The sequence below is a fragment of the Mus caroli genome, unplaced genomic scaffold (genome assembly GCF_978045245.1).
Source record: "Mus caroli unplaced genomic scaffold, Mus_caroli_1 scaffold_5, whole genome shotgun sequence".
In the NCBI taxonomy this organism is placed as follows: Eukaryota; Metazoa; Chordata; class Mammalia; order Rodentia; family Muridae; genus Mus; species Mus caroli.
This window is the reverse complement of record NW_028227260.1, coordinates 67,396,892-67,539,419: the sequence shown is the minus strand read 5'-3', so window position 1 is coordinate 67,539,419 and position 142,528 is coordinate 67,396,892. Positions and strand designations below refer to the sequence as shown.

Sequence of the window (142,528 nt, the reverse complement as noted above, 5' to 3'; positions counted from 1 at the left end):
AGCACCTATACTCATAGGTGCATCACACAGACACACACAGACACACATACACACACACACACACACACACACACACACACACACACACACACACTGAAAAATAAACTCTGCCAAGCATTTTGGTCCATGCTTTTATTCTTGGCACTCAGGAGGCAGAGACAGGCATATCTCTGCCAGCCTGCTCCACGTATGGAGTTTCAGGCCTGCCAAGGTTGTACACTAAGACTCTGTCTCAAAAAAAAAAAAATCATTTATTTGCTATATGCTAAATTTCAATGGCTGGTAGAACTATCCAATGAATGGTTGGAAATGTGTATTGAATTATAAAAGGGAAAGTATGGGCCAGAAATTTATGAATCACCTTATAGAAGTAACAGTTGCTGTGGAAGATTGTGGCTGAGCCTCCGTGTAGGACAGAGAACTGGACTTGTAGAATATTCACAATTACAGAGGCAAAAGAGGTTCAGGAACAGGAAATTAGTGGCATCTTTGGATTGTTCAGTGCAGCGGCATCCTCTAATTGCTCAGTCCCTGACACCTCTGCAGCAGTGGAGACAAGCGACCTCTTCATGCCTGCTTTTAGAAACTCTCCTTCAGTTTCCATGGTATTCTGCACTCTTCGATCTTAACTGATTATGCATAGATGTCACAGCTGAAAGCTTCATAACACTTCCTTCCTTCACCCCCCTCATTTTACAGACATAGAGACTGAAGAGCGAGAAAATGGAAGTAGCTGTACCAACGTTCACAGACAGTCCTTCTTTGTCCTTCCCACACCCTTTCTCATGCCTGTGGCCCTTAGCTCTTTGTTTTTGTACACTCCTGGCCTCTGAGAAATTTGTCCTTTTGCATGCTTTTAAGCTTCTGATTGCGGAATGGAAATTTCCCATCCTCACCTCTCTTCAGAGCTGTTATCACCCACTTCCTGCAGCCAGATGAGTGGTCCTCAAACACCTCATGCCAGGATGGCTACAAAGCATCTTTTCCCACTGGGCATAGGGTGTAGCTTCCCTCCCTGGCTGCACTGCCACCCCATCCTTCTAGTCTATTCCTTGTCAAACCTTGTCAGTTATTTGTACAAAAATGTCCACACCAGAGGACTGGGCATGTGGCTCAGTAATAGAGTATTTGCCTAGCTTACCCAATACCAGCATCATAAAAAAGAAATGCCCATGGCAAGCCCCATGCCATGAAATTTGCCGTGAATGTTGGTACTAGTAAGGCTGAGGCAAGAGGATTCTGAGTCCAAGATCTGTCTAGGAAGAAAGACAGACAGAGACACATCCAGAGAGATCCATGCATGACAAAACTGTAAGAGAGTCCAATGATAAGGATTCCCCCCAAGCTCCAAGCACGATCCTCCTGCATCCACTTCCCAAGTGCTGGCAAATCTAATGTACTTTGTACCCCAGACTGCTTCGTGTGGCCCCTTGCATTCCTTCTGGCCCTGTCACTTCTTTTCCATCTGGTTGCCATTTCCCTAGATCCAAACCCCATGGTTGGATTGCTGACCCCCCCCCCCACCTACCTTTGTATCGTCTCGTCTTGTCTAATCCCAGCTTGTCCTGCCAAGGAACTCTCCTTAAAACATTATTTACACCTTATCACTGCCTCATCGAAAAGTTTTGAGTCCTTCCTTCTTGCCTACTAAATAAGCTTTTCAGAATTTCAAACCAAGCTTCACAACTTCTCCAAAAACTGGTACCCACCCACCTTCGCATGCCTCATTACCACCAGGTCCCTTTTATGTTCCTAAACCTTATGGGCAGCCATGAGCAATACTCTGTGTCCCTTGAATAGCTTATGCACTTTCATGTTCTACTGCCTTTTTACATACTGTTCCCTCAATTCAGAGTGATGTTCCTTTGATTGCCCCCCTCCCTTCTACAAAGTTCTTATCTCCCAACTGAGAACTCCTAGGATATAGACTTTGGTTAATTCTGCCCCCCCCCCCCCGGGATTAGTTTCTGTGTGAGTCTGGGATGTAGCTTAGTTGGTAGAATGCTTGCCAAGTGTGCAGGAAACCCTGGATTTAGTTCTCAGCAAAGCATAAACCAGTTTTGTGTGTGTCACATGACTGTAGTCCTAGCACTTGGGAGATATAGGCAGGGGGATTAAGAATTCAAGATCAGGGCTGGCAAGATGGCTCAGTGGTTAAGAGCAATGACTGTTCTTCCAAAGGTCCCGAGTTCAAATCCCAACAACCACATGGTGGCTCACAACCATTCATAACGAAATCTGATGCCCTCTTCTGGAGTATCTGAGGATAGCTACAGTGTACTTACATATATTTACTTATTAGTAAATCGTTTTAAAAAAAAAGAATTCAAGATCATCCTTGGCTATACAGCCAATCTGAGGCCACCCTGGAACACATAGGACCCTGTTTCAAAAAAGAAAAAAAAATTAAAAAAAAAACAAGTTGAGCATGGTGATGTGTGCCCTTTTTTGTTGTTTTGTTTTCAAGACAGGGTATCTCTGTGTAGCCCTGGCTATCCTGGAACTCACTTTGTAGACCAGGTTGGCCTCGAACTCAGAAATCTGCCTGCCTCTGCCTTCCAAGTGCTGGGATTAAAGGCGTGAGCCACCACTGCCCCTGATGTGTGCCTTTAATCACTGCACTTAGGAGTCAGATTTCTGTAAATTCAAGATCGGCCTGATTTATATATCTATCTCAAGCTCCAACAGAGTAAGACCCCATCTCAGAAACAAAGCAAAGGACTGAAGGGGATCCAACAACCCCTCTGCCCTCCAAGGGCTCCTGCACACGTGGTACACATACGAACACTCAGGCGCACATATAACAAAGAAACATTTTTAAACAAACAAAACACAAGGGGCTGGAGAGATGGCTCATTGAAGTTAAGAGCACTTGCTGCTCTTCCAGAGGACCCAAATTCAATCCCCAGTACCATATAGGCAACTCTAACTTCCTGTAACTCCAGCTCTAAAGGATATGAGACCTCTTGTAGCCTGCACAGGCACACAGTATACACACACACATACACACACACAAATGCAACATAAATAAAAATAATAAAATGAATCTTTAAGAATTAAAGACACCCCCCCAAAAAAATGAATAAAGCCGGGCGTGGTGGCACATGCCTTTAATCCCAGCACTCGGGAGACAGAGGCAGGCGGATTTCTGAGTTCAAGGCCAGCCTGGTCTACAAAGTGAGTTTCAGGACAGCTAGGGCTATACAGAGAAACCTTGTCTCGGAAAACCAAAAAAAAAAAAAAAAAAAAAGAATTAAAGACAAAGCTGGATGGTGGTGGTGGTCCCCTTTAATTCCTCTCTTCTAGAGAGGCAGAGGCAGGTGGATCGCTGTGAGTTTGAGGCTAGCCTAGTCTACACAGCAAATTCCAGGACAGCCAAGGATATTACAGAGAAACCCTGTCTCAAAAAACAACAACAAACCAAAACAGTAAGGACAACAAAAACGAATTCTGGATGGTAAAGTGTTGTGTGAGCATGAGAACCTGTGTTCAATCCCCTAATAGGTTGTCCACATGCTGGTGGGGCCATGCACATGCATGCTCGCTAGCTAGACTTAGTGAGCCTTTTTCTTTTTTTTAAATAGAGGATATAAATATGGGATGGGTCAGGAGGTGAGTGAGGGAAAATTTGGGTTGCATATGATCAGGATAGATTGCATATATGAATGAAATTATCAAAGAATAAATGTAAACATGTTCTTAAAACAAACAAACAAACAAAAAGCAAGCTGTCTGTGATGGCTCGCTTGTAATCCCAGGTCTGGGTAGGTGGAGAGGGAAAGAGCTCTGGGCTTCATTGGCCAGACAGACTAGTGTATGGCTTATGATTGCCCATAACCCCAGCTCCAGCAAGACCTGACACTTCTGGCCTCCATGCGCACCTGTACAAATGTACACACACACACACACACCACTCAAAAATTAAACAATTTTTAAAGATAAGCTTTAAAAAAAAACACAAAAACTAACAGCAAGGCAGTAGTGACAAACACCTTTAATTCTGGTACTGGGAAGCAGAGACAGGCAGATCTCTGTGAGTTCAAGGCTAGCCTAGTCTACAAAGTGAGTCGCAGGATAGTGAGGACTATACAAAGAAATCCTATGGCAAAGCAATCAAAACAAAGCAAAACACCTACTAAAAATTCAAACAACAACAACAACAGAATCAATGCTTAGCCGGGCGGTGGTGGCACATGTGTTTAACCCCAGCCCTTGGGAAGCAGAGGCTGGAGGATGTGTGAGTTCGAGGCCAGCCTGGTCTATAGATCGAGTTCCAGAACAACCAGGGCTGTGTAGAGAGACCCTGTTTTGGAACCCCTCCAAAAGGAGAGAGAGAGAGAGAGAGAGAGAAAGAGAGACTGAGAACTGAGTATAGTGGCACATGCCTTTACACCCAGCACTCACTTGGAAGCAGAGTCAGGAGGATCTCTGTGAGTTCCCAGCCACTCAGTGCTACATAGTGATACTCTATCACAAAAAAGCTAAAAACTATAAATAAATAAATAAATAAATAAATAAATAAATAAATAAATAAATAAATAATTGGTGTGACTCCTGAAGAATAGCACCCAAGAGTGGTCACTGTCCTCCACATAAATATGCACACATACCCCTCCCACACACACACCAAAGAGAAAAAAAAGAGAAATTTGCCTCTGTGGTGATTCACTGGCCGGGCAGGACCTGCCATCATAATTAGGGGTCTAGTTGATGTGAGTCTGAGTTTCCTCTCCCCTCCCTTCTGTATACATGTGCCCAAGCATTTTTTACCTCATATTTGAGCTAGTTAAACGGCCAGTGAGACTTATCTCATTCGTGTTTGCACTCTCCACAGCCCCTAACTGAGATCCACTGGCACACAAAGGGTATTTAACAAGTATTTATTGAAATGAGCACTGTGCAGCCAAGTCCTGAAATGCTGCCTCATTTCTAATGCAGCAAGACGGACTCCTCTCGCTGATCAAGGAGCGACACGTCGTCGGGAGAAGAGAAGTCATGTTGGCAAGTCTCCAACAATGTGCCTCTGAGCAACCACAATCACTTTCAGCCTGACAGTTCGCTTGAGGGTGATGAGGTAGGAAGGGTGACAGCTCAGATAAGGCTGCTGCTACTGCTGTTGCTGCTGCTGCTGTTGCTTCTTTCTTTCTTTCTTTCTTTCTTTCTTTCTTTCTTTCTTTCTTTCTTTCTTTCTTGCATGGAAAAGCTCAAAACTGGAATGATGTTAGATCCAATTTGATCTACTGATCCAATTATGATTAAATTTCTAATATTTGTTGTCAGAACTTTCATTAGTGTATATTAATTGAGCAAAACTATGAGTTTCATCTCATTATGATATTTCATTCAGGTAAGATCCCTGTCCACATGTCTGTTCACATATGTTGTAGTCATGTCCATGATCCCCATCCAGAGGACCGTAGGGACAGGGACTGGGACAGAGCATGTAAGGAGGTAGAGCAGTGCCTTAAAGAAGACAATCAAAACCCAGAAAGGAGTCCTTCCCTGGAAAAGGATTATTGACGGAGCTACTGGATTATTGCCCTCGGAAGATTAATGGTAAGAGATGATGCAGGGTCAATGCTTGGCACCTATGGCCTACCTGCCTTCCTGGTTTCTGGGTTGCGGGGGTCTCTTCCAGGCCATTTCGGACATAGCTTTGCACTCACTCAAGCTGTTCTGTGGACCATTCTGACTCTAGAAGCAATATTTGGTTTCTAGAGGCCAAGAGGAAAGGATGACTACACAGAACAAGAGAGATGGTAGGTGGTTAAGAGAACTCATTGCTGAGCAAGCCACAAGGAGCAAGCCAGTGAGCAGCAGTCCTCATGGCCTCTGCATCAGCTCCTGCCTCCAGGTTCCTGTCTGACATCCACAGGGTGTTCTAGGGGATCTGGCACCTTTTTCTGACTTCCTTGGGCACCCAGCACACATATGATGCACATACTTGTAGGCAAAATATTCATATACATAAAAAATTTAAATAAGTGTTAAACAAAATATTTTAAGATGTCTCAAGTCTCATGCTAACAGCTTAAGGCTCCAAGTGCCTTCTTTGTTGACCACTCTCACTCACCATCACTCATCAATAGATGCCAAATACAGAAGTACTGATCCAGAGATGAATGGCCCTTTTGTCTACAAATAATTTTGTCTAATGGAGGGAGCACAATGTTTGGTTTCTGCGTTGGTCTGTGATAAGCGCTACTGTGTAGATACACACACACAGAGGAAGCAAGACATAGAGAATGAGGTGGTGAGCAAACTCTTAGCTATGCATAGTGCCCCCCGCCTGGATTTACAACACTAAGGAGGCTGAGACAAGATGACTACCACAAATTCTGGAACAGCCTAGGCTACATAGAACTCTGTCTAAAAAGCCCATACAAACAAAAACCCAAACTCCTGAATTTATTTACTTATTTAGTTTTGCAAGGAAGGGGGCTGCTACAAGATCTTACCATATAGGCCAGACTAGCTTCGAACACATTTTTCTGGCTGTGTGGGGGATATGTGTGTGAGTCCAGTGCTGGAAGAGACTAGAAGAGGCTGGAAGAGGGCATCAGTGTCGTAGAGCTGGAGTTAAGGGTAGCTGTACTATGAGAAACAAAGGCAGCCAGAGGTCTGGGAGTTTGAGATCAGCCTAGTTTACGTAGCTAGTTCTAGGCCACAATAGACCCAAGTGAAAGAGAGGAGGGATGGAGGGAGAGAGGGGAGAGAGGGGGGAGGGAGGGAAGGAAAGAAGGAAAACTAGCAAACAAGCAGAAGAGGAAATGAAGTCAAGCACTTGAAGGGGAAGAAAGAGTCAGGGAGAAAGGCAGTGGTGGAGTAGAATGAGTGAGACATTTGTATAAAGATACATATGTGTAGCCGGGCGTGGTGGCGCATGCACTGGGAGGCAGAGGCAGGCAGATTTCAGAGTTTGAGGCCAGCCTGGTCTACAAACTGAGTTCCAGGACAGCCAGGGCTATACAGAGAAACCCTGTCTCAAAAAACCAAAAAAAAAAAAAACAGCAACAAAAAGATACGTATGTGTACTGGTTTTATTCAATGTGACACAAACTTGTCATTGGAGAGGAGGGAACCTCAGTTAAGAAAGGCAAACCTGTAGGGCATTTTCTTAATTAGTGATTGATGAGGGAGGGCCCAGCCCATTGTGGGTGGTGCTAGCCCTGGCCTGCTGGTTCTGGGTTCTCTGAGAAAGCACACTGAGTAAGCCATGAGAAGCAAGCCAGAGAGCAGCACTACTTCGTGGCTTCAGTATCAGTTCCTGCCCTGTCTGAATTCCTGTCTTGACTTCCATCAATGAGGAATAGTGATGTAGAATTATAAGCCAAATAAACTCCTTTCCTCCCCAACTTGCTTTTTGGTCATGGTGTTTCATCACAGCAGTGGTAACCCTAAAACATATGTATAAAGATACCACTTTAAAAAAATACTTGGCTCCTCCATTGTTGGTGGGATTGCAAGCTGGTACAACCACTCTGGAAATCAGTCTGGCGGTTCCTCAGAAAATTGGACATAATACTACCAGAGGATCCAGCAATACCTCTCCTGGGCATATATCCAGAAGATGTTCCAACCGGTAAGAAGGACACATGCTCCACTATGTTCATAGCAGCCTTATTTATAATAGCCAGAAGCTGGAAAGAACCCAGATGCCCCTCAACAGAGGAATGGATACAGAAAATGTGGTACATTTACACAATGGAGTACTACTCAGCTATTAAAAGGAATGAATTTATGAAATTCCTAGGCAAATGGATGGACCTGGAGGGCATCATCCTGAGTGAGGTAACACAATCACAAAGGAACTCACACAATATGTACTCACTGATAAGTGGATATTAGCCCCAAAACTTAGGATACCCAAGATATAAGATACAATTTGCTAAACGTATGAAACTCAAGAAGAACGAAGACCAAAGTGTGGACACTGTGCCCCTTCTTAGATTTGGGAACAAAACACCCATGGAAGGAGTTACAGAGACAAAGTTTGGAGCTGTGACGAAAGGATGGACCATCTAAAGACTGCCATATCCAGGGATCCATCCCATAATCAGCTTCCAAATGCTGACACCATTGCATACACTAGCAAGATTTTGCTGAAAGGACCCAGATACAGCTGTCTCTTGTGAGACTATGCCGGGGCCTAGCAAACACAGAAGTGGATGCTCACAGTCAGCTATTGGATGGATCACAGGGCCCCCAATGGAGGAGCTAGAGAAAGTACCCAAGGAGCTAAAGGGATCTGCAACCCTATAGTTGGAACAACATTATGAACTAACCAGTACCCTGGAGCTCTCGACTCTAGCTGCATATGTATCAAAAGATGGCCTAGGTTGCCATCACTGGAAAGAGAGGCCCATTGGACTTGCAAACTTTATATGCCCCAATATAGGGGAATGCCAGGGCCAAAAGAATGGGAATGGGTGGGTAGGGAAGTGGGGGGCGCTACGGGGGACTTTTGGGATAGCATTGGAAATGTAATTGAGGAAAATAGCTAATAAAAAATATTTAAAAAAAATACTTGGCGCCGGGCGTGGTGGTGCACGCCTTTAATCCCAGCACTCGGGAGGCAGAGGTAGGCGGGTTTCTGAGTTCCAGGACAGCCAGGGCTATACAGAGAAACCCTGTCTCGAAAAACAAACAAACAAAACAAAACAAAACAAAACAAAAAACTTGTATACAAACCTAACAGTAACAAAAGAAAACAGGAATTGACACCATCATACTGTATTCCAAGAAAGTACAAATATTATTACGATAGTTAGACTAGGTATGGCCCACATAGATTCATCTGTTTGAGTACTTATCCATAGGTAATGGCACTATTAGGAGGTGTGGCCTCATTGGAGTAGATGTGGTTTGTTGGAGGAAATGTGTCACTATGGAGGCAGGCTTTGAAGTCTCAAAAAAAAATACACATACATACATACATTCATACATACATACATACATACATACATACATGCTCAAGCTCCACCCAGTGTGAGACACAGTCCCCTTCTGGTGCCTTTGAATTAAGATGTAGAACTCTCAGCTCCTTCTCCAGCCCCATTTCTGCCTGCACACTGCCATGCTTCCCATCATGATGATAATGTAACCTCTGAAACTGTAAGTCAGCCCCAAATAAATGTTTGCCTTTATAAGTGTTGCCTTGGTCATGGTGTCTCTACACAGCAATAAAACCCTAAGACAATTCTAGATCAGTTTAAATATGTTAACTAATCAATAAAAATAAACTAATGGGGTTGGTTTACACATACTACCTTGGAAGACTGATTATAACATATTGTTAAGTAATAAAGCAAAATTGCTTACCAAAATCCTTAGGAATAAATGAGTCTATTCATTTATGAGACTGGCTAGAGATGCAGCTCAGTAGTGGACAGGATACTTAGCATGCACAAGGCCCTGGCTCAATCTTCAACAACAGAACTCAATTTCTATAAATGCACACATTTCTTATAAGTGTTGTGGAACAAATTTATAACATTCTACAGACATCATCTCAGTTGTTTCCCAATTTGCTGTGATAAAATATTCCTCCAAAAGCAACTTATGGTAGAAAGGGTTTATTTTGGCTCACAATCCATAATGGTGGAGAAGTTAGAGCAGCAGGAGCTTGAGGTACCTGGTCACTTGTATTCACAGTTAAGAAGCAAAGAGCTGGGCTAGAGACATGGTTCAGAGGTTAAGAGCACAAGGTCCTGAGTTCAAATCCCAGCAACCACATGGTGGCTCACAACCATCTGTAATTGGGTCTGATGCCCTCTTCTGGTGTGTCTGAAGACAGCTACAGTGCACCCATATACATAAAATAAATACATCTTAAAAAAACAACCCAGATATAGCTGTCTCTTGTGAGGCTATGCCGGGACCTAGCAAACACAGAAGTGGATGCTCACAGTCAGCTATTGGATGGATCACAGGGCCCCCAATGGAGGAGCTAGAGAAAGTACCCAAGGAGCTAAAGGGATCTGCAACCCTATAGGTGGAACAACAATATGAACTAACCAGTACCCCACAGAGCTCGTGTCGCTAGCTGCATATGTATCAGAAGATGGCCTAGTTGGCCATCATTGGAAAGAGAGGCCCATTGGTCTTGCAAACTTTATATGCCTCAGTACAGGGGAACGCCAGGGCCAAGAAGTGGGAGTGGGGAGGGGGGAGTCGGGGGGGAGAGTATCGGGGACTTTTGGGATGTCATTGGAAATGTAAATGAAGAAAATACCTAATAAAAACAAACAAACAAACAAAACAAAACACCACCATACTCGTTTTTCCAAAAATCAATCCGTGGTCATGATGAAAATCAATAAAAAGAAAGAAAGAAAGAAAGAAAGAAAGAAAGAAAGAAAGAAAGAAAGAAAGAAAGAAAGAAAGAAAGAAAGGAAGGAAGGAAGGAAGGAAGGAAGGAAGAAAGAAAGAAAGAAAGAAAAAGAAAGAAAGAAAGAGAGAGAGAGAGAGAGAGAGAGAGAAAGAAAGAAAGAAAGAAAGAAAGAAAGAAAGAAAGAAAGAAAGAAAGAAAGAAAGAAAGAAAGAAAGAAAGAAAGAAAGAGGGGGCTGGTGAGATGGCTCAGTGGGTAAGAGCACCCGACTACTCTTCTGAAGGTCCAGAGTTCAAATCTCAGCAACCACATGGTGGCTCACAACCGTCCGTAATGAGACCTGACGCCCTCTTCCGGTGTGTCTGAAGACAGCTACAGTGTACTTACTTATAATAATAAATAAATCTAAAAAAAAAAAAAAAAAAGAAAGAAAGAAAGAAAGAAAGAAAGAAAGAAAGAAAGAAAGAAAGAGCTAAACCACAGCAGCAATAGGTTACCACACTGGGCCTTCAACTGGGCCCCTGACAACCATCAGGAGTGGGTAGGAAAGGGACTCATGAGAGCCCGCCCCTCCCTGCTGAACTCTTGGATACTGAATGACTGTAGGAGGGGCAGTCTTTGTCTTCTGTTGTGTATCCACTGGTTATTCTACCCAGCTCCAATGCCACAGTAACAAGGCCACCAGATGGCCCTGGTCAAAAACAAACAAACAAACAAACACCACAAATATTGGAAAAGAACTTGTAGGGAGAGAGCAAGGAGATTGACAGGAACAGAGGGAAATTAAAGAGGGTGAGATGAGAGTCACCAGAATGCATTATACACAAAATGGTCCAAGGCAAAATATCAGGCTAGGAATAAACCCAACCAACAAGGCAAATATCTATACAGAGAAACCTTTAAAACTTTGGAAGAATCAATTAAAGAAGATGGAAGGACTTCCCATGCCTATGGCTCGGCAGAATTAATATTATAGACATGGAGTTGAAGGTGACACTTAGCTGGCATGGCGCTCTCCAGTCAAGCTTGGTGGCACACCTTTAGTATCAACACTTTCAAGGCAGAGTTAGGTGGTCTCTGTGAGTTTGATACCAGCCTGATGTACATAGGGAGACCTTGTGTCAAAACAAAACAAGACATGAGCATGGGAAGATTTGTAGGGAGTGGGAGGGGGGATTCGAATGGGAGAAATTAGAATGCATTTTATACATGCATGAAAATGTCAAAGAACACATTTAATTTATAAAAACAGTTGTAGAACAGATAAATAAAAGGTCTGGCAAGATGGCTTAGTAGGTAAAGATACTTGTTGCCAAGTCTGACCACCTGAGTTCAGTCCCTGAATTCTACATTAAGGAAGGACAGAAATGACTCCTGAATATTGTTTTCTGATCTTTACATTTGGGCATACTTCAAACACACACAAATAAAATAAATGTCATTTAAGAAATGAAGAATTTGCTGAGTGTGGTAGCACATACCTTTAATCCCAGCACTTGGGAGGCAGAGGCAGGCGAATTTCTGAGTTTGAGGCCAGCCTGGTCTACAGAGTGAGTTCCAGGACAGCTAGGGCTACACAGAGAAATCCTGTCTCGGAAAAAAAAAAGAAAAAAGAAAAAGAAATGAAGAATTTGGGCTGGAGAGATGGCTCTCTGACTGCTCTTCCAGAGGACCTGAGTTCAATTCCCAGCAACCACGTGGTGGCTCATAACCATCTGTAATGGAATCTGATGCCCTCTTCTGGTATGTATGAAGACAGCAAAGTCGTACTCATATACATAAAATAAATAATAAAAAGAAATGAAGAATTTAGATAAGCAACTCTAAAATCAAGAGTATTTGAATGTAAGCCAGGCAGTGGTAGCACATGCCTTTAATCCCAGCACTTGGAGGCAGAGGCAGGCAAATTTCTGAGTTCGAGGCCAGCCTCGTCTACAGAGTGAGTTCCAGGACAGTCAGGGCTACACAGAGAAACCCTGTCCAGAAAAAAACAAACAAACAAAAAAAGTCTTTGTACCGGGCGTGGTGGCGCACGCCTTTAATCCCAGCACTTGGAGGCAGAGGCAGGCAAATTTCTGAGTTCGAGGCCAGCCTGGTCTACAAAGTGAGTGCCAGGACAGCCAGGGCTACACAGAGAAACCCTGTCTCGAAAAACAAACAAACAAACAAACAAACAAAAAAGTCTTTGTATGTAAGAGACATGAGGTCAAAGATGCGAACAGTATAAATACCATACACAGTATATGTCATCACATATACACAGGATTACATTAAATAATCAAAACTATCAACAAGTAAAATGAATGAAAATGTTTAATGTCTATATATAAAAATCAAAACATTTCTTGAGAAATATTAAAGACATAACTAAATGGAAAGGCTGATCATGTTATAGGAGGAGGAAAAGAAGAGAGCAACAAAGATGTGTTCTCAGTTCCTTTTTTATACAGTGAAAGGTCCTGGCCTGGGGGATGAAGCCACCCCCAGGCTTCCTACTTCAATTAACCCACTTAAGAAATTTTCCTGCAGACATCCCTTGAGGCTCATCTCCCAAATGGATGTAGATCTCTTTAACTTGACAATTGAGATTAACCATTACAGATATTACATGAAAATTCACACCAAGTATCAGAGTGATGATTTGCCCAGGTGAGAGACAAAAGAACTGAAATGGGATTCGGATGTAGATTTATTGAAGTCTGAGTATATGCATTTGACAGGCATAGTTTTAAAAGCCAGTGTTTGAGAAAATACACTATTATTTGCTTATTCATTTTTGAGACAGTATTTTATTTTTTAGCCCTGGCTGGCCTGGGCTGTCTAGACCTGATCTTCCTCAAATTTACTGTGATCCTCCTGCCTCAGCTTCCTAAGTGCTGAGATTAAAGGCATGAGACAACACATTCTACTCCTTTGCCTTAATGTTTTAGGCAGGTTGTCTGTCGGACAGGATGTCAAATCCAGGGATTCACACATGCTGGATGAGAGTCCACTATGTAGCTAATTTGAGGCTCACCTGAACTACATGTGATCTGGTCTCAAAAGAGCAAAACAAAATCATTGTATAGTTAATACTTAGCATGGATCCATCACACCACACACATATACACACAATTTACAAATTCTTTACATTTGAAATTTTGTTTGTGTGTATGTCACAGTGCATGTGTTGAGGTCAGGGGACACTTGTGGGATCTGGCCTTCTTCCACCACTTGGGTCCTAGAGATGGAGGAGTGCAGGTCATCAGACTTGGTGGCAGATACCTTTACCTGCTAAGCCATCTCACAGTCTCCCAAATCCAAACTGATTTTGAGACAGGGTCTCACATAGCCTACATTGGCCTTGAACTTGCTGTGTAATAATTCATTCTGCAACTAAGAATGGCCTTGATTCTGACCTTCCTAACACCTTGATTTTCTCACCCTCTTGGCTCCTCCTCTCAAATGTTTTGATTTACACCATTACATCAGGTTTATGCAGTGCTGGATAGGAAAATGCTCGGGCCTCATACATTCTATCAAATATTCTGTCAAACAAATTATATCCTTAGCCACCCCTCTCTACATTTAAAGTTTTAAGCTGATGTAAAGCAAACCGTATTTGGGATGGGATTATCAGCAGCAGCAGCAGGGACTGAAGCACAACTTCACTGTCGCCTGAATCAGCCTGGTAGCCTGGTGACTTACTTAACCTTTTAATGACCTTGAATTAGTGATTTCTGTCTTCAACACAAAAAGAATTTCAGGATGAACCAATATGATGCAAAGTTGGAGTTTATTAAAAATGGAATGAAAGGCATTTAAGGAAAGACTAAGTCGTAGTTGTGGAGTTCTCAAAAGGGAGTCACAGTTTATTAAAATAGCTGAATGTGTGTGTGTGTGTGTGTGTGTGTGTGTGTGCTTACACATATGTATATATGGATTGGAGGACAGAGGTTAATATTGGATGTCTTCTTCAATCATTCTCCATCATATATATGATGGCATGCATATATATGTGTGTGTGTGTGTCTGCGCGCACGTGTATGTGTGTGAGTGTGTGTGTGTGTGTGTTTGAGATAGAGTTTCTCTGTGTAGCCTTGGCTGTCCTGGAACTTATTCTGTAGACCAGGCTGGCCTCAAAGCCAGAGATCCGACTGCCTTTGCCTCCCAAGTGAGGTATCACCACCCAGCATGTATGTGTGTGTGTGTGTGTCTGTGTGTGTGTGTATGAATATATGCATGGCAAGGTCTCTCATTGAATTTGGAATTTCCATTTCAGCTAAATTGGCTAGAGCATGGTGATTAAGAAGGAAAGATGTGAAGGCTGGAAAGATGTCCCAGTAACTAAGTGTAGAGGATCTGGAATTCTGGGATTTGGTTCCTGGTTCTTACATAGCAGTTCACAAGGACCAGTAACTCCATCCGGGTATCTGGTGCCCTCTTCTGGCCTCCATGGGTACTGCACGCACATGGTGTACAAGCAGGCAAAACATGAAATAAAAATAAATAGGTTTTTTTTTTTTTTTTTTTTAGAAAGAAGTTGAAATGCTCAGGGGAGAAACAAGACACACATAAGTGTTGGTATAGTCTTCTCTTGGAGAGTCTCACTGAAGTGTCTCTCACCAGTAGCCATATGTGCTGTTCTGTCGCTCTCATGTTACATCTCAAAGGATTGCTGAGATCCTTTTCCTATTTTTTTTTTCTCTTTTGTAAAATTATAGGATGACTCTAGAGGTGACTTGAATGAGATTCCAGAAGCCACCAGGGTTGCACAAGGGGCTTAAAACACATTAGTTACTGTCGTGGGCTTTCTGATAAGACTGAATTGAGAGCCGAGAAGGGAGAAAGGCCTTAAGCAAATGGCAATTGTGCTGGAATTCTTGCTTCTCAGTTGGGAAGGGATGTTGACGAGAGTCCTGGGTGAGGGTTCCTTTTCCCTTTCTTGCCCATAATGTGTCTTACTCACCTATCCTACCTCGGGATGAAGTATCATTCGATTTTTTTCCTATGATTTTGAAGTATTGTGGTTATGGTGGCTTTTCCTTCTTCCTCTTTCCCCTTATTTGTTTTGCATTCATTTACCATGTGTTTGTATGGATGTGAATATTTGTGTGCTGTGCTGATACACACACTCCAGTGAAGTCTGCTTGGCAGGCCGAGAGGCCTGGAACCACTCACGAGGCAAAGAGTTTCAAGAAAACTCAACCTCCTGGAACCTCCGCATTCTCATAACCCATATACTCATACCCTATCCCCGCCTTAGTCTGGTGTATGGATCCACGTGCTCTCTTTTAGTATTATTTTATTATAAGTGCCTTTTAAGATTGAATTCTGACATAGCTAAGCCTTCACCAGTGTTCCAACATCCTAGAAAATCCTTGAAGCTGACAAACTTGGAGTTCAGTAGGAATTCAGTGAGAAGGTTAACTATTCAGTAACATTCAAATTTACTTCTAGTAGAGACAGTGAAACAATAGGCATTACAAAGAACGGAGCTGGAATAGCTCAGGGCTGGTCTGCAGAGTGATTACTTGGGACAGTAGCCAGTCTTACCCAAACACAATGGCCTAGCTAATAGGTGGGTTTACCATGTAAGAGTTAGGAAATCCCAGTGAGACAGGAATCTTCACTACAGCCAGGTATAGCAGGCTACACTGCATATTAGAAGCAAGTTGGTGAATGGAGATTCTCCACAGATACTTAAAAGAACAGCCAAGTTACACTCATACAAGAATTTATCAAGGCCTAGGAAATAGGAGGTTGTGGTATTGCATTATTTGTGAGAAGGTCTGCTAGAGCAGAACCCCCTGGTGCTAGCTTTCACAAGGCTCAAAGGAGTAGCACAAATTGTGACTAGGGTGTAAAATCCTTACCTGTCATTAGCTGATCCTAGGCAGGGCTGTTTTATCTTTACTGTAAATATTACCTTGTTCCTGTAAGTCTTTTTGAAGTCATTCCTTTGTTTTGTGTCAGGTAACTTCAATGTACTTTTCCTGCTGTGACATCCTACCCCTTTGTTTTCTGTATTATATAAGACTGGTGTTCACTTTGTGACATGACATTCAGATTCTACACAATCTCTCATGTTGATCTGTCTGTCATTCATTTGCCAACTCCTTGTCCACCTGCAACCAGAGACCCGGTCTACGCAGACAGGGACCAAAAGGGTCTGCGGCAGTTCTGTGCTGCATGGGGGAGGGCAGAGAACAGCTTGTAGAAATCGGCTCTCTCCTTCCATTATATGTGCTCTGGGATTCAGACTCAGCAAGGGCTGGGCCATGTCACTGTTCTGCCCACAACCATTTCTTTCTCTCTTTCTCTCTCTCTCTCTTTCTTTCTTTCTTTCTTTCTTTCTTTCTTTCTTTCTTTCTTTCTTTCTTTCTTTCTTTCCTTCCTTCCTTCCTTCTTTCTTTGGTTTTTCGAGGCAGGGTTTCTCTGTGTAGCCCTGGCTGTCCTGGAACTCACTCTGTAGACCAGGCTGGCCTCGAATTCAGAAATCCACATGCCTCTGTCTCCCAAGTGCTGTGATTAAAGGCATGTGCCATCATTGCCCCGCTTGTTTTTAATTTTCAAAAGACACCCCCCCTTTTGAGACAGGGACTCATGCTACAGTCTTGGCTAGCCTCAAACTCCCTATGTAGACCAGGATGGCCTTGAACTCATGCCTCTGCCTCCTGTATGCTGAGACTAAAGACATGAGCCCCCATACCTTGCCTTTAAAAAAAGAAAGAAAACTTAAATTTCAAAATAGTTTGGTGTCAGTAATCCTAGGTATTAAGGAGGCTGAAGCAGGAACATTTGAGTTCACATGTTCCAGACCAGCTTACATTTAGTGAGACCCATTTTAAAACTAGAATAAAACTTCCAAAAGTGGTGCACGCCTTTAATCCCAGCACTCACAAGGCAGAGGCAGGCAGATTTCTGAGTTTGAGGCCAGCCTGGTCTACAGAGTGAGTTCCAGGACAGCCAGGGCTATACAGAGAAACCCTGTCTTGAAAAAACAAAACAAAAAAAAAAAAGGAGCCGGGCATGGTTGCACATGCCTTTAATCCCAGCACTTGGGAGGCAGAGGCAGGCGGATTTCTGAGTTTGAGACCAGCCTGGTCTACAGAGTTCCAGGACAGCCAAGGCTATACCGAGAAACCCTGTCTCGAAAAACAAAAACAAAACAAAACAAAGAAAGGAAGGAAGGAAGGAAGGAAGGAAGGAAGGAAGGAAGGAAGGAAGGAAGGAAGAAAGGAATATTAATGACTTTACCATAAAATGATAAATGTATGAGATAACAAATGTGTTCAACATCCTGTTTAATAATCATAAATGTGTAATGTGGTAAAAGATCACACTGTATCCCATCAACACAAACAATTATTCTTCGTCTCCTGTAGTATGTATTTTTGTTTTAGTTTTGGTCTCTAATAACCCCAAAGGTCCATATGCTAACACTTGGTCCCCAGCTTGGTGCAAACTTTATCCACTGGAAGGCAGGCCTGGCTTCTGGCTCTTGAGAATGTGCCCTCAAAGGGAAAATGGGACCCCCAGCCCTCTCTTTCCCTCTCCATCTTTCTGTCTTATTCCCAGCTATGATGTAAAACTGGTTTCCTCTGCAGGCACTCTCACCATGGCATGCTGCCACAGGCCAAAAGTGACATTGGTCTCAGACTGAACCTTCTAAACTCAGTGCAAACTGAGATCAACCATTCCTCATTCAGAGCTAATTTACCTAGGTTAGGCGTAGACTACAAGACAAGTTTGAGAATGCCCTGGACTGTATGAGACTTTCCCAAAAAAGAAAAAGAAAAAGAAAAAGAAAAAGAAAAAGAAAAAGAAAAAGAAAAAGAAAAAGAAAAAGAAAAAGAAAAAGAAAAAGAAAAAGAAAACAAACAAACAACCCCCCCAAAAAACTCCCAAAAAGGAAGAAAAAAAAGTTGATTTACCTTAGGTTTTTATTACAGTAATAGTTGAAAAACTGTGTAGCGCAGAGTCAATTAAAAAAGTGAATTTTGGGGGAGGGTATGGGGGACTTTTGGGATAGCATTTGAAATGTAAATGAAGAAAATACCTAATAAAAAATTAACATAAAAAACTGAATTTTAAGCAGGGCTCAATGGAATAGCCCTATAATCCCAACGTTGAGATATAGTGGTAGAAAGGTCAGGAATCTAAGGCCAGTCTCAGCTACATACTGAGCTTGAGGCCAGCCTCAGCTACATGAGATCCTGTCTCAAAAAACAAAACAAAACAAAACAAAACAAAACAAAACAAAACAAAACAAAACAAAACAAAACAAAACAACAACAAGAACAAGAACAAGAACAACGTCTGTTTAGGAGCTGGCAAAATGGCTCAGCAGTTAAGCCTGTGTACTGCTTTCCCAGAGGGCTTGAGCACAGTTCCCAGCACCTGCACTGAGCAGCTTATAGTACCCAGAACGCTACCTGTAACGGGTCTAACACTCACTCATGAACATCAATAAAGATAATACAAATTATCTTAAAAGAAAAATGTAAAGGGTAAAGAAGAAATGAGCAGAAAAAAAAATCAGTAAGTGAAAGAAAGATGAAATTTCAAGACCTGTAAGTCATATAAAGTACTCAGAAATTGCTGGTTGTTTGTGAGCCTAGGGGCTGCCTGGGGCTGAGAAAAGAGAAAAACAAACCTGGGTATGCCCCGTAGTTAAAACATTCCTGGGGCCGGGCGTGGTGGCGCACGCCTTTAATCCCAGCACTCGGGAGGCAGAGGCAGGCGGATTTCTGAGTTCGAGGCCAGCCTGGTCTGCAAAGTGAGTGCCAGGACAGCCAGAGCTACACAGAGAAACCCTGTCTCGAAAAAAAAAAATTCCTGGGAACATCTTGACCATAAGATGGAGGGGAATGTGAAGACATAACAGGGCTATCTAAACTGAGTCAACAGCTCACAGAACTCTGACACCCTGCACGTACATGTAATTTTTCTGCTGATGTTTGAATAAGCCAATAGTGTGTCGCTATGCTGAATTCCACACCCCTAAGCTCCTTACCCCATAAAAACCCTTAGCTTTCGAGCCTAGTGGCCAACATCCGTTATCTCCTGTGTGCGATGCATGTTGGTCTGGAGCTCTGTCATTAAACGTCCTCATGTATTTACATCAAGATGGTCCTTCGTGATTTTTTGGGTGCACGCCGAATTGGGAGTTGAGTGGGGGTTTCCCCACTAGGACTAACATAAGTAAAATAACTAAGCACTTTCTCTTAAAAAAAAATGAGCCAAGCTGGGTGTAGTACACACAGCTTTAATCCCAGCACTTGGGAGGTAGAGCACGTGGATCTCTGTGAGTTCAAGGCTAATTTGGTCTACAGAGGGAGTTCTGGGACAGCTAGTGGTGTTACATGGAGAGACCTTGTCCCCAAATTCATTAAAAAAAGTTAAAGGGATGGAGATGTATGTCAGTTGGTAAAGGGCTTGCTTAGCATACAAGCAGCCCAAAGTTTGACCTTTAACATCAGCACCTAGTGTGGTGGTACATATGCCTATATTCTCAGCACTTGGAAGGTGGAGGTAGAAGGATAAATGAATGGTCCAAGGCTACAGAGCAAATTGGGGGTCAGTCTGAGATATATGAGACCCCCTTCTCAAACAAAAATTAAGAACTGGGCCTGGTAATTCTAGCTGCTTCAAAGGCAGATCTGGGCAGCAAGACTGCATGTGCAGGGCCTGCCTGGCCACTTGTCTCAATAAGTAGAGAAAGCTATCAATAAGGCAGAGTGTTTGTCTGGCATATGAGCAGCCCTGGGTTCAGTCCCCATCCCTGACCCTCCTACAAATGAGTTGAACCTAAAAATAGTGGTATCTGCCTGGAATATCAACTATTCAAGAGGCCGGGTCAGGAAGGTCAAGAGCTTGAAGCAAGTGTAGGTTACAGAGCAAAACCTCACAATAATAGTAATAATAGTAATAATAATAATAATAATAATAATAATAATAAGAAGAAGAAGAAGAAGAAGAAGAAGAAGAAGAAGAAGAAGAAGAAAAATTTAGCCGGGCGGTGGTGGCGCACGCCTTTAATCCCAGCACTTGGGAGGCAGAGGCAGGCGGATCTCTGAGTTCGAGGCCAGCCTGGTCTACAAAGTGAGTTCCAGGACAGCCAGGGCTATACAGAGAAACCCTGTCTCAAAAAACCAAAAAAAAAAAAAAAAAAAAAAAAAAAAAAAAAAAGAAAAATTTAAAGAGCTGAAGTCATAAGAGTGGACTTCTCAGGAAGAGTTGAAAAGAACCTAAATATGGTGGTATATGCTTGCAATCCTACTACTCAGAACACTGAGGCAGGAGGATTAGAGTTCTAAGCAAGCTTGCACTATAATAATGAACCCCTGTCTCATCCTCCTTGCCCCACAAACGTATAAAAAGTAATAGGAACAAAGAGCAGAGAAGAAAGCCTGGGACTCTGAAGAACATCAGCATTTAAATGTCAGAGTGAAAGGAAATCATGGAGCAAAGACATCAGAAAGATGTAGCTGGGTTAGAGCATAGGGAACTAACTGCCTGTGGCTGCAAACCTGCAATCTCAGCACTCAGAGACAGGAGAACTATCTACAGGTTCAAGGCCAGCCTTGGCTACATAACAAGACTCTCTAAAAAATAAAATCATAAGAAAGTAAGCAACCGGGATGGTGAGATGGTTCAGTGGGTAGGAGCACCTGACTGCTCTTCCGAAGGTCCAGAGTTCAAATCCCAGCAACCACATGGTGGCTCACAACCATCTGTAACGAGATCTGACTCCCTCTTCTGGAGTGTCTGAAGACAGCTACAGTACACTTACATATAATAAATAAATAAATTAATTTAAAAAAAAACAATAAAAAAAGAAAGTAAGCAACCACTAAAATCCATGTTTAAAAGAAATATTTAATGACATTTGTCTTAGTCAGGTTTTCTATTGCTGTAATGAAACACCACAACTGAAAGCAAGTTGGGGTGAAAGGGTTGATTTGGCTTATGCTTCCACATCGCTATTGATCATTGAAGGAAGTTAGGACAGGAACTTCAGCAGGGCAGAATCCTGGAGACAGTAGTTAATGCAGAGGCTATAGAGGGATGCTGCTTACTGTCTTGCTTCCCCTGGCTTGCTCAGCTTGTTTTCTCATAGAACCCAGGACCAGCAGCCCAGAGATGGCACCACCCACAATGGGCTGGAGCCTCCCCATCAATCACTAATTAAGAAACTGTTTGACAGGGTTGCCTGCTATCAGGTCTTATGGAGGCATTTTCTTAATCAAGACACCTTCCTGTCAGATGACATGTACACATACATGATGCACAGATACACATGCAGATAAATACCCATACACATAAAATAAAATCTCTAAAAGAAAAAAAAAAATTGAAAAGCAATTGCTGTTCTTGCAGAGGAACTGGGTTTGGTTCCCAGCCCCCACATAGCAGCTCACAACCATCTGTAACTCCAGTTACAGGCGATGGAACTCATTCTTCCCGTCTCTGTCAGTACCAGACACACATATAGTAGACAAACATACATGCAGGCAAAACACCCACATACATAATATAAAAATGAATCTTTTTTCTTTTTTTAAATTTAGATTTATTTTTTTTCACTTATTCATTTTACATCCTGATCACTGCCCCCCTTCCTGGTCACCCCTTCCCACAATCCTCCCCCTCTCCTTCTCCTCTGAAAGGGTGGGGCCCCTGGTTATCCTCCCCCTCCCCCGACACGTCAAGTCTGTGAAGCTAGGTGCTTCTTCTTCTACTGAGGCCAGACAAGGCAGCCCAGCTAGAACATATCCCACAGACAGGCAACAGCTTTTGGGATAGTCTCTGTTCCAGTTGTTCTGAATCCACATGAAGACCAAGCTGCACATCTGCTACATATCTGTGTAGCGGGGGAGGCGGGGAAGGTGGTGGGGGGGAACCTAGATCCAGCCCGTGTATGTTCTTTGGTTGGTGGTTCAGACTCTGTGAGCACTAAGGATCCAGTTTAGTTGACTCTCTGTTGGTCTTCCGATGGAGTTCCTATACCCTTCAGGGCCTGCAGTCCCTCCTCCTGGTCTTCCACAATAGTTCCCAAGCTCCATCCACTGTTGGTCTGTGGGTCTCTACATCTGCTTCAGTCAGCTGCTTGGTGGAACCTCTCAGAGGATAGTTATGTGAGACTCCTGTCTGCAAACATAACAGAGTATCATTAATAGTGTCAGGGACTGGTGTTTGCCCATGGGATGGGTCTCAAGTTGGACCAGTTATTGCTTGGCCATTCCCTCAGTCTCTGCTCCATCGACCATCCCTGCATTTCTTGTAGACAGGATAAATTTGGGGTTGAAAGTTTTGTGGGTGGATTGGTGTCCCTATCACTTCACTGGGTTCCTGTCTGGCTATAGGAGGTGGTCTTTTGAGGTTCCATATTCCAAATGTAGTAAGTCATAGGTAAGGTCATCCCCAATGAACAAAATTTTAAAGACAGAGTCGTAGTATACAACCCTGGCTTGCCTCGGACTCACTACTGGCTGGCTTTGAACTCACAGAGATCCATTTGCCTCTGCCTCTCGTGTGAGTACTGGAATTACGCACCACCATGTCTGGCCTAAAAATAAATAAAATTTTATTTAAAAAAAATAGAAACAGCTCAGTGGTGAAGAACTCATATTTTGCTTCCAGAGGATCCAAGTTTAGTTCCTAGCACTCACTTTGGGTAACTCCAGCTCTAGGGGACTCAATACCTCTGGCTTCTGTGGGTGCTTGCACTCATTTGCATATTTACACACACATATAATTTAAAAATGAAATCTTTAAAATAAATAAAGTGAAGGGAAAGGATTTGGGATCTGGACCAGTCGGTAAAGTCTTTGCTTGGCATGCAGCTTAAGCCCTGTGTTTTATCCCCAGCAACCCACAATCTGGGTATAGTGGCGCATGCCTGTGATACCAGCACTTTGGAGATACAGGCAAGAGGATCAAAGCTCAAGATAATCCTTAGCTGCATAATGGTTCCAAGACAGTATGAATTACATGAGTTCTTGCATCAAAAGACATTTTGTTGTTGTTTTTTTTTTCTTTTTTTTTAAAAGATTTATTTTATTAATATATGTAAGTACACTGTAGCTGTCTTCAGACACTCCAGAAGAGGGAGTCAGATCTTGTTGCGGACAGTTGTGAGCCACCATGTGGTTGCTGGGATTTGAACTCTGGACCTTTGGAAGAGCAGTCGGGTGCTCTTACCCACTGAGCCATCTCACCAGCCCCTCTTTTTTTTTTCTTTTTTTTTTTCTTTTTTTTTTGATTTTTTTCATTTTTTGATTTTTTTTTTTTTTTTTTTTTTTTTGGTTTTTCGAGACAGGGTTTCTCTGTGTAGCCTTGGCTGTCCTGGAACTCACTTTGTAGACCAGGCTGGCCTCGAACTCAGAAATCCGCCTGCCTCTGCCTCCCGAGTGCTGGGATTAAAGGCGTGCGCCACCACGCCCGGCTTTTTTTTTTTTTTGAGACACGGTTTCTCTGTGTAGCCCTGGCTGTCCTAGAACTCACTCTGTAGACCAGGCTGGCCTCGAACTCAGAAATCTGCCTGCCTCTGCCTCCCAAGTGCACCACCACTGTCAAAAGTTAATTTTTTTTAAAGATTTATTTATTTATTACATGTAAGTACACTGTAGCCTGTCTTCAGACACTTCAGAAGAGGGTGTCAGATTTCGTTATGGATGGTTGTGAGCCACCATGTGGTTGCTGGGATTTGAACTCAGGACCTTTGGAAGAGCAGTCAGTGCTCTTAACGGCTGAGCCATCTCATCACCCCCCAAAAGTTATTTTTTTAAAGGATAAAAATTACTAGGTATGGTGATTGCACTTCTAAAAATCTCAATACTTAGAAGCTGTCGCAGAAAGATAATAAGTTTGAGGCTATCCTGGACTACATAAAGAGTTTGAGGCCAGCATATTTAGACTCTGTGCCAAAAATAAAATTAAATTGACACTGGACAGATATCTCAGCACTTAAGAAAACTGACTAATCTTCCAGCAGACCCAGGTTTAATTTCCAGCACACATATGGCAGCTCACAACTGGCTGTTAACACTAGATCCAGGGATCTGGTGCCCTCTCCTGGACTACAGACACTGGGCATGCACGTGTTGCTCAGACATACAGAAAGGCAAAACCCTCCTACACATAAAATACAATTTAAAAATTAAATTAAAATGAAAACTTAAGAAACAAGAAAGTGGGCTGGAGAGATGGCTCAGCAGTTAAGAGCACTGACTGCTCTTCTAGAGGTTCTGAGTTCAATTCTCAGCAACCACATGGTGGCTCACAACCATCTGTAATGGAATCTGATGATGCCCTCTTCTGGTGTGTCTGACAGCTACAGTGCACCCATAGAAATGAAAAAATAAATAATAAAACCTTAAACAAAAAAAGAAACAAGAAAGTTTTGAGGAAATGAGTGGTCAAACACTGTAGTGGGCTAAGGAATTTCATTCGGAAGTCACCAGGAGGCTGCTGAAAATGAGTTCAGTGGCGTGGGGAATAGGACATGCGGGGGTCAAATTAATGAATGGCTGGGAGATTAAAGAAATAGAGCCATCTCAGGCCAGTGAGATGGTACAGTGGACAAAGGCACTTTCCCAAGAGCCTGGTTGCCTAAATTTAATTCCCAGGACCCACTCAGTGGAAGGAGAGAGCTGACTCCCACAGATCATCTACTCACCTCAACCTGTATACTGCCGTATGCACACACACACACACACACACACGTGTGCGAGTGTGCGCTCACACATGCACTAAACAAATGAATAAATAAAATGTAATAAAATTTGAATAATCAAAAAAAAAAAAAAAGAAATAGAGGCAGCATCAAGCAGAAGAAAAGGTGTCTTTTAAAAATACAGTCAAGAAGCAAAAGTGGTGCCGGGCAGTGGTGGCGCACGCCTTTAATCCCAGCACTCGGGAGGCAGAGGCAGGTGAATTTCTGAATTCGAGGCCAGCCTGGTCTACAGAGTGAGTTCCAGGAAAGCCAGGGCTACACAGAGAAACCCTGTCTCGAAAAAACAAAAAAAGAAAGAAAGAAAAAGAAAGAAAAAAAAAGAGGGGAGCTGGAGAGACCTCAGTGGTTAAGGGTGCTGACTGCTCTTCCAGAGGACTTGGGTTCAATCCCCAGCACCCCAACAGTTTGTAACTCCGGTTCCAGGGGATCTGACACTCTCACACCAATGCATATAAAATAAAATTAAATAATTCTTTTTTTAAAAAAGAAGCAAAAGAGGAGGCTTGGAAATAACTCAATGGTAGAGTGTTCTCAAGGACCCAGATTCCATCCCCAACACCAAGTCAGGGCCAGGAAGCCACAAAGAAGCACAAGAAGGGTAGCTGCTCAGGTTCAGTTACCACGCAGACTGGGACTCACATATGCATGGTGTCCTGGAGGTGCTGAAGAGAGACAAGTGATGGGTTTCCAATATTGGCTTGTCAGTGTAAGGCGTTCAGCACAGTACAGAATTGGAAGAGTGGTCAAGTCAGGGCACCAGCATCCACAATGGCTGTGCCACACTCAGACAAACCTGTCATTGTTAAAACTGAGGAAAATACTCCAATGCTGGCCCCTGACTATTCTCACTCAAAGAGCAGGCTGTTCACTCGCAGTGAATCTGATCGGTGGCATCACTCAGCTTCTGAATGAAGTTTCCTTGCAAAAAACAAAGAAACAAACAACAAAACAAAAAGCCAACACCAAAACAAAAGCAAACACAAACCCCTCTAACATGCTGCATAATTTAGCGTGGCAGCTAATCTTCAGAGAAAGAGGCCCGAAAGCTTGTGATGAGTGTGAAGTAGCTACGGAAATACTTGTGACTCATAACTGCAGCAGTGAGTGCTCTCTTGTCAATACAGGAAGCCCAGTCAACGTTGCTGATGTTGTTTCTCTAGGAATGAGCCAAGGCTCAGTGCACTCTGGCTCAGGCGAGCTCTGACACTGCAAGGTGAAATGTCAGCAAAGAGTACTTAATGTTTATTGTAAACCACTCAGTCTGATTCAGAAATCAATGACGGCTTGACATTTTGCAGAACGCCCCCAGACTGGCACACTAAGTGCCACTAAACCCACATTTCTTAGGAGACAACTAAATAGCTCAGACATCTTCGACTTTAGAGGAAGAAAAGCTACATAAATGGAGGTATCTTCAGAAGGTCTATATACCTACCCCGTCTACCTGAAATGGAGGTCCCCAGAGACTTCTGGATAAGCCCGCTTCTAGAGTAAGCAAAGAGAACAGGATCCTGAAGCATCCCACTAGAAGAGGATTTCACCTGAAGAGAGTTGGGGCAGCAAAGGAGAAGCAATCTTCAGTCACAGGCTGAGGCAAGGATTGGGGTAGAAGGATGGTGACAGTCTTTGGTCTGCAGGCCTGAAAGCAGTACTTTCCATCCAGGGGCAAGGAGAACATTAAGGACAATCAGTTTTAAAGGTATAAAAAGGTATAATAGGGTATGATGGAACATGCCTATAGCCCGGCACCTGGAAAGCTGAGGCAAGAGGATCCTGAATTCAAGGCCGTCTTAAAGATCGCTTATGGAAGCTGGGTGTGGTAGCATTCTCCTGTAATTCCAGAACTTGGGAGATGGAGGCAGGAAGACCAGGAGTTCAGGATCATTATCCATTAAACAGTGACTTCAATATCAGCCTGGGCTGGTTAAGACCCTGTCTCAAAAAGGCAACATAATTTAAAAAAAAAAAAAAAAAGAGCCGGGCAGTAGTGGTGCATGCTTTTAATCCCAGCACTTGGGAGGCCGAGACAGGCAGATTTTTGAGTTCGAGACCAGCCCGGTCTACAGAGTAGGTTCCAGGACAGCCAAGCCAGTGGGCTACACAGAGAAATCCTGTCTTGAATAAACCAAAAAAAAAAAAGCATACAAAGCTATATTTCATTTCCCTTTGAGTTGATCATGCACTATATAGACCAGGCAGAGCTGAACTAGTTTTATGGAAGGCACCAAACATTACAGAGGACATGAAGCATTAAGGTTGGACAAAGTCTATTAGGGGTGCTTCTCTAACCTGGATGCTGGAATCCTCCATATTGGAGCTGTCTGGGGCCTCAGAAACAACATGGTCTGGCTCTCTGTCCCTAATAAAACTGATAGCCATGTATGAAAAAAGAGGTGGGGAGCTTCTAGCAGAGGGGAGTGGAGTTTCTATTTTCTGCTGGTCAAAAGACCCTATGAATCAATCCTTAGATTTGTAATAGTCTTAGTTGGAGCACGTAGAACAGAAGAAAATTGCCCTCATTTTCTTACCTGGACATTCTACCATCCCTCCCTTGAACAGTGTTTGCCAGCATAGGCCTGGGCTTAAAGGGTGCTGCCAGCACTGCCCTGCCTATTGATCTGGCAGTTCTGAAACTCTGAGTGATTCATGGAAGTATCAGGGGTGGTACTTGTTGTTCCCAGGCTGGGGGAGTCTGGATGAGGCATTTGTGGCTTATTGTTGGCAAACTTGGCTAATCAACAGGGAGTAGGGTAGTCCAAAGGTTCTTTCAACAGGAAGGATGACTAGCAGGGTTCTATATAGGGGATAGTTTACATGCTTTAATGGTAATTTTTTATGTGAATGTGTATTTTGTCTGCACGCAAGCCCATTTACCACATATGTGCCTGGTGCTCACAGAGACCAGCGGGCAGATTTGGATTCTCTGGAACCCATGGAACTGGAGTTACAGATAGGTTGTGAACCACCATGTAGGTGTTGGGAATCAAACCCAGGTCGTCTGCAAGTACAAGTGCTCTTAACTGCTGAGTCATCTCTCCAGCCCAATGGGCTTTAGTAAATCATCAGTCCAAGGTGCCGGTAATAAATGAGCACATTTCTACTTAGGGGAAAAAACCCTATAGGAGTGACCTCTCATTAGACGGTTGATAGATTTAAATCATGAATATGCACACAAAGACAGAAAACTGGAAGAGAATGTGCTTTAACTAATGAACAATTCCGTGGGCGGGACATCAGCTTATCGGTTGAGTGACCAACGCAGACGATTAGCAGAACAAGCTTAATTCTTGTGTCATTTGTGCCTCGCCCTTCAAGTTTGACACTTGGCCTCATTCTTCATTTTTTCCCTAGGTCTGAGACTTGAACTTCTCTCTGATTCCTTACCCTTATCTCCCAAGTCTTTGGGTGAAATCTAATGTGGAATTTAATCTGGGTGGTATTTCCTACCCCTGTGTCATTCCACCATTTCTACCATGTTCTATTCCACTAAGGGCACAAAGAATAGGATATGGATACTAATCTGTAGACTCCATGTTCAAGCAATATTATAAGAGCCCAAAAGTTCCAAATTTCCCTTTTTCCTTCCTTCTTCTTACATTTTATTTGATTATTTAGTGTTTGTGCATATGTGTCACAACATGTATGTGTGGAAGTCAAGACAACCTAGAGAGCTGCCACATGGTTCCCAAGTACCCCACTCAAGTAATCAGGCTTGGCAGCAAGCATCTCTACCCACAGAGTCATCTCTCAAGCTCTCCACTTCTCTATTTTTCACTTGACTGTCTAATCTGGCCAATAGATGTGAAACTCTGGAATCTTTTGCAAGCATTGTCTCTTTATCCAGTTATCAGTTATCAATGAAATATAGTAACATGTTTCAAATCTTCATGAATGCAGGAACACAGGCAAATGAATTCCACACTGGAAAGGGCAGCTATCATTCTGTGAAGGCCCTCACCCATAGCAATGTGTCATCCTGGAGAAGGACTTCACTAGACTTTACTGCTGGCTGGAGGAATGTGCCTTTCTGACACATGGATCTGGGTTTAAGAGATGTCTTGCAGCTAAGCTTTGATGAAGACTGAAACAACTTTATTTTTCTTTCCTGTTTGCATCGACCAGCTTTCTGTCACTGTGACAAAATAATAATACCAAGTCCAAACCGTCCTCTAAGATGTCCTTAGAGCAAAAGATGTACAGTGGTCAAGGTCAAGTCACCTGGGACATTCTGTTGGTACAGTTCGTGTTCTTCCTGGGGCAAGGTTGAGACTGGTGTACTTTTAGAGGATGGAGCTTAGTGGAAGTTAGCTCTCTGAGGAAATGTCCTTAAAGGTGATGCTGAACCCTCTACCTTCTCCTGTGCCTTTTACTTCCCAGCTACCAAGAGGTGAACAGCTTTGCCCTATCGTGTTCAGTGACTTTCTCCTCCTCTCAGGCCCACCAACCCTAGACCTAAACCCAGAGCCAAAATAAACCTTTCCATCTTGTCAGTTGATTATCTTGTGTATTTAGTCACAGTGATGAAAATCTGACTAACACAGTTCTCTAGCAAACCTCTAGAAAAACACTGATAATTGCTTCTAGCTGGCCTCTTTCCTAAGAATATGAGTTTCTGGTCCACAGATTCATCCATGTAATTATGTAGCCTTTTGAGAGGGGTTGTAAATAAATAAGCAAGCAAGTAAATAAATAAATAAACAAACAAACAAACAGCAATAGCGATTAGGACTACACAGCCACTTCTATCTTCCCAAGCAGCCCTCACCTGGAATGCCCTGTATCCCTTCATCCTGGCCTGAGCTGGGTACTATTGAAATGGTGTGCAGATTTTCTGGGTTAACCATCTCCCTTATGCCCTGGGACCTACTTAGGAAAATTTTGCCTATGTGTATTGAAAGCTGTCATTTGTATTGAAAACTGTCCCTTGACTCCTGTCTCATTGATCAAAGTCACCCAAAATGACTCATTTTGTTCCGTAATGAAGCTCAGGGACATCCAGATGATGGACTCCACATGTGAGACCGTGCGGCCATCTGAGCCTGCTGTTGCTAAGGCAGCCAGCCATGCTCCGGTCATGGCATGAGCAGATCTCTCTCACCAGGCTTGCTAATATTGTTTATGAAGCCTAGGGCTCTGAACTAGAAGTGTTGCTGGTCAAACATACCCTATATAAAGTGATCAGTTTTCTCCATTCTTTGTCCCAGTCTCGGGTAGAACAGGAATGATGTGCCCCTGTCTGGGCTGACAATGGAGCTGTGCTGGAGACAGCATGCTTATTTTCTTCAGGGCCTCTTACCTTGTATGAGAGACAGTCTGACAGGGAGCACCTTAAGTAGATTCTGGGAAATCAACAGGCTGATGTAAAATGCTTAAATGTTGCTCCCAAACATTCATTATGAGACGAAAGTCTGCTGAGGAGTCAAGGTAGCAGCTGCATTCAGCTGCTTAGTGGGAGCTGATAGACAAGTTCTGTGCTGCAGCAACTCTGCTCCTCCCCTCTCTGTTTTCCCTGACTGCCTTTCAGCCTCTACTGCTCAGCAACTCTGTAAGGAAATGAGCAGAATGGTAAATAGGCCTCTGACAAGTTGATTCCCATAGCGGTATCTTTTGAGATATTTTACTTTTGATCCCCCCCCCTTTTTGTTTACTATCTTTTCTACCGAACTACTCAGACTTCCCATGGCCTGAACTCCAAGTCTCTTGAAGAAGCCCTGCCAGCTCTTCCAGGAACCCTGAGTGTGCTGATAATTGACCTGGAGTTTCCTTCCTGGAGTTCTGCTTGCTAACTTGCTTGCATGCTCGTCTAACAGGTCTGCCCACCGTTCCTTAAACACATCTCACAGCTTCCTGTCACCTGAAATGTCCAGCCAGCCCCTCTGTGTTCTGTAATGAGACAAGTACAGTTCTGCCTCTTGAGAAATCTACACCTAGGAGCTATTCCCTGGCTGTTAGTCACTCTGCCTAGTTCACCCCCGGCCCCCTTTCAGCTTCTTACTCACATTCTCTTGTATAGTTTTGTTTGTTTTTTTAATTTTGTCTCTTTGGTTGTTTGTTTTTGCTTTGTTTTGTTTTGGAGACAGGGTCTCACTGTATAGCCCTGATAGACCTGGATATCACTTATAGATTCACTCATGATTCTTCTGCCTCCATTTCTCAAAAACAGATATCTACAAGCATGCATCTCCATGCATGGTTCTCTTCCTTTCTTTCCCTCTTCCTCTTTTCTTCTCTTTCGTTCTTTCCTTCTTTTTTTTTTTTTTTTTTTTTGGTTTTTCGAGACAGGGTTTCTCTGTATAGCTCTGGCTGTCCTGGAACTCACTTTGTAGACCAGGCTGGCCTCGAACTCAGAAATCCGCCTGCCTCTGCCTCCCGAGTGCTGGGATTAAAGGCGTGCGCCACCACGCCCGGCCTCCTTCTTTTTTTTTCAATTTATTTTATTGCCAAGCATAGTGGCACCCACTTTTAAGCCCAGCATTTGTGAGCCAGAGGTAGATGGATCTGAATTTGCAGCCAGACTGGGCTACAGAGTGAGTTCCAAGACAGCCAGGGCTACACAGAGAAACCCTGTCTTGAAAAACAAAACAAGAAGAATTAATTTCATTTTAATTTATATTTATTATGTATTTAAGTATCTATCTTGTATATTGGTGCTTTGTCTGCATGTATGTCTGTACGCAGCACACATGTCTGGTACCTGTAGAGGCTGAAAGAGGGCATCAGATCTCTCTTGGGACTGGAGTCACAAACCACCACAAAAGTGCTGGGAATTAAGCCTTAGAGTCATCTCTCTGGCCCCAATTTATTATTCATTTTTACTAATGTGCATGTGTCTAAGAAGTGTTTGTCATATGTGCCTAGATGTCAGATAGTTATGAGCCACCCAGTGGAGGTAATGGAAGCCAAATGTAGGTCTTGTGAAAGAGTAGTAATTGAGCTATCTCTCCAGCCCCTTATGCCAGTGATGATGATGACGATGACTAAGGTGACGACAATAATAATGATGGATTCACGGGCATTTTGCCTGCATGTCTCTGTGAAGAATATGAGTTTCTGGTGCCCATGGAGGTCAGAAAAGGGCACTGGATCCTCTGGAACTAGAATTACAGATGTTTGTTAGCTGTAATGTGGGTGCTGGAATCAAACCCAGGTTCTCTGGAAGAGCATCCAGTGGTCTTAACCACTGAGCCATCTTTCCAGCCCCATATGCTAACTCCTAATGGGAACTGCAGAGCTCATCAACTCTGGTGTAGTGCTGATACCAGCAAGTTCTGGAGCTGGAGTGTCTGAATTCAAATCCAGCTTTGTTACTTACTAGCTGAGAGCCCTTAGATGTGTTACTTAACCTCTCTGGTGCCTTAACTCCTCAGATAACATAGGAATATTAATAGTGCCTACTTCATAGAATGACTTTGGGGCTCAAAATAATACTTGTAAAACACTTTGGACACTGCTATTCAGGCATTAAGTACTTGAGAAATGAGGAGCACTAGTCCTTTCCATCCACTCCAAGCTGTACTGAGCAAGAATCACAAAGAATCAAAACATGTCCCTGGGAGACCTGCTCATTCTGAGCAGGGAGGATGGGGGTGGGGGGGTGGATCTTGGGGGGGGGAGAGCAGAAGGCAGGAGGAGGCAGAGGCTGGGGGAGGGGAGGGAGGAGAAACTGCTCTTGAGATGTAATATATGAGAGAAAATTAAAAAAAAAATAGAACCATGACATTTATTACCTGACTCCTTCCCTGGGAATTCTTGCATGGTGTCATATACCAACTTTTGCAGACACTCACTAAAGGAATCCCCTATCTGACTTGAAAGGCTGCCAGTGCTCTGAAACTCTTGGCTGACTGGCTGGTGGCTCCTTGCTGTCCCACAGGCTTGCTTTGTTCATTCCTGTTCTACGCCTTTGCTCACACAGTTCCACCTCTTTGGAATTCTAGCTCTCCCTTCCTTCCTCCACCCATCTTTTCCCTTCTATGCTCAAACCTTGCCTCCTCTAAGAAACTTTCCCTGACTATACCTTCCTCCTCCTCCTCCTCTTTCTTCTTCTTGTCTTTTGAGACAGGGTTTCTCTGTGTAGCCCTGGCTGTCCTGGATGAATGGAACTCACTTTGTAGGCCAGGTAGCCTGCCTCTGCTTCACGAATGCTGGGACTAAAGATACGGGCCACCACACCTGATCCTATACCAGTTTCTTCTTCTCTTCCCCTTTGAACTCCTTCACAGTCTGAATCAGATTCATGTGCCTGAATACACAAAGTAATCACTTTTGTTCTGGCTGTGTATCCTCAAAAGAGTGTTCAATTCCGTTAGTTTGTTGATGTGCGGAGTGTTGGACATTCAACCCAAGACTAAATACTTATACACTAGGCCACACCTCCAGACCAATAAACTCTTTTTTAAGAGTCAGCATGTTCTTTCTTCCTCTGTCCCCCTGACCCCAGCACGGAGCTCTATGCTGGTTTCCCAGTAGGTATCCAGTAAAGGCTTATCTGCTGACTTATCTGGCATAACTCAGACTTGGCCGAGGGAATCTGAGGCCCTGGCTCCGTTTGTGGCAGTGAGATCAAGGAGACGGCAATAAACCCACTCTGCTGGCTTCGCTTGTTTCTTCAGTGGTCCAGGTTGCAAAATGAGCAGGGTCCTCAGGTGAGCCTTCAGTGTGGAGACCTTGAAACTAGATGGATCCTTCAGTTAATGGTTGACATTCTGTTTACCTAAATGATTGCCAAGAGTTCCTGCTTATATCTGACAGTTCAACTGCCTTAGCCCTAAGAGTAGACGATAATTTCTAAGTAGGTTTTATGATTCTGGGATACAACTAGAATTACTGCAGTCTATCTCCAGCGATTAAGTACAAGGAGAATTAAGCAAATGATAGCCTGGTATTGCTCTGTAGGTAGGGAACAAGACCATCTCCCATTTTGACCTCGGGTGTTTTTGTCCTCTCAATTGTCCCTAGTTTTAGAGGCTGGGATCTAGAAGAGATAGCATCCAGCATGGGACTCCTCTGTGCTGCTTGCCCACAAAGTGGGTCTACTGAAGGCTAAGAGTTGGGCATAGCTGGAATGTATTAAGCAGCCAAGTCTAGTTCAGTACCCCACATAGGCCCAGCATGGCATTTTAGTGACAAATGATGCTTCTTTTCCTCTGGGACAGGGCAAGAACTCCAGATTCAAATCCATTGGGACCTCAGGGATCAATTTTGTTTAATGATTGTGTGTGGAACGGGGGGTGGGGCTGGTTAATGTTTCTCTGCTTCCTCTTGGGCTGTGGGCCATGTTAATCTCCAGTCCTGGGCTTGTTGTCCCTCCCCTGGGCTGGGCTTTGACAGTACCTAGTGGCATTGAGCAGACACGCCTGCATACATTCCCTGGGAAAAGGCAATTGCAACCAGGTGTGGCAGTGCCAGGGAGGTGAGGAGTTTGGGAGCTGAGGGAGGGGGCTGTGGTGCGCTGCTATGGTGCTGAGAAGAGGCCTGGGTTTTCCCTTGACTTCAGCATTCAGCCATCTAGGGCTTTTCTGTGCTTCCCTCTGATGTCCACCTGCCAGGTGACCTGCCTGCTTGGATTCTCTCTTCAGCCTCCAACTCTCACCTTCTTTCAGACTCCAAGTTCCTTCTCTTCTCGTTCTTTTTCCTCAGCCAAAGATTCTTCTCATGTCCATGGGGGTCAGACTCCCAGGAAGGCAGACTTGAAGAACTCTCAACATAAGGTGACTAAGGTTGCCTTCCTGAGATACTTTTTGGCATGTGGGGGTGGGGTGGGGAGGGTTCCATGAAATTGTCAAGACAATGCCAGATGCTGCTTTCTTTTCTTGATTATAAGGTAAAGCAGGCATGTACCCAAGAGGATGGGGGAACATGCCTTTCCATTTGCTTGAGGGGAGCAGGCAGGCTCAAGATGAACTTAGGGTAACTGATGGTTAGAAGATGTATTGGAAAGATGGCTCCCAGCTGTTAAAAAGTCATTCCAGCCGGGTGTGGTGGCTCATGCCTTTAATCCCAGCACTGGGAAGGCAGAGGCAGGCAGATTTCTGAGTTCGAGGCCAGCCTGGTCTACAAAGTGAGTTCCAGGACAGCCAGGGCTACACAGAGAAATCCTGTCTTAAAAAAACAAAACAACAACAACAAAAAAGTCATTCCAGCTGTCAGGAGTGGCATAACAGAACCCACAGACTTAGAATATTAGAGGAGGAAAGGAGAATATACACAAAAGGGCTTGTTTTATTTCTTTATTTTATTATTTATTTGAGACAGGGTCTCATTATGTAGCCTTAACTGTCCTGGAACTTGCTATAAAAACCAGGCTGGCTTCAAGTCAGAGATCCTCTTACCTCTATCTCCTGAGTAAGACAGGGGATTAAAAGAATGTACAAACTAGCCCAACCACAAAAGAAGTCTTATTTTATTTTACTTTATTTTGAGTTTTGGGATAGGGTTTCTCTGTGTAGATTTGGCTGTTCTAGAACTCTCTCTGAAGACCAGGCTGGCCTCAAATTCACAGAGCTCCACCTGCCTCTGCCTCCCAAATGCTGGGATCCCACTGCCTGGCCACAAAGACATTTTAATGGGCAGAAACCATTGGTAAGGAACCAATATGCTTTGCAATCTGAGTTTTAGCACATGTTTACCAGATGTGTGATAAGGTACAGCATTTTCCAGACATATGCAAGGTGGCCTATGTCGTAATCCCAGTACTCGGAAGTCTTGAGACAAGAGGTGTGTGAAATCCAGACTAACCTTGCTACATGTGTGAATTAAGGTTGTCCGGAGGATGACAGCCCATGAACATGTAGGTCCTGATAGACAGGAGGCATTCTATAAATGGTGGCTATCACAGTGAGCCCAAGCAACACTAGCAAGGGATGTGGATGATGGAGGAGCAAGTAGCAATAATCTCAGTGATGATAAAAGAATGAGTATCAGCAGAAGCCGGATGAAGAGGCCCTGGCAGGGAGAGGGAGAGAGAAACGTGAATCCATCAGACTGGTCATGGGGAGCAAGCCTGGCTACAGCAGATGGATGACAGGGTAGAAACGAAGCCAGTACCTGAGATACTGTAGCATCACAGGGTGGAGGCAGGGAGATAGCAAGGGAAGAGAAAGCACCAGGTGAGATTGGCTTAAACCACCCCAACCTGATACAAGCATCAAAACCTCCAAAGGAAGTTTCTAAGAAAGTCCCATATCCCTTCCTGACCATAGGTGGCCTGAGAGTCAGGAATGGCACACAGAGTTTGGGTTGGGGGTTTTTCTCTTTTTATTTTTGTTTGTTTTTGATCAGGATCTTATATAGCTCAGTCTGGCCTCAAACTTACTTTGTAGCTGAGGGTGACTTTGAACCCCTGATCCTCATGCTCCCACCTCCAGAAAGCAAATGCATGCCCTATCACTTCTGGGCACCCAGGGCTGCATGTTACTAACGAGGCAAGCACTCTACCAATTGAGCCAGATCCTCAACCCTGGTGTTGGGCTTGAGTAACCTCATCTAGCCCCAACAGGACCTTGTTGCCCAAACCCACAAAACACAAAGATTTGAAAGCAGTTGGAAGGAATGACAGGGTAGGAAGGAAGACCCGGGGGATGACTGGACCATATGTGCACATATATGCCAACTTGCACAGGAGTACAGCTTTGTTGAGTTGTGTGCCCTGTCTCCGAACAAATGCTCCTTAAAAAAAAAAAAAAAGCAGCCATCAAAAGCAGTGCTCTGTTCAAAGGCTTTGAGGAAAATCATTTTGGAATTTGATTCTATTAGTTGGCAGCAGAGCAACTGTCTGTGAAACCTGTTAGTGAACCTCTCTGAGCCTCGACTTCCTGGTCTGAAAAATGGAGATAACATTATAGAACATTATAGGTGATCTCCTACTTTGGTACTATGCTCAAGTGCTGTGCAAACCTGAACTCAGAGCTTGTCACAACCTCAGAAACCCTATCTAATTAAACACAGAAACAAAGCATGCCTGGTGCAACCCAAACCATATCAATAGCTGGACTTTAACCTAAAGTCAGGGAAACAGTTTGGATTTCAAAATCAGGTCACTTCCCTGAATGTTTTGAAAATGTGCCCTTTAGCTATTGGTGTTGACATAGACAAAGCAAAACTTGAATCCCAGTGCCCACACAAGGGCTCTCAGAGACCCTAAAGGGAGCTACTGGCTGTGGCCCAGAAAACTCGAGAAAGAGGCAGAGAACTTCTTCGAAGGACCTAGAAACTTACAGTTGGTCAGGATGGTATATGGGGCACCTCAGAGAGGAAAAGAGAGAACACCTTTGAAGTTCATGAGAACATCCTGAGGAAAGGAAAATGGACAGAATCCGGAGGTCAGAGAAACCCTGGGAAAAAAGAGGAAGGAAGCGTCAAAGTGCCTCAATCCTGAGCAAATGGGGAAAGACAAGTGGTAACTCTCAGGTGCCATAGAAGTTATGGAAAGAAGATGGCTTTCCCATCAACCTTACCTCTCTCAAAGCCCATCTCTGTCACGTGGTAACTGCATGACCCTCAGGAATGACCTTTTTTGTTGTTTCGTTTTTCTTTTTCTTTTTTCTTTTTTCTTTTGGACAATGTCTGTGTAGCCTTGGCTGCCCTGGAACTAGTTCTGTAGACCAGGCTGGCCTCAAACTCATAGATTCTCCTGCCTCTGCCTCCTGAGTGCTGGGATTAAAGGCGTGCGCCATCACTACTTGGCAGGGATGACCTTTCTTTTCGCCTCAGTTTCCTCCTCAGTGACAGGAGGCAAAGAAACAAAAACAACTAACACCCTCTCTCCCTAGGTTGTTCTTTAATTTTTTTCCCTTTTATTTATTGTTAGCGCATCTGTGTGTGTATTTATAATGTGTATGTGTGTCAGTGTTGGAGCACGTTAGTGTCATGCAGCACATGTGGAAATCAGAGGACAACTTTCAGGAGTTGGCTTTCTTCTCAGGTCATCAGGCTTGCATGACAAGTGTTTTTGCCTGCTGAATCATCTCAACGTCCCCCACCCCCAACCCTCCTTAGGCTCACAGAGGAGACTACATATTCAAGAGCTTGGCACAGTCCAGCATACACTTGGCAAATGCTTATTCTGCAGGAGTTGTTTTTTTTTTTTAATTACATTTGCGTGTGTGTGTGCATGCACCCATGCGTGCGTGTGTACGTGGAGTTAGAGAACAACTTATGGAAGTCAATTCCCTCCTTCCACCATGTGAATTCTGGTATCAGACTCAGGTCACCAGTCTTACAGCAAGCACCCTTGCCTGGAACTAGTTCTGTAGACCAGGCTGGCCTCAAACTCATAGATTCTCCTGCCTCTGCCTCCTGAGTGCTGGGATTAAAGGCGTGCGCCTCAGGAAACTGAGGCGAAAAGAAAGGTCATCCCTGCCAAGTAGTGATGGCGCACGCCTTTAATCCCAGCACTCAGGAGGCAGAGGCAGGAGAATCTATGAGTTTGAGGCCAGCCTGGTCTACAGAAGGTTGAGCCACCTTGCTATCCCAGGTTACACACAAAGCAAGTCTCCAAAACCGTGACCCAAAGGCCAAGTCCAGTTTGTGAAGCCTAATACAGCTCATTGGCAAAATCATCATTTTCTTCCTTATTCCCTCCTTTCGTTCTTTCTTTTTTTCTTATTCTTTTTCTTTTTTTCTTAAAAAAGCGCCTCAATCCTGAGCAATCCTGAGGGAGGGGTTGAAACAGGGTCTCTCCGTGTCTCACTAGCTATCCTGGAACTCATGCTGTAGACCAGGCAGACCTCGAACTCTGGAGAGCTTGCCTGCCTCTGCTTCTGCAGTGCTAGAGATAAAGGTGTGTAGCACTACAACTGGCTTTTTTATTTTTTGAGACAGGGGAAGGAGGTCTCACTTTGTAGCCCTTATTGGTCCAGAACTCACTATATGGACCAGGCTGCCCTTGAACTCAAAGCAATTTGCCTGTCCTTGCCTCCCCAAGTGGTGAGATTAAAGATGTGTCACCATGCCTGACAGTGCCTTTAAAAACAAAACAAAACAAAACAAAAAAACCAAACTAATGAAGAAATATCATTTAGAGAAGTGACTTATGTCCTGTAGACTGCACCCTCTTCCTCTGACTGCTATATTTTTCTGATTGAACCTCACTAAGTCACACAAACTGGTCTAGAATTTTTATCTGTGTGTGTGTGTGTATGTGCGCGCACACTCAGGTGCGGCACAGGGTCAAATGTAACCCAGGTTGACCTTGAAATCATGTAGCTGAGGCTGCCCCTGGCTTCTTGACCCCTCACTTTCCAAATGCTGAGATTACAAGTGTACATTGGCGTGCCTGCTCTGGGTCTAAAATTTCTGAGCTCAAGTGAGCCTGCTGCTTTAACCACCCTGCCCCAGCCAGCCGGGATACAGGTGTGTGCCATCTGCCCTGATCTCCTGTTGCTTTCTTCTCACTCCTCAATTATTTCCCATGCCTATTTCACTGCCCCTTTCCTCTCCAACCAAGAGAGCCATCTAGAAATGCATAGAAAGCTTGTGTGCCCACCACCCTGTCGTAGCGGTGCCTCCCTGGGTAAGGGAGAAAATGCATTGCATTCTGCTGCTTTTCTGTAGGTTCAGGCTTACGGTGCTCTGCTTCATCCAGCTGCTGCTAGCAAACCTCTTTTCAATTTCAATGGCTGAAGTGGTGGGAGGTGCGGAGAGGCTTTCTTTGTCTGCCTAAGGGAAAGAGGAGAATTTCCTCCCTAGAGTCACTGGCATGCTCATAAGCAGGAGATTACAACGCACTTGACATGGGGGCCAGGGCAGCAGCAACTGAGCTGTCTGTTGTATGGCAGACACTCTAGGTTAACCACACAGTAGTGGGAAAAGAAAGGAGAGGTCTTGGGCTTGGCAGATCATTTGGCTGCCTAAGGCAGCATTGTTTCCTCTTCCAGAGATGGCTCTCTTAACCCCTTGATCACCTGCTGGAGCAGGTATCTTCTTTGGCTCCCAGTGCAACCCTGGGTATGGTCCCATTAACAGATGAGCAGGCAGGCTCATCAAAAGTCAGTAACTAACCCAAGGTCACTTTAGGTAAAGAATCAGATATAAACAGAAGCTACGTAACCCTTACATAATACATCATCCAACCAACCTGCTACTTTCCTGGTGGCTTTATTACTATCTCCCTGGCTTAGTCTCACCAGGTGCCCACCTGCTAAGCCCCTGGAGAGGGCCCCTTTCCTGCAGCTTACAAAGAGATGAAGAGATACTCATAGTTCCCTTGATTTGGAATGTGCTCACAGCTAGACAGCTTCCTTGATTTTTGTGTTGTAAAATACAAAGTGACATCAAATTAGCTGTCTTTTCTTTTTTAATGGCTAGCTTTTTCTTCATCGGCGAAAGCACAAGAAGTCTGCTGCTGTAAGAGTCAGGTCTGCTGTTTCAGACTCTTTTGTGCTTCATCATTTTTAGCCATGGTAACTTTGAGTGGATAACAGGATTGTTAAATGGCTCAAAAGAAAGAATGCCTGGGGAAATAATTAGTAAAGTTCCTGGCTTGATAAACTCGGTACCCTGGTTTCCTCTCTTCTGGCTCATCCACACCCGGAAAGGGACCTACGCCTAGGAAACCTGCTGCTGACCCTGTTTCTGGTAGAATATAGGGGAAGGCCTTAGTCCAGAGGACCCTGATTCCCTGGGGTCCTGGCTTACTTGCACCTGTCTGTGTTCTATCTCCCTCCCCCAGAGCCATTATTCTGGTGGGGCCATGGGGCGGGTGCGGCGATGGACCGGGCGGGCACAGAACAGGTGGGTGCAGGCTGGGTGTCCGGCGCTGGGACACAAGTGCTCTGTGTGTAGGGTGGGCGGAAGTCAGGGCGTTTGATCTGAATTCTAAAGGGTGTTGTTCAGCGCCCCACAAAGGTCCCATTGTACAGACACTGGGTATAAAGCAGCATATGACTCTCTAGCACCGGGAGGCGATGAATTGGGACGCAGGCGCGACCACAGGGACCACTCCCCCTACACAGACATGAGACCATAGGGGAGCTGTCTGGGTGGCCTCAAGGATAGGCGCTCCCCGAGGTAACCGGGCTATCTGGGTTTGCCATAAGTCAGGTGTAAAGGAGCTGGGGCGGGAGGTGGGGGTGATGGTGCATGAAGAACGGGCTAATAGCAGAACAAGATAGGCCTGGTGACGAAAGGGACTCAAGAGGAGCAAATGCTGGATGTATGTGAAGAAAGGGGATGGAGCTCAGAGAGGTTAAGTCAAGTGAAGGAGGAAAGGCTGGCACCAAGAGGGAAAGCAATGATCACCCTTCCTTGCCCTTAGAAGAGATGGGGGCAGGGGAGGCAGCATGACTATGCCCAGCTTCCTGCCCTGACCTTTTGACGGCTTGCTTCCTGCCTCTTGTTTCACAGGTGTGAATGAGGCAGGATGAACTGGACAGGTCTATACACCTTGCTCAGTGGCGTGAATCGGCACTCTACAGCCATTGGCCGAGTATGGCTGTCTGTCATCTTCATCTTCAGAATCATGGTGCTGGTGGTGGCTGCTGAGAGCGTGTGGGGGGATGAGAAGTCCTCTTTCATCTGTAACACCCTCCAGCCGGGCTGCAACAGCGTCTGCTATGACCATTTTTTCCCCATCTCCCACGTGCGCCTATGGTCCCTGCAGCTTATCTTGGTTTCCACCCCAGCTCTCCTCGTGGCAATGCACGTAGCTCACCAACAGCACATAGAAAAGAAAATGCTACGGCTTGAGGGGCATGGAGACCCCCTTCACCTGGAAGAGGTAAAGAGACACAAGGTGCACATCTCAGGGACACTGTGGTGGACCTATGTCATCAGTGTGGTGTTCCGGCTGCTGTTCGAGGCTGTCTTCATGTATGTCTTCTATCTGCTGTACCCTGGCTATGCCATGGTGCGGCTGGTCAAGTGTGAAGCCTTCCCCTGCCCCAACACAGTGGACTGCTTCGTGTCCCGCCCCACCGAGAAAACCGTCTTCACTGTCTTTATGCTCGCAGCCTCCGGCATCTGCATTATCCTCAACGTGGCGGAGGTGGTGTACCTCATCATCCGGGCCTGTGCCCGCCGTGCTCAGCGCCGCTCCAATCCGCCCTCCCGCAAGGGCTCGGGCTTCGGCCACCGCCTCTCACCTGAATACAAGCAGAATGAGATCAACAAGCTGCTGAGCGAGCAGGATGGCTCTCTGAAAGACATACTGCGCCGCAGCCCTGGCACAGGGGCCGGGCTCGCTGAAAAGAGCGACCGATGCTCAGCCTGCTGATGCCAGTACCAGGCAACCTCCCATCCCACCCCTCCCTCACCCTGCCCAGACCTGCCCCTCCTTCTCCTACGCCGGTGAGCAGGCTTCTGCCTGATAGGGATTACTCCACCAAACCTTCCCTCCCTCCCCACTCCCCTTCCTCAGAGAGCCTTCTGTCAAAGACCTGGCTGGCTGGGGAGTGGGGAGCCACTTCTACAACAGGGCTCAAGGTTATTAAGGGTGTGGGCAATTCTTTCTGCCTATATACCCTTTCCTCTTCCCTCTCCCTGAAACGAGGGATGAGATGTTCTGAAGGTGTTTCCAATTAGGAAACTAATCTTAACCCCCATGCTGTCTGGTACCCCACTTTGGGAGTCATGTCGGTGGGGAGGGATGTGGGCAAGCAGAGTGGAGGAGGGGCTCTGCCTTGTGGATGGAGAAGGGATGGGAGCTTGCCTTGCTGCCTGCCACGGGGGGGGGGGGGGGGGGAGAAGAGGACACATCTAGGGTGAGGGAGTTATGGAGAGAGAAGCAGGCAGATAAATCGGAGTGGGGATTGGTCAGGGCTGCCCCCAGTCCCCAGTTCCCAAGGCCCCTCTCTCTGCAAGTGTTACACATTAAACAGGATTTTACAGTAAATGAAGAGATGTTTTGAGTGTTTGTTGAAGTTTTTTTTCTCTGGAACCTTCCTCTCTGGCCTCCCCCAGGATAAGCTGGCCTTGGTTGGCATTTTGCTGATCGGGAAAAGAAAAGGGCAGAGGGAAGAGTGACTTGAAGCTGCAAACAGGAACCTGGCAAAGCCACCATCTGAGCCTCCTCTCCCGCTTTTCCTTGCTCTGCTTTGATTGGTCATTTACTTATGTCTTTCCCGTTGTTTATCGTCTATGGGTAGCTAATTCACATCCGTCCTTTCTTTGGTTTTAAAAATAAATGACAGCCTCTTCTGGAGAGACAGAGAAAATGCTAGAGAAATTTCTAAGAAGAGAGAGAGGGAGGGAGGGAGGGAGGGAGGGAGGGAGATAGAGGAGAGAGAGAGAGAGAGAGACTGACACTTTCCCTGGCTACCTCAGCTAGGCTCTTCCCTATACTGACATCACTGTCCATCTCCTCCCTGGGTATTCAGCATCCGATGCCCTGTGAGTCCCTGACTTCTCTCCCTCCTCTGTATAGGACCCCAAATTCCATCTGCCTCCCCAGTCCACCTCCCTTGGTACTCTCTGCACTTGATCTTAGCCAAAAGGCCAAGAAGTGATCCTTGGTACTCTGTGAACACTCAACTCCCCAGGACTCTGCCACACGCAGGTCAGGCACGTCCCGGCCAGCCCCCACTCCCACCCCCACCCCTGTGTGTCAGCTATTGGAGGAAAAGTCCCAGGCTTGGGACTTGACAAAGCAGAGTCCAGGCCTAGCTGTGTCACTTGTTTGCAAGGTGTGCCCTATCCCAAGCCTTTCTCCCTGTGTGTAAACACGGGCTGGCCTAGCACCTCTCCCAGCTCCCTCCCACACTTGTCTGTGGTTCTAGAGGACCCCTCCCCAGCCCTACAGAGCCTTCCCCGACTGACACTACCCACACAAAGTGCCTCAGGGTCCAAGCAAGTTTTCCCTCTCAGCCATCCCATCTCTGAGCTGGACAGAGCACTGCCCCCACCCCCTCTCAGAGTCTGTGGAGGAAATGTACCAGAAATGAAGAAAATCAGGTGTGTTTCATCAGAATCGTTTTCCCACTGGAATAACTTTTTTTCCTTTCTGAGAGAAAGCATAAAATAAAAGAGAGAAAACAAGTTGGGTGTAATGGTACCTGAGTTAGAGGCCTAAGCTACATAGTTCTAAGGCAGCTTGGGGCATACAATGTGAGACCCAGCCTCAGCAACAAGCCACTCCTTTCCTGTGAGAAATTTCCTTTCTTCTTAGACATGGACGGCACACTCTGTCAGAGAAGAGGTTCTTATGTGACTGACAGTGGGCTGCAAAGTCCTTTTCCTGTGGAAATCCATCCCTGCCTTCCCACACCAAGCATAGACCAAGAGAAAGATTTCCTGTTTTGAAATTCCATCCTGGGGCCTGGGGTGTAGCTCAGTTCATAAGTAGAGTGGGTTCCTAATTGCCCTGGATTCCATCCCCAGCACCCCAATTAATTAACCCTAGTCCTTGAGGGAGCCTTGTACCCTCTCCCAAGTGCTGGTCATCTCAGAAATCTACTTGTCTTCAAAGATTACAAATACAAGCACTGGGTAGTGGCACAAGCCTTTTTTTTTTTTTTTAAAGATTTATTTATTTATTATATGTAAGTACACTGTAGCTGTCTTCAGACACTCCAGAAGAGGGCGCCAGATCTTGTTACGGATGGTTGTGAGCCACCATGTGGTTGCTGGGATTTGAACTCTGGACCTTTGGAAGAGCAGTCGGGTGCTCTTACCCACTGAGCCATCTCACCAGCCCGGCACAAGCCTTTAATCTTGGCACTTGAGAAGCAGAAGGAGGAGCATTTCTATGAGTTCAAGGCTAGCCCAGTCTATGTTGAGAGTTTCAGAATAGCTAGGGCTAGATAGAGAGAACCTGTACACACACACACACACACACACACACACACACACACACGAAGACTCCAATTCCAGATCAAAATGGGTAAAGGCCGGAATAAAGGTGGGACAACAGAGCTCTCAGGCATTAGGAGCTAGAGAGAGGATAGGACACATAACTCTTGTGTCCTGCTAATCAAGTAGAAAGTGGCTGAAGGAACCTCGAGGGGCGCTCCATGGAGGCAAAGTCTCAAGGAGGTAGCAGGAAAGGCTGCCTCAGGAAAGTCCTTTTCATCTGAGGGAAATGCACTGAGGGCTTAGTATGTATTGTAGTGTGATGTGCTAAGCAAGCAGGGTGTTGGAGTTAGGAGATGAGTTTGGCCCTGATGGCCCCTTCTACACTTTAACCTTAGCCCGTCTAGGTCTCAGCATTGGAATCTGTAAGTTTAGACTACATAATAATTGCTCTGTCTTTTACAGGGCTTCTCTGAGAATCAAACAGCGGTGTTCAAAAACTGATTATAAATTATAAAGCTAATAATGGTGCTCAAGAGATGACTTAGTGGTCAAGAGCACTGGCTGCTCTTCCAGAGGACAAGGATTCAATTCCCTGCAACCACATGGTGGCTCATAACCTGACAGTAACTCCAGTTCCAGGGGCTCGGACACCCTCACAGACATGCGTGCCGGAAAAACCTCAATAGATGTGAAATAAAATTTTAAAAAGTTTAAATAATAGTAATTAGAAAGATAAGGAGTTAGGCATGGTGGCACACACCTGTGATGTCAGCACTTAGAAGATGGAGGCAGGAGTGCAAGACCAGCTTTGGCCAAACAGGGAGTTCAAGGCCAGTCTGGGCTACATGAGACCCTGTCAGAAAAAAAAAAAAGTTAAAAGAAATAAGTTATAAATGTAAGATGTTTTCATAGGCACTCAGCAGGTGTACTAGAGCTCTCCCGGACACCGAAGGCAGGAAATTCAATTCTACTGGGGATGAAGCTTCTGCAAAGAATTTAACTCTAGGGCTGGAGAGATGGCTCAGTGGGTAAGAGCACTAACTGCTCTTCTGAAGGTCCTGAGTTCAAATCCCAGCAACCACATGGTGGCTCACAACCGTCCGTAATGAGATCTGACTCCCTCTTTTGGAGTGTCTGAAGACAGCTACAGTGTACAGTGTATATAGTAAATAATTTTTAATAATTTTCTTTTTTTTTTTGGTTTTTCGAGACAGGGTTTCTCTGTGTAGCCCTGGCTGTCCTGGAACTCACTCTGTAGACCAGGCTGGCCTCAGAGATCTGCCTGCCTCTGCCTCCCAAATGCTGGGATTAAAGGCGTGCGCCACCATGCCCGGCAATAAATAAGTCTTAAAAAAAAAAAAAGAATTTGACTCTATTAGCCAGTCATGGTGTCACAGGTCTTTAATCCTAGTATACAGGTAGCAGAAGCAGGTAGATTTCTGTGAGTTCGAGGCCACCCTGGTCTGCACAGTGAGTTCCAGGACAGCTGGGCATACAGAGAGATGCTGTCCCAAAGGAGAAGAATTTGACAGTAAAGTTCAGGTTTGGCACCCATTTATAATCCTAGCACCCTGGAGGCTGAGTTGGGAGGAGTGGGGCTTCAAGGCTGCGCTACTTATCAAGAAAAACAAATCTTGGCAAAAGTAAGGCTTCTTCAGGGAGTTGCCAGCAGTCCAAACAACAAAGTCCAAGAGATTTTGCAAACTTGGACATGACCCATTGAAGGGTCAATATTCAAGGGATCTAACTTGGGGACAGGAAAGGCCAAGGAGCAGATGGTTTTGGCACACTCACTGTCTGCTGTTTGTGGGGTGGGAGGCAGGGGAATGTATGCTCTTTCAAAGGTGTCTGTGTGCAGCGATGTCAGCAGCTGCAGGGAAAAGACAGAGTCAGTTCGTAGATGAAGGCTAGCTGAACTACAGAGAGTAGTCACAGCATCCGCTAACACAATCGAGATTACAGAGCAAGCTGCAGTATCCATAGAGAATTGGCATGGCAACCACAAACTGGCTCAGATGTCCAATCAGATAGCTTGGGCACACACAGTGGGGGCTGGAAGGGAATGCTCACTTCATTTACAGATATTACGATATTTAAATGCCAGATCTGACCTGTAGTATTCAAGGGACTACACAATTCTGCTGATCTGGGCTCCCTTTGAGTCCCAGACTAGGCCAGGCTTAACCTATACTGTCAAGCAAAGAAAGAATCAGGGCATTGAAGTGAGGGGGAACAAAACAGGAGGCAGACATCTGAAAGGCTTTGTGTCCTCAGAATCAATCTGTCAAGAAGGATTCAGGGAATGGAATGGCTACAGGGGAAGTGGGAAGATAAACTATGGCTAAGTTATGACAATCTTTGTGTCTCTTTAAGAGGTTAACAATATCTTTAAGCGTGCCGGGCGTGGTGGCGCACGCCTTTAATCCCAGCACTCCGGAGGCAGAGGCAGGCGGATTTCTGAGTTCAAGGCCAGCCTGGTCTACAAAGTGAGTTCCAGGACAGCCAGGGCTACACAGAGAAACCCTGTCTCGAAAAACCAAAAAAAAACAAAAAAACCAAAAAAAACAAACAAAAAAAACCAACATCTTTAAACCCGGCAATGGTGGTGCACGCCTTTAATCCTAGCACTTGGGAGGCAGAGACAGGCGGATTTCTGAGTTCGAGGCCAGCCTGGTCTACAGAGTGAGTTTCAGGACAGCCAGGGCTACACAGAAAAACCCTGTCTTGAAACAACAACAACAACAAATCTTTAAGAAAGCTGGGTATGGTGTATGGTGGTATACCCCTTTAATCCCACAGCACTGGGAAGGCAGAGGCAGGTGGATTTCTTTGAGTTTGAGGCCCGCCTGGTCTCCACAGTGAGTTCCAGGACAGCCAGAGCTACACAGTGAAACCCTGTCTCAGAAAACAAAAAGCAAAAACAATATAAGAGAGTGGGAGAGATGGCTTACTTGTTTTTGCATGGGACAATTCAATTTCCAGCACCCACATGACATCTCAGAAGTGTCCATAGTTCCAGTTCAAGGAGATCCAAGACCCTCTTCTGACTTCCATGGGCACCAGGCACACATGTGATACACAGACACACACTCAAGCAAAACAAATAAAGCAAATAAATCTTTCTAAAAACACTATAAGAATATCTGTAAGACCTGCGTGGTGAAAGGAAGATCACGAGTTCAAGGTCATCCTCAGTTTGAGGTCAGCTGGGTTACAAAATACCAAAAGGGGCGGGGTCTGACCAGTGGATTTAGTTCAATGTAGACTAACCTATATAAAGCCCTGAATTCATACCCAGAACTGCACAAAACTGGGTGTAGTGGTGCCTGCCAGTAATTCCAGAATGCTGGAAGTATAGGTTTGAGACTCAGGAGTTCAAGGCCAGCCTTATCTACAAATGAAGTTTGAGGCCAGCCTGGGCTTTCTGATACTCTGTTGAAAAAAGCAAAGAACAGAAAAGAGAAGAAAGGAGGGGAAAGAAAGAAGAAAAGGAGGGAGAGCAGGTGAGATGGCTCAGCTGGTAAAGGCGCCTGTTGCCAAGCCTGGGGACCTGAGGTTTGTTCATGCCTGGAACCCACGTGATTGAGGAAGAGGACAGACTCTTCAAGGTCCTCCTCCGACCTCCCCACCCATGCCATGGCATGTAGGCACCCACACATATATGCACACGCACACAGCACAGGGAATAAATCAAATATGATTTTTTAAAAGGCCATATATAGGGAGTGACTAAACATTCTGAACAGGAGTGAAACCTCAGAATACATTTGTAAGTTCACTCTAGTAGGCACACTGCAAGTGGAGAGTGGACTCGGGAAGAGAAAGGCCAGAGGCAAAGCCTGGGCAAGAAGCTGAGGGCAGGGCATCTGCCTGGATTGTGGAGGGCCCTGGGTTCAATTTCCACCTCAAGAAATGAACAGACAAAAATAAATGAAAGCAAGTATTCGCTTTCGTTCTGTTTTTGTTTTGTTCTTATTGGGAATTATTTTTAGCAGGTGAGGGTAGGTTGAGATGGGCTGGCCCTCAACACTGATCCTTGTGTCCCAGGCTATAGACTATTATGGTTACAGGACTTCACCATCACATCCTGCCTCCTCTCTGAATTCCCATGGTGTGTGGTGGTGTATATAAAGAGAAGATTTATCACATACTAGGATGGACACTTGCACAAGTTTGGCACACACTAGGTGCTTCCTGGCCTGTGCAAGTGAGAGCACAGCAGACGTGGCACAGGCAAGGGCAAAGGCTGAGTCTTGGCAGAATATGCAGACTGTGGGTAGAGCAGAGACTATGTGGGTCTGGAGTTAGTGCTATAGCGGATGGTTGGCACCTTAAATGGTGAAAGAGCTTGAGGCTGATCAGTTAACTGGTCTCATTCAAGTCTGCATCAGTTTGGTCAGGAAAATGGACTCTTAGCAATCACACGTAGAAACCTTCCTAAGATTAAAAGTTCAACCCCTTGTTGACACCTGCACACTCCTGATGATACACAGACTGTGGAGATCTGGGTCAGTGTGACCTCTGTATAAATGGTTGTATTAAAGTTGGGGGAGGGGAGGGCACAGGAGAGATGGCTCAATGGTTAAGAGCACTCTGCTCTTGCAGAAGACCCAAGTTCAGGTCCCAGAACCTACATGATGGTTGACAACTTCTGGTAACCTCAATTCCAAGAAATGTGATGCCCTATTCTGGCATTCTCAGGCTCCTGCACACATGTGTGCACATGCATACACTAAGGTGCACATATAATAAATAAATAAATAAATAAATAAATAAATAAATAATGAAGGTGAGCTGGGTCAGCAAGATGGTTCCATGGGTGAAGGTCCCAGCCACCAAGCCTAAAATCCTGAGTTTGAGACTGGCTAGAACACACATGATAAAACAGCCAACTCTTGCAAGTTGTTCTCTGACCTCCATCCATATGTGCATCATGGCATGCAGACACACACACAAATAAAATGTAAAACGGAAACTGAAGGTAAGGTGTGGAAGAAAACAGGATGGTTTGACAGCGGACTTAAGGAAGAAAGGAAATTGACAGAGAAGATAGCAGACCATTCTCCATTTCAGCTAAAGTCTGTGGAAACTTAGTGCTCCCTCATGATCCCATCACTTCCCACCTGTGTGAGTTCACCATAGAGTCACTCTATGCCTTGGGTTAACAGAGATAACCTGTGTCTTGGAGCCTTCATAAACTTGTGTAGGGGATTTTGTTGTTGTTAGTAATTTCCGTAACTCAAGCTGATTGATTCTCCTGTCTTTGCCTCTTCAGTACTGTAATTACTGGCATATTTAATTACGCATGTAGTGATATGTAGAATTACATTGTATATAAATTAGGAGGAGAGGTGGAGTGTTAGAATCTTTTTCAATTAATTATTTAATATATTTTATATTTTAGCTTGGTTTAGTTTTTTTTTTCAGACAAAGTCTTACTATGTTGCCCTGGCAGGCCTGGAACTCTCTATGTAGACCAGGCAGGTATCAAAGTATTTACTTACTTATGAGAAGCAGGTAACTCACGTTCCCCAGGCTGTACTCAAACTCCCCATGTAGCCAAAGATAGTTTTTCTCTTCCTCCAGTCTTTGCCTTTAGAATGTTAGGCTTACAGGCCTGTACTATCACACCCACTTTGATGTGGTACTGGAAACCTAGGGTTTCACCTTGTTGTATGACAAAACTATTTCCTGGGGTGTGGTGGTTTGAATAACAATGTCCCCCATAGGTTTATATATTTAAATGTGTAGTTACCAGGAAGTGGAATCCTTTGAAAAGATTAGAAGAATTAGGAGGTGAGCCTTGTTGGAGGAAGTGTCACTAGGGGGGGGGGGGGCTTTGAGCTTTCAAAAGTTCATGCCAGGCCTAGTCTCCCCCTCCCTGTCTTCTCATCAGGATACAACTCTCAGCTACTGCTTCAGCACCATGTCCACAGTCATGTTCTCTGCCATGATGAAAATGAACTAAACCTCGGGACAGTGGTGATGCACACCTTTAATCCCATCACTCAGGAGGTAGAAGAGGGTCTCCGTGAGTTCAAGGCTAGCCTGGTCTACAAAGCAAGTTCCAGGACAACCAGGGCTGTTACACAGAGAAACAACAAAAACCCAAGAAATAAAACAAAGAAACAAAAAGGACTAAACCTCTAAAATTATAAACAAGCCCCAAATTAAATGCATTCTTTCTCAAAAATTGCCTTGGTCATGGTGTCTCTTCTCAAAGATAAACAGTGACTAAGACATGGGGAGACTCAACCCACGTTTTCTATTCACCTCTGTCAGGGAGCCCACGACAGACCAAAGTGTCAGACACCAGCAAAGTCCAACTTAACGAACCAATGAATGTTATTAGGGTTATTTATAGGAATGTGGGTAAAAGGTTGGTTACGTATGGCTGCAGAAATGACCAAAGCTCAGCACCAATGACAGCTCATAAAAGCTGAGAACTTGGAGCACATCCTGCAGGCCACTGAGCAGATCAGAGAGTGTCCATGTGACTCAGTTGACAGTCTCTTCCAGGCAGCTGGTGTGTCCTCAGTCTTCTTTGAAACTTAGTTTGTGTGGGAGTGACCTTCAACAGCCTTTATTGTTTACTCTTGTGAGGAAAAGACCCAGTGAACCTGGTCAGTTTCAGGAACTTCTTGCAACTGTGTTGAGTTGTTTACCTTCTGGCTTAAAGAGTTTGGGAGGTCACTTCCAGAGAAGACTGCTACATAACACCTATATGCTGGACAAACGCATTACCATCTGAATTACAGCCTTTGCCTTTGCTGTTCATGGAATATGGAAGTGAGGGTCAGAAGTTCAAGACTAGCCTCACTTACATAAGATCATGTTGTCAGGATGGTCCAGAGGATAAAGGGACTTCTCCACTTGGCAGAAACGAGATATCTGATATCTACAAGTTGTCTTCTGACTTCCACAGACATTGTGGTACAATCTGCAATCCCCACACACTAGTAAATAAATGCAACATATAAAAAAAAAACTTGTCACTAAACAAAAAAAAACTGAGGATATAGCTCAAACGTGTTTGCCTTGTATACACAAAGCCCTGTGTTCAAACCCCAGGGCCAAATAACAGGGCATTGTGGTGTCTCCCAGCTCTTGGGAGGTATAGGCAGGTGGATCAGAAGTTCAAGGTCGCCGGGCGTGGTGGCGCACGCCTTTAATCCCAGCACTCGGGAGGCAGAGGCAGGCGGATTTCTGAGTTCGAGGCCAGCCTGGTCTACAGAGTGAGTGCCAGGACAGCCAGGGCTACACAGAGAAACCCTCTCTCGAAAAACCAAAAAAAAAAAAAAAAAAAAAAAAAAAAGAAGTTCAAGGTCATTTTGTTACATAGTTTGAAATCAGCCAGGGATACCTCAGACCCTGTCTCCAAAAACAAACATACCAACCAACTCCTACAAAAACAAGACAAAACCAAAAGCCTCCCTCACCACAAGGTGTCCTCTGACCTCCACAGGTGCTCTGTATCAAATCATACACACAATAGATAAATGTAAAAAAAAAAAAAAAAAAAAAAGAGCCGGGCGTGGTGGCGCACGCCTTTAATCCCAGCACTCGGGAGGCAGAGGCAGGCGGATTTCTGAGTTCGAGGCCAGCCTGGTCTACAAAGTGAGTTCCAGGACAGCCAGGGCTACACAGAGAAATCCTGTCTCGAAAAACCAAAAAACAAAACAAACAAAAAAAAAAAACATCGTTTTAAAAATACAAAGGGTCGGGCGTGGTGGCGCAGCCGGGCGTGGTGGCGCACGCCTTTAATCCCAGCACTTGGGAGGCAGAGGCAGGCGGATTTCTGAGTTCGAGGCCAGCCTGGTCCACAAAGTGAGTTCCAGGACAGCCAGGGCTACACAGAGAAACCCTGTCTCGGAAAAAAAACAAAAACAAAAACAAAAACAAAAACAAAAAAAAAAAAACAAAGGAATGACTTTGGTAGATTTTAAAAAAAAAAAAGGAGACTGAGTACTGGTAAAATGGCTTAGCAGGTAAAAGTTCTTGCTGCCCAGCCTTAAACTGAGTTCCATCCCTGGAACCCATGTGGTAGGAATCAACTTCCCAAAGTACATGAGACATGTCACTCACACAAAAGAAATTAAGATTTGCTTTTTTTTTTTTTTTTAAGGACACGAGCTGGGCATGGTAATGCATTCCTTTAATCCCAGCACTCAGGAGGCAGAGGCAGGAAGATCTGAGTTTGAGGCCAACAAAAGGAGTTCCAGCCAGGCATAGTGGCCCACACCTTTAATCCCAGCACTTGGGAGGCAGAGGCAGGTGGATTTCTGAGTTCGAGACCAGCCTGGTCTACAGAGTGAGTTCCAGGACAGCCAGGGCTACACAGAGAAACCCTGCCTCAAAAAAAAAAAAGCCAAAAACAAAAAACAAACAAACAAACAAACAAAAAAGGGAGTTCCAGGACATAGAAACCCTGTCTCACAAACAAAACCAAACAAGGCAATGAGCGTGTAAGCCTGTGCCACATTCGGTATTAAATTAAACATTGATAGACATCATCTCAGAGCTTCAGTGCTGGCAAAAGAGTTACTGCTATCCCAATACATGTAGATAAGGAAATGGTGACTCCAAAAGGTTATATAATATTTTCTAAGGTTGCACAGTTTAAACAGGGCATGGTGGCACACCCTTTAATCCCAGCACTAGGGAGAAAGTAGCAGATAAATACCTCTAAATCCAAGGACAGCCTGGTGTACCTACCAAGTTCCAGCCACGGCTACATTGTGAGACCTTGTTAAAATAAAACAACAACAATCAAAAGTTCGCACAGTTCAAGACTTTGGAACTAGAATTGAAACCCAGGCAGTCTGTCTGTAATCCCAGGTCTCAGGAGCCCAAGGCAGAGGACAGAGGTGTTATAGCTAACCTGAACTATAGCAAGGCACTGTTCCAAAGAAATGTGACAACAAGGCCCTGGGGCTATCCCACGCCCAAGTTTGTATTATTTCCTTTCTACAAATCTTTCTGTAGGGAGAGAAGGGGTGCAGATGATAGACCCCAAGGCATTATACTTGTTGGGCAAGTGCTCTACCAGTGAGAACCCTTTTGCACCACTGTCTCTGTCCCAAAGAAACGGTTCTTCCGAGCTTGAGGAGGCCCTGTAGTGTGTGGCGGGCAGCACGCAGAGTTCACTATAGTAAAATATCCTTAAGTATTAACCTGATGGAAAAAGAAAATGTGCATGTGAGTCCCTGAGTTCAAGAGAGAGCTGGTGAGATAGTCCAGGATGCAGGAAGCTGCCATTCTGGGATGCAGTAATTATCCTTTCTCGAGTGAAGCACTCAGGGATGCAAGGAAGATGGAAAGAGACATTCATTCAAAATCCCAACTTTCAAATGTCTAAGTTAAGACAAGCTTTTTAACACGTTGATTTGATTTTTATGTGTGTGGGTGTTTTTTGGCTGGATGTGGGTGCGCCACTTTCATGCCTAGTATCCAGAGGCCAGAAGAGGGCCTCAGAGCCCCTAGAATTGGAGTCAATAGGTTGTTGTAAACTGGGAATTAAACCTCCCTTCTCTAAAAGAGCAGCCAGTGCTCTTAACACCCACCCCACCCCACCCCACCCCACCCCCACCCCCACCCCCACCCCGGCCGCCGCCGCCCTGTGCCTTCTCTCAAGATAATCTTTTGAAATCCATCCTTTCTCTACTCAACCCAGCAATGACCTCTTAAGGTCCCTTTTTTGCTTTTCCGCCCTCTCGGCCCCATGCTGGGAAAGGAACCTAGTCCTTAATCATGCTAATCAAGTGCTCTACTGCTCAGTTGTACCTCCAGCCTCCCTCTTGTCTTTCTCTGATTCCCCATTGGCCTCCCTTCAAGGGACAAAGCCTTTAATTCCCCCAAAATACCTAGGCAGATAAGTTCAAGAAAGACTGGCCTGGGCAAACTTAGTAAGACTCTCAGTCAACAGAAAGGTTAAAGGGGCGGGCAGGGAGGGGCGGGGGAGCGGGCAGCTAAGGATGCTGTCGCTGGGCGGTGGAGCGGCTGCCGCGCGTACCAGGCCCTAGGTCTCATCCTCAGTAACCTTGACACTTGACACTTCCAACCAAAAGACCTGGGAGAATTAGCTTCAACCTGAACTCATTCCCACAACCATAGAGGCAATTTGCTGGACAGACACACGCAGCTGGTAATTCTCTTCAAATCTTTGTCAAATCCCTTTCTTCCTCCTCTCTCTTTTCTATCGTAGCCACAACGTCCTAACTGATAAGGAATAGCTCGGGACTTAATACTTACAGTGCTCATTCTGAGCCAGGCACTGTGTTGAACATTATCTCCTTTAATCTTCACCCTTCCTTTGGGTGAGCACCAAGATGTTCCCATTTTACAGATGAGGAAACAGGCCCATGTAGAATAAATAACTCATCCACATCACTCAGCTAGGAAAGAAGGGACCAAGCTGTAAAACTGGAATTCCAGCTAGCCAGGTGCTGAAGGCAAACCACATTACCTTCTTCTGGGCTATATATTGCCCCTGGACTGGTCATCAGGCTTCCTTAGTGACCTGTCTTTGTGTATCTCGTTCACATATGACAAAATTACCTTAAAACATGAAGCCACCAGGCCACGCCTTTAATCCCAGCACTAAAAAACAGGTGGATCTCTGTGAGTCTGAGGCCAAAGTGGTCTAAATACTGCATTCTAGGCCAACCAGGGATAGCTAGTGACACCTTGTTTCAAACAGACAAAACATGAAGTCATGGTGGGGCTAAAAAATGCCTCAGTGGTTAAGAGTGCTTACTTGCTATCCTTACAGAGGAACCAAGTTCAATCCCAGGCACTGACTTTGGGCAGGTCACAGCAGCCTGCAACTCCGGCTTCAGAGGCTCTGACATCCTCCTTTGGTTTCCATAGGCACTGTATGTGTGTGCTCATACAAATTCACACCCCCCCCATACATAATTTTAAAAAGAAATATTTTTTTGGTTTTTCTTTTTTTCTTTTGGTTTTTCGAGACAGGGTTTCTCTGTATAGCCCTGGCTGTCCTGGAACTCACTCTGTAGACCAGGCTGGCCTCGAACTCAGAAATCCGCCTGCCTCTGCCTCCCGAGTGCTGGTATTAAAGGTGTGTGCCACCACTGCCTGGCAAAAATAATTTTTAAAAAAAGCAGAAAGCCACAGAACTGGGGAAGATGTTTCAGTGAGTAAAATGTTTCACACATACACACATGCACACACAAGCATGAGGACCTGGGTTCAAACACCAGCAGCTACTTTAAAGTAGGGTACAGACATCAGGCATAGTAGTATATGCTTTAATCCTAGCACTGGGGAGGCAGAGGCAGGACGACATAGTGAATTCCAAGCTAGCTAGGGCTTTCTAGTGAGAATCTGTCTCTAAATAAATAAATAAATAAATAAATACAAGAGTAGTGTATATTGGGGTGTGCCTGTAATCCCAGCACTGGGGAGTCAGAGACAGGAGGCACCCTGGAGACACTACTGGCCAGAGTGAAGAGTTCCAGGTTCAAAGAAAGACCCTGTTAAGGTGGAGGATGATTGAGGAAGATAGCAGCCCTTGACCTCTCGCCTCCAAATCCACACTCTGCTCACTTACTTATGTGCATTTCTATGTTGACACAAACACAGCCATGGACTTGTGTTGTGTTCCCAATTCTTTGTGAAAGTCCTAATTTTATTTTATTTATTTATTTATTTATTTATTTACTTATTTACTTATTTTTTGTGGTGCTCAGGAGCAAACCCGGAGCCTTGTACATGTTAGACAATGTTGGGCCATTGAGTTACATCCTCAGCTCTTGCTTTTTTTTTTTTTTTTCTTTAAGCTATAGCCCAGGCTAGCCTTGACTCTGTGAGCCTCCTGCCTCTGTCTTCTGGATGCTGGGAATATAAGCCTGTGCCACCATGCCAACACTGGGATAGTCTTGTAATGGCTTTCCGCTGCTTCTGGGGTAAAGAAAGCCTAGAGAGAATACTACCTAGGGTCAGGTCTGAGCACCCAACCTTGTCAAAAGGGAGCGGTTTCTTGGCTTGCTGACTTTTCAGTGCAAAAACAGGGAAAATCTTGGGTGAAATCTGTCCTAGCAGGGCAGGACAGGACATAACAGTGAATGCCTTTTCCAGTCTGAGCTGCATTTCCCAGTAGAACTGCCCACTGCCCTCATTCTTTCCAGGAAATCTTCTTGTCTATTTCCCTACAGCCAATTACTCTTTTCCTCACACACACACACACACACACACATGAATGTTGTATGGTGCCTCCTCCTCAGCCTTGTTCACACTGATTGCTCTAATAAGTGCCACTCTTTTTTTGAAACAGAAAAACCCAGCTCTCCTGTCACCTCCTGTCACCTCTGGAGAGACAACGTGAAACCCTAACTCTGGAGCCTGGCTATTTTGTCGATCTGAGTGTCTTTCCCAGAGTTAGAATGGGGACGAGCAGTTTCTTGTGGAATGCAAATTTAGAGGAGGCACTCGCTCTCAGGAGTCACACGGATGCCAACCCTCAACTTCTGTGACCCCAAGAGCAATCGCTTTCTAACTTCCTTCCATTGCCTAGTTCCAGCCTAGTCTCTGTCAGATTAGAGACTTAAACATGAGGAACCCAAGTGGTTATTTAGCCCTGTATCTATTCTTAGTGACTAGACAAGGTTGGGCACCAGGTAAAAAATTAGCTACATAAATATCAGATTCTTCCTTCACCTGCTCTCCTGCCTTCTGCATCTCAGACTTGCAGTGCCTCTTGTTTTTCTCTTCTCTCCTCTCTTTCTTTGTTAATGAGAAACATTGTTGATGTTTCTTTTTGTTTTAGTTTGGCTTTTGTTTAAGACAGGCTCTCCTTTGATAGTCCTAGTTGGATTGGGCCTCACTTTGTAAACCAGGCTGACCTCAAACTCACAGAGATCCATCTGCCTGGATTTCCCAAGTGCCGGGATTAAAGGTGTGGCCCACCAAATTTAGGACCCTGAACATGTGCATACCATCCCCCCCTTCATGCGCGCGTGTGTGTGTGTGTGTGTGTGTGTGTGTGTGTGTGTGTACAACTTGTGGGAATCAATTCTCTCCTTCCACCCAGTGGCTTCCAGGGATCACACTCAGACTGTTAGGTCTTTTATCTAGCCAGCCAGCAGCCTACCCCATCCTTATCACTGAATTTCTAAATGCCTACTATATTCAGTAACATCATTATTTGCTCTTTGTATCAATTATTTTTCTCATGTCTTATTTTTCTTTCAAGACAAGGTCTTGCTTTGCACCACTGACTGACCTCAAACACAAAGCAATCCTCCTGCCTCAACCTCTTAAGTGCTGGGGCTTCAAGTGTGAGCCATCATACCTAGATCATATTCTTTTCCTCTCTCCTCTTTTACTTATTTTGGGGTGTGTGTGTGTGTGTGTGTGTGTGATTCAAGAAGGCAAGTTGAAGGAGACTGGGGACAACCTACCTGTGGAAGTCAGAAGAAATTTTTCGTGTGTAGGTTCTCTCCTTCCTTTTAGCAGAAAGCACCCTTTCTGGCTGAATCATCTTGCCAGCTCCATTTCCAAAGTCTTATTTGATCGTTTCAACAATTCTATGAGAAAACTCAGGCGGATCTTGGTCTGCTGGTGTGTGGACCTATAATCTCAACATTTAGGAGGCCGAGTCAGGGTGGTTGAGTTTGAGGCCAGCTTGTGCTGCATGGTGAAACTCAAACAAAAAGAAGAAAGAGAGAGAGAAAGAGAGAGAGAGAGAGAGAGAGAGAGAGAGAGATGGAAGAAAAAGGAAAAGAAAAAAGAACAATAACAAAAGCCAAAGGGCACTATGGACTCATTTTTTAAAAAGAGAATCTCAAGAAGGGAGATCTGCGCATGTTTTCCTGGCACAGCTAAAACTAGGAATTCAAGTCGGTGCTTTTGTTTTACAATGCCATGCTGCAAGACCCATCATGGCATTCAATGGAGTCCCAAACTCAGCATTTATTATTAGTCTCCTCCTATTCACAACAAAAAACATACTCCTTGGATCCATTTGCAGACTTCTAGGCCTTCCCCTTATCCTTTCATTGCTCTAGAGATCTTCTCCTTGAACAGATCCGAGCCTGCCACTCCCTAGTTGAAAAAAACAAAAAAAGCCCAGCTTTGTACTCCCACCTCGAAGCCTGTGGTTTCCCAATCTCTCTTATTTTGTCTTTGAGGCCTAGGCCAAATGATACCTCCCCAGTGAACTCTGAGCCTCACTCTAGCCTTAGTTTGTACTGATTATGTTTGTTGATCCACTAGACTGGGAGCCTACTGCATATAGGTAACAGGTTTAATCAATGTCTTTATTATTATTATTCTTTCAAAGCAGGGTTTCTCTGAGTAGCCCTTGGCTGTCCTGTAATTCACTCTGTACATCAGGCTGGTCTTAGACTCGAGCTCTGCCAGCTTGCCTCCTAAGTGCTAAAATTAAAGGTGTGTATCATCGCCACTCAGCAATGTCTTTTCTGAAATACATATGTAATCTAAGTTCTTAAATCTAAGTGCTCACTTTGGTTTTTTGTTGTTGTTGAGACAGAGTCTCATGTAGCCCCAGGCTGGTCTCAAACTTTCTACGTAACTAAAGATGACCTTGTAAGAATGCTGGTATAACAGACTTGCTCTCAGTTTTATGTGTTGCTAAGGAATGGATCCAGGCCTTTGTGCATGCTGAGCAAGCACTCTACCACTGAACTACATCTCCAGCCCCTGTCCCCATTTTGTGACAGGGTTTCACATAACCTAGGTTGGTTCTGAACCCCACATGTAGCCAAGGATGACTGAATTCCTGACTTCCTGCCTCCACCTCCCAACTACTGGGATTATAGACATAAGCAACTCTAGCTCAATAAATGGCTATTGAAAAATAATGTTTTCTGATGTATCTGAAAATGTATGAGAAGAGGCCAACGTTGTGATATTCATTGACTGAGGGAACACTAACCCTCAGGGATCCACAGTGGGTGCTCTTTCTCTTCTCTTCCACTCTCACCTCCCCCAGAGAAAGCAAAGAACAATTTTAACTCTTTATTTGAAACAATTCCAGAGACAAGTTAGTTGTGACAACAGTTTCTCACTACAACACAAGGGTGGGCATGGCTCACTGAAGGAACAGGCCAGGCACCTCAGTACAATATATACATTTTAACAGTGGCTAAACTGAGGACAGTTATAAAAACACAAAAAGAAGGCTGGGGAACAGCAAAGCCAACAGGGAAAGAACTGGGTGCTCCCTCTGACAGACACTAACCTTTCTGGGCCCACAAAGTTAAGATGGGGAAGAGAAGACAGTAGGCAGTAGGAACAGGACCCTGGCCCACAGCTCCTCACCTATCTTTTGACCACAAACCCCATCCTAGATGGCCTAGGACCCCATATTGTGGGCCTGGCTTTGATGGTAGGGGGTAGAACATTGGGGAACCCAGCCCCAGTCCAAGTGCGAAGGTCATTTTTACTTTGGGAGCTCTGTTCATGGAACTAAAGGGAGGCAGCTTACAGAGGGGCTAAGCATGTTGACACCACGGTTCACGCCACCTTAAGATGGCAGAGAGAGAGACAAACACATAAACCAAGGGGACAGGAATCATCTGCACAATAGGAGTCTGCTCTCCATACTGAGTCATTCTCTGCCTTTGAGGAAAAGAAAGTATTTGGAACCCTTGAGAAACTGTAGCACTGGGTGGTGCTGGAAGGGTCAGTCAGGTAAGGGATGTGGTAGTGCAGGGTGTCAACAATCACTTCTCTCAGGAGGGATAAGAGTGTCTGAGCTCTGTGCTTTAGGTAAATGGTCCCCTCACTTTCAGACCTCTCAGACAAGACCCTTTCACATGGTACAGGGAAAGAGGAGAGAGAGAGGATACAGGGCAGAGAAGGCAGCTGGGTTCTTCCCTAGGTCACACCTAGGAGCACAGGGCTTCACCTACATACATGTAGGTCAGAAAACGCAAAGCCAACAGGATCACCAGAGCTATCATCACTCCATCAGAGTCAGGCCCCAGCAGAAAGGGTTTCCATAAACAAAATGGGGTACCAGGTTCACACCCGTCACTGGGGGACTAGCCCCTGAGTACACTGGGGCCCCATGATTATCAAGTGGTATGAAAGAAGGTTAAAGGCAGGGGTTCCTGGGAAAGGCAGGGAAGGAGAGAATAGAAGAAGCCAGTTAGGGCCCTTCAGAATGGATAGCATTGGTTCCAGGACAGACACTGATGTGATAGATGGGTACAAGATACAACAGGGGTTCAGTCTAGGTCTTCTTCCCCAGGACGACCAAGTTCCTCATAAATCTCTCGCACAGCTAAAATGCGATTGAGCATGCTCTCCAACATGCTTCGGTCCATGGGAATCACAGAATACCAGAGAGGTGATTCGGCAATGCAGGAGCGCTCAGGTTGCAGATAGAACACATCATTTCGAGTCCGGAGGCTTTCAGGACTGGAAGAGTGGGGATGGGGATAGGAAGACAGACATCAGTAGTACCAAGGCAAAGCAGGCCTCTTAGGTCCACACGGTAAATCATTCTTACACACTCACCAACTCACCATTTTGAGAGATAGAACTCATAGAACTTGACGGGGCAGCGGAGGGGATTCATGCGATTCTCACGCTGCTCTAAGATAGTTTCATCTTCTCGCTTTCGTTTCCCAGGACCTGTGTCTATAGTGGGGAGAAATGACCCAGACTCATTAGAACACAGGCCCAATAAGCCACCTCCCAGAGCACAATCAAGGACACCGAGATAAGGCTGCAGGATCGCCAAATACAGCTTTATAACGAAATAAAGGGAGAACAGCAAAGGGCTGGGAGGGAGGGTAGCTAGGTGGAAGGTGGTTGCCAAGCATAGAAAAGGCTCTGGGTTCTACCTCTACTGTTACAAAAGAAACACCGAAGGAAAGGAGGGAGGGAGGGAAGGAAAGCAGAAGGAGTTCGCCTTTCCCCAGGTCTCTCTGTCCAAGTGTTTCCATTCACTCCCAAGGTTATCTATTAAAGGTGATCTTGGAAAGTAGACAAAATAATTGGTAAAACAGATTCTCAGAAGGTTGGGCTTGCCTTCCAAATGATGGCCACAATCTTTGTACATCAGGTCAAACAGAGGCCCACAGAAGGGACTTGGCGAATCACTCACAGACAGGTCAGAACTCCAGGGCCAAAGAGAATGGGAATCAAAATGTAGGATTTTTTTTCTTCCTCTGTACAGTTTTTATTCAATTGTTATTTTTGTGTGCATGTGTGAGTTTGTATTTGAGTTGTATGTGTGCACATGTGGAAGCCAGAGGTTGACATTTGGTGCCTTCCTCTATCCTCCCTCCATCATGTTGAGACCGTCTATCACTGAGCCTGGAGCTCACTAACTAGCTGGATGCTGAGCTCTGGGGAAGCTGCTTGCCTCCACCCTGCCTGCTCTAGCTCTAGCTTATAGGCCTAGGCCACCATGCCTAGGTTCACTTGGGTGCTAGGGATCCAAACTCGAGTGCTCACAGCTATGTGGCTCAGACATGTGTTTTACTGAGTCATGTTTCCAGTCCTCAGTATGCAAGTTTTGAATCATGAAAAGTTTTTTATTCACTCTCAACACTCCCTGATGACCAGAGACAGCTAACAGCTTACTCCCTGGATCACCCTCATCCTCTCAAAAGAAGGCAAGCAAATAAATTGCCTAGAAATGACAAAGGTGAGAAACAGGCAGGTAACTGCCCTCCAATTCGGAAGCAGCCAGCCAGTGTCTTAGCAGAAGGCTTGTTTACATCTTTCCTGCAAATGCAGAAGGAAGCTAGTGACCAAGCAGGGGTATGGTGGGGATGCCACGAAAAAGAACATAAAGTACAAAAAGCAAAGGAGGAGGAGAGGAGAGCTCATACCTCGCCCTTTCCTCTGTCGGACTGGGGCATAGTAGCGGATGCTCACCACCTTGGTGGTGCCCCGAGGCGTGGTACACTTGCGAGACTGCCGTACCACATTAGTGAAAGAGAGTTGCATGTGTTCCTCAGCTGTCTGCAGTCCAAAAAACTTAGTGTTGAAGAACATGAGGGTATTGAGGAGGACAAAGGGAGAATAAACACCCAGTTGCTTGCATTCCCAGAGGTGTTCTTCCTCCACACGGGAGAATACAGTATCTGTGATAGACAAAGAGAAAAAACAAACAGGGTCGGCTTCCCAAACCTGAGCTCCTAACATGCATACACTGAACTGTGGGCTTCTCACTGCATAGAAATCCTGGCACCTGACCTACATAGTAGGACTGGGAAATTTGAGCCTGGGGTTGTTGAGACAGGGTTTTTCTGTGTGACCTTGCCTGTCCTGGACCTGGGCACTTTTTATATACTTTGTCACTTCCATGCCACACTTCTCTGACCACCTCTAAGTTATATGCAGGTAGACATGAAGCTTACAATTCCCACATCTTGCTTTCTTTTTGATCAACTTATCACCGAAACCTCGACTATTTCTGGTCCCAGAGAGAAGTCTATAGATCTGAGTCTTTTTTTTTTTTTCTTTTTCTTTTTAAGAAAAGGTTCGCCCTAAGTAGCTCAGGCTAGCCTTGAACTTGAGACTTAAGATCTTGTCTCAGTCTCCTGAGTAGCTTGAACTATAGGCACAAAAACTATATGCTCCTAGATGAGATGAAGTCTTGACCCTCTCCTCACCTTCCTTTTTGGTGTTTCTATTAAAAAATAACAAAAACAAAAACAAAATAGGGTTTCCCTATGTAGCCCTGGCTAGTCTGGAACCCACTATGTAACTAGAATAGCCTCAAACTCAAAGAGATCCACCTGCCTCTGCCTCCCAAATGCTGGGATTAAGAGCATACACCACCAAGTCCAACTCATGTTCTTTTCTTTAAAAATGGCAGTATCTTAGTAGATAGTCCAGGCTGGCCAAGAACTCACAATTCTGCCTCAGCCTCCCTGGTGCTGGGATTCTAGGCATGCATCACCACAGTGGTTCTCCTCAAGGGCAAGGACTCTGGCTCCATTAGCCTGAAACCCTGAGGCATCCAGGTACATACTCCTCCCCTTAAACCCTTAGTGAGGAGTAACAGGCCAGCCAGTACAGGACTCTTGTGGCGGGTGTGTTGGAAGAAGGGAAGAGAGGGAGAAGGGATTGCTAAGTTCTGCCCCTTACTGTTGGGGAGGAGTGTGGGCTGCCAGGTACTCAGAGACTTGTTGAGTTCTTGAACGAAAGTCAAGTAGTAAAGGTCCGTGAAAATGTTCACCATTCGGTTATTTTCCAGCAAATACTAAAGAAAGAAAAACAGACATACATAAAGCTAGGCTGTAGGTCCTAGACTCCAGGACCTAGAGAAAAGAGCTCGATGACGAAAGCTGCAGTCATGGTCCTTGATGTCAACCAATTGCCTGAGTGGATAACCCAGTGTGCTTTCCCTCGGGTGTTTCTACATTGCTGATGTACGGAGGCTTTGCTGAAAGAGGCAGAGGCTTGGAGATGGTCCTCACAAGCTCAGATACCCTTATCAAGTCAGAACGGCTAACCTCTCCTAGGCAGAACTAAACACTACCTAACTACTCAGGGAACTCAGCCCTCACATCCTTCCTCAAAACACGATTCAAGGGTGACCTGGAGGATCAAGATAGAAATCAACAGTGATGCTTGAACAAGAGTCTTGGAATGAAGCTGCGGTTTTAGGAGGTCATTGGTGTCTATTTTTCATAGGGAATTTAAGCAAGCTGCCTAGTCAGGGTCAGAGACAAGGGAGAAGGAGGAACGGGTTAGAAACCGTTCCAGGAGAATTCTGCATACTGTGGGAAGTGAGAGGAGATCAGGTGGTGTGCAGGAGTTACCTGCTGAATGCCAAGACACAGGTAGTAGATACTGTCAGGTTCATATCGTTCACCATTGGGCCGAGTGATTTCTCTCACGAACTGGGCCAGACCATAGTTGAGCTCAGCAGCTGAACAGGCGAGAATATCCTCCTTGATACGCATGGGTTTGGCTGTAGTGGCATGCAGCAGAGGAGGACAGGGTTAAGAAAACTTCATTTGGAGACTTATACTAAGCTCCACCAACAACCCTTCAGTTATAACTAGCTCCTAAAAAAACAATGAATTACAAAAGTACTCCTCAGCCTTGGACTGAGACAGGATCTCCCTTTAGTCTACAACTGTTAGCTGTCTTTACTGGATGGGGAAGCCGTAAGTGACCATACCCTTATTACTCCTAGCTCTCATCAGCTGATCCTGGGTATAGACCCTTTTTCTTTCCCTCTCTGTGCCCTCTTCCTCCCAAGTACTTACGGCCAAAGCGTAGCTCATCACCTTTGCTGGTCTCTCCATTGGCGTATTTTGACTGTACCCAGCATTTCCAAGCATTGACACCGTATGAATAGTTGAGACCAGTACAACTAGGCTGGCTGCTCAGAGAGTCCCTGGAACAGCTTTCAGAAAGCATCAGCCTCTTTTGACCCTGGAAAGGAAGACAAAAGGAGAAAGGTGTTGAACCAAGGCCAGGGCACCATCAGGAATGGGAGCACTGGTATAAGAACAGAAAGTGTCCTTGGCAGAGAGCCCCAGAGTAACTTTGATGCTCTTGTTTACTGAGAGAAAGGCAAACTTTGGTGGCTAGGTCTCAGTATGTCTAGCGTCGGAGGAAGAAGGCCGGGGAAGGTCACATTAGGCTTTCTTTCGAGGCTCTGAAAGCAGCCCGTTTTCTTTTTGTGGATATAGTTAGTAACCCCAGTTCTCACCTTCCTCATGGCTCTAGGAAGGTCCTGTTCAGTAGATACATCCTCAGGCCCTACAAGGCCACAATCAAAGAGGAAGTCTACACTTGGGTTAATGTCCAAAGGATCTAATAGAAGGGGCAGAAAGAAGAAATTAACTTCTTTAGGTCTCAGCTTGGAAGTCCTCCTATCCCACCCTTGCTACTGGGTCATTCAAATCAAGAGGAACCACTTGCTTGGCCTCATTGAACTCCACAGGAACAGGTAAAGCGATATGAAAGATAGAGACACACCAGACACAAGCTACATATGGTGGCACAGGACTTTCTGGGCCACAGAATGAGTTCAAAGCCAACCTGGACAACTCAGACCCTCTCTCAAAATAAAAAGCAAAAAAAAAAAAAAAAAATAGGACTGGGATATAGCACAGTAGTAGAGCTTGCCTAACATACATAGGGCCCTATTTGATTCCTACAAACCCAAGCAATATGAAAATACTTAACATGACTCAACTGGACACATAAAAATGGTGACAGACAATGGGGACGAGGGAGACGGCTCAGGCGATAAAGTGCTTGCCTCGCCAGCATGAGGACCTGAGTTTGATGCCCTAACTAGCACACAGGAGAAGCCAGGCATGGTGGCATGAACTTGTAACTCCAGCATTGGAGAGACAAGGACAAGTGGAGCCCTGGGGCTTGCTGACTGGCCAGTCTAGCCTAGTTGGCAAGTTCCAGGGCAGTGAAGGAGACCCCATGTCAAGAAGAAGGTAGACAGTGCTTGAAGAATGGCACCAAGGTTTTCCTCTGGCCTCAAAATAGACCAGTACACCCATGAACATCCACACATACCCATATGCACACACCTTCACACACAACTAAAAGTAAAAAACAAAGGCTAAGGGATGTAGCTTAGCGTATACATGAAGCTCTGAGTTCAAACGCCAGTACCACAGAAAGCAGGAGTGTTAGTACCTAAAATCCAGGCAGGAGGATTAGAAATTCAAGGTCATCCTCAGCTACAGAGTAAATTGGAGGATAGCCTGAGCTATATGAGACTCTACCTCAAAAAAATGTAAGCAAAACAACAAGAAGAACATCCTGTCTTAATGAGTATGGTTTAAAGTCATACTCAGGGTCACAAGAAACACTCCTTCCCTAATGACACAAATGCAACCATACTCAGTGGGCCTGCCTTAAATCCTACTTACTCTTGGGGAAATCAGCCTCCAAGTCTTGTCCAGGCTCATCTAAGACATTAGCCATCTTAACAGCCATGGCCAGGACATCATCCCGAGCTGTCCCAAACAGGTCACAGTCTTCCAGAAGTCCCTCTGCACTCTGGTTGCTCACAAGATCTGGGAGGCAGAGAAGTCAGCTCAGTCACTGCAGCTCTTGTCCAATCCTCACACAGGCTTTCAGGGGCTTATCCCAGCTACGCCCACTCAGCACCAAGACCACACCCTCCACTTTCTTAGGCAGATGGGCTGTAAGCACTGTTTCCACCATTACCACAGTCTACTGCATACCACAAAGATCCGAGGAGGCCTTGTCTAACTCTTCGGCCTCTGCAATCATCTCTGCCATGGCCAGGATGTCAGCTTCCAAGGGGTTGGAAGGGATCTTCACCTTCAGCTCCTCAATGGTCTCCACGATCTTCTCTGTGCTCTCCAAGGTAGTGGGCAAGAACATGGGCACAGGCACCTGCAGGCACAAATCCCAACTAAACGGCAAGAATCGTACCAGTGGATAAGGATGCCAGTTTATGAGAAAGCCAGAGAGGATGGGCCTCAATCCTAGAAGGGTAAAGGAGGACGGGTCGGGAAGAGCAAGAACAATTACCGGGATAGGCATTGAGAAAGGCACCGGGACTTTCTGGCAGTATAGATGCATAGGCACTGGCACAAATATGGGCACTGGGATGGGCAGCACAATCACTTGTGGCTTCCACTCTTCTGCAGACAGGAAAAGTCTTGTTAGCACCCTTTCTAGGTGAGGAACATCTGACCTAGGACCTGATGCTCATCTGTTATCCCCAAAAGCTCTAAACGTATTCAGTAGCACAAAAACCAACCGAGAGCGAGCTGCCTAACGCAGGAATCCTGTTTGTGGAATAGAGGTATTGTGGTACCCACCTGTCTGACTTCCTTTGGACTTCATTTCCGCCTTGCAGGAGACACCCCGGTTCTGCATCAGCGGCTTACACATGGCAGCTTTGTTTTTGCGGGGTGTTGCCGGGGGCGGTGGGGGTGGAGGAGTGGGCACACTTGGAGTTGCTCTCTTCACAGGAGTCTACAGCATCAAAGGAGTGTTAGTTCTGTCCATCACAGTCCCCTCCTCTGAGATAACCCTCCCTTCTTGGCTTCTGTCCTGACCTTGCCCAAATTCCCGTTCTCGTCTGGGGTCCTCACTGTGTTGTTGTTTTCCACTTTGGTTTGAGAGGGTGTCTGGGGCTTTGACTCAGAAGACTGACCTGTGGAACCAAACAAAGAAATGCTCTTGCTGGAGGAACTAACTGTTCACCTCACCATTTTTTTTTTCTAGGAGCGTTTTCTGAAAGAGCACACTAAAGAGAAATAGGACGTCTAGGATTTCTCTTCCTTCCTACCCCAAGCCTAGTCTTCTCTGGGCCCCAGAAACAATAGCCAAGAGGATTCTCTTCTTCTGGCTACCAGAAAGAATGAAACACTACATTTAGAAGGCAATACCACCACCTCCTGCCCCTCACTTTATACCTTCTATTTAGACAGCCTTCAGGAGTTAAGTACAACGGCTGATGCACAAGGCTAACATTCTAGAAATGGTCTCGGTGTCATTCAAGATAAAGCTCCCACTGATACTTCCCTTTCTCTGGACACTAACCACATCCACTACAAGTCCCATCCTATCTGGGGACACCTTAAACTATACATCTGTACAGAGAACCAGTAGACTTCTCACTCCGAGAAGATTCAAACGAGAATACCTGGAAGAGCCCAAAAAGATAAAAGGAGCATAATACCAGGCACTCTGGCCAGGTAATTAATTGCAATCTGAGGAAGAAGGGGCTGAACTGAAAATTAGAAAAGCCCAGGCCAGTACTAGTAGTGTAACCCTGTCCCAGACTCACTGTTCAAGAGGCTTTCTGGCCCACTCTGGGTATCCAAGTTGGGTTGGTTCTGCTGGCTGTAGAAACGCAGCAGACACTGTTGGTTGCAGAAATGACGGATTTGCCCACGCCAGTGGATTGTTTCCAGCAGCTTCCCCTGGCGCTTACAGGCATGGCACCGGGCAGCCTGAGGGCATTGACAGAATGGTTAGACCTGCCTCTTGAAAATGTGCCGGACCCTCCTCTGTGATAAGCCACGTTCCTCTCTTTGGTGAGAGAGACTCGACCAGCTTAGAGATTGGAGAGGTCAGCTTTCTCTCCTTTGAGAGCTGGTGCTGATGTCAGTGGCACAGTTCATCCCCCTGCTGCCTTCTTTCTGCTGTGTTGTTGACTCTCCTTACCTTGCAGTACCATAACAGGTACTTGGTCTTACAGTCCTCGCTGCAGAAGTCCCAGGTGCTGCCATCCAGCTGCTCAGTGACGCCACGCTGGCAGGTTTGGGAACAGTAAGTACAGGTGATACAACATAAGCCTAGCTTCTTAGTAAAATCTTGCTTGTACAGCAGTACACAGCCTAGAAAGGAGAGAACAGGCAAGAGAGGCCAGAGACAGAGTTACTCACCGGTGTTAGACCCAGTCTCTCCAAAGTGCGACATCTGAAACCTCCTCAAAAGAGTCCGACACCTAAAGCCTTAGAATAAATGTGCTAGAGCATCCTGACGTAGCATAAATGTGGTAGAGCATCCTGACGAGGGCCTACTTTGCATCCTTGCTCCTTGCTCCGCTCTCCTCCCTGGTCATAGGAGACAGGGCCTCCCTTGGTGCCTAGCTCGCTCCCTTACCTTCACTGCAGAAGCTTTTCTCTACCCCACTGAACCGAAGCTTCTCGTGCAGGAGCTTTTCCTGCCGGCAGTGCTCGCACTGGGATACCACACCCCGAAGCCGCTTGAAGTCCTCACAGCAATCACGGCAGCAGAACTGGAAGACCTGGTCCTGAGGTGGAAACACAGGGCATGGAGGGCAGAGCTACCACATCTGCACCTGACAGGCACAACTTGAGACTTCTTCAAACACGTGGCAAGATGTAGGTGGGACGGGGGGGGGGGGGGGGATCTTACCTGCCACTCCAAGACCTCAGGCTTGCCACTGAAGAGGCTATGGCAGTAGTGACAGCTCAGGTGAATGCCCCCCTCAGGGCTAGTATGCTGGAGGGAAGGAAGACAGATAAGGGGGCAAGATGTGTGCAGTGCTGGGGGAGGGGGGGGGGGTCGGGCTTGCTCTTTGCTCTACCCAGGCCTACCTATCCCAGTTCTCCTACCCTTTCCCTGTTGCCACTCCCTTTATCCCTGGTCCAGGGCCTGGAGTACCTGGAACTTGGTCCAGCAGCTGGGGCTGCAGAACTGGTAGACTGTGCGATCAACTTTGTTGTAGTAACAAGGGTCAGAGAGGCTGCGGCGGCAGAAGCTGCAGGGTCGGGGAGGGCCTGGGGCATAGAAAGAAAGAGAGAAAGAGAGAGAAAAGAGGAAGAGAGAGCACATAGAAGGTGTAAGGTAGGGCAGAGATGGAATAGAAAGTCCACGGGAAGATGTGGCTGGGGCCGAGGTTGGGCAGCAGAAATTACTCTACAAGAGGGAAATATGGGAAGCAGAAGGAAGGCCAGCAGGGATCTCAGAGAAGAGGGCTTTGCACCTACCAGTGAGCCCTGCCTGCTTCACTTTGTAAGAAGTGGTACAGCACAGGGAACAGAACAAGCTGGTCTTGCCATTACGATCCACATGTGATAGCATCTCAAAGTTCTTACACAGGGTCTTGCACCAGACACATGGGTACACACGTGTGTTTTTCTGTGAGGATGGGGAAGGAGAGGCTGAGGCTGGGTTTGTCCCTTCACTTTTATTTTTAAAATTTTTTAAACATGAAATAGTTCAGGCATACAAAAAAGTATAATGATGATATAACAAAGACCTGTGTGTCCACCAGCCAGCTTCAAAAATAAAACATAACAGATACAATTGAAACCCCCTTTATTTGTTTTATTTTTCCCAGCCCTCGACCCTTCAGGCACCTTTATTTATCACCCAAGAACCACACCCCCTTCCATAGCCCTCTAATGCACTACTCCCTCGGCCCCACCTTCTTGTATGCCCCCAAGCACGTTGTGTTGCAAAACCGCTTTTGTTGACCATCATGAAACAGGAGCTCTGGGCCAAGGCCCCCAGGCCTGGCATAGATGTAAGCCCCACACTGGTCACAACAGTTGGTTTTCAGTCCCTTGTTGGCTCGGAATTTGGAGAAGCAAGAATCGCTGCAGAGTCGGTGTACCACGCTGCCATTGCTGACCTCATGAAGAACCTGCCACACATATATATACACACCCTGAGCTGAGGCCAGGCCACCACCGCCCACCCCAATCAATGCAAGGACCGGACTCCCACCTCACCCTAGACCTTTACAGCAGACAATGGGCCTAGGACCCCCCAACCTGTGCTTCAGGCTGTAGACTTGATGACGAGATCCTGGGAGGTAAGGAGGTTAGCTGCATACATCTGGGAGAAGCTCTAGCCTTGACTTTGCTCCCTCACATTAGCTATCTTTTCCTCCCAAATCCCTTTCTCCCAGGGTTCAGCCCCTGCAGCTCAAGAACCAGAGGGGCGGGTGGGTCAGAGCCAGCAGGCTCCTAAGTTAGCCTGTGGTGAGTACCCTCACCTCTCCAGTCTTCTGGCATATGCTGCAGCGAGTGGCATCGGCAGGATCCCCAGACTGGGGGATTGGACGCTGCTGCTGGGCCTCATAGAGAGAGAGACAGACAGATGTGCAGAACTCATGGAAGGAGCCTCCTGGACCAGTCTGTACCACAACTGAGTCCTTGGTGTTCCAGATCTCCCTGGAGGTGGGAACAGGTTTCAGTAATCCAGGACCACCCTCTTATTCCAGCAGTAACCCCTGCACTCCCTAGGATTCCTACTGATGACCACAGACTCAAATACTCTAACCACTTCCTTAAAATTAACCCTATCATCTCCATCCTGCTTGGTTTTGCCAACATAATCTCTCTCACCCATAACTCCCTCCCCTAGTCCCTGCCCCCGCCCACCCTAAGATCTGAACGCACTTCTTGCAGAAGGTACAGGTCTTTCTGCCCAAGGGCTTCTTGGAGTAAGTAGTGAGACAAGATGAAGAACAGAAGAGCTGAGGCAACCCCTTGCGCTGATAGGCCGTCTGCCCCTTCTGCAGTGGTGTCCGGCAATGTGCACAAGACATCTTGGTGCCCATTGAAGAGCGCCCAGCCCTTTGTGCCATACTTGAGCGCAGGGACATGCGAGGAGAGCGCCGGGGCCGGAATGGCACAAAGTCCTCATCATTGGGGTCATCTACCATGGCATCAGAATCCTCATCTGACACTGGAACTGTGGGAGTAGGCGGGGCAGTGAGAAAAGACCACCAGAACAGATCTCCAGCCATTTGATGGTCAGATCCATAGTAAGTTCAAATACTGATCCTGGGATCTCTGGTACTCCCCTCTTGTTCTGGCCCTTATACTTCCTCTCCCATTACACTGGATCTTAAACTACTCATGGTTTTTCTACAATATTCAGGAGAGGAAGGGAGGTTCTAAGAGAGAAGACTGGGGACAGGGACAGTATAGTTGAAACTTACTATTCTTACTGTTCTTCTTTTCAATTTTCCCCCACTACCTCTTGGTTCCCATGCCAACCCACAGCAGAGACAGGCACTTCTCTTTCTACAGAGAGGAACTACAGGGGCCAGAAGACCCATGCCCTGTCCTAATCCCACCTTCAAGCTCTTCTGTGTACCCGGAATTCCCAGGTCCCGCTTCCTCCAATCCTACTTACTGCTCTCAGTGGAGTCCACAACCTCAGGCTTTGGAGGTTCTGCTCTTCTAACGCGCTCGCTTCTCTTCTGTACCTTGGAAAGAGGGGTGGGGGTGGGGGGAAGCTGACACTAGTGGCAGGCTAACTGGAGTTCAAGGTTTGGGGTAGGGACAGGAGATGGAAGGTGAGGTGAGAGACTTGGGACCCTTGGCCCAGCCCTAAAGAGAAGGGAAAATGGGGAGCTGGACTTCATTCTAAGAATCAGTAAACACAGGAGTTCCTCCCTTCTCTGATTCTGACAGCACCCCCCAACATCTGGGAGGAAAAATGAGGGTTCTCTCCTTCTTAGAGCTATAGGGGGAACTAGACTCTTTCCAATCCCCTCCCCCCTCACCCTCTCAGGCGGCTTCTCAATCTCCTTCCCAGTCAGGCCATCTCCTGCAAAGGAAGCAAGAAGGTAGCCTAAGTCTTGAACCTGTCCAGGGCAGGCCCCCACCTCCATTCCTGGGGAACAATTTACTCCAAATTGAATGGGGAAACTCGAGTGCCTGTGGCTTCTAACCCTTTCAGGGTTACCTCAGACTTGGTACTATGGTGAAAATGGGGAGGGTATGTGTGCAGCTATTCTCCATGAGATAAAATGCATTCTCTTACCCCTCCAATCATTTCTGTCCCACTGTGCATGAAGAATTTATATTTTACCAACAAAACCAAATGTAACCACTTAAAAGGAGCAAGAAGGGGAAAGCCCATCAATGTATGGGTAGGTCCCTCTGGACTTTGGTGAGATATAAAATATATCAGTTTACCTATCTGAAGACCCTTATCACAGGCTAGAGGAGATAAAGCACTAGGTAGATTCAGGGAGAAACTAGAGCTTCAAGTCTAGATCGCCCCTCCCTTATCAGAGATGCAATCTTAGATCCTGCCTCTCTACCATTACCCTGAAATCAGTATGCTGTTAGGGGGCTTCAGAGAGGAGTTACCATCCATCAATCCCAGAAACTCCACTCCTATTTAGAATCAAACAGCTGGAAAAATCGTAGAGCCTAGAAGCCTGCTATTTTCCTTCAAACCCTGAAGGAAGGACCCTGGTACTATTGGGGCTATGAGAAAGGGAACCTCTGCCATCCAATCCATTCCCTCACACTACCCCATTTATCCTGAGCAGCCCCTCCATGCCTCCCACCCCTGTTTTCCACAATCTTCACCACACCCCACTCCTCCTTCAGCACACAGAGCCCTGCTCTAATCTTCCCAGCCTCCTGTCCCCTCCTCCTCCACTTCTCAAAGCACACAGCCACCCTCCTCACCACCACCCTTTCTTTCCCCAGGCCCCTCCAAACGGTTAGGCGACCTACCTGGCAACGAAGGATGTGCAGTAGGGGTACGTACCCCAGGTTTGCTCTGAGAACTGTTGATGCCATCCCCCAGAGTCTCTCCCACTGAAGGGCTAGGGGGTGCATTGGGGCTCTGTGGCTGCCCTTGGGTATGCTCCTCCTCCTGCCCAGGGGAGCCCCTTCTCCTTGTAGCTAAGGGGGGTATCTCCTCTTCAATATGAGGAGACTCCAGGATTATTGGAGAATCTGGAGCCAAAGGTTCTAGTAGCCCCTCAGGTGAAGGGGGACTAGCCCCAGCCCCTGGATCAGGTGGCATCACCTCAGGGGTTTGACACCCTGGTCCAGGCTCTAGGGTCTGCTCCCCCGAATCCCATGCAAGGGTCCCCTCAGGACCATGGTCCACCTCTGGGGGAGAAGGGGCTTTATAGAGTAGCCCCCCCAGCCCCAGTAGCTCAGTGGCTCCATCCAGAACTCCTCCAGGGTCCTTCTCCAGGCCAGAAGGGGTATCAAGCAGGTCCAGGGCTCCAGAGGATGGAGAGGGACCTGGGGGAGCCCATCCTCGACTTGGGGCAGTCTGAGATTCCAGCAGATCCTCTCCAAATTCCATGTCTACTGGAAGGTCTCCAGCCAGGGGCTTCTCTGGCAGGGTCAATGGGTCAAATGGACTGGGGAAATCACTGGGGTCCATGGCTGGGTATGGGCTGCAGATCGGAAGAAGGGGCAGTAGAGGTGGTCTTAGCCTGAATTTCTTATGTCGGCTGTGGGACACACCCCGTCCGTCATCCACTTGGATTTCTCATTAGCAGCCGCCCCCCACAGCCGATAGGCATTTCCACAGGCTTCAGGCTCAATGTCCACTCCCCCCCCCAATACAGCGCCCTCTGTGGGGAGTGGCGTTCCCTGCCCTGGCCCCGTGCCCACACTCGCCAGGCAGTTGGTCTCTAACCCGCCCGACACCCCCCACGGAGACTCGTAGCTCCTTCCTCCCTACCTCTCACACACCCCCCACCTCAGACTCAACGCCCCCTCACATTTTCCCGTGCCTGCCGCTGCCAGAAACCTTTCCCGCTCCGGCGACCTCAGCCCCTGGTCCCTTCTCACTCCCCCCAAAAGCCCCCCAGGTCTCCAGTCTCTCCCCATCCTCTCCAGCCCCAGCGCCCCTCCCCGCGGAGCCCCGTCCTCTCTCAGCCCTTCCCCGCCCCCACAAACTGCTCTTCCTAACCGTCTCCCCCCCGCTCGGTTACCTTTCAGGGTGGACCACTTCCTCAGCCCCGTCCCCCCTTTCCTATTGCACCTCTAGTCCTTCCCTTCTCCTGTTGCCCACCCCCCACCTCAGGCATTTACAGGAAGACATTTTGGAGCTACGATTCCTGCTCAAACCCCCCTCCCAGCTACTGCGAGATCCCGCCTGCAGGTTCGGTTCGGCTTGAACAGACCCGACCCCTACCTGAGGCAGGGTTAGAGTAACCGCTACAAGCCTAGAACTGCAGACAGCAACGGCCCCGCGCTCCTTCTCCACCTCCCTCCCTAGCAGCCGGGACAGGGGTCGCGGCCCCTTTAAATGGCAGCGCCGCTTGCAGCGCTGAGCGCTCTGCACCAGGCAGGCGGGCGGTGCCAGCGACCAATCCCATTGGCTGGCTGGAGGAGGGGGCTCGCGAGACAGCGCCGGCCCCCGGCGCGAGACTCCCAGCCCAGTGGCCGCCTGGAAATTGCGGAGTGGAGTGCCGTCACTGGGGATGGAGCGTGAGCCCCCGCCCGGGGCCCCGTTAGTTGAGGAAAAGATAGCCTCTGGAGCTTTGGAGCCCGCCCCCGAGGAAGGCGGCGCCCCCTCTCCACCGAAGGGCCTAGTACACTAAATACACACAAAAAGGAAGAAAAACCCCACATCTACGCACCTGCTTTCCTTACCTGGCTCAAGAGTCTGGCCCCGTCACACCCGTGCCCGCCCTATCTCCAGAGCCCACTCTACCCGTGATCCCCTCCTCTCATTCAAATGGTTCCCGGTCCCCTCCCCCTCCCCGTGGCTCTCCGCTTCCCACTCGTGTTCCCCCCCGCGTCCCCCCTCAGCACTCCCTACCTACGCCATGCAGCAGACGCCTGCCAAGATTACCCTCCCCCATCCCCACCTCTCCGGGGCCCGCCCCCCGGGCGACTGTTGGGGTAGTGACAGCGGAGAATGGGGGAGGCAAAGACCCAACCCTCAAGTGCCCCTCCTCCCCTTGTCTGCAACCTCAGCCCCCCCCTTCCAACCTGTCTAAGAGTCATAGTTATGGGGTGTCTTAAGCTTACCCTTGCCAGTTAAATGGTTCTAGCTTAGTGACAACGCCTATGCAGTAACGGTTACTGCCTGGTGACCCCCCCAAAGCAGGTTCTGCAAGGCTACACCCCCGTCTCCCTCCATGGCCTTCGGTTAAGTTCTGGGATCATTGCACTGAATCCTCCTGTAGGAGCCTGAATTTTCTCTTGAATAGTTTTGGTCATCAGAAGCCCCCCACCCACCCATCCACTTGCACACACACACACACACACACACACACACACACACACACACACACAGAGAGACACACACAAACACTGTCCTTCCCTTTCCCCTCTTTTTCTGTTCTTGTAGGTCTCTCCCTCACAGTCTCTCTGCGTCTCTGCCTCCTGAGAGCACTCAAACACAGCCTCCAGGGATCGTACTAGATGGTGGGCGTGGCTGTGATTAAGGCTTGAGAAGTAGGGTAGGGGTAGGGGTCACTAATACTAGGTCTACTGACTTAAAAGAATAGGTGGCAGTGTTCATTCTCAGGCCTCATGACAGAACACTTCACAATCCCTCTCTCCACATTCCCAGGATAGTTCTAAGGGCTGCACAGCACTTACCCGACTTCAATACTAGAAACTCAGGCAAGAAGCGGCCAGTGTTGTCCATTGCTCCTCTAACGTGCTTCTGACCTTTCCTCCTTCCCATAGAAAGCCTGCCCACCCTTGTCCTTGGGAATCTTACCCATATTTTAACAGAAGCCTTGTTTTTCCTTCCGCCTACCCCCCCTCAGCCTTGAGGTTGTCTTTGCTCTCTCCTACATCAGAGATAAATGTAATTTTTTTTTCCGGTGTAGATTGCCTAAATCCGGCTTTCTGTATCTTAATCAGTATGCTCTGTAGCCATCTCCCACTTTCTGCCTTTTTCTGTTTCTACTGTTTCTTTGTATTTTCTGTTTCTTCCTGGCCCCTTGGCTGTTCTGGGGGTAGAATGTCTAATTTGGTGGCAGATCACGAATTTTCAAGTGGAGTGAAGAGCATCTAAGAGGGAGGGGTGACTTCTGCTCTGGCACGGTGGTCTGGTATTCCAGCACTTAGAAGGCTGTATCAGGATTATGACCATGAGAAAAGCCTGGGCTACATAGTGAAACACCTGTCTCAAAACTAAAAACTGGGTGTGGTGGTGTGCAGGGAACCTGAGTCGAGAAGATTCCCTGCGGTGTGAAGACAGCCTGGACTACATAGCAAGACCCTGTTTCAAAAGAACAAATGCAAGCTAAAACAAAACTTCAGTCACACTAAACAACAACTAGGGGCAGTGAGACATGCAGCAGGGAAAGGCCTTTGCTGCCAAGTCTAAGGACCCAGATAATAGGAGAGAACCTAGGCCTGCAAGTTGTCCTCTGACCAGCACACCTGTGATGTAGCATGCATGCATACACAGGCACACAAAATAGGAAGTATGTTTTTTAAACTAATGACAAGGAGCACAGGATTTTACAATAGTACTATCACTCTGCATGATATTATAATGGTAGACACATTATTCAAATACAATGTAAACTACTAAGAGTAAGTGCTAATATAAACCACGGACTTTGGTTAGTAATGATGCATCCCTGCCCATTCATGGATTGAAACAAATGTACCTATCTTGTCCTGGATGTTGATAATAGGCAAGGCTATGAGTGTGTGGGGACATGGATATACAGGAAAGCTCTCTCTCCATAATTTTACTATGAAACTAAAACTCTATCCGCACCCACGCACACCCCAAATCTTTGATTAGTTGGTTTTGGGTGAGATTTTGTTCTTTGTTTGTTTGGTGTTTTATTTCCTGTTTTGGGTACGGGTCTTAATGCCCCAGTGTGGTAGTTTTGAAGTTGCTGTGTAACTCAGGCTGGCCTAGAACCCCCTTTGTAGCCAAGGATGACTTTTAACTTTTGATCTTCTTGCCTCCACCTAGTGCTACAGGCATGTGTCAGAATGCCTATATTATGCCATGCTGGGGAACAATCCCAGGGCTTTGTGAATAGGAGGTAAGTACTTGACCAACTAAGTTACATACCTAGCCCAGTATATTCTTTCTTTCTTCCTTTCTTTCTTTCTTTTTCTTTTTTTTTTTTTGCAGTGCTGGAGCTTAAGACTGAGCCTTACACATGCTCGTGCTACATAACTGAGCTGCATGCCCTCATTTTATTTATATGTTTTTTCAGATTACAAAAGTATAAATATGTCAGTCATGGAAACACAGGTCTGTAATCTTAGTACTTAGGGGGCTGACAGATTACTGAGTTCAAGGCCAGCCTAGACTACATATTAAGAGAATTTCTCAGCCAGACCTCTTAGTATATATGATAAACTAGGCTACTAGGAGATTGAAACAGAAGGATGGAAAACTCAAGGCCTGTCTGGGCTATAGAGTTAAATTCAAGGCTGGTGGTATTTGCAGTTAGTCCCAGTGCCTAGGGTGGGAGGGGTAGATTTCTTTGAGTTCAAGGCCAGTCTAGTATACATATTGAGTTCTAGGCCAGCCTAGGCTACATAGTGAGACCCCATCTCAAAGAAGGAGGGAACTGTTTCAAAAGACAAAAAGAGGATTGGGGATAGAATTCAGTTCTAGAGCATAAGTTCTTGGGTCAGTCCCCAGTGCTGCTGGGAGTGAAGACTCACAACATCACTAAAAGAGATAGGCAAACCCCCGAGTTCAAGACTAGCTTGGTCTGGAGGGAGTTCCATGACAGCCAGAGATACCTAGAGATACATTATCTCAAAAGCCACAAAACATACACACACACACACACCCCTCCAGTCCTGCAAATAAATACTGTGCCTTATCTGTCTGTCTACCTGTCTATCTGCCTATCTATCTATAAATGTTTCCTCATTCACTGTAAAGATTTTGGAAATCACAGAAAGCCTTAAGAAAGCAAGAGAGCTGGGCAGCAGTAGTATGCGCCTTTAATCCCAGCACTTGGGAGGCAGAGGCAGGGGATTCTCTGGGTTTGAGGACAGCCTGATCTACAGAGTGAGTCACATGGCAGAAGGAGAGTACTGACTTCTTTCTGCATGTTGTCCTCTGGCACTTGTGTGTGCACCCCCTTATTCACCACACACAAATAAAATGTAAAAGATTTTTAAATGTCATAATGACAACCACTTAAAGATAAACACTTCCCTTTTATTGCATTTTAGCAATGGCTATCAAATGTAGTGACCTTGCATGTGAGAAGTACTTGCTCTGCGATAAACTACCTTAGGCACTTTTCTGTTGTTTGGTTTGAGGCACTTCTCACTATGTAGCTCTGTTGGCCTGGGATTAAAGGCGTGTGCCACCACACCCGGCTCTAGATTTATTGATATGTGGGTGAACATGCGGCTGTGTGTGTGTGTGTGTGTGTGTGTGTGTCTGTGTGTATGGTGACCTAGGGTCTTGCTATGTAGCTCAGGCTGGCCTCATACTCTTTTTTTTTCTTAAACATTTATGTTTAAAAGAATTCTTCCCCGAGGGTGGTGGCACACGCCTTTAATCCTAGCACTCGGGAGGCAGAGGCAGGCAGATTTCTGAGTTCGAGGCCAGCCTGGTCTACAAAGTGAGTTCCAGGACAGCCAGGGCTAAACAGAGAAACCCTGTCTCAACCCCCCCCCCAAATTCTTAATTTTATTTTTTGTTTGTTTGTTTTTGTTTTTCGAGACAGGGTTTCTCTCTGTAGTCCTGGAACTCACTCTGTAGACCAGGCTGGCCTCGAACTCAGAAATCCGCCTGCCTCTGCCTCCCGAGTGCTGGGATTAAAGGCGTGCGCCACCACACCCGGCTTAATTTTATATTACATCAGTCGCCTGCATGTATAAATGTGTACGACCTTCATACAGTGCTTGAAGACACCAGAGGGAACATAAGATACCCTTGGAACTAGAGTTACAGATGGTTGTGACCATAACATGGATGCTGGGACTCAAATCCAGGTCCTCTTCAAGAGCAACCAGTGCTCTTAACCACTGAACTATGTCTCTAGCCACAATACTAATTTGTGTGTGTGTGTGTGGGGGGCATTCATATGCCACTGTGTCTACAGGACAACTTGTGGGAGTCTAGTCTCATTTCATGTCAGTCTAGGAATCAAACTCAGATTAAAAGACTTGACAGCAGGTGTCTTTACTCACTACTCTGTGGTCTCAAACTCTTGGCCTCTCTAGTGCTGGAATTAGGTCTATACAAAGACCCAGCAATATGTGGTTAAAGTTAAACTAATTAAAATGAACTAGAAACTGAATGTGGTGGTGCAGGTCAAACCAGGAGGATGAAGAGATTGAAGCTATACAAGTGAGGTTGTGTCTCACCCCCACCTTTCAAATAGAAAAGGACTTCTAGTAGGTGAGACAGCTAAATGACTAAGGGGACACTGCCTATAGGCTCAGGTACTCAGGAGACTGAGGCAAGAGGGACTAGGGTCCAACATGTGTGACATAACCTGTCTTTTCTTAAAAATAATTCTATGGGGCTGGAGAGATGGCTCAGCGGTTAAGAGCACTGACTGCTCTTCCAAAGATCATGGGTTCAATTCCCAGCAATAACATGGTGGCTCACAACCATCTGTAATGAGACCTGACGCCCTCTTGTGGTGTCTGAAGACAGCTACAGTGTACTCACATATAATAATAAACAAATCTTTAAAAAAAAATAATTCTATGGTTGGAGGATAACTCAGTGGTCTCAGTGGTGAAGAGAACTTCCTGTTCTTCTAAAGGACCCAAGTTTGGTTCCTAACACCCAAATTGGGCAGCTGTAACTCTGTGTGGCACATTCCACACACAATAATAAATACATTTCTAATACATTTATGTGTATGTATGTATGTATATATATATACACATAAGTACACTGGAAGAGGGTGTCAGATCTTATTACAGATGGTTGTGAGCCACCATGTGGCTTCTGGGATTTGAACTCAGGACCTCTGGAAGTGCAGTCAGTGCTTTTAACCGCTGAGCCATCTCTCCAGCCCCTCCTCAGCCTCCCAACTTTGCTAGTTTTGTTTGTCTGTTTTGAGATAAGGATTCTCAGTATAGTCCTGGCTGTTCTAGAACTCCATCTGTAAGCCAGGCTGACCTTGAACTCAGAGATCTGCCTATTTCTGCTTCCCAAGTACTAGGATTAGAGGTATTCACCATTGCTAAAGTTTTAAAAAAATATTTATTTTATTGAAGCATGTGTGTGCATACTTGAGCATGTATCTGAGGTTGTTTGTTTTTTTCTTTTATTATTATTAATCATTCCATTAGTTTACATCTCAAATGATATCCAACTTCCTGGTTACCCCCTCCACCAACCCACCATCCCACATCTGCCTTCCCCCTCTCTTTTATGAGGGTCCTCCCCTACCCACCCACACTCTCCCTGCCACACCACTCCAGCTTCCCCCTACTCTGGGGCATCAAGCCTCCCTGGAACCAAGGGCCTCCCATCCTCTGCTACATATGTATCTGGAGCCAAAGATCCCTTTAGGTACACTCCTTGGTTGGTGGTCTAGTCTGGTTGGTTTGTTTTTTAAGGCAGGGTTTCTCTGTAGGTCCTGACTGTTCTGGAACTCACTCTGAGACTAGGCTGGCCTCAAACTGAGAAACTGTCTACCTCTGCCTCCCAAGTGTTGGGATTAAAGACATACATACACCACAACTGGGTTATGCCTGAATATATGTATGCTCTGGATCACAAGCCTGCAGGAGCCTGAGGAGGTCAGAAGAGGTGTTAGATGCCTTGAAACTAGTTACAAATAGTTGTGAACTGCCATGTGTCTGCTAGGAATGTAAGCAGGTCCTCTGCAAAAGCAGTATGTGCTCTTAACTCGTAAGCCATCTTTCCAGGCCCATGTTACTATTTTTTCCAAGAAAATCATTGCATACAAAAAGTCACAAGTGGGGCTTCAGGGATAGCTCAGAGGTTAAGAGCACTGGACCTAGGTTGGATTCCCAAACCTGCATGGTGGCTATCTGTAACTCCAGTTCTAGGGATCCACCATTGCCTTCTGTCCTCCTTAGGCACTACATGCACTTACATACATGCCGACAAAGTACACACATAACACAAAATAAATATTAAAACAGTCCATGGCGCCGGGCGGTGGTGGCGCACGCCTTTAATCCCAGCACTTGGGAGGCAGAGGCAGGCGGATTTCTGAGTTCGAGGCCAGCCTGGTCTACAAAGTGAGTTCCAGGACAGCCAGGGCTATACAGAGAAACCCTGTCTCGAAAAACCAAAAAAAAAAAAAAAAAAAAAAACCAGTCCATGGCTGTTTTGGCGTCTGTGGACCACATGCATGTATTACCATCAGAAGCCAGAAGAGGGCGTCAGATCTCCTGGAAAATGGAGTCCCAGCCAGCCACCAATGGGAGCTGGGGTAGGTACCCTAGTCCTCTGGAAGAACAGTCAGCACTCTTAACTGCTGAACCATTTCTCCAGTCCCCATTAAATATTTTTTGAAAACAGAAAGGGTCGTGGTTTAGAAAGTATTCATCTTTTAAATCATGTATACATATACATGTATGTGTGATTTTGTTGTTATTGTTTTGTGTTGAGACAGAGTCTTAGGTACTGGATACCTTGCTACTCACTGTGTAGTCCAGGGTGGCCTTCTGGGCAAGGAGGCTCCTTTCTCAGCCTCCTGAGTGCAGAAGTTAAAGGCTTAATCATTTCTGTTTGATTGTGACAGTCATACATAGTAAACAGCTGTCATAATTGGATAGTGGGTATAGGAGATCAGTAGTAGGGCTGAAACGTCATACTGAAGGGCATTATCTGATCCTGATCCCCCCATTTTCTTTTTTCATAATAATGTGCTATTTTATCTCAAAGAATTTGGGAACCATTGGGATAAATATACCCACTATAGTAACTTGTAGCCATATGTTGATGCACACGCACACGCAAACGGAGTGGATTGGGTAGAATATAGCTAGTCTCTACTACTGTATTGAATGGTGCCACAGAACCTTCCCAACATTGTAAGAGGCTTATTAGACAGCACAGTTCTATATCATTGTAGCCCCATACAAAGTATAGGTAGTGCCTATTGAGATAATCTGCCATCCGGAGTATGAATTAATTACTGAGGATTAACTACTGGTGCCTATCAATTGAACCTTGTAATCCTTGGTTAACCGCCTGGGAGAGCTAGGCATTATGGAATAACGAAGGTTATTATTACCTGATAGGCCTCCTATGGGATAAAGAGTAGGTCTGATGTGAAGACCTCCAACATACTGGTTCAGGCACCGCCGACCAACCTGTTGAGTCTCTCTGCGACAGGAACCTTAGTCTGTTTGGCCTATCGGGTTCTCTGGTTACCATGGAAATGGTGCTAGTCACAGTTCTGGGTAATCACTGAGCTTAAAGTGTCAAAATCGTTTGCCCTCCTGCCTGTTTCTACAATCATGTCCATTTCAGTTACACTTCCCAAACATACCCAGCACTGAGAAAGGAAACTAAAACTGTATAGGGTGTCAGGGTAGACGCTTTGAGGAAGTGTGAAAAAAAGAAACATGGCGGGGCACATTTTTTTTTTCAGTAGCAAACGGCTAGCTCTACCACATAGAATACAATGACATTGTTACTCTTAATTTTGCACAGGCGCAGTGCATAAATTCTCAGCGCACGCCTACGTGCACATTTTCCCCCCTTTTCGCTCAGATCTTCCTCTCGCACAAGTTCTCTCCTCTCCACCTCCCACCGCTAGGTTTTCAGTCCTTCCGTAGGGCCGGGTGAGCCTCTCCTTCCGACCCCCTACCTTCCACTGCTGGCTCCCCCTCCCCCTTCCTTTTCCGTCTTGTGCTCGGCGCCTCTAGTGCATGCGCATAAGCTACGAAGCCTCGCTCTTTGTCCCCATCTGTCGTTCACACGAACCCAAGGCTTTGACAGTCGGTAGCCAATAGACGCTAAGAAATGGCGGACTAATGAGACTTTCTCGGGAGATAAACTTTGACTGGCAGTTCACATAGCCAATCGGGAATCCAAAATTGACCCCCCCCCTTGGGAGGCACCGAGCTCCGTCGGCTCGTTTCCGGCGGTCGCGCGCTCTTTTCTCGGGACGGTGGAGGCCGTGCAGCGTCGCCCATACTCTGAGCAAAGAACTGTGGCCAGAGGGTGAGTTTGGGGATGGCTCTTTGGTTGCTTAGGGATGCGTTGGGGCTTCCTGCGACACTCTGGGAAGGAAGGGGTTGGGGCGAGGCCGAGTTTGCACACGGGCTATGGGTTCCGAAGGCCCGGGAGGCCTTTCCCCCTCCGCGCAAGGCCTTCGCAGCCCACCCATGGGGGCCAGCGCGCTCCCCGCTCCCCGCCGCGGGCATTAGCCCAATGCCTTTCTGGCTTCCTTGCCCAGACTCTTTGTGCTGCTCACCCCCAATTTTAGTGGCCCTAAGTTGTTGGCTTCTTGAACGCCCTGGGCCACAGGGTGTGGGGTCTATTATACTAAGGCCCTGAAGTCGAGGTTAGAGGAGGAGGCGCTTTGCTTTGTTGGATGCTCCTCCCTAGCCTTTCAAGGCCATTAATTCCTAGAGGGCCTGTGGGGCCCCTGGAGCTATGGATTTTTTTTTTGTTGTTGTTGTTGTTTAGTTATTTGAAACAAAAGTGGGAAGTTTGCTAGTTCAGACCCCTTGGCTTTTGGTGCTAAGTTCATGAAACACCCTCCACCCCACCCTTGCGCGCGTGCGCGCCTTTTTTCCCCCAGCCTCTTGCTCCTAAAGCTTTTCCTAGGCATTTGTAGGCATCGCTTTTCTAAATTAAAAAAATGTTGCTTTCTGTGGCATTACTTTCGAGTATTTTTCACTTTGAGGACGTCTTACTGTAAGCTGACACCTTTCTTTGTGTTTTTAACAGCAGTCGGGGTTAGTGAGGACTGGGAGGCAGACACTTTGCTGTGTTCAAATCCAAGTCAAGGTAGGTGCAGGAGGTAGGGTCATCAGGTAAAGTGCAGGATGATTAACTGAATACAGATTTTACAGACGAGAAATTAATTTGGGGGGCACTTTTCATGTTTAATCTAAACCGTTTTTAGAATTTGAAACTAAAATGTGACTGAGTGGTGTGGGTTTTTTTTGTTTTGTTTTGTTTTTATTCCCCTAATTATGGCTGTTCTAATAGGGGTTAGTGCTTAAATTTATGTTTGTCCACTTCATTGTTATTAAATGAAAAGTCCTAAGAAACTCAGCCACCTTTACCATGATTGTATTCTACAGCTTTAACATGCCCACCAGGCAACCGTATCAGCCTAGCAAATTCACACTGGATTTCTGTAGCAGTTTTTCATTTAGTAATTTGACTCTTCTAAAATTGAGAGGACCTTGATTTAGATTTCAGATACATGTGATTAATATGGTCCTGAACATGTCTGCAGGTATATCACACACAGTAGCTCTAGTCTCTTTCATTGTGGTTAATCTTAGGACGTGATAGGAGACAGAAATCCTAACTGCTGATCTCTGTAGTTAGGGTTTGATAAATTTATTTCTGCAAAATTGTATTATTGCATTTAACATAGGAACATTTCTTTCGTGCTTGGTACTTGCTGTGTATACAGTGGTAATTTAGATTCTTTGGGCAGTGCTAACCTTCGTTGGTAAATGGAAACTTCTGGAGAAGACTACATGGAAGGGAAAGATTATGAAATCTGTCACCATGGGGGGATTTTTATTCAAAAACAAATAAAATAAATTTGGTTGTTACAAGTTATCCATGCACTCGGGAGGCAGAGGCAGGCGGATTTCTGAGTTCGAGGCCAGCCAAGGCTACACAGAGAAACCCTGACTCGGGGCGGGGGGGGGGGGCGGGGGGGGGAGAAAGAAAGAAAACAAGTTATCCATGGTCAGACATGGTGGCAGAGGCAGATGGATCTCTGGAGTACAGAGTTCAAGGACAGCTAAGGCTATGCAGAGAGATTGGGTCGAAAGAAAGGAAGGAAGGAAAAGGAAAGAAAAGATGATTCATCAGTTGGGTGTTTTTCTATATTGACAATTTAGGGAGAATCTGATGATGACGTTCTGTCTAACATTCCTGTTTCTTTTTCTTTCTTTTTTTCTTCTCCCGAGATGGGGTTTCTCTGTGTAGCCCTGGCTGTCCTGGAACTCACTCTGTAGGCTGGCCTCAAACTCAGAAATCAGCCTGCCTCTGCCTCCCAAGCGCTGGGATTAACGGTGTGCGCCACCACTGTCCAGCTTTTACATTCCTATTTCTTGAGAATAGGAATGGTAGTTTCCTTTTGGGAGCAAACGCTTCATCGTTCCTGAGTGATAGTTAAATGATGCTTTGTAGTAGTAGTTCACGTAGGCCTTAGATTTAACCAACTCTGTAAGCTAAATAACTGTTACTCACCCTCATCATCTCCTTCATAACAGGGTGCACAAATTAGGTGTCTTAGCCAATAAATTTGCTGGAATTTAACTTGAAGGCTCATTTGATGCATGATGGTTTTAACTTTTAGAGGTCAAGAGATCTGGGTTCCATGCCATACAGTGGTGTGGCCTTGGGTGGGTAAAGCAGGTTTGGGGGTTTTGTTTCCTCATTTAAAAGAACAGCTGGGGACACTGAATGAAATAATGCCGGTGTAGCAAGTTGTTTGGATTTTGTTGGAGTCAGGGTCTCCCCCACTATGATGGCCTGGTACTCACCATGTAGACCGGGTTGACTTACATCTCTCAGAGATCCACCTACCTTTGCCTCCTTGTGCTGGAATAAAATAAACTAGGATGCCCAGGGTTTTGTTTTGGGGGCAGGGCCTTAAGATGTATCCTAAGCTGGCCTGAAACCTGGGGTCATCCACTGAAGCCTGAGCCACTAAGCTCAGCTTTTATAAAGATTTCTATTAATGTGGAGATACATGTGGATTCCTTTGAGTGATAGAAGCCACTGAGTCTGGGTCCATTCATTTGTAATTAAAGACTGGAGGAAAAATGTTTCTTGGTTCTTAACCTGAGAAAAGGTAAGATTCTGTGGGACAAATGGCTGTGAAGATGATAAATCTGCCACTCACTATTGGGGATAGATGGAGACATGTAATACCTGGACTTAAATTATGAAAAGCTTTGACTCACCTGTTTCTGGGATGGGCCTTCATTTCTTTGTCCTTTTGGAGGTGGGGGGGTGTTGAGTCTTGCTACGTAGCCAAGGCGTTTCTGAAACTAGTCTTATCTCAGCCTATACAGCTGGGAAAGTGCAGGTGTGTGCCCTCACATCTTGCTTGTATGTCTCCCCACCTCGGACAGGTTCATGCTGTAGCCCGTGCTGACTTCAAATAGCAAAGGCTACTTAGAATTATAGGAATAACCTGCCTTACTCAGTTTCCTGGAGCTATGTGTGGTGGTACATTCACCTTTAATCCCAGCACACAAGAGGCAGAGACAAGCCTGGTCTAGAGTTCCAGGATAGCCAGGGCTATACAGAGAATCCCTGTCTCAAAAAATTGTTTCTTTTGAAAATGCTTTTTCATTAAATCACTCCACCCGATGAAAACATTTAAAAATATGGTTGTCCTGAAAAACTATGCTGTCAAGAGTTACAAAGCTAGATTCTGTTTCCTAATAAGTAAACAAAAAGCTTAGGAAAAATGAGAGCTAAATCATAATGGTAGTTTAATAAATTAGTGTCTAGCCACACACACTTTGGGCATTTATAATTATGCTGACATTGCAGAAATGAGGAAAGTCTGAACATCAAACGGTATATCAAAGGATATAAATATCTCAGGATATAAATAAGCAGAGTTGGAAGTGGTAAAAGGATTATTTGAATGGAGATGAGCCCAAAGAGAATATCTATGTGTGTTGATTCTAATAGTGAAAATTCGAACTTCAAGTGTCCAACACAATAGGAGTTTGGCTAACAGTGTTAATCCATTCATGTTAGTCTTCATTTCTGGAGGGGTGACAGGGAAAGACAGGATTTCTTTTTTTTTTTTAACAATTTTAGATTTATTATATATGTAAGTACACTGTAGCTATCTTCAGACACTCCAGAAGAGGGCGCCAGATCTTGTTATGGATGGTTGTGAGCCACCATGTGGTTGCTGGGATTTGAACTCTGGACCTTCGGAAGAGCAGTTGGGTGCTCTTACCCACTGAGCCATCTCACCAGCCCAAGACAGGATTTCTATTAGCCTTGGCTGTCCTCTAGCTTGCTATATGGACCTTTCTCTGCCTCCTTAATTATGGAATTAAAAGTGTGTGTACACCACCATGCCTGGCACTGTTAAAGATTTAGTTACATGAAAATTGCTCATTATGTATTGGAAAAAAGAAAGGTTACGGGTTGGAGAGATGGCTCAGTGGGTAAGAGCACCCAACTGCTCTTCTGAAGGTCCGGAGTTCAAATCCCAGCAACCACATGGTGGTTCACAACCATCCGTAACAAGATCTGACTCCCTCTTCTGGAGTGTCTGAAGACAGCTACAGTGCACTTACATATAATAAATAAATAAATCTTAAAAAAAAAAAAAGAAAAGAAAAGAAAGGTTACAAACCCTTTTTTTAAATTGGGGGTGGGAATTTTTGTTTTGTTTTAATTTTTGAGACAGGGTTTCTGTGTAGCCACGGCTAACCTAGAACTTGAAGAGATCCACCTGTCTCTGCTTCCCCAGTGCGGGGATAAAAAGTGTGACCACCACTGCTTGGCATATACCTATTTTAAATCATATTTGTTTGTTTTTTACTTCTGTGAGGGCGTTTCAGCAGCATGTGTGTCTGCATCACATGTGTCCATAGAGAGTGGAAGAACTGGAGTTATTACAGATGGTTGTGAAGTACCATGTGCGTGCTGGGAACTGAACTGCAAGAGCAACGAGTTCTAAAGCATCGCATTAGCCTCCCACAGCTGGTTGCTTTTCTTTCTTTCATTCATTCATTCATTCATTCATTCATTATAAGTTCACTGTAGCTGACTTCAGACGCACCAGAAGAGGGCGTCAGATCTCATTATGGGTGGTTGTAAGCCACCATGTGGTTGCTGGGAATTGAACTCAGGACCTTTGGAGTGCTCTTAACCACTGAGCCATCACTCCAGCCCAACTGGTTTCTTTGTTTGTTTGTTTGTTTTTTTGTTTTTTCAAGACAGGGTTTCTCTGTGTAGCCCCTACTGTCCTGCAACTCACTTTGTAGACCAGGCTGGCCTTGAACTCAGAAATCCTCCTGTCTCTGCCTCCCGAGTGCTGGGATTAAAGGTGTGTGCCACCACGCCCAGCTCCAACTGGTTTCTTTAATGTACAACTTCAGATAGAAACTGAAGGGAACTGAAGAGATGGCTCAGCTGTTAAGAGTACCTACTCTTGCAGAGGACCTGAGTTCATTTCCCAGCAACCATGTCAGGTGGCTTCATTACTCCTTTGAAACCCCAGCTCCAGGGGCTGCCGTGCTCAAAATCAGTCTTCAGGCACTGTACTTTCATACCCAAAATCACAAGAGATAAATATAATGAAAATGGAATATGTATTAATGATTAGAAGGTTGTATTAGGGTTCTTAACAAGAACAGAACTGATAGGATGAAAACAGGTAGGTAGATAGATATAAAGGAGATCTATTAGAGAGGTTTACAGGCTGTGGTCCATAGAGTTCAATAGTAGCTGGTTACCAATGTCAAATCCAAGAATCCAGTAGTTTCTCTGCTAATGAGGTTGGGTGTCTCAGCTGATCTTCAGTAAATACTGGAATCCTGATGAAGTAGACCTTGATACTAGTCAAGGAATGGACTTGCCATCCAGATTGAGGGCAAGCAGGCAAAGAAAGCAAGCTTCCTTCTTCTGTATAGTTTACATAGGCTGCCACCAGAAGGTATGACCCAGATTAAAAGTGGATCTTCCCACTTCAGATGATTTAATTAGCAAAAAATCCCTCACAGGTATACTCAGCCTCTTGGGTTTTAGTTAATTACAAATGTAGTCAGGTTGACAACCCAAAATATCCATCACAAAGGGTATACTGGAAGGTTAACAGTAGCTATTAGTGTGAGGATTTTTAATTTATATCTCTATGTGGTTATGTACCCAAGAGGGTCAGAGACATCGGATTCCCTAGAGTGGGAGTTATGGGTATTTGTGAATTGTCCAAAGTGGGTGTTGAGACCAGGATTGCTTTTTTCTGTTTTCTCTCCCTCCTGGTCTCTATAGCCCAGGTTGCCCCTAAACTCATAATTTCCTGCCTCAGCCTCTTAAGAGTGCTGGAACTACATGAATGTGCCACATAGTGGCTGTTTTGAGTTTGTGGCTTTTATCTTTTTTAATTTAGAGACCAGATGTGGGTTCCAGGCCTGCTGGGGCTTCATGGACCCTGTCTGAAACTTAAACAGCTGGGCATGTAAGTGTATAATCCCAGCATTCCGGGAGACAGATGAATTAGTCTTGGTGTTCTGCACGGTAAGCTCCAGTATAGCCAGAGCTACATAGAGAACCTGCTCTCGTTAGTAAGTATATTATTATACTTTCTGTAACATTGCTGAGAACTCATTGAAATGGGAGAATTCACATGGTATGGTAGCACATGCCTTTAACCCCAGCACTTGGAAGGCAGAGGCAGGCTGACCCTCTTGAGTGCCTGTGATGTATTGGTTCTTTTATTTGGGTAATCATATTTATTAGCATGATCAAAAATTTACTGGGGCCTAGGGAGGTGGCTCAATGGTCAAAAGCCCTGATTGCTCTTGTAGAGGACTGGGTGGGTTCAGTTCCTGGCACCTACATGGCAGCTCATACTTGCCTGTAACACCTAAAATTTGACACCTTCACAGACATACACGCCAACAAAACACTAATGCACATAAAATAAAAATGTAGGTAATTTTTGGAAGACTTACTGGGGCCAGGTAGTGGTGGCATAGGCCTTTAATCTTAGCACTCAGGAAGCAGCAGAGGCAGGCAGATATTTTTCTGTGAGTTCAAGGCCAGCTTGGTCTTGATTTTTTTTTTTTTTTGGGTTGACTTATATATTTATTTGGTTTTTCATTTATATATTTATTAGGTTTCCCTGCTTATCTTTGTCTCTGAAGTGCTGGGGTTAACAAGGTGTGCATCACCACCACCCTTTTACTAGTAGCAGGCTTTAGTCTGTTTTTTTTGGGGGGGAGAGGTTGGTTTTTTGAGACAGGGTTTCTCTGTGTAGCCCTGGCTGTCTTGGAACTCACTCTGTAGACCAGGCTGGCCTTGAACTCACAGATCCACCTGCCTCTGCCTCCCGAGTGCTGGGGTTAAAGGCATGGGCCACCACCACCTGGCCAGTCTTTAGTCTTTAGTGTTGGGATTAAAGGCATTTGCTAGCACCTGCCTGGCCCTTTGTTTTTGTTTTTTGTTTTGGTTTTTCGAGACACTGTTTCTCTGTGTAGCCCTGGCTGTCCTAGAACTCACTCCGTAGACCAGGCTGGCCTCGAACTCAGAAATTCGCCTGCCTCTGCCTCCCAAGTGCTGGGATTAAAGGCGTGCACCACCACGCCTGGCTTTTGTATTGTTTTTGTTTTTTGTTTTTCCGAGACAGGGTTTCTCTGTGTAGCCCTGACTGTCCTGGAACTCACTCTGTAGACAGGCTGGCCTCGAACTCAGAAATTCGTCTGCCTCTGCCTCCCCAAGTGCTGGGATTAAAGGCATGCGCTACCATGCCCAGCTGGCCCTTTGGTTTTTATTCTTTTGTTTTGAGACAGGATCTCAACTGAAACTGTGTAGACCAGTTGACCTTAAACTCATAGGGATCCCCTGCCTCTGCCTCCTGAGTACTAGAACAGGCATGTTTTATCAGGCCTGACCTTGTATGTTTTGCTTTTTAGTTTGTTTTTGATTCTGTTTTTTCTGTAGCCCTGGCTGTCTGGTACTTGCTCAGTAGACCAGGGAGGCCTTCAACTCACTAGATCTTCCTCAAGTGTTTTTTAATGTGAAAGGATTTTTTTTTTAAAGTTTGAGACAGGGTCTAAATATCCTAGGTTGGCCAATATTGTACTCTATTATTTAGAGTAACCAGTTGTAATCAGGCAAAAGGTAAAAATAGCCAAGATAGGTTTGTTTGTTTGTTTTGGTTTTGTTTGTTTTTTGAGACAGGGTTTCTTTGTGTAGCCCTGGCTGGCCTCTGAAATCTGCCCGGCCCAAGATAGTTTTAATGATGGGTACCATCAGGAAGGTAACTGACTGAATCCTGATACTGGGTTTTTGACATTCCACATTTTCCTTTAGGGTACAAAAATGCAGAGCAATAAAGCCTTTAACTTGGAGAAGCAGAATCATACTCCAAGGAAACATCATCAGCATCACCACCAGCAGCACCATCAGCAGCAGCAGCAGCAGCAGCAGCAGCAGCAGCAACAGCCACCCCCACCAATACCTGCAAATGGCCAGCAGGCCAGCAGCCAGAGTAAGTAGCTGCTGGGTGATGGGAGGATGCAAACAGGTTCCCCTGGGAATGATTTTATAGTTTTTAGGTAAAAAGTGAACAGGCCTTTGGTAGCATACTTTTGTTTTTACTTTTTTTTTTTTTTTTGGAGGGAGCATCAAGACAGGGTCTCTGTGTATCCCTAACTATCATAGAACTCACTCTGTAGGCAGGTTCCTTAGAATTCCACCAGCCTCAGCCTCCAGTGTTGGGATTGGGTACCACCCCTCCAACTTTTTGAGATAGGGCCTCAATATCTAACCCTGGGTGCTGGCTTAGAACTTCCTTCTGAGTGTTGGAATTGAGGGCATTGCTGCCATGTTTCATATTCTGGTTTGAGTTAGCAAGATTTATTTTATGTGTATGGATGTTTTGCCTGCATATATGTATATTCCTGGTGCTCATGGAGGTCAGAAGAGGGCATTGGATCTTCTGGGTGTAGAGCACGTTTTGTTTTTTTCTTAAGATTGTTGTCAGTTGCCATGTTGATGCTGGGAATTAGTGAGTCCTGAAAGATTGAGAAGTAGTCTTAACTGCTCAGCCAGCTCTTTATTTAGCTGTTGCTGCTGCTGTTTTGTTTTGTTTGTTTTTGGCTTTGGTTTTTTGAGACAGGGTTTCTCTGTGTAGCCCTGGCTGTCCTGGAACTCACTCTGTAGACCAGGCTAGCATCGAGAACTCAGAAATCTGCCTGCCTCTGTCTCCTGAGTGCTGGGATTAAAGGCGTGCGCCACCACACCTGGCTCTATTTAGCTTCTTCTATTTGGTTTTTAATCTGTATTTTATAAAGGAAAGGAATTGATCACTTGAACCAAAGAGCAGATAAAGGTGGAGTATAGATTATTCTGCCATGTTGGCATATTTTACTCCCAAACAAATATTTATATATACTTGTCAGAATATAGGAGAACTTTTTAAGGTTTAATATTAACTCCATTAAGACTTGGTGTCACGTGCCCAGCCCACTTTTAATGTGCAAAAAGTTTTTTGTATGTTGTCATTATTCAGGAAACTGAGTACTTATAAAAACAAACCTGGTGAGGTGAGGGTAACTAGAGAGATGGTTCAGTGGCTAAGAGCATCTCCTGCAGCCTTGAGTTGGGTTCCCAGCACCTACATGAGGTATCTTACTACCAACTGTAGCTCCTGTTCCAGGAAATCCAGCATCCTTGTCTGACTCCATGGGTAGGGTACGTACCCAGGCACATGTGGCGCACATAGTGACACTTAACACACATATATACTCATAAGATACAGATTTGTTCTTGATACTCCTCAGGTGACTCAACCATTTGTAACTATAGTTCCAGGAGGATCTGCTGCATATAATTCATCCAGGCAGACATACATACACATTTTTTTTTAAAAAGCCAAACAATTGATCTCAGCAGATGAGCCTCTTAAAAGCACAAACCTGAGGACCTGAGTCCTGGAACCCACTGTGGAAGGAAAACCCCAACTCCTAAAAGTTGGCCCCTGGCCTTCACGTGTGTGCCATACATGTGCATGCTCATATGTATCATACATACCTGATGATAAATACCAGAGCATGGTACAAAAATAGTTATTACTCTACTCTCTTACCCTCTTCCCTCTCTGTCCTTTCTCTCCCCATTCCCCTCCCCCCTCTCTCCACGTGTTCATGGCCAGCCTCTATTCTTCTCTCCCTCCCTCCCTCTCTCTTCCTCTCCCTCCTTCTCACCCTCTTCCTCCTCTCCCTCTTTCTCCCCCCCTTCCCAACTCCCCTTCCTATGCCTTAAATAAACTATACCCATAAAAATAGTTATTACTCATTTCTTTATGTGCAACCTGTCAAGGCTGTGAAGGTTGGTAACTGGTTAAGAAAGAGCAGTTTTAAAAGTCTGATTCCTTAGGGCATAGACCAGTTCAGTAGAGGTGCCAAGTTGCTATATCATGTGACTGTTTGTCTCTGATTAGCTACCTTAGTTTCTGGGTTATAGTAGGGCTGCTAAGAAGTCCCCTGATCTCTTCATGACTGCTTTCACATTCTGAGGTACAGTTTGCTGTTTGAGTAGACATTGGGAAGTGGTGCTTGTCTCCCCTCACAGAAACAGTGTTGAAGATATGACTGACTAATTCTCTATCTACCCAGTCTTTTGATTGACTGTCTTCTTTCAGATGAAGGCTTGACTATTGACCTGAAGAATTTTAGGAAACCAGGAGAGAAGACCTTTACACAGCGTAGCCGTCTCTTTGTGGGCAATCTTCCCCCTGATATCACTGAGGAGGAAATGAGGAAACTTTTTGAGAAATACGGAAAAGCAGGCGAAGTTTTCATTCATAAGGATAAAGGCTTTGGCTTTATTCGCTTGGTGAGTGTGAGCTTTGGGGCATATGCTTTGAGAGATAGGGAAACCTGGGGAGTGAATATGGAAAAATAGCAGTGAAAAGAATGAGATTGTCTATATGGTAATAATTTTTGGAGTCTGACTATCTGAGAACTTACTTTGTAGACCAAGCTGACCTTGAACTCAAGAGATCTGTCTGCCTGCCTCTGCCTCCTGAGTGCTGGGTTTAAAGGTATGCGCCACCATCACCTGACCTTACTTGCCTGGAATAAAAGGGCTAAAATAGTTTGGCGGGTGATTTTTAGTTGCAGATCTCATTTTTTAACCCCAGGCTATCCTTGAACTTGAAGACCTCTGCTTTCGAGGCTCTGGATGATCCATGCATTCGTTACCATGCTTGATTTAAGAGAAAGTGGAGCTTATTTTAGTGATTACCAAGGCATGCATATTTTATTTCCAAAGTTCTTGTATGTGTGTTATTTTACTTTTCACAGGGGACAAGTTATTTTGGGGACACATTCGATAAGTGAACTACTGCTCAGCAGTACTCAGCAGGTTTTCCTATTTAAAATGTAGATCTTATTTCTAAAATCTGATTGTGTTTGGGAAGAGTATATAAGAAAGAAACATTTTACAGATGCTAAATCTATCTCTAAATGAGGAACAAAGTGATGGCTGGAACTAGTTTTCATTCCTGCTCACTTAATACCATAGCAAGTCATTGTCTCAAGCTCCTTCCTTAGTTCTGTGAAGTAGGGAAGAGATGTCCTGTCAGTGTTCTCTGGTTCTGAGTAAGCTTGCTCACAGGATCTGATGCCCTGTTCTTACTTCTGTAGGCACCAGGTACATATGGTGTGCATAAATGGACATGCAGTCAAAACATTATTCTCATAAATTAAGGATTCTTCATTGAGGACAAGTAATTCTGATATGTTCGTGGAAATTAAAATGCAAGTGCTGTATTGTTAAGTATGCAGCTGTGACTCTGCCCTGGATCTCACTTTGTAGACTAGGCTGGCCTAGAGATCGACCTGCCTCTTAAGTGCTAGAATTAAAATATGTGTGTGCCACCACCCAAGTTTTTGGAGAGGCATTTTGTTGATGTTGCTTGGTTGGTCTTTTGTCAAATTCTAATTTTCTTTTTTGTTTTCCCCAGGAAACACGAACCCTGGCGGAAATTGCCAAAGTGGAGCTGGACAACATGCCCCTCCGTGGGAAGCAGCTGCGTGTGCGCTTTGCCTGTCACAGTGCATCCCTTACAGTCCGCAACCTTCCTCAGTACGTGTCGAACGAACTGCTGGAAGAAGCCTTTTCTGTGTTTGGCCAGGTGGAGAGGGCTGTAGTCATTGTGGATGACCGAGGAAGGCCCTCAGGGAAAGGCATTGTTGAGTTCTCAGGGAAGCCAGCTGCTCGGAAAGCTCTGGACAGATGCAGTGAAGGCTCCTTCTTGCTGACCACGTAAGTAATTTTCGGACAATGGTTTGGGGTCCCTTATTCTTTCTTTGGCATGGAGCATTAACATCTAGTAATCGTTCTTATTTTCATTTAAAAACTTAGTGCTAACTCAGCTTTTCTAATGTAGTTTTCACTATAGTCCTAAATACTTAGGTATTTGAGTGCATGTAGATGCCATGGTGTACATTGGGGAGTCGGGACACCTTTGGGAAGTTGGCTTTCTCCTTCCACCTTTACATGTCTTCCAGGACCAAGCTCAGGGTATCTAGCTTGCATGTGCCTATATCCATCATGGTATAGTACAAGGATAGCTTTTTAGGCTGGAAAAGTACTTCAGTGGTTAAGAGCACTGGCTGCTCTTGGCAGAGAACCTGAGTTGCATTCCCATCACTCACATGTTGGCTCATCTGTAATTTCAGTTCTAGGGGATCTGATGCCAGCCTAAATAGGCATCAGGTGTACATCTGGGAAAAACTCATACACATGGTTTCATTGGGCATGGTAGCCCATGCCTGTGCTCCTAGCACTTGGAAGGTAGAGATAGAAGAATCTGGAGTTAAGATTGTCCTCATCTATATAAGTTGCAAGTTAGCCTGGGATAGGTGAAACTATCTCCAAAAGCAAAGGCGGAAAAAAAAAAAAGGTTTTCCTCTTAGAATCTGTTAAATGTACTGAATGTACTTTCTCTTAGTGTTTTCCTTCATTTTCTAGAGTTATCAAATACATTAGATAACTCAACCTACTCCCTTTAACATTTTTTTGAGACTATTACAGAGATCTGAAACCTGGCTCCATCTGGGCTGTTATCCCCAAATTATTCAGAATGCTGGTAAGAGGGACTCGATTACTTGGGGCTAGGTATAAAATTCTTTAGAAATATGTTTAGATGTGGTGGTTCATATCCATAATTCCAGCCAGTACTTGGGAGGCTAAAGCAGGAGTGTCATTAACCTCAGACCAGCCCAGTTTACAGTCTGAATCCTTGCCAACTTCTCATTTCCTGTCTAAAGTATGATAGTTGTCCAGTCTTATTCCTAAGTAGTTCCTCATGCCAATGCCAGGTGTAGGGAGCATACTTGTTAGGGTATGGCCTCATTAACACTAACTTTCTTCTTTCACCCAGATTTCCTCGGCCTGTGACTGTGGAGCCTATGGACCAGTTAGATGATGAAGAGGGACTTCCAGAGAAACTGGTTATAAAAAACCAGCAATTCCACAAGTGTGTGGTCCAGTAGTTGACTTTGATACATTTCTGGGGCAGGGGTGGGATGTGTGTTTATATATGTGGTGTTGGTAGTTGACCCAGACCCTTAACATATTTGTCTTACACTTCATCCCTTAGTTATTTTTCTCTTCTTAAAACTTAAAGGGGTGATTAAGAGAATTCTATGGAATCTTGGACAAAAGTATTATCATACATAATGTGTATTATCTATAGGGAGAGAGAACAGCCACCCAGATTTGCACAACCTGGGTCCTTTGAGTACGAGTATGCCATGCGCTGGAAGGCTCTCATTGAGATGGAGAAGCAACAGCAGGATCAAGTGGACCGGAACATCAAGGAGGCTCGTGAGAAGCTGGAGATGGAGATGGAGGCAGCTCGCCATGAGCACCAGGTTATGCTAATGAGGCAGGGTGAGTAGAGGCCTGTAAGTAGGAAAAATGGAATACATATCAAATACCAGTTTTGTTCAGTAATTTCTTTATTTCTTAGTAGAAAAAGACAAAGTCTCTGTTTTTATTCCCTGAAATACTTTGTTTATCCTAGTAGGGAGATGAATTTGAAGGTGGGTATAGAATACTAGATAGAGTCAATAAAGAAAGAAATGGTCAAGTTTGAGTTTACTTGCATGACCATTCTGGGATTATATATTGTCTTAGTTAAGGGTTCTGTTGCTGTGATAATGCACGAAGCATGGCCAAAAGCAGTTTAAGGAGAAAAAGGGTTATTTTATCTTAAAATTTCAGGTAGCCCCATCACTGAGAGATGCTAAGGCAGGAACTAATTAATGTTGATTAGATTGTTACCCATGGCTTGTCCATCCCCCCCCCCTTTATTTGTTTATTTTTGGATGTTGATTTTTTTTTTTTTTGGTTTTTTTTCGAGACAGGGTTTCTCTGTATAGCCCTGGCTGTCCTGGAACTCACTTTGTAGACCAGGCTGGCCTCGAACTCAGAAATCCGCCTGCCTCTGCCTCCCAAGTGCTGGGATTAAAGGCGTGCGCCACCACTGCCCGGGGGATGTTGATGTTTTTGGGGTTTGTTTGTGGCTTGGTTTCCTTGGTTTCTCTGTGTAGCCCTAGTTATCCTGGAACTAGTCTGTAGAGCAGGTTGGCCTTGAACTCCAGGTTTGCCTGCCTTTGCGTCTCTTTGCCACTTAATGTGCTGGGATTAAAGGTGTGTACCACCATGCCTGCTCATCCACCCACCATGAGCTGGCCTCTTCCACATCAACCAAGAAACTGCAACCTAGGCTTATCCACTGGCCAATCAAGGTTTCCTCTTCCAGACTGACTATATCTTGTATCTTGCTTGGCATCTTTGCTTTCTGGATAGTTATGGGAAATTGTATATATGTAAAGAGTCAAATAGTCTCAATTTGTTGTTAGATTTGATGAGACGTCAAGAAGAGCTTCGGAGAATGGAGGAGCTGCATAACCAAGAGGTTCAGAAGCGAAAGCAGTTAGAACTCAGGTAACGTTTTAAAAACATTTATTTATTTGTTTCGGGCCTGGTTTCATGCCACAGTGTGTGGAGGCCTTCCATCAAATGGTCCTAGGAATTAAACTTGTCATCAGCCTTGAGAGCAAACGCCTTTATGCACTTAGAACTACATTGGTTCTAGGAATTGCCTAAGGGCTTCCTTAAAGAGAAAGAACTCAATGCTGGTCTCCTAATTTCTTTGAATATTGCCCTTATTCTTGGCAAGCTGTGCTAGCTTTTAATCTTCTTCCTATTCAACTGGTCTACTCATTTTTCTGGAATGTCTTATCTTAAAATACCTTGATGATTCTATAGGCAGGAAGAGGAACGCAGGCGCCGTGAGGAAGAGATGCGGCGACAGCAAGAGGAAATGATGCGCCGACAGCAGGAAGGATTCAAGGGAACCTTCCCTGATGCGGTATATCTCCCATGTGCCTATGATGTGGTAGGCCAGTCATCATATAAGATTATGAAATGTCTGTAAGGGTATTAGGTTATGAGCAACTTTTCTATGTTATGAAATTCCTTTTAGGAAAAAAATGTTGGTAGTAGGTGAGGTAAGGTTTGAGGGAGAGAGAGCTCTTGCCATATATAACAAATTTAGGATGGAAATCCGGGACTACTTTGTTTCTTATTTCCAGTGATAATAAGAGAGAAAGTTGAGTCCTGTAGCAGACTTCTGCTGCCCTTGTAACTACATGGTTTGCAGCCCTAAGAAGTTAACTATTTCTTCCTCCTGTGGCCTCTAATATAATTTTCTAATAGAAAATTTGAATTTGTTACCTGAAATCTCTGTACAAATAGCAAGAGGGCATTAGTCTTAGTATGTCATCACTGTTTACTTCCCTGTGTTGTCATCAGTGCATTGTAATAGAGTAAATGGTGTCTTGGACTATGTTGAGTGTATATTGTTTTTCAGAGAGAACAAGAGATACGGATGGGCCAAATGGCTATGGGAGGTAAGGACTTAAGAAAGAATTAAATAGTTCTGGTGCCTTTTGGGGGTGGGGATAAAAGGTAGTTAAAAAGTAGAGAGCAGCAAGTATCCAGGAACCAAAGAACTGCCTGTCTGGTTTTGTTTTTGTTTTTTAGGTTGGCTGGCCAGTTACTGTGATCTGCCTGTCTCTGCCTCTCAAAGCCAGGGGTAGCAAGCATGTACAGCCCTGCCCAGCTCTTTTTTTTTTTTTGTTCTTTTGAGACAGGTTCTTACTGTGTAGCCCTGGCTGTCCTGAAACTCACTATGTAGACCAAGCTGATCTTAACTTATAGAGATCCACCTACCTCTGCTTCCTAAGTGCTGGGATTAAAAGTGTGAGCCACAATGCTCAGCTTTTGATGTACAAACTGGGTTTTTAAACTCGGATTCTCATGCTTGCAGAGCCTTCTTTCTCTTTCTTTTTTTTTTTAAGATTTATTTATTATATGTAAGTACGCTGTAGCTGTCTTCAGACACTCCAGAAGACGGCATCAGATCTGATGGTTGTGAGCCACCATGTGGGATTTGAACTCAGGACCTTCAGAAGTGCTCTTAACCACTGAGCCATCTCTCCAGCCCCGTTCTCTTCTTTCTTAATCTGCATTATAGAGCTTCCACCTAGTCTAAATTTAAATGACATCACATTTCCAAGAATATTAGGGCTTATAGGCTGGGTGTAGGGGATTGACTACATACTGAATTGCTCCCTTTGGTAGGGGAAGAGAGTGTTAATCTTTTCCCCCTATAGTGACCATACTACTCTACTTTAGGTGCTATGGGCATAAACAATAGAGGCGCCATGCCTCCTGCTCCTGTGCCACCTGGTACTCCAGCTCCTCCAGGACCTGCCACTATGATGCCAGATGGAACCCTTGGATTGGTAATAAATTTCAGGGATGTCTAATCTATGTGTGTGTGTGTGTGTGTGTGTGTGTGTGTGTGTGTGTGTACACATGTGTACATATAGGTGGGCTAGAGGTCAGCTGCTTGTGTCATTTATTGCTCAGATGGCCCCTGAGCAATAAATGACACAAGCACAATGCCACCTTGAAGTTGCCAGTTAGGCTAGGCTGACTGGTCTGTGAACCCCAGGAATCCTCTGCTTTCCCCAGTGCTGCTGCCATTACAAATACATGCCACCATGCCTTGCCCCTCTACCCCTTCTTTGAGTCCTCAAATTGGCAGAACAAGCATTTTACCCAACTAAGCTATCTTCTCAGCATTTCTTGCCTCTGACTTTGGTGCAGTTACTGATCTTCAGGACTATTGGTATTCATAAAATGGTACAGATGAGTGAAGACAGGTTGTGATAATATGCTAGGCAGCAAGTGTTGTCCCACTATCCCATATCCTTGGTCTTTCGGTTTTTACTCTTGAGAAAATCTAATGTATGCTGTTTTAGCCTTGGGGTTAAACTATAGCCTCTGACTGTGATCTGATTAATTGTTAGTTATTGCTATCCTCAGTAAACAAGTTGCTTTAAAAAAAAATTATTTATTATATGTAAGTACACTGGAGCTGTCTTCAGATGTGCCAGAAGAGGGCATCAGATCTCATTACAGGTGGTTGCGAGCCACCATGTGGTTGCTGGGATTTGAACTCAGGACCTTTGGAAGAGCAGTCAGTGTTCTTACCTTCTGAGCCATCTCGACAGCCCAAACAAGTTGCTTTGTTGTTTGGGTTTTGTTAAGGTAGGGTCTCTGTAGTCTAGACCAGCTGGCCTCAAACGGAGGTGCTCCTGCCTCTTACCTCCCATTGCATATACCACCATGTCTGGCCAGCAGGTTGTTCTTTACATGGGGGAAGTTAAGGAAGGTTAGATATTATGATGTATAACAGATGTGAATCCAAGGGCCTTGTGCTTCATAAAGTCCTGAAGTTGTTCTGGTTGTAATGTCAAAATGGAATGAGCTAAAACTGGATAGATTAAGGTTCCTAAAGAACGATAGTCTGTTTTTCCTGGCTCACGAAAAAGGAATTGGCTAGAGCCTATGCAACCTTGAAATGTCAATTGTATGTAAAATGTGGATAGAAAACTAAAGATGGATGGATGACTGACTGGAGCCATAACTAGTAAAACCTGCCTTTCCTCTCAAGGTTCTCCATTAGAGCTCTAAACAGACTTGGTTGCCTGTCTCCTAATAGTCAGGAGGAGACTTGAATAGTTAAGTAGAAATGGCCTGTAGTGGGAAGACCTTAGATGAGCTAGAACCTGCAGAGACAGATTCTACTGTAACATTGTTCTCTTTCTCTTTTTTAAGACCCCACCAACAACTGAACGTTTTGGCCAAGCTGCAACAATGGAAGGAATTGGAGCAATTGGTGGAACTCCTCCTGCATTCAACCGTCCAGCTCCGGGAGCTGAATTTGCTCCAAATAAACGCCGCCGATATTAGATAAAGTTGCATTGTCTAGTTTCCTGCAGCCCTTAAAAGAAGGGCCCTTTTTGGACTAGCCAGAATTCTACCCTGGAAAAGTGTTAGGGGTTCTTCCCAATAGATAGGTCTTCCCTGCTTGTACTATTCTAGGGAGTATGCTTGAAGGCAGAGGGGCAAGGGAGGGGTGGTATTTAACAAGTCAAAGTCTGTGCTATAGTGCTTTATCAAGTCTGTCTGGTGCATTCCTGAACTATATTGATTGTTGAGGGCCTGGAGAACCATGGGAAAATGAACTCAGAGCTCCATTAATCTTGATCATTCCTTTTCTCTCTCTCTCTCTCTTTCTTGTTTTAATTACTTTCTCATCTTTATTCCCCTCAACCCCTGAGACACTGCCATATATACCACAAAACATAAACATCCTCCAATGACCTAGCCCCATTCCTCCATTCACTCCCAGGTATGAATTCAGACAAATGTCCACAGAGGTTACAGCATACATATGGTTCTGTTCTATCTCATATATGACCCCTTCGTGTCCTAAGGAAGACATTTTCTCTTAGAGGTTTTCATTTTAGTATATCTTAAAAGAATCTTGTGTTACCTTGCCTCCATCTTTTTCTTGGGTAAGGACTACACTTTGTGTCGCTGATGTTGCTGTTCACAGCTTTTCTTGATAGGCCTAGTACAGTCTTGGGAACAGGGTTGCTGTGTGGTGAAGGTCTGACAGCAGCTCTTAGTCTTGCCTATCTTAGGTAGCTACGCTGTGCATTTTTATTGGTGTACTATGAATTGTTGCGGATACCTTCAATTTGGAAAGTTTTCTGAGAAATGGGGACGTCATGCAGCATCACCTTATTAAAATACATTTGAAGCCTTTTCATTTTCTGTGCTGTTTTTTTGAAAAAAGGGAGGGAAGGAAATTCTGTCTTGGGAGGTATATACAGTAAGACTACATAGCGGTGATCTTTGACCTTTGAATTGAAATATTAAAATGTCAGGCAAACCTGGGCAGGGGAAGGTGCTACGTACTGTGGAATGGCTAGGACCAGTGCTATTGGCACTACCTGGAGGTAATGGCAGAAAATGGAGGGGGTTGTACCCATACCCACACAGGGAGGGGGGAACTTAATTAGTATTTTGTTTCTGAGCAGCTGCTGGGATGTCAGAGGCTTGGAATTGGCAACATCTAAAACTGCTGTAGTTAACTGACCTCACCCAAGTTCCAAGGGCTCTTCCTGATCCTTTTTTCCTGAGCCTCAGCTCCGGGACACTTTTCTATTGGCTGGGAAGACCAACTCAAGTTCCCTTGCCCATGTTTGGAGGTGGACGCCTCCCGTTCTAAAGATAGAACCAGCTGGCCCTTCTAAGCAGCTAAAAGCCTTCAGGCTAAGAGGTGTTCCCCACTCTGCAGCCAGACTCCTTGAAATACCCTTTGAGTGAGCTTCAGTGTCTCCATGTCTCTGCTCTGCTATAACAAAGGCTGTGGGCAACACTTTGACCCCAATACCAATCTCCCTGGTGAGTAAATTACCTCAGGGTTCTGGGTAGGTGTTTAGGGTCAGCTGTGTAGCTGGCCATTGGGAACAGGGAGAACAAAAATTGGGCATAACTGAATTGGTCTGGACGATCTTGACTTTCCACATTCCATGAAATGCCATTAACATGAACCTGGAGAGAACTGGAGGGATGGCATTTGGCATGGTTACCTTTCTGCCTTGATGTTTGTGCTGGTTATCTACAGATTCCTGTCGCTATCACCCTGGGGTGCCAATCTTTCATGATGCACTTAAGGTGAGGAATGGGCGATGAGGGCTTAGCAAGAACGTTTTCTACAAGGAAATATGCCCAGAAAATCTAAGCTGATCTGGGTCTCTTGTTCCCAGGGTTGGTCCTGCTGCCGAAAGCGAACTGTAGATTTCTCTGAGTTCTTAAACATCAAGGTAAACCCTTTACTTCCTTGGATTCAGCTCCCTATAGAAGAATTGTACTTCTAACCCTTCTCTCCTTAATCTGTCCTAGGGCTGTACTGTGGGACCACACTGTGCAGAGAAGCTGCCTGAGGTCCCTCCTCAGCCTGAGGGCCCTGCCACAAGTTCACTTCAGGAGCAAAAACCTCTGAATACAATTCCAAAGTCAGCAGAGACCTTGTTCCGAGAAAGGCCTAAGTAAAGACATCTGGGGGCTTTGATCTACGTCCATGTAGCTTCCCTAGGACTTAGTGGCTCACTGGGGTTCAGAAACTAGGGGCTAGGGATCTGAGGAGGGTCATGTGTTGACTTGGATAATGCATCTTTTGTTGGGGAAATTTGTATCAAGAAAAGTCCTTTGCTGTAAGTCAGTGTAAAGGAAGATGGAATAGTGTTATTCTAGGGACTAGAGAGCCCCTCAGATACATGCTTAGTATATAGCAGAGCAGTGTTTGGTTTTGTTGAGAAATAAGCTGTCAGCTCAGTCTTGAAGGCAATCCTCTTGCCTTAACTTCCTGAATGCTGAGATTACAGGCAGGCACTACCACACTTACTTGAGAATGAAGTGCTATTTTTGTTGTGTATTTTCAGTTTCTAATGATCATTATTTAGTATAGAAAATGGTGGGTTTCATTATCACATTTTCATGTGTAGCATTGTACCTTGCTCACGCCCCTACCAACACACCTGTATTGATCTCTTAAGATCTTGGAAGAACTTTAAGAAATCTTACAGCTCTGTGTTTTGTTGGCTCATTGTTGTTAATACCGGTACCCAAGAATGCCGAATCCGTAATTGCTGTAGATACTGGGCTACAAAAATTAAAAAAAAAAAAAATCAAATGTTGGTTCGTGCCTATACATTTCAACACTTAGGAGGCAGAGGCAGCAGGATCATCACTTGTCTGAGCCTACTCCATTCTATACAGTGAGTTGGAGGTCAGTCATGGTTACCAAGTGGTAGCCTATCTCAAACCAACAAAAGACCCAGTAGTATATAGTTCAACAGAAAGAAAAGGTGATTCCTACATAATCCTGTCGAGTTGAGTTTGGTCTGTGAAACCTACATTAGGACTGGAAGAGAGAACTGACTCTACAAAGTTGTCATCTGACCTCTTCACACGTGCTGAAGTATGCGTGTCCCTACACTAATAAAAATCAAAAGCTCAGTTTTCTAACTGAATTTCCTTTTGAGACAGTAGCCCTGGCTGGCCAGGAAATCACTGAGATCTCAACTTTTGTTTTTATTTTTGGCTAACTTTTTTTTTTACATTTTTATTTATATGTATGTGTGATGTAGGTGCTGGGAACTGAATCCAGGTCTTCTCCCCACTCCCATCCCTGGCTGAACCATCTCTCCAGCACCTTGCAGGGCCTGGTAGAGCACGCCTTTAATCCCAGCACTCAAGAGGCACAGACAGGTGGATCTCTTGAGTTTGAGGCCAGCTCTGGTCTCCAGAGTGAGTTCCAGAATGGCCAGGGTTAAATGGAGAAACCCTGACTCAAAACAAAAACATAAAAAGCTACATCTTCCATCAAAGAAAGGAAGTAATATTAGCAAGGCAGGAGGCTCCAGAGAACAATACAAGGTCCACAGTCAAATAGAGGAAGAGAAAGTGATACAGTTCTGTAGAGAAATGTGGAAGAGAAGCAACCAGCCAGAAAGGAAGCCCTGGGTACTTTCCCAGGGTTCTAGAATGTGACTGCTGTCCACAGAGAGGAAAATTGCCAATGGAGTTGCTACCTGACTTCTCCGACCCTGCTCACTTTCACCAAACTGACTTGACTTTATTCTCATGGGTAGGAGTGTTAGGGCTGGTCACTCTGATGATTGAATCAGAACTAAATGCCAGCTTATAATCTCTAGGTCTGAGATGCCTCCCAAACTGCTACCACTTCTTATATCTCAAGCCCTGGGAGTGGCTTTGGAACAGAAGGAACTAGACCAGGAACCAGGAGCAGGTAGGTAGGTCTTTCATAGGATAGATCTCAAAGACTGTAATTTCATGTAAATGCCATGAAAGGTGGGGGAAATAAGACAGGTTGCTGACTGTTTCCTTTGCCCAGGACTTGACAATAGTCTGATCTGGACTGGTTCCAGCTGCCAGAACCCAGGATGTGATGCTGTGAGTGAGAGTTTTGCGGGGCTCAAGCATGTGGCTGAGAGATAACCAGAGGGATGCCTGGGTTATAGGCAAGAATGTGAATAACCTGATTCACTTTTGGCCTTGTTAGGTTTACCAAGGTCCTGAAAGTGATGCTACTCCGTGTACCTATCACCCAGGGGCACCTCGGTTTCATGAGGGGTAAGAGAAGGGACTGGGCATGCTTCTCCCAATATGGACGAGAGTAAGGGCTTGGGGGTAGAATTCAAATAAACTATTCCTCCCTCAGGATGAAGTCTTGGAGCTGTTGTGGTATCCAGACTCTGGATTTTGGGGCATTCCTGGCACAGCCAGGATGTAGAGTTGGTAGACATGATTGGGCAAAGCAGGTAAGCCCCATGTTTCCTCAAAACTCGGTTAGGACCAAATTCTGGAGATAAGCTCTCCTCCTATTATCTCATGGCTGACCTCCCTAACTTCTTCTTTGATACAAATCAAGTAAGATTCTGCTCTTATCACTCCATAGCCCAGAGTCTAGGCCATATGAGATAGTTGATCTTTCTGAGTTTTCTTGTTTCTTTATACCCTGGTGAGATTCCTTGGGGTAAAAGTTGCTTTTTACCAGCCTTATTTTGCTTCTCTTTAGCTGCCAGCATCTTGCCGCCATGATTGGCACCAGACGGATTCCTTAGTAGTGCTGACCGTCTATGGCCAGATTCCGCTTCCTGCATTCAACTGGGTGAAGGCCAGTCAAACTGAGGTGAGGAACACTCCGTGGCAGGATGGGAGCCTAGTGAACCCTGGTAGTAGTGCAGTCTTACAGGGAGAAATGCTGACTGTTGTCATTCTTGAGGTTCCACAGTCCCCAGAAAGGAATGGAAAGTTATTACATCAGGGTTGGCTGGCTGGCCTCTGACCTGGTTCTGTACTAATAACTCTTTCTGACCTTCTGGGATTGCTACTACCTTTATAATTCTTTTCTCTCAGCTTCATGTCCACGTTGTCTTTGATGGTAACCGTGTGTTCCAAGCACAGATGAAGCTCTGGGGGGTAAGTGAAGAGAAGTGGGCAGAGACAAGGGAGACAGACTACAAAGAGGGTCAGGTAGAGGGGGTGCTGAAGGGTGAAGGGTTTCTCTTTAACGGCTTTGGTTTCCCCTTCTTCCTCCTTTCTGTCTGTCCTTCCCCACTGCCTTCCTCTGTCTTCACTTTCTTTTTCTGTTCTTATTCATCACCACTCCAATCCCAAGCCTATGATTTCTTCATTCTTTCTGTCTTTGCCTCCTCCTCAGGTCATAAACGTGGAGCAGAGCTCTGTCTCTTTGATGCCATCACGGGTTGAAATCTCCCTGGTCAAGGCTGACCCAGGATCCTGGGCCCAGCTGGAGCACCCTGATTCACTAGCTGAGAAGGCTAGGGCAGGGGTTTTACTAGAGATGGATGAGGAAGAATCTGAGGATTCAGATGATGACCTGAGCTGGACAGAGGAGGAAGATGAAGAGGAGGAAGAAGCTATGGGGGAATAGTAACAGCAGACAGTTGAGTTTCTAGGTAGGCCCTCAGTAACCACCTTAGAATCTCAGAGACCAGGATATGGTTGACCGTGTGGTGTCACTGGGCAGCAGGAAGCTAAAGGAGGAGAGAACAAGATGTGCAAATGTGCTGCTGCTCCCCTAAATAAACCTTCTATTCTACAGTCTCACCTACGTCTCATCTCTCCTCATCATGGAAGCGTGGATTCAGCCCACCCCACCCCGTCTTGTCTGTGTGTTTGACACACATGTGAAACAAGTACATGCATGTTCTCACAACCACCAGGCACTCAGTGAGCACTGCATCTGCATCCATCTCCATGCTACATGGTTTCCAGCTAGCTGAGAAACGGGCTTCTTCATTTCTCTACAGAGAAAGACCCGAGCTGGGCGTGGTCCATGCCTGGAATCCTACTACTTAGGAGGTGAAGACAGATAGATGGTCAGGAGGTCAGGTCATCCTCCTACATAGTGAATCGGAGGCCAGCCTGGGTTACATGCTTGTCTTACAACCTTCCCTCTGAATAAAGGGAACAAAAAGAGGAAAAAAAAAAAAAAAAGAAATGACATTCTAAGCCGGGGCTAATGGCTTACACACCCGTAATCCCCGCATTGAGGTGGGAAGAGTGCCATGAATCATGAATTTGAGGCCAGCCTGGACTACATAGTGAATTCTAGGCCATCCTGGACTAGGTTGGTCTCAAATAAAGACATTCTAGACAGGTGTAGTGGCTTGTTCCTATAATTCTAGTAGTCAGGAGCCTAAAACAGGAGGATTGCAAGTATAAGATTAGCCTATGCCACATAGACAGGCCAGGCCAGGCCATAATGAGATTCTTGGAGGCCATAGTGCTTTTACTATTGCATATCAGAGTGTGTGTGTGTGTGTAAAGAAGATAAAAAAGTTAGTGGGGTGTGGCTAGACTGAAAAGAGAAAGTCCTAAAAGTATGACCCCGGCTTGCCTCAAACTTAGCATCTTCTCACCTGAGCCTCCTCACTGCTGCAGTTACAGGTGAAAGTCCCCATACCCAAATAGTTGGGGGTACTTTTGTTTGTTTGTTGTTTCGTATTGCTGGGGATACTTAAACCCATGTGATGTGCAGACATTCTATCACTAAGCCGGAACCCCGGTTAAAAGGGAACTTAAAAAAAAAAACAATATGGGGGTGAAGTGTGTACTGTGCTTGCAAAGGAGCCACGTTTGATTCCTAGTGGCCACATCAGGTGTCTCACAGCCATCTGTAACGCCAGTTCCTGCGGCGTCCAACTCCTATAGCCTCTGTGGGCATGCACACTCACATGCACTTACCTACACACACACACAAGTTTTTTTTTTTTAATTAGGTATTTTCCTTGTTTACATTTCCAATGCTATCCCAAAAGTCCCCCATACCCACCCCCCACAATCCCCTACCCACCCACTCCCCCTTTTTGGCCCTGGGGTTCCCCTGTACTGGGGCATATAAAGTTTGCAAGTCCAAAGGGCCTCTCTATAAACAACCAACAACCACACAATTGTGTGCTGGAAAAGGTTACCAAAAAAGCCCTAAAAAATAAATGGTTAGCTCACAGTGTCTGCAGATTCTGCATACATGGATTCTGAGTGGTAATAGATTTTCTTGTGTTCCTGAAATAGAAATCATTCACAAAGTATTTACTTAGTGCTGTAATCTAGAGAGGAATAGTTATAGGAGACTATGTGTTGGTCATGTGTAAATTCTATGCCTTTTTATATAAAGGATTGAGCATCTTCCAAGGTAGAGGCAGAAGATTCCGGGGTGGACCTCCTTCCCTCCTACTGGTATTAAAGGACAAGGAATGACAGTGGAGACCTTTCTATCTGATTTTATTTTTGTTTTATTGTTTTTTTTTTTTTTTTTTGGTTTTGTGACTGAAGCTCAGGATGACCTGGAACTCATTAGATATAGGTCAGGTTGGCCTCAAACTTGGAATAATCTTCCTACCTAGGTTCTTGAATATTGGGGTGACAGGCATGAGCCACCATACCCAGCTGAAAATATAGACTTGTAATTTATTTTAAAAGTCTTCCTCAGCATAATGATCAATAATCCGAGAAACTCAAATTCCAAGAAACAGGACCAGCTCAAGGCTGGTAAGGCAATTGCTACGTAAGACAAGTGGCGTTCCCTGGAACCTGTGATGGAGAACCAAATCCTGGAAGTTGTCCTTGGATCTCCTGACATGTGCTACTGTATGAGTGCCTTCGTGTGTGTGTGCATGCACACACACACAGTAGAACACACATACACCTAATAATAAATTTCCAAGAAATACCCAACAAGGAAACCCTTCCAACCTCAGGGAAGCTACGTTTTTTCTTTCTCTCAGATCCATCTCTCTCCCACCCCACTTTCTTCTTTCTCTCCTCCCTCTCTTCCTCTCTCCAGGATATCATTATGTAGCCCTGACTGGCCTGGAACTTACTATGTAGACCAGGTGAGCCTTGAACTTGTGGAGATGTTCTTGCCAGCACACCTGCATCAAGCTCTTTAATTGGTATCTTTTCAGTTCTCTTGAGGGAAGCTAAGATATGATTGGGAACATTGGGTAAAATGAAGTGTGGGCACTAGCAGCCATGAGGATTTGGAGGCTGTGGGGAATTTAGAGGAGAGCAGGGGATGTCTCCAAGGGCGTGAGTACCACCCACAAAGAAGTTTGATCCAAGGGACTCCCTGGATGTGTAGGATACACATCAATTCCCATTGCTCCCATCCTGTGGATTCTAGGGCAAATAAAGTTTCTCCTTTGAACTAAAGCCTCAAGAATACTGTCTTCCTTCCTCTCTCCCTTCTTCCTCCCCTCCTTTCTTTTCTTTCCCTCCCTCCCTCTTCCTCTTCCTCCTCCTCCTCTCTCAGTCTCTGTCTCTGTGCCTGTCTGTCTGTCTATCTCTCTCTCTCTTTCTGTGGGACAGGGTTTCACTATGTAACCTCACCTAATCTAAAACTGAAATGGAAAATGTAGACCAGGCTGACCTAACTCAAAGAGATTCACTGCCTCCTGAGTGCTGGGATTTAAATAAATAAATAAATAAATAAATAAATAAATAAATAAATAAAAGAGTAAAGCATCTTGGCTGAATTTTTGGGTTTTCAAGACAAGGTTTCTCTTAAATGTCACGGAACTCACTCTGTAGACCATACTGACCTGAAACTCACAAAGATCCACCTGACTCTCCCAAGTGCTAGGATTAAAGATGTGTGCCACCACCACCTGGCTGTTTTTGAAATATTTCCTTTTTTTTAAAGATTTATCTATTTTATATATATATGAGTACACTGTAGCTGTCTTCAGACACACCAGAAGAGGGTATCAAATCCCATTACAGATGGTTGTGAGCCACCATGTGGTTGCTGGGAATTGAATTCAGGACCTCTGGAAGAGCAGTCAGTGCTCTAAACCGCTGAGCCATCTCTCCAGCCTGACATATTTCTTTATTACATTCTTTTTTTTTTTTAGATGGGTGTGGTGCCATATGACTTTAATCCTCGCACTTAATAGGCTGAGGCAGGTGGATCTCTAGTTGAAGACTAGCCTGGTGTATGTAGCAAGTTTTAAGCCAACCCCAACCAGAGCTACATAGACCCTGTCTCACAAAAGCTAAAAGAATTATTTTTATTTTATTACATTTTCATTTCTTTTGTGTATATGTGCATGGGGTGGTGTGTATGTAATGATGTGGAGGTCAGAAGACACCTTATGACAGTCAGTGCTCTCCTACTGTGTCGATTCCAGACATTGAACTCAGACTTGGGAGCTAAGTACCTTTACCCTCTGGTCCATCTCACCCTTACCTGTGTAAAATTTACTCTCTGCGTTATCTTTGTAGAGGTGAATTGACATAGATAGATTTGGTAATATTTTTGAAAGTTAGAGGTGTCAGCCAGGCATGGTAGTGTGTTAATGCCTCTCTTTAGCCTTAACACATGAGGCTGACATAGGGGGATTAATATGAGTTCAGTATTAGTACAGGCTAGATAGCAAGAGCCTGTCTCAGAAACAAAGAAGTAAAACAGTCAGGTATGGGCTAGATGTGATGGTGTGTGCTTTTAATCCTAGTACACAGGAGGCAGAGGTAGGCAGAGTCTGTGAGTTCAAGAACAGTCTGGTATATAGAGCGAGTTCCAGGCCACTGAGAGACTATGTAATGAGACACTATCTCAAAACATCAAAACAACAACCCCCCACCACCACCACCTCTACAACCAGGTGTGGTAGTACATACCTGTAATCTTAATACTTGGGACTTTGTGGCAGGAAGATCATGAGTTCCTGGCCAAGCTGAGCTACATGGCAACGTTGAGACCACTGTGGGCTAGATAATAACTTCAAGGCTAGTATTGGTTTCATAGGGAAGTAAAATGACTATAGAAAGATACATAATATGCATTTGTCGTGACTGTAACATTTTTCTATCTTCTCATAATCAGGATAACAACAACTGTTCTGAAATCCTGGAGAGAAAGGAGGTGAGGATTAAAAAAATTCCAGGTAATTCTTGTATATAAAGTGTATGTATAAAATGTCAAATATTTAGTGTTAATAAAGTATGGCCCTTTTCCATTTTATAAAACCAAAGCATAAAGTGTAAGAAATTTCCAATTGTGTGATCTGCCTAGTAAAATCAGTAGCCACACAGCTACTCTGTGTGTGTGTGTGTATATATGTGTGTATATACACATATATACATGTTGTGTGTGCATGTGTGTGGAGGCCAGAGGTCAGCATCAAGTGTCTTCTCACCTTAATTTTTTTTAAAGACTGTCTTGCTGACCATATAACGCATTACTATTTGGCCAGTCTGACTGGCCAGGGAGCTTCATCCTCAGGGACCCCTCCACACACACACACACACCTCCGCCTTCTCAATGCTGGGATGGCTTTTATTTTACTATTTATCCTTTTGAAACAAGCTCTTAACTCTGTTACCTGGGATGTCCTGGAACTTGCAAAGTAGGTCAAGCTGGTCTCAAAGCCATGGAGATTCTCCTGCCTCAGCCTCCTAAGTGCTGATATTAAAGGGATGTGCTACCTCGCCCAGCTTGGAATGGCTTTTTTTTTTTTTAAGATTTATTTATTTATTATATGTAAGTACACTGTAGCTGTCTTCAGACACTCCAGAAGAGGGCACCAGATCTCCTTACGGATGGTTGTGAGCCACCATGTGGTTGCTGGGATTTGAACTCTGGACCTTCGGAAGAGCAGTCGGGTGCTCTTACCCACTGAGCCATCTCACCAGCCCTGGAATGGCTTTTAATGTGGGTTATGTCCTTATACAACATACCTTCCCTAACATGTCCCCATCCTTGTTTCTTGATTATTTTGTTGCTTCTCCATGTGTGGAAAGGGAGGGAGGATGCAGGAGAGAAAAGCAGCTTACCTCCTGACAGACCAGACTCAGAGAACTAGTAAGGGGCCTTCAGCAAGTATACCACTGAGGGGTATGGCCCTGTCACCTACTTGTTCCAGCCTGGCCTAATCTCCTGCTTTCAATCTCCTGACTATAGTGGCATCCATAGGTAACACTTCTGGTTCACACAACACTAACATGCCGGGCCTTATGCTAAGTGCTTTGTGTGGACCATCTCAAGCCTCCTCTCCTACCATCAGATCAACTGTTTGGTCTCAGGTCACAGGAAGGATCCTTCCTTACCTCCTTTTACACTTGTTTTTATGAGTAAGGTCTTTAATCTCGGGCAGTGTATAGACTGATCCCTGGGACCTGTGAATGCTAGGCAAGTACTTTACTGCTAAGCTACAGCCCTGGACCTTACACTTCTGATGCCCATTATGCTTGTATCTGATCTGATCCCCTTATACCTTTCTAGAAGCCTTCTGGTACTATCTATTTTATCTCCTGTTTCATCAGCCTTCCCCTTTCATTGAGGTGTCTAAACATGGTCAAATCTCCCCAGAACCACCCCCACCCATATACATCTTCTCTGTCTTTATTATTTTTTTGTTTTGTTTTGTTCCTTTTTGTTTGTCTGTCTCCTGTAGCTCAGGTAAGCCTCAAACTTGCTATGTAGCTGAGTCAAGGTAGACTGATCCTCCTGCCTCCAAGCGCTAGGATGACAGATGTTTGTCATTGGGTCTGGCTGCTTGTTTGCTCACTCCCCTTCTGTACATTTGAATTTGGCCTCCAAATCTCAGTTTATGATAAGGTCAGAATTGGTCACCAAGTCGCTAAATCCAACGAATATGTTCAGTCTTCATGTTCCTTGTCCTCAGAAACGAACTGTGACACTGAAGTTGGTTTCTTCCTTGAAGTCCCTTTCATCCACAGGCTTCCCAGGCCCATTCTTTATTCTGCCCACTCCAGTTCACAGCTTAGCTTCTTTTTCTACTTGGCCTTCTAACCCTAGCCTTTCTCTTTCTCTCTCTCTCTTTGTTTGTTTGTTTGTTTGTTTGTTTTTCGAGACAGGGTTTCTCTGCAGCCCTGGTTGTCCTGGAACTCACTCTGTAGACCAGGCTGGCCTCGAACTCAGAAATTTGCCTGCCTCTGCCTCCCAAGTGCTGGGATTAAAGGTGTGCGCCACCACGCCCAGCTCCTAGCCTTTCTCTTAACTCCTTTTCCTGATGTGCAGTTTTGCCTGTGACCTCCGACATCTCATGCTGAGCATTCACTCAGCCTTTTTATCTCTGGCCCATAGCATCCTTTGTGACAAATCTAATAAGCACCATGTAAAATATTCACTGAGATTTTTTCCTTTTCCTTTTATTAAATTATTTTATGTATTTACATTCCAAACATTGCCCCCTTCCCAGTCCCCCCTCCCAGAGTTCTTCACCCCATCTTCCCTTCCCTTTGCCTCTGAGAAGATGCTCTCACCCCCACATCACCTCCCCCAGCATCTCCCTTTTGTGGGGCTTCAAGTCTCTGCATGATTACTCATTCTCTCCCACTGAGGCCAGACAAGGCATTCATCTGCTACATATGTGCCATGGGCCATAGGACAGCCCAGGTACACTCTTTGGCTGGTGGCTCAGTCTCTCAGAGCTCCCAGGAGTTCAGGATGATCCTGTTGTTCTGCCTATGGGGTTGCCATGCCTTTCAGCTCCTTCAATCTTCCCCCTAACTCTTCCATAGGGGTCCCTGACCTCAGTCCTATAATTGGCTGTTAAGTATCTGCATCTGTCTCAGTCAGCTGCTGGTAAAGCCTCCCAGAGGACAGCCATACCAGACTCCTGTCTGCAAGCACATCTTGGCGTCAGTAATAGTGTCAGGGTTTGATGCCTGCACATGGAATGGATCCCAAGTTGGGCCAGTCACTGAGTGGCCTTTTCTTCAATCTCTGTTCCACTTTGTCCTTGCATTTTCTTTAGACAGGAACAATTCTGGGTCAAAAATTGTAAAGATGGGTGGGTGTCCCATCCCTACACTGAGATCCCTGCCTATCTACTGGAGGTGGTCTTTTTAGGTTCCATCTCCCCACTGCTGGGCCTTTCAAGTAAGGTTACCCCCATTGAGTCCTGGGAGCTTCTCACATCTCAGATCTCTGGGACTCTGAGGCTTTTTTCCTGATTTTTTAAAAATTTATTTATTTTGTATATGTGAGTATACTGTCGCTTTCTTTAGACACACCAGAAGAGGGAATCAAAACCAATTACAGATGGTTGTGAGCCTCCATGTGGTTGCTGGGAATTGAACTCAAGGACCTCTGGAAGAGCAGTCAGTGCCCTTAACTGAGCTATCTCTCCAGCCCTTTTTTCTGATTTTTATTGAGGCTTGGTTTTATGCTATCTAAGATAGCCTTGAATATGAAACCCACTATAGCCATGACTGTTACACAGAGAAACCCTGTCTCAAAAAACAAAACAAAACAACAACAAAAAAAACCCAAAACAAACAAAAAAGAAAACCCCAGAACACAAAAAACCAAATAAACAAACCAAACAACAACAAAACCAAACAAGCAAAAAACCCAGAGACCTAGGCATGATGGTGTATCCCTTTAATTTCCAGTTCTAGGGAGGCAGAGGCAGAGGTACCTTTGGGTTCGAGGCCAGTGTGGTCTACATAACAAGTTCCAGGCCAGCCAGGGCTACACAGTGTGACCTGGCTCAAAACGCAAAAGTGGGGGAAAAGCCCAGGAAGGAAAAGAGAAAGGTTCAGTTTCTTGACTGTCGGGTTTACTGTTCTCTCAGGTGATGATTCTTTCACTGGAGCTTTGTATCAGCTTCAAGATGAGAGGGCTGTCATTTGCTTGCCCACTGTGTTACCAGCTTCTACTCAAATTCTTTTACCTTATCCTTGGAACTGTTCTGATTTAGGTATTAGTAGCCTGTTTTTCATTGTTTAATTTTTAATTGTTTCCTTTTTGACACAAGATCTTACCATATAATAGCCCATGCTTACTAAGATCTCACTATTTAGCATAGGCTGTCCTTGAACTTGTGATTCTCCTAGTTTAGCCTGAGAACTAGAATGACATGTGTTTATCACCATTTCTCAACTCCTTACATATTAAATAGCCAAGGCATAAAGAAGGAAATGGGGTGGGAGCTGTGGCTCCATTGGTAAAATACTTGGCTACCTTGGGAGGTCCTAAGTTCTAGTACAAACACCACAAATACCAGGCATGGTGGCACACACCTGTAAAGCCAACAATCAGGAGATGGATGCAGGAAGATGAGGAACAGAAGACAGAGAGCACAAGGGCCAACCTGGGCTACATGAGACGCTCAAAAAACAGAAGGAAAAGGAAGAAAAGATAGTGTACACAAAGTCATTTATAATCTCTCTCTCTCTCTCTCTCTCTCTCTCTCTCACACACACACACACACACACACACACACACACACACACACAAGAGATACAAAAAAGAAATGGGTTACAGGGTTGCTTGAGGTGACATGGCTACTAATTAAAACCTCAGTCATCTCTAAGGGCTGTCTTAATCCCTCTGAGAACATGCAAAGTCTAAGATCCTTCCAGGATCTTTGAAGAAGAGCACACACACATCCCCACCCCAGCCTCCTAGTCTGCCCCTTTGTCCCAGTCTAACTGGGGTCCAGGAGCCTCTTGATCAGTGATATCACACACCAACATGAGCCTCTTCTAAGCCACTCTAACCACCCTACTGATGGCCTGACCCTTGACCTCAGTGGGACTGCAGCCATCACACCCCTGCTACCTCTAAATCAAGACACTCTCCCAGGTGTACTTGACTTCACACTCCCTGGCAGCAGCCACTCAAGTGTTAACTGCCTCTGGGACTCCCTCATCCACTGTCCTTTCTTTCTCTTTCTGCTCCCAAAGTCCCAGGTCACTGCTAGAGGGAGAACCAGGAAGACAAATATAAATCCGTGCTGTCCAGTTTCAAGTTGGCCCTCGCAGCTGCTCAGCAACCCTTTATTTGTCCCCTGCATTCCCTGGCACTCTCTCTCCCACAGGGCTGTTCAGACAGCCCTCATCTTAATTCCCCTCCTTCTGGTCTACTCTTTTAGACTAATAACAGAGACTTTCATCAGATGCTTAGAATTCCACAACGTTGTCATAAAAAATTTTTTGTGTGTGAAGAATTTCCAGCATGGATAAAAGTAGGCAGAATAGCATAAAGAATCATTTACCATGCACTCAGAAGGAATACCAATTTCTGGCCAATCTTATTTCAAGTATCTTTTCATCCATCTCTTTCCTTCTATATCATTTTGGAGAGAATTCTAGACAGTATATCATTCCAAACTTAAAGATTTCAGTGTGTGTCTGTAAAAGTAAAAATCCTAATTGTAATATCATCAGCACAGAAAATAAATGACACACAATACCAAATTGGTATTTGCCCATTTCATAAATGTAAAAATTTAGCATTTTGCTTGACTCACTACCCAAATTTAATTAACACATTAATTATATATTATAATGGTTTTCAGTATGATATTTTCATATGTATATATGATACATTTGATCATATTCACACACACACACACACACATATTACTCTTGTAACCTCTTCCACTTCTGCTAACCCCTTCATCTTCCCAGTTGGTGGGATCCAGTCAATTGCATTAGAATTGTTTACTGGAGTATGAGCACCCTATCAATGACTACATCTCTGAAGAACATGTCTCTCCTCCCTTTAACTGTTTAAATGTATATAAATCCATAAGAGCCAGTCTGGTCTACAGAGAGAGCTACAGGAAAACCAGGGCTACATAGAGAAACCCTGTCTCAAAGTAAAACAAACAAACAAACAGACAAAAAACTCAAGGGGTGGGTCCATCATCTGTCACCTTCCATGACAGGATGATGGCAGCCTACCTTGTGGAGGTCATCTCAGTGTAACAGCCATGACGTGTCTGGGGGTGAGCATTCCTTCATCTTCCCTCCATCTCCCCATTCTTCCCACTGTCTGCTCCCGTCCTCCCTGATACAAGATGTAGCACTGATGACCAATCACTCCGCAGTCACTTCCTCTCAGTACTTGGACTAATCTCTGCAGTCACTGCTGACCACTGCAAAAAGAAGTTCTTTGATCAGAACTGACAGCATTACTGTTCAATGAGCATAAACATAGTTATTTAGAAGGTACTGGAGTGGACACATGCCCAGTTAGCAAAAGAGCAGGAGTGGGTAGCTTTCCCCAGCCAGAAGCTGTTGACTGGGTTTATACTACCATGTTTGCCACTAAGAGTTCCTAGTCTTCCTTTTTTACTTTCTGGCAATTATTTTAAGAATCTTATTATGCAACTCAGGCTAAATTTGAACTCACTACTAGCTCAGGGGGGCTTTGAACTTGTTCTCTTTCTGCTTCGCTCTCCTGAATGCTGGGGTTAGAAGTGTGCACGTGTAAGGTTTTTGCTGAAGAAGCTGGACAGTTTCTGAGTAGTTTTGAAGCTTGGGTTTTATTGACTACATGTCTGTTGTATAGTTTAATCTGTTCTTTTGACCTGCTTGTATTAAAATTTTTATAAAGGCATCTCTTATATTCATTGTCCTGCTTTTAGTGGTGTAGAGAAACTGTCCATGCAACAAAGGAAACGGAAGACTGCTCTGCTTGGAACATGATTCAGAACGGAACCCGGACCTCTTTACCAGGACTGAAACAGATGGTTGGGGGTCAAAGCTCAATAAATAGTAACAGAGGTCCAGGGAAGGTAGGATGCACAAGGGGCCTCGGAGTATCCAATTTCCTCACAGCTGGTATGTGGACCAGTCCAGGCAAGGGACACTCAGGCTGAAGTCAGATCTGGAAAAGGAAAAGCAGCAGTTGAGGCAGCAGCTGGGATTATTGCTCTATTCACTACTCCTGTTTTCTAAATATATCTTAGTTCTCTCTGTGCCTTTGGCCAGGATGAGTGCTCTGGTGGAATACCTTTCTCTCTTATGTATAACGACCAATGTACATTCTCTTGTTTCCATATTTTTACCAGTAGGGTCATGAAATATCTAAGGATGAATAAATGAGAAAAAGAATGTTGATCGCTTTTCCGGGAAGGGAACTGGATAGGTAAGGGGAAGGGCTGGAAGGCAGACAGATAATACTAATTTGTTGCAGATGGAACAGCTAATCTGATCAGAGTATCCAGCATGGAGTCTTTTGAAGTAGGAGCGACACGGGAATTTGTAGTTTCAGAAGACAACGAATGGTCTGAACAGCCCTTCGGAGAGAGAGTGCCAGGGAATGCAGGGGACAAATAAAGGGTTGCTGAGCAGCTGCGAGGGCCAACTTGAAACTGGACAGCACGGATTTATATTTGTCTTCCTGGTTCTCCCTCTAGCAGTGACCTGGGACTTTGGGAGCAGAAAGAGAAAGAAAGGACAGTGGATGAGGGAGTCCCAGAGGCAGTTAACACTTGAGTGGCTGCTGCCAGGGAGTGTGAAGTCAAGTACACCTGGGAGAGTGTCTTGATTTAGAGGTAGCAGGGGTGTGATGGCTGCAGTCCCACTGAGGTCAAGGGTCAGGCCATCAGTAGGGTGGTTAGAGTGGCTTAGAAGAGGCTCATGTTGGTGTGTGATATCACTGATCAAGAGGCTCCTGGACCCCAGTTAGACTGGGACAAAGGGGCAGACTAGGAGGCTGGGGTGGGGATGTGTGTGTGCTCTTCTTCAAAGATCCTGGAAGGATCTTAGACTTTGCATGTTCTCAGAGGGCATTAAGACAGCCCTTAGAGATGACTGAGGTTTTTAATTTTCTCATTTTAACAAATTACATTTCTTTGTTCTGCGTGTGCTGGGAGAAGTCTGCTGCATGCCATGGTGCTTGTGTGGGTTGCTTCTCCTTTCACCAGGCTGTTTCTGGTGACCAGAGTCCATCAGTCGTGGGGGACAGTTACCTTGACTCAATAATTCATCTTGCCAGCTGAAGGTTTTGTTTGCTTCTTAGACAGGGTCTCACTTACTACGGAGCTCTGGCTGGGTCTGGTAGTTAGGTTGACCACCCTGGCTTAACTCTCAGAGATCTGCCTAACTCTAACTGTGGAATGCTGAGTTTAAGGATGTGTGTCACCTCATCTAAGTACTTTGTTATTTTAAAGGAAGAACATGTATTATTATGCACTCTTACACATAAAGTGAAAAGATTTTTAAATAATCCCTTTGTCATCAAATCTTTTTTTTTTAAAAGATTTATTTATTTATTATATGTAAGTACACTGTAGCTGTCTTTGTCTTCAGACGCACCAGAAGAGGGCATCAGATCTCATTACAGGTAGTTGTGAGCCACCATGTGGTTGCTGGGATTTGAACTTCGGACCTTTGGAAGAGCAGTCGGGTGCTGTTACCCACTGAGCCATCTCACCAGCCCTGTCATCAAATCTTTAAATTCACCATAATTATTGGTGAAAATGTATAGATGAGCCAGACATGGTGGTACACATACTTAATTCCAGTACACAGGATGCAGAGACAGACAGGAATCTATGAATTTGAGGCCAGCCTGGTCAAGTTAGTTTCAGGACATCCAGTGGTGTGTAGAGACCTTGTTCCATCCTCCCTCCCCACTGCTGGTGCAGCTGAAAAAAAAAAACCTCCCCCAAAAGAAAGAAAACATGGAAAATTTTATAATAGTGTTGCTACCAAAATAAGATTAATGAAGCTGGGCGTGGTGGCTCACGCCTTTAATCCCAGCACTCGGGAGGCAGAGGCAGGCGGATTTCTGAGTTCGAGGCCAGCCTGGTCTACAGAGTGAGTTCCAGGACAGCCAAGGCTATACAGAGAAACCTTGTCTCGGAAAAAAAAAAAAAAAGATTCATTTAATGAGGCAGGAGTGGTTGCAATCTTGTCACTGATTTGTGCAGGCACCATGGTGACGAGTTTAAGGTCATCCTCTATAAGGAAGTTAAGACTAGCCTGGGCTACTAGAAATTCTGTTCCAATAAACAAACAAACCTCCCTAGCAGGTGTAGTGGCTTGTGCATATAACCCCTACCCTCAGGAAGCAGAGGCAGTCTGATTGGTGCAAGTTCAAAGCCAGACAAGGCTACATAGCAAGACCTCATCGTAACAAGAAAAGACAAGACTTAAGATGTCAAAATTGCCAATAAATACTGTATCCAAGAGTGGTACATGGAGCCATATGGTGATGGCAGTATATGCTTTTAATTCCAGCACTCAGGAGGCAGAGGCAAGAGGATCTCTGTGAGTTCAAGACTAGCCTGGTCTACAACACAAGTTTCAGGACAACTAGGACTATTACACAGAGAGACCCTGTTTCAAAACAACAACAAAAAAGAGTGGTGACATGGACCCATGACCCTTTAAAAAAAAAGATTTATTTATTATATGTGAGTACACTGTAGCTGTCTTCAGACACTCCAGAAGAAGGCATCAGATCCCATTACAGATGATTGTGAGCCACCATGTGGTTGCTGGGATTTGAACTCAGGACTCTCAGAAGAGCAGTCAGTGCTCTTAGCCGATGAGCCATCTCTCCAACCCCACCCATAACCCTTTTTAATATGTACTTATTACATGCCTAAGTGTCTTGTCTCATGTGTATCTGTATGTCACATGCATACCTAGTGCTCTTAGAGGTCAGAAGAGAATATGAGATCCTCTGGAACTCAAGTTACAGACCATTGTGAACTGCCATGTGGGTGCTGAGACTCAAACTGGTCCTCTGTGAAAATAACATATTCCCTTAACCACCTAACCATCTTGACAGCTACAAGGGATTGCTCTTTTCTTAAGGAGACAGGCTTGTGATGGCCAGGATGGCCTTAAGATTTGAGTTTAGCCGGGCGTGGTGGCGCACGCCTTTAATCCCAGCACTCGGGAGGCAGAGGCAGGCGGATTTCTGAGTTCGAGGCCAGCCTGGTCTACAAAGTGAGTGCCAGGACAGCCAGGGCTACACAGAGAAACCCTGTCTCGAAAAACCAAAAAAAAAAAAAAAAAAAAAAAAAAAAGATTTGAGTTTAGCTGCTTTGCAGCACTCTCACCTGGGACCACCAGTGTGTACTATTATGTCTGGATTAAAACAAGGCATGGTCTAGACTAAGTAGCTCTGCTGAGGAGAATGGAAGGAATGTGGATGAACTTGAGAGAAAGCTCCGTAGGTGGAAGTGAAGGAGTAACGTGGTGTTCTCTGTTCTTTTGTACATAAGACCTTTTTTTTGTTGTTGTTTTGATTTTTGTGTGTGTGCAGTTTAGGCAAGCTTGGATGTGAGAAATGGGAGACCCCTCTAGAGCTGGAGTTCCAGGCAGTTATGATCCACCTGTTGTGGGTACTGGGAATAGATCTTACATCCACTCAAGATCAGCAGGCGCTCTTAATGGTTGAGCCATCACTGCAGCCCTCTCCTCTGTTCTTGAACACGGCACAGTTCGGTCTCTAGCATCTCTGTACTATCTGTACCTCCTGTCTAGATTAATTTCTGTCTAGATTTCAGATGACCTCTTATGATAAGGAATTAGTTGAGAACTGGCCAATAAAAGGTAAGAATCCACCATTAACCTATCTTTCCCGGGGAACTATACAGCAAAATACCATTTGTGTCTTTTCGCAAAAGTATTCCAACAAATTAGAATATTACCAGTTTTTTTTTTTTTTAAGTCTATACTCAGGAGGCAGAGGTAATCAGATTGCTGTGAGTTTGAGGACAGCCTAATCTACAAAGTGAGTTCCAGGTCAGCCAGAACTGTTACACAGAAAACCCTGTCTCAAAACAAATAAAACAAAACAACAATAACAACAACAAAAAAAAAAAGGAAAAAAAAAAAGAAGAAAAGAAAAGAAATCTAGGTGTGGAGCAAGTCGTGGTGGCAAAAGCCTTTAATCCCAGCACTAAGGAGATAGAACCAGGCAGCTCTGTAGAGCAACCTAGTGTACATAGTGAGTTTCAGGAAAGCCAGGGTTACATAGACCCTGTTAGACAGACAGACAGATAGATAGACAGATAGATCAGTCTGCATATGGTGGTGTGCAGGCCTGTAATCTCAGTTACTCAAAGCCTAGGGTGGCCTTGAACTCGGAGCCCTCTGGAGTGTTACATTACAGGCCTGTGCCACAGCACCTGGCACAGAAAGGCCATCTAGACAGTCTCTAAATCAACACCTAGTGTCCAGTTATGTTGGCATTAGCCTTTTTCCCATGACCCTTGTCAGCTTAAGTTCCCTTAAGTGAGAAGCAGTAGAACAGAAGGAAGGGGACACTGTGACATCAAGTTGAATTCAAGTTGTCATAGAGCTCTATGGCCTTAAAGTATTTAGGAGCTGCATGCCTCAGTACACCTAAGTGTGAAACTGAAATAATAACACTTCATCAAAAACAACAACAACAACAAACCCACTTCATCATAAGTTCATTAGAAGTATTAAACCCCTCAGCATAGGCAGAGCCTGGTACAGGGCACACATCTAAATGTTCGCATTGTTAATGTTATCTTATTATTTATTTTCCACTAAAATAAAATGTTATATTAATGCAATATACCCAGGACCAAATTTGACCTAGCATATATAATTCGTGATCAATAAATGTTTGCTGAATGAGTGATCTCAGTTGAGCTGACAAAGAATGGGTAGGAGCCAGGTCCTGGAATGTTTGCTGTTGTCCTAGCTACTCAAGAGGCTGAGACAAGAGGATCCAGGTCAGCCTGGATTTCATGAGACCTTCGAGAGCCAGGTCTTTAACCCCAGCACTCTGGGAGGCAGAGTAGGTAGATCTCTGTGAGTTTGAGGCTAGCCTGGTCTACATAGGGAGTTCCAGGCCTGTGGAGCCTACACAATGAAACCCTGTCTCAGAAAAGTAAAGGTGGGAAGGGGTTTGTAGAGTAATAACAGAGAAGGAAATCCTAGGCCTGGAGGTATAACGCAGTGTGCACTGAGTGCTGTAGTATAGCTGCACCTGTGGGAGGCTCTGGGTTTTAAGAAAAGAAAAGAAATTCCTGCATGTTGAAGTATATATGTATGTGCACCCATACATAGTCATGTGAACACCATGGCTCACATGTGCAGTTCAAAAGTCATCTTTGTGGAGTTGGTTTTCTTTTTCCAGCTTGTGGATCCTAAGGACTAAACTCAGTTCCTTAGGCTTGAATGATGAGTGCTTTTACCTGCAGAGTATCTTCCTAGTCCCTGGAGATGACTTTTATGTGAAAGGATGAAAAAATATATATGATGTTTCTAAGATTTCAAGTTGAAATCGTAAGGAGACTAGTAGTTTGTTTGTTTGCTTTTTGAAATAGGGGTTCTCTGTGTAGCTCCGGCCGTCCTGGACTTGCTTTGTAGACCAAGTTGACCTGGAACTCAGAGATCCACCTCCCTCTGTCTCCTAGTGCTGGGATTAAATGTATTCGCCACCACCCTGCTGTTATTTTTCTCCATTCATTAATTTATTTATTCACTTTACATCCTGATTGCTTCCCCGTCCTCCCAGTACCCCCATCCTCCCAGTACCCCCACATACAGCTCCTCCTCCCATTCTCTCTTTCTCCTCTGAGAGGGTGGAGGCCCTTGGGTATTCCCCCCCAATCTGGCACATCAAGTCTTTGCAGGGCTAGGTGCATCCTCTCCCACTGAGGCCAGACAAGACAGTCCAATGAGGGGAACTGATTCCACAGACAGGCAACAGCTTTAGGGACAGCCCCTGTTACAGTTGTTGGGAGACCAAACTGCACATCTACTACATATGTGGAGGAGGCACCTAGTTCTAGCCCATGTATGCTCTTTGGTAGGTGGTTCAGTCTCTGAGAGCACCTAAGGGTCCAGGGTAGTTGACTCTTGGTCTTCCTGTAGAATTTCTATCCCCTTTGGGGCCCTCAATCCTTCTTCCATAAGAGTACCCAAGCTCCACCCAATGTTTGGCTGTGGGTGTCTGTACCTGTTTCAGTCAGCTGCTTGGTAGAGCCTCTCAGAGGACAGTCATGCTAGGCTCCTGCCTACAAGCATAACAGAGTATCATTAATAGTGTTAGGGATTGGTGCTTGCCCATGGGATGGGTCTCAAATTGGGCTGTTATTGGTTGGCCATTCCCTCAGTCTCCACTCCATCTTTGTCCCTACATTTCTTTTTTTTTGGGGGGGGGTAGTTTTTCAAGACATGGTTTCTCTGCCCGGCAACTCCCTGCATTCTTTGTAGACAGGACAAATTTTGGATCAAAAGTTTTGTGGGTGGGTTGGTGTCCTTATCTCTCCATGGGGGTACTGCCTGGTTACAGGAGGTGGCATCTTCAGGTTCTATATTGAGATGAAGAAACATAACCAAGATAGCATATATAATATGACTACCTTCTTACCACCACCTAGCAAGTACTCTTTCTTCTTATGCCTGGGATTTCATTCATTCATTCATTCATTCATTTGAGATAGGAGTTCACTGTGTTAACAGCCCTGGCTGTCCTGGAACTTGATTTGTAGGCCAGGCTAGCCTTGAACTCACAGAGATCAACCTGTCTTTGCCTCCTAGTGCTAGGATTAAAGGCCTGAGTCACCACACCTAGCCTTTGTTTAATTTTTTTAAGACTTTAAATTTTATTTTCAATATTTATTTAATTTTATGTCTATTAATGTTTTGGCTACATGTATGTCTGTGACCCACCCACATGTGTATGTGATATCAGAGGCTAGAAGAACTGGAATTCCAGACAGTTGTGAGATAGCATGTGGGCGTTGGGAAGCAAACTTGGCTTCTTTGCCAGAGCAGCCAGTGCTCGGAGTTGCTGAGCCATCTATCTAGCCCCTTATGCCTTGAATTAAAACTGAGGTCTTGCATGTGCTAAGCAAGTACTCTCCGAGACACCGAGCTCACCTTGAGCCCTGAAAGTTAAGACCTTAAAAAGCACAGGAGAACAAGCCCAGTGTTGTCTTTTGTTTCAGGATTCAGGAAGCTGAAACAGGTGGAGCTCTGTGAGCTTTTGATCAGCGTGTGCTAGCTTTGTGAGTTTAAGGACAGCCTGGTCTATGTAATGAGGTCTGGGACTGCCAGAGCTATGTAATAAAGAGACCCTGTCTCAAAAAAGCAAGAACAAACAAAACAGAAAAACAATAAATGGGAACTAATATTATTTGAATATTGTCATGAGAATGCTATTTTAGAAATGGGCTTGAGAAAATTGGCATATGGGAACAGAAAGGCAAGGAGGTACTTACTGGTAAGGAACACTGGAGTTTGTAAGAAACATCAGCACTCAAAATAGGCATTTTCTAGAGGATTACCTGCATCATTTTGGTACTTTAAAATATTCAACTCTCTTTACTTATTTAGACTTGCAATGTGTAGGAGTGTTTGGCTCCCATGCCTGTCTGTGCACCATGTGCATGCCTGGTGCCCTTGGAGGCCAGAAGAGCATCAGAATCCTCTGGAAATGAGTCATAGACAGGACAGTTGTGAGTCACCACTGTAATAACATGCACAGACCCACAGAGACACAGACGACACAAATACACTTTAGTCAAAGTTAATAAATTAAATTAAAAGATAAGGTCTCACGTAGCAGAGTCTGGCCTTGGTCGGATCCTCCTGTCTCTCTGCTCTGTGTGCTGAGAATGTTCTGCGGTGTATAGTATTTAATACTTTCATATAAGACTCCTTTGTGGCGGTGGTGGCGCACGCCTTTGATCCCAGCACTTGGGAGGCAGAGGCAGGCGGATTTCTGAGTTCAAGGCCAGCCTGGTCTACAAAGTGACTTCCAAGACAGCCAGGGCCACACAGAAACCTTGTCTCGAAAAACCAAAAAAAAAAAAAAAAAAAAAAAAAAGACTCCTTCGTTTCTTTTTTTTAAAAAAAGATTGATTTATTTATTAAATGTAAGTACACTGTAGCTGCCTTCAGACACACCAGAAGAGGGCATCAGATCTCATTACTGATGGGTGTGAGCCACCATGTGGTTGCTAGGATTTGAACTCAGGACCTTTGGAATAGGAGTCAGTGCTCTTAACTGCTGAGCCATCTCTCCAGCCGGACTTTGTTTCTAAAATGGAACAAGTTTGTCGAATTGAAATAAAAGTTAATTTCTTCCAGTTTATTCTTCATAGAAAGTCACATTTAACAGTTTAGTTGACACACCACCTATCCCTTTCCTTTTCCTTTTTGGGGTAGAGGTTGGAAGGGTGTGAAAGAGTGGCTGTGTAGTCCAGAATGGCCTTGAACTTATGAACTTGTTCCTCCTGGCTCTTTCTGATTATAGGCATGTGTCACCATAGCCCTTGATTCATCTGATTTCCAAACATTTCAAATATACACTGGAATATTTAGAGCAGCAGTTATCAGCCTGTGGGTCACGACAGCTTTAGCAAACCTTTCTCAAAAATAATATTTATATTACAATTCATAACCATAACAAAATGAATTATGAAGTAGTAATGAATACTTTTATGGTTGAGGGTCAGCACAACATGAAGAACTGTATTAAGGGATGGCAGCATCAGGACAGTTAAGAACTGCTTATGTGGGGCTGGTGAGATGGCTCAGTGGTTAAGAGCACCGACTGGTCTTCCAAAGGTCCCGAGTTCAAATCCCAGCAAGCACATGGTGGCTCACAACCACTCGTAATGAGATCTGATGCCCTCTTCTGGAATGTCTGAAGACAGCTACAGTGTACTTACATATAATAAATAAATGAATCTTTAAAAAAAATGACTGGAAAACTGTAATTCCTTATCATATCTAAAACGAAAACAAACAAAAAAAGAACTGCTGATGTGCCGGGCGTGGTGGTGCATGCCTTTAATCCCAGCACTTGGGAGGCAGAAGCAGGCGGATTTCTGACTTCAAGGCCAGCCTGGTCTACAAAGTGAGTTCCAGGATAGCTAGGGCTATACAGAGAAACCCTGTCTAATGTAGAGGCATAGAAAGAACGGCTGATGTAGAGACATAGAAAAAGTCTGAGCAAATACAATGCCTAATATGCAAAAGTTTGTTTCTTTTCCTTTCCAGATAATTTGGAATAAAAAATATATTTTGGCACTGGGGATTGAACCCAGAGTTTTAAACATGCTAACTATGTTCTACCACTGAGCTGCATCCCCAGCCTAGAGTCATTTTATAATAGTGTTCTGTAAGTTCTGTAGCCATTAACTATATTACATTCTATTCCATTGTATGTGCACCTGGGGATGAAACCAGCGCTCCATCATTGCCTACACCCAGCTCCACACAGTTCTCGAAGGTATTTCCTTGTCGATCAATATGTAAAGATCTCTTACACTCATTCGTGTATTGCATAATAATTATTGTATAGATATTTTATAGATCGATTGCTCCCCTATTGATAAACACTTAGGTTGTTTCTTTTTTAATAAAATAAATTTGTGTTCAGCCAGGCATGGGAAATGCTTTAATCCTAGCACTTAGGGGACAAAAGCTAGTGGATCTCTCTGAGTTCGAGGCTAGCCTGGTCTACAGAGTGAGTTCCAGGACAGCCACAGAAAAACCTTGTCTTGAAAAATCAAAAAAAAAAAAAAAAAGAAAGAAAGAAAGAAAGAAAGAAACCCAAACTAACTACAACAAAACAAAACAAAGAGACAGAGAAAAAAATAAAAAATAAGCATGGGAAACGAATGCACAGGAATGTACAGTCACTTCCCAAATACAAAACCAGAAACCATAATAGATAAGCAGAAGACAAAGATGGTGAAACTTGCCCAAAGCATTGTGAGAAGATATCTTCCAAAATACCATTGAGTTCATACTGTTGGGCATGGGGCCTGCTTTTAAGTGTGGCCTGTATACGTAGTGAGCCTCTGTTGGAGAAGGTAATTTTTCATTTGGAGAAGTACCATCCATAGGCAGGTGGGTCTGAGCTATATAAAATATTAGCTGAACATGAGCAAGCCAGTTAGGAACGTTTTTCAGTGGTCTCAGTTTTGGCCTTCAGTTCCTGCCCTTAGCTTTCCTCAGTGATGGACTGTAACTTGTGAGCTGATATACTGCATTCCTCCCTGGCCGACTTTGGTTATGACATTTATCACAGCAACAGAACACAAAACCAGAACACTAGGCAAGGTTGTGTATGGGAGGCTAGCAAATGTTTGTACCATGGACAATCTGAAAGGTAGAAATTAGAAACCTGGATCTTTTTTTTTTTTTTTTGGTTTTTCGAGACAGGGTTTTTCTGTATAGCCCTGGCTGTCCTGGAACTCACTTTGTAGACCAGGCTGGCCTCGAACTCAGAAATCCGCCTGCCTCTGCCTCCTGAGTGCTGGGATTAAAGGCGTGTGCCACCACGCCCGGCAGAAACCTGGATCTTAAAACTTTTTAAAATTATAGCTAGACATTCATTTATATAAGTCAGTTAAAAGTCAGGTATTCAGCCGGGCATGGTGGCGCACGCCTTTAATCCCAGCACTCGGGAGGCAGAGGCAGGCAGATTTCTGAGTTCAAAGCCAGCCTGGTCTACAGAGTGAGTTCCAGGACAGCCGGGGCTACACAGAGAAACCCTGTCTCGGGGAAAAAAAAAGTCAGGTATTATGGTGGCCTGGAGTGAGGGGGGGCCCACAGTAAGTGGGAGGCCAGAGCAAGAAGGGAAGGGGGAGAAAGTCAGGTATTATTATTATTATTATTTTATTGGTTTTTTGAGACAGAGTTTCTCTGTGTAGCCTTGGCTGTCCTGGAACTCACTTTGTGGACCAGGCTGGCCTCGAACTCAGAAATCCACCTGCCTCCTGAGTGCTGGGATTAAAGGTGTGCACCACCACGCCTGGCTTGGAAGTCAGGTATTATAAAAGGACATAATAGAATAAAAGTTAAATATGAAAACTGGAGAGGTGGCTTGGTGGTTAAAACCCATTTACTGCTCTTCCAGAGCAATGCAGTTACTCCCGTCATCCATGTTGTATAGTTCACAAACACCTGCAACCTCTGCTCCAGAGGACTCAGTACTGAACACTGGCAGAAGCATGCAACACACACAACACATACACAGAGTTTTGTTGTTGGGTTTTTAATAAAGATTTATTTAATATGTTGTTACCTTCAAATACACCAGAAGATGGCATCAGATCCTATTACAGATGGTTGTGAGTCACTATATGGTCACTGGGAATTGAACCCCGAACCTCTGGAAGAGCAGTCCAGTGCTCTTAACCACTCAGCCACCTTTCCAGCTCCTCCCTTTTAAAAGTCATATATGAATTACCTCAGTCCCCCAATTCTCTTTGCTAATGGTCTTTGTTGTTGTTGTGAAAAGGGATCTCACTGTTTAGGCTCTGATGGCTTGGAACTCACTGTGGAGTTCAGGGTGGCCTCAAGCTGGAGGTGAACGTCTTCCCTAGTGCTGAGATTATGGCTTGTGCCACCATGCCTGCTGGCATGTCTGCTTGTATCAATATGTCTTTCTGCTTTTTCCAGAAAAGTTAGATGTTATTAATCCATTCTTTTACTAAAATCTCTAAAACTGTTTCACACCAATATACACATAGTACCTTATTCTTCTATATGGCTATATCATAATTTAACGTGTCTCCAACATTTCATTTCCTTGCAGTTTCCTGCCATGCAAATCCCCTTGAACACACTTAAATGTACACAGTATAATGCAGGATAAATCCCTAGAGGAACTGCTGGATATCACATAGTAGCTGCTCTCATTCCTTGGCCAGTTCATCTCACATCTTCCTCATTCTCCATCCAATACATATATATATATATATATATATATATATATATATATATATATATAACATTGGAGATGGAGAGGCAGAAGTGATTTCATCAGCTTCTAGAGTGCTGTACCATGGGTGAAACCCAATCATGCCTCTAAGCCTCATAGATTGGTTCAGGCAACTCAGGCTGAGCCCATGACACCATTTTCCTGTTCACAGGGATTGTTTAGGAATGCACCAAGACCCAATAAAATGACTGAGGGGATTTGCTGAAGGATTTGTGGGTAGAAGTTGTTTTTTTTTTTTTTTTTCTGGGTGAGGTACAAGAAGCCAGCCTTTTCTTTTAGACAGTGTGGTGGCTGCCTTCAAATACTTCATTTCTTTTGCTACCAAGGAATGAATCCATTTTAAAATGAAGCACATACTTTAGAAGGCTGATGGAAGGAAATTGGGTCTTTGATATTGCTATCTGTGGAATCAAAGCAATACAATGCCTGCTCTTCTGAAGTCTGTAATTGAATGAACCAAGAAATTCTCTTTATCACTGAAGCCTATTGGAATTGGGTTTTTCATTACTTACTAATTTTAAAAGGATATGTACTTCTGTATGTTTTGTTTTGAAACAGGGTTTCTCTGTGTAGCCTTGGCTGTCTTGGAACTCTCTAAGTAGGCCAGGCTGGCCTCCAGAGTGCTGAGACTAAAAGAATGGGCCACCATGTCTGGCAAAAGGATATGTACTTTTAAAATATTTTGACAATTCCCTTTCCAAAACTTATACCAACAGCTGAACGACAAAACAGAAGGGAAGTCTGTCTCTCTATATTCTTGCCAAATAATATATTACCATATTTTCTGATATTGCTATTAAAATATTTATTCTTTGATAATTCATACAATGTATTTGGATCTTATTTACCTCCTCCCCCAAACCCCTCCCAGATCACCCTCACCTCTCCACCCACCTCTTCAGCTTGTGTTGCCCGAATACTCTTGGTTGCTGGCCTGTCCTGGAGTATGGTAGACCTTTCTCCCTTTTCCAGCAGCTATCAAATCCAATAACTCCTCAGTAGAGAATGGGACTTAATGCCCACCCGCAGTAGTAAGCCCTACCTACTTTCTGGGACTTTGTCTGGACTGAGCCTTTGAGAGTCTTGTGCTTTTTGTCATAATCACTGTGAGTTCATGTGTGCATATGCTTCCCTGTGCTGGTCCCTGTATTAGTCAGGCTTCTCTATATACTTATGAGTAGTCTCTGTATAGTATGGGAATTTGTTGATGACTTACAGTCTGCAGTCCAACTCCCCAACAATGGTCAGCAGCAGCTGTAAATGGAAGTCCATGGATCTAGCAGTTGCTCAGTCCCACATGGCAAGCAGGCGAAGAAGAGAGGATCTTCCTTCTTCCAATGGCCTTATGTAGGTCTCCAGCAGAAGGTGTGGCCCAGATTAAAGGTGTGTGCCACCACGCCTGGATCTGGGACTTGCTTTGTCCCAGATGACCCTGAACTCAGAGATCTCCCTGTCTTAATCTTCTGGAATTCATAGCCACTGTGCCTCAAGATCTCCATCTCAAGATCCAGGTCAGAAACTTGTATCTCCCAGCCTCCAGATCAGGATCACAGGTGAACCTTCCAATTCTGGATTGTAGTTCATTGGAGTTATAGACAAGTTGACAACCAGGAATAGCCACTATAATCCCCCACTTCTGGCTCTTACAGTCTTTTCTGGCTTCTCTTTCTCAATGATCCCTGAGCCTTGGAAGGAGGGGTGTGTTTGAGATGTTCCTGATACTACCATTTTTATAATAAAATTAGTGTTTTGTTTTGTGTTTAATTTATAATCTATAGATGACTAGTAAAATCAGGTTTGTTTGTATTCGCTACCCCATCTTTCATGGCTCCCAGGATTGGCCTAACAGGGGCTGTAAGAGAATAAGGGATGCATGGCAAAGCTGGGATCTAGTGGATGAGGCTCTAATGGAAAAGCTGCAGCGTCCCAGAAACGCAGTGTATTTCATATATACACTTTTGTCTCTATAGTTAGGCTTTTACTGCTGTGAACAGACACCATGACCTAGGCAATTCTTATAAGAACATTTAATTAGGGCTGAGTTACAGGTTCAGAGGTTCAATCCATTAACATCAAGGCAGGAGCATGGCAGCATCCAGACAGGCATGGTGCAGGAGGAGCTGAGAGCCCTACATTTTCATCTGAAGGCTGCTAGCAGAATACTGGCTTCCAGGCAGCTAGGATTCTCCAACTCGACCAGTAAGAATGAAGCTGCAACAGGATCCTTCTGCAAATGTTTATTGGGAGAGCTTGATTGTAGAGGCGAATAGACCCCTGAGCCCAGAACTGGTGTTGCTTTATATAGGCCTAGGAGAGGTGTGTCTCACACCCGGATTGGTTGTGCTTGTTTGATGCTTACCACCTCATTTGCATGCCTACATCTGATTGGTTAATTTCTCTCTCATCTGATTGGTTAACTTCTCTCTCATCTGATTGGTCAACTTGTCTCTCATCTGATTGGTTAATTTTGGTTAATTCTCAAAACCTCATCTTGGCAAAGAAAACTTTACTGCCTATGTATGCGTGGTGGCCAGCAGAAGCCTGTGCCACTCTGCAACGGCACATGTGGCTTTCCACAAGGATGAGGGTCTTAAAGCCCACACCCGCAGTGTCACACCTACTCCAACAAGACCACACCTTCTAATACTGCAACTCCCTGGACTGAGCATATACAAACCATAACACAGTTGAACAGGGAAGCAGGCTATTGCATACAGCTGACCAAGGAGACAGATTTAGCTAATATTGGGTTAGGAGCACTTTCTGTAGGGGAGAAGCCTTCAAGCCATACATATCCAGGAGGAGAGCGCTTCAGCAGGCTTTTCTGCACACAGTATCAACATTTGCGCTCGAGCCGGGTGTGGTGCTGCACGCCTTTAATCCCAGCACTCCGGAGGCAGAGGCAGGCAGATTTCTGAGTTCAAGGCCAGCCTGGTCTACAAAGTGAGTTCCAGGACAGCCAGAGCTATACAGAGAAACCCTATCTCAAAAAACCAAAACCAAAAACATTTGCGCTCAAGCAAGAGGTAAGCTTTGTCATCCTGCTGAGCCTCACCCAGGAGGAAGGCATGGCCATTTGTTTGAGACTAGAGTCCTTGACATGGCCAGCTCATGTCAACAACACACATCCACTCACATCCACTCAGGACTTCACACACTCGAGTTTGCTCTGCTCCCTGCATTTCACCTATTTAAAATCCTATATGCCAGACATGGTGATATTCATATTTTTACTCCCAGCAGTTGCCAGGCAGAGGTGGATGGATCTTGATGAGTTTGAGGTCTGCAGAGAGACTGGCTTTTTAAAAACTTCTGGCTGGGCTTGGTGGCACACACCTTTAATTCCAGCACTCAGGAAGTAGAGACAGGCAGTGTCACATTCTCTGTGAATTCAAGGCCAGCCTGGTCTACATGGTGAGTTCTAGGGCAGCCAGAGCTACATAATTGAGCAATCCTGTCTCAGAGAAGAGCCATGCATACTTCGTTCCTGTGACCTCTGTCCAGTTTTGTTTCTTCTTTATGCTTAAGCATATTGTTTACTTAAAAAAAAAAAAATCCAGCCGGGCGTGGTGGCACACGCCTTTAATCCCAGCACTCAGGAGGCAGAGGCAGGCGGATTTCTGAGTTCGAGGCCAGCCTGGTCTACAAAGTGAGTGCCAGGACAGCCAGGGCTACACAGAGAAACCCTGTCTCGAAAAAAACAAAAAAAACAAACAAACAAACAAAAAAAAATCCGACGTGACCCAGGGGAAGGGTGGGGCCGGGAGGAAGCCAACGCACGCGCAGTGGGCCTGAGAAGATCAAAGCTGCAGGAGGATGGACAGTGAGGTATAGCGAAATGGAAGGATCTTGGACCTGAATGATGATGCTTGGCGGGAAGATAAGCTGCGGTACAAGGATGTCGCCATTTCACTGAGCCGGAGCAAGACAACGGCGGCACCACAGAGTCTGTGAAAGAACAGGAGATGAAGTGGACAGACCTGGCCTTACAGGACCTCCACGAGAACGTCCCACCCACTGGAAACTGATGCCGGGCTCCTTCCCATGGATGGAGTTTTCAAACATATGTGGATACAGTTTCCTGTCTCCAGCAATAAAACAACACTCAAAAGCAAAAAAAAAAAAAAAAAAAAAAAAAAAAAAAAAAAAATCCTTAGGAAAATTCTAAGGATATCCTTTATAGATTGAAATGTTTCCTGAATATTTCTCTCCCGTCCCCCTGATTCTGTCTCGTCTCTGTATGTCTTACCCCACTCCTCTCCACTCACAGAGATCTACCTACATCTACCTTCTGAGTGCTACGATTAAAGTGTGCCACACACATCCTAAATTTCTCTTTTGATAAAACAGTGTTTTTCTCGGGCAGTGTACTGTTTTAGTAAGTTGGAGTCAGCGCCACAAAGTGCAGCTTCTTATGTGACATTGCCTATTCTAAGTGGACTCCTTGGTATCTGACTTCATTCACTTAGCCTGTTTCAAGGTTGATTCATGTTCCCTAGTGCCACCTTTGTTGTTCCAAATGACAAAATTTCATTTTTATCATATGTATTTTATGTGTGCGCACACACACCATATGTGTGCCACAGTATGCATGTGGAGGTCAGAGGACAGTTTGCAGAAGTTGGCTCTCACTTGCAGCCATGTGGGTCTGACGGATTGAACTTGGTTGTCTGATTTGTCATCAAAGACATTTACCACCTGAACCATCTCACTGGCCCCAAAGGTTCTTATTTCAAACCTAAATAGGGTTTCATTCTGTGCACACATATTACCTTTTCCCTTATCCATTCATCTGTGCATGTGTGCTTGGGCTGAGCTCTACAATTTGGCTATTGTGAGTAATGCTGCAATTACTGGATTTTCTCAATTATAGTTAAATTTGATGAAGCAGAGGGCAGAATGGTGATAAGTGGATGCTGTGGGGCATAGAGAAAATGGGGAGATGATAGGCAATGGTCTGAAGCCTCAGTTAGAATAAATATGTTAATTTTCTTTAAGATATATATTGTGTGTTGAATATAGTAAACAATAGTGTACTGTACATTTTCAAATGGTTAAGAGGCCTGAGAGTGTAGCACAGTGATGGAGTGCTTTTGTAACATGGATTTGTCACATGCAAAACACTGTATCACTGACAGGTACTACATCCCCAGCATCAGGACCACAGTTCTCATTACTCAAGCTTTGCAGTGAGTTTTGGAATCCATAAGTAAGTCCTCTGAACATTCTTTGCTTTTTATTGTTTTAGTAGTATGTTGGCTACTCGAGGTTCCTTTGGGCCCTGTATTATTATTAGGGTGGGTTTTATAACAATATGTTTTTGAGACAGGGTATACTGGATAGTTTTCTATCAACTTGATACAAGTTAGAGAGGAAGGAGCCTCAGTTGAGGAAATGTCTCCATGAGATCCAGCTGTAAGGTGATTTTTCAATTAGTTATCCATGGGAGATAGCCCAACCTATTGTGGGTAGTACCATCCCTAGGTTGGTGGTCCTAGGTTCTATAAGAAAGCAGGCTTTGCCAGGTGGAGGTGGTGCTCACCTTTAATCCCAGCACTTGGGAGGCAGAGGCAGGCAGATTTCTGAGTTCAAGGCCAGCCTGGTCTACAGAGTGAGTTCCAGGACAGCCAGGGATATACAAAGAAATCCTGTCTCGAAAAACCAAAAAAGGAAAAAAAAAATTTTGAATCTTCGGATCAATTAAATCCTGTTAGAAAAATTCTAAATGTAATTCTTGGATTTTTCCAATCAAAATCAGAAAGTCAGAAAACATTCTAAAAGATCTGTGTTCAGTCTTCAGACAGTCTTCTCTGGATAGCTGCTAGCAAACCTTCTGAAAGAGCTGTGTTAGATCTCTAAGTAATTCTTGGGGTTTGAGGTCAGAAATCCTATTAGAAACAAATTCTAAAAGAGCTATGAAAAATTCTAAAAGAGCTTTGTTTATTGTCCATGGAGTTTCTGACCATAATCAGACATTCTGTTAGAAAAAAATTATTGAAGAACTGTGCTTCCAGAGATTTCCAGATACCTCAGCTCTCGACAGAAAAAAATTCTAAGGGCTGGTGAGATGGCTCAGTGGATAGGAGCACTTGACCACTCTTCCGAAGGTCCTGAGTTCAAATCCCAGCAACCACATGGTGGCTCACAACCACCCATAATGAGATCTGATGCCCTCTTCTGGCACATCTGAAGACAGCTGCAGTATACTTATGTATAATAATAAATAAATCTTAAAAAAAAAATTCTAAACGAGAACTGCTGTCACTTTCTGCTAGCTCATCCCAACACAGACTAAAAGCCCAGTTTTTCAAATACATATCAATCCAGTTATTTATTCCAAGTTCCCTCTCGACCATCCCATGAATCAGCATTCCCTGACCTTAGCCCCTTGATTGTTACAAAGAGACAGCAACCGAAACACAGACAATAAGAGATCTCAGTGGGACCTAGCCCTGGAATTACCATTCCAACCATGCCTGGACCTAGGCTGACCTTGAACTCAGGAATCTGCCTGTCTGGATCTTTCTGTGTTCTGCTGCTCTGTTCCAGGGACAGGAACCAAGTCATGCAGTCCCTTACACATGACCAAGCAGAACTTGGCATTATACACTACCTTTCAATCTATGATAAGGCATCTTTTTAATATATATTACATGTGTATGTGTGTATACCTGCATCTATGGATCTGCCCTATGTGCCTGAAGTTCCCATGGAAGCCAGAAGAGGGTATCAGATCCCCTGGCTTTTGTAATTTTCACTGCCAGCACATAGAAATGCATTCACACTTTTAAAAAGAAACTGGATCCAGCCAGGCAATGATGGCGCACCCCTTTAATCCCAGCACTTGGGAGGCAGAGGCAGGTGGATTTGAGTCCAACCTTGTCTACAGAGCTAGTTCTGGGATAGCCAGGGCTATGCAAAGAGAACCTGTCTCAAAAGAAAAAAAGAAAAGAAACTGGATCTGTGATCTAGGGAGATGGTTCTGTGGGTCAAATGTACCTGCATAAAGCTGGCTATAGCACCATATATCTGGAGCCCCATTGCTAGGCTGGAGTTACAGATCTCTGTATCCCTGGGGCTCACTGGCCAGACAGTCTAGTTCAATCAGTGAGCTTCAGGTTCAGTGAGAAATCCTGTCTCAAAAAAAGGTGTAAGGCAATAGGGGAAAATACCTGATATTGATCTTCCACATGTATGTGTATCCTGTACACAAACCTATATAAACATATACCACCAAACACATATACACAGACTTTTGTATAGACAGAGCCTGGATTTGAGCTAGGTGACCATAGGGTTGTATACTATAATCCTAGCACTTGGGAGGCTGAGGCAGGAATATTGCTTTGTGTTTCAAGTCAGCCACAGCTACATAGTAAGACCGTGTCTCCAAAACAAAACAAAGCAATGCTAACATATAAAAAGAGAGCCAGGGAGATGGTTCAGTGGATATTCGTTCATTTCCTGCCAAGTCTGAGTACCTGTGTTTGATACCCAGAATCCACATGTTATCCTCTGACTTCAACATGTGCACTGTATGTGGAAACACAAATGTAGACACACACATACATGCATACATACATACACACTAAATGAATGTGAGAATTTTTTGTTTTAAAACATTAAAAATGGGGGCTGGAGAATGGCTCAGCGGTTAAGAGCACTGACTGTTCTTCCAGAGGTCCTGAGTTCAATTCCCAGCAACCACATGGTGGCTCACAACCATCCGTAATGAGATCTGACGCCCTCTTCTGGTGTGTCTGAAGACAGCTACAGTGCACTCATATACATAAAATAAATCTTAAAAAAAAACATTAAAAACAAGAAAAAGATATTGGGCCCTGACTGGCCCAAGAAATTGTGCCATAGTCTTCTGAATGTCCGAGTGACATCATCTCACCTGGCTAGCATTTGATCTTTTTCAATACTGGAAAGTGAACCCAAGGCCCTGTGTATGTTATATGAGCACTCTACCACTGAGCTACATTATTGGTCCCTTTTTTATTTCAATACAGGTCCTCAAGCAGGGCAGTGGTGGCACACGCCTTTAATCCCAGCACTTGGGAGGCAGAGGCAGGTGGATTTCTGAGTTCGAGACCAGCCTGGTCTACAGAGTGAGTTCCAGGACAGCCAGGGCTACACAGAGAAACCCTGTCTCAAAAAAAAAAAAAAAAAAAAAAAAAAGACAGGTCCTCACTGTAAAAGTAAGAGGCTTTTCTATGCCCATCCTTGCTTTGGCAAGGATACCTTTATATTTATGAATAAGCTAGCACTATAGCTGGCACTATTCTAACCTAGCCAACTTCCCAGCTGCATGGTCCCTTACCTGTCATCTTAGTCCCTCTCCTTCATTTGGTCTTACCTGAGACCCCCTTCCTTTCTCTAAGCACAGAAGTGCTGCCTTTTCCTCTCCTGCTCAGCTATAGGCTGTTCGGCTCTTTATTTGACCAATCAGGGGATAGAGAAAAATGTTTTGCAAAATACTGAGTCTGGGGGGTGCCTCATAATAAAAGTACCAAAGTCCTGACTGCAACTAGATCTCTGGGTACAGAAATCAGCAATTGAATACACAATGCACAAAACATCCCTAACGCCTCACTAAGTTCTACAGTTTGGCCTCAAGTTTGCAATTCTCCTGTCTCAGTCTCCTGAGTATGTGGCAGGTACACACTACTGATTTGATCTGCAGTTAATTTTTGTTGCTATAATTATACTTCTGGGAGTCGAACCTAAGCTTTAATTATTTTCTTTTATTTTTATGTGTTCAGGAGTCTTGTCTGCATGCAGTCTGTGAACCATGTACAAGCATGCCTGTTGAAGCCAGACGATGATGTCAGATTCTCTGAGACTGGAGTTACAGATGGTTGTGAGCAACCAACCATATGGGTACTGGGAATCAAAGCAAGGCCCTCTAAAGAGCAGCCAGTGCTCTTTACTGCTGAGCCACTGTCCAGTCAGTTCTTGTGTTTTAATTCCATTTGTCTGTCAATCCATCCATCTACCTGTCTATCTGTCTGTCTATTTATCTATCTGTGTGTGCTGAGGCCTGCCCACCTATCCTAGCTGTAACCATCTTGTTCCATGCTAGCCAGCTATTTCATTTTGTTGCTGCAATATGCCTGCCAGTCACTGACACAGAAAAATAACTTGACTCAGAACAGGGTCATGCTGACCACATACTCTGTTATATTCTGTATGTTATGAGGTTTGTTAATCATTCTTTAATATTTATGTATTTATTTTATATATATGAGTACATTGTCGCTGTCTTCAGAGACACCAGAAGAGGGCACCAGATCCCATGGCAGATGGTTGTGAGCCATCATGTGGTTGCTGGGAATTGAACTCAGGACTTCTGGAAGAGCATCTCTCTAGCCCAAAATTTGTTTTGGTTTGGTTCGGTTTGGTTTTGTTTTGTTTTCGAGGCAGGATTTCTCTGTGTAGCCCTGGTTGTCCTGGAACTCACTCCATAGACCAGGCTGGCCTGGAACTCAGAAATCTGCCTGCCTCTGCCTCCCAAGTGCTGGGATTAAAGGCGCGTGCCACCACACCTGGTGCTATCCCTATTCTTGATTATCATCATCATTGTGGTCATTTGTGTGTATTTATGTGTGTACCCATGTTTGTGCAGATGCCATTGGTTGTCCTGTTCTATTACTCATCACTTACTCCCTTGAAACAAGCTTTGTTACCGAAGCTGGAGTTAGACTGGCTGCCAACAAGCCTCAGGGATTCTCCTGACTTCACTCCCAGTGCTGAGGGTACAGGTGTGGCTATACTCACACCTTTAATCCCAGCACTTGGGAGAAGAGGCAGGGTGCCGGGAACCAGACCTAGGTTCTCTGCAAGAACAGTAAGTGGTTTTGTTTTGTTTTGTTGTTTTGTTTTGTTGTTTTGTTTTGAAGACAGGATTTTCTAGTGTTACAACCATGGCTGGCCTTGAACCTACAGAGAGTACAGAAAGCTGCCTACTTCTGCCTCCTGAGTGCTGGGATTAAAGGTGTGTGTCACCACCACCACCACCACCACCACCACCACTTGACCCACAGTAAGTTCTTTTAATTAGAGAGATATCACTACAGCAACTCTCCCCCCCCCAAAAAAAGATTAATCCCAATACTCAGGAGGCAGAGGCAGGCAGACCTCTGTGAGTTCGAGGCCAACCAGGTGTACATAGTGAGTTGCAGGACAGCCAGAGCTACATGGTGAGAACCTATCTCAAAGAAAAAGGAGATTTATTTATTTTTAATCTTCAAATTAGATTTATTCATTTTAATTTAATTTATTTTTTTTAAGATTGATTTATTTATTATATGTGAGTACACTGAAGCTGTCTTCAGACACACCAGAAGAGGGCATCAGATCCCATTACAGAGATGGTTATGAGCCACCATATGGTTGCTGGGATTTGAGCTCAGGACCTTTGGAAGAACAGTCAGTGCTCTTACCAGCTGAGTCGTCTCTCGAGCCCTCATTTTATTTATTTTTTATGTGTAGTGTTTGCCTATATGTATGCATACCACACGTGCCCTTGATGTCCTCAGAGGTCAGAAGACGCTAGTGGAGCCTCTGGAATTGGATTTATGGATGCTTTGAATCATGTGAATTTACAGGCGTGTGCCATCATGTCCGATTCATCTTAGATTTAACAAAATAAGTTCTTGTTCTATTATCTCAGGTGAGTAATTTAACCCTGGCTTTTGGATGTAGGGTCTCTCTATCATGTTGTCTAAGCTGACTTTGATCTTTCATCCCTCTGCTTCACCCTTCCATGTAGTTGGGATTACTGGCATATGCCTCAGCACCTGCCTAGTAATTTAGCTTAAATCTCAGCAGTTTGTTTTATGAAATGTGAGCAGTGGGTTGGTAAGATGGCTTAGCAGGTAAAATTCACTCACTGCCAAGCCTGGTGACCTGAATGTGGGCCCTGGGACCTACATGGTCGAAAGAGTGAACTGACTCCTGTGACCTGTCCTTCGACACACACCCTGCCCCCAGTAACTTCTTTAAAATATAGGCAATATAATCTACTTCAAAAGAAATAATGACTGGTAAATTTCTGGCATGATACTAGAAATAGCACTCAGATTTCAACCTAGAAAATAGGAACCACAGAGAAATTGTAGTAGTGACTTAGTGACTGGCGCTGAGAAGCCCAACAGGGGACTGCGAATGAAGCTAAGAATTAATGAAAGAGCTGGCACCACGTAGCAATTTTGTCTGCAGCTGGAGGGGGGAGGGAAGAAGACGGGGAGAGAAAGGAACAGGTTCCATTGCCTTCCTCCTTCCAGCCAGTCTTCTGCCACTGTTACCCTCTGCCAAATTCAGCCTGAAGCCAGCTGTTCAGTGTGGCTGGGTGCCTACGCCCTCTGGTGGTCATCTTGCTGAAATGCAGAGCTTAGAACAGATGACAATGAAATAGAAATTGAACAGGCCTGAGAAAATACCTTTATTTAGAAAAAAAAAATTTTTTTTGAGACAGTGTCTCTGTCACCATGTCCTGCTGGACAAATCTTTAAAGTACTAAGTACAGTTCACAAAAATCTCTCTTCAAAATATGTTATAGTAATTCACCAGAATAAAGGGGAGTTTAAAACCAGCCAGGGAGACATAGCAAGTTCAGGGCCAATGTGAGCTACATAGTGAGACTAGGCCTTAAGGAAACAAGGGACACGGGGGCTAGAGAGATGGCTCAGCGGGTAAGAGCACTGACTG

At 44.9% G+C, this 142,528-nt stretch overlaps 4 protein-coding genes and 2 pseudogenes across 13 annotated transcripts; 4 read left to right on the top strand and 2 right to left on the bottom strand.

Annotated features, from left to right (window-relative positions):
* The first annotated feature begins 34,348 nt into the window (after positions 1-34,348).
* On the top strand, positions 34,349-42,883 carry Gjb1 (gap junction protein beta 1). The gene is made up of 2 exons (XM_021153217.2): positions 34,349-34,465; positions 41,398-42,883. Exon 2 carries the CDS (start codon positions 41,414-41,416, stop codon positions 42,263-42,265), a length of 852 nt encoding a protein of 283 aa, XP_021008876.1. The 5' UTR covers positions 34,349-34,465; positions 41,398-41,413; the 3' UTR covers positions 42,266-42,883.
* Positions 42,884-59,766: 16,883 nt separating this feature from the next.
* Zmym3 (zinc finger MYM-type containing 3) lies at positions 59,767-83,585 on the bottom strand. 8 transcript variants are annotated; one of them, XM_085838092.1, is made up of 25 exons: positions 83,141-83,585; positions 82,548-82,597; positions 72,746-72,789; positions 72,373-72,445; positions 71,631-71,925; positions 71,225-71,402; positions 70,652-70,870; positions 70,212-70,362; positions 69,886-70,001; positions 69,637-69,723; positions 69,361-69,511; positions 68,920-69,092; positions 68,540-68,705; positions 67,806-67,903; positions 67,566-67,722; positions 67,273-67,385; positions 66,960-67,134; positions 66,642-66,788; positions 65,456-65,559; positions 65,007-65,175; positions 64,554-64,705; positions 63,877-63,991; positions 62,613-62,867; positions 61,296-61,410; positions 59,767-61,188 (listed from the first exon to the last, which is right to left on the bottom strand). In XM_085838092.1, exons 1-25 carry the CDS (start codon positions 83,281-83,283, stop codon positions 60,996-60,998), a joined length of 3,639 nt encoding a protein of 1,212 aa, XP_085694218.1. In that variant the 5' UTR covers positions 83,284-83,585; the 3' UTR covers positions 59,767-60,995. The 8 variants fall into 8 exon arrangements, with proteins under 8 accessions (XP_085694218.1, XP_085694219.1, XP_021008578.1 ...); XM_085838093.1 differs by having other exon boundaries at positions 72,373-72,439; XM_021152919.2 differs by lacking the exons at positions 82,548-82,597; positions 83,141-83,585 and adding exons at positions 73,713-74,392; positions 76,557-76,623.
* LOC147004634 (signal recognition particle RNA) lies at positions 79,483-79,751 on the bottom strand (annotated as a pseudogene).
* Positions 83,586-83,955: 370 nt separating the features above from the next.
* On the top strand, positions 83,956-103,021 carry Nono (non-POU domain containing octamer binding). Of its 3 annotated transcripts, none has more exons than XM_021153399.2 (12): positions 83,956-84,075; positions 84,808-84,867; positions 92,125-92,302; positions 94,457-94,650; positions 95,783-96,084; positions 97,205-97,300; positions 97,520-97,716; positions 98,691-98,775; positions 99,100-99,202; positions 99,704-99,743; positions 100,531-100,640; positions 102,022-103,021. In XM_021153399.2, the coding sequence occupies exons 3-12, from the start codon at positions 92,134-92,136 to the stop codon at positions 102,154-102,156; spliced, it is 1,431 nt and encodes a 476-aa protein (XP_021009058.1). In that variant the 5' UTR covers positions 83,956-84,075; positions 84,808-84,867; positions 92,125-92,133; the 3' UTR covers positions 102,157-103,021. The 3 variants fall into 3 exon arrangements, with proteins under 3 accessions (XP_021009058.1, XP_085694220.1, XP_085694221.1); XM_085838094.1 differs by having other exon boundaries at positions 99,100-99,229; XM_085838095.1 differs by having other exon boundaries at positions 83,981-84,075; positions 84,811-84,867; positions 99,100-99,229.
* Positions 103,022-103,451: 430 nt separating this feature from the next.
* Positions 103,452-107,913, top strand: Itgb1bp2 (integrin subunit beta 1 binding protein 2). The gene is made up of 11 exons (XM_021153811.3): positions 103,452-103,659; positions 103,883-103,932; positions 104,025-104,081; positions 104,161-104,306; positions 105,975-106,069; positions 106,175-106,233; positions 106,343-106,413; positions 106,502-106,601; positions 106,859-106,972; positions 107,200-107,262; positions 107,504-107,913. The coding sequence occupies exons 1-11, from the start codon at positions 103,596-103,598 to the stop codon at positions 107,735-107,737; spliced, it is 1,053 nt and encodes a 350-aa protein (XP_021009470.1). The 5' UTR covers positions 103,452-103,595; the 3' UTR covers positions 107,738-107,913.
* A 26,716-nt stretch (positions 107,914-134,629) lies between these two features.
* Positions 134,630-134,841, top strand: LOC147004633 (anaphase-promoting complex subunit 13 pseudogene; annotated as a pseudogene).
* Positions 134,842-142,528: the final 7,687 nt, after the last annotated feature.

Coding starts and splice junctions, on each gene's coding strand:
- Zmym3 (XM_021152919.2), bottom strand. CDS start 74,379: ATGGACCCCAGTGATTTCCCCAGTCCATTTGACCCATTGACCCTGCCA. Junction 70,363..70,651: donor GCTTGGGGGCATACAAGAAG/GTGGGGCCGAGG, acceptor CCATCCTCACAG/AAAAACACACGTGTGTACCC. Junction 61,411..62,612: donor CCGACAGAGGAAAGGGCGAG/GTATGAGCTCTC, acceptor TCCCCACTATAG/ACACAGGTCCTGGGAAACGA.
- Nono (XM_085838094.1), top strand. CDS start 92,134: ATGCAGAGCAATAAAGCCTTTAACTTGGAGAAGCAGAATCATACTCCA. Junction 94,651..95,782: donor GCTTTGGCTTTATTCGCTTG/GTGAGTGTGAGC, acceptor TGTTTTCCCCAG/GAAACACGAACCCTGGCGGA. Junction 100,641..102,021: donor CAGATGGAACCCTTGGATTG/GTAATAAATTTC, acceptor CTCTTTTTTAAG/ACCCCACCAACAACTGAACG.
- Gjb1 (XM_021153217.2), top strand. CDS start 41,414: ATGAACTGGACAGGTCTATACACCTTGCTCAGTGGCGTGAATCGGCAC.
- Itgb1bp2 (XM_021153811.3), top strand. CDS start 103,596: ATGTCTCTGCTCTGCTATAACAAAGGCTGTGGGCAACACTTTGACCCC. Junction 103,660..103,882: donor CCCCAATACCAATCTCCCTG/GTGAGTAAATTA, acceptor GGTTATCTACAG/ATTCCTGTCGCTATCACCCT. Junction 107,263..107,503: donor CACAGATGAAGCTCTGGGGG/GTAAGTGAAGAG, acceptor CCTCCTCCTCAG/GTCATAAACGTGGAGCAGAG.